We start from the raw sequence: 101,582 nt of genomic DNA, 5'->3' as shown, positions 1-101,582 counted from the left end.
GGCGGAATATGAAATAACTAACCCCCTAGCATAGGCTTTGGCAGTTTCCCAGAGAACGGATGAGCTATCATCCAAGCCTATGTTGATGTCTAGGAACGCCCGAAATTCCCTAGAGAAATACTCCACAAACTTATTATCCTTGAGGATAAAGGGATCCATTTGCCAGTACCTCAAACCCCCTGTAACATCCTTAATTTTAACCATTAGGTACACTGGAGCATGATCAGAAATGGTAATATCACCAATCGTACAAGATGCCACCAGATCCAGGGTTACAGCAGGGATCAGAAAAAAAATCAATCCTTATGTGACATCTATGCTTGTTGGAGAAAAATGTAAAACTGTAGGGTGGAGATGCCTCCAGATGTCCACCAACCCTAACTCCCCACACAGACCCACTGACTGTTTAGTTTGTACAGTGGGTATCCACGGACCTTTGGGCAACCTATCTACCGTGGGATCCATAACACAGTTAAAATCTCCCTCTATAATGATGTGCCAGGATTTGAGGCTTATCAATTTAGAAAAAGCATCTACCAAAAGTTTAAGGGGATGAGCTGGAGGGCAATAAACATTTAAAACACCATATTCTTCCCCATTTATCAAGGCGTTAAGAATTACAAACCTCCCGTGTGTGTTTTTAACACACTCCAACAATTTAAACGGGAGATTTTTCCTGACCAATACAGCCATGGTTCTGGTATTAAATGATGAAATATAAACTCGGTCAAAGCCATTCTGCCGTAAGTTCAGATGTTCCTTGTCATCCAAATATATCTCCTGTGACAAAGTAATATCCACCTTCTCCTTTCTAAGACTCAAGAGTACCTTCTTCCTCTTAATTGGTGAGTGACTTCCCTTGATATTCCAGGTGCACCATTTAAACAAATCATTAGCCATAATCTTCTGCAATAATATTTAAATTCCAGAGAGGAGGAAGCCGAACCACAAACTGCCGAGCCTTAGTGTCACATGATCCACCAAATATAAAAACTACATAAACTAAAACCACTACATTTAATAATCTACAAAACTATTAAGAATAAAAACCAACAAAAACCAAAAAAAACAAACCAACATATAAAGTGCCAACAGCGCTGAGTAGGGGAACTCACCCCCTGCCCAGAGGGGGCAACTACCCATTCCAAACTGCCCATAAGTAGGCATCTAACCATCCCTTCACTTCTCCCAGCTAGAGCCACACCACAAAGATAAGCAGAAAAGAATAAACACCCCACAGAATACCAAAATGAATAAAAAAAAATCTTTTTTTAAAAAGGAGGGGAATAAGTATCCCACCCATCCTTTGGTATATCCTAACTCAGAAATTGAAAATATACATCTCAACCACCACCAGACATAGTTTAAACCAAATTATTATCAATACAGGAAAAATAAAATTTTACAGAATAATAAACACACACCCAAACAATACTATTTGTACATACTAAAATTGTTCACATTAGATTAGTTTGTCCACAAAGTCTCTTGCCTTCTCCGACGTGTCAAAGAGATGTACATCTAAGGTGTACCAGAGCACCGCCGGATACCTCAGGGAGTACTGAATCCCAAGCTCCCTCCGTCTTCTCTTGACACTGTCATAAGATTTTCGTTTCTAGATCACCGCTGCTGAGAAGTCCTGAAAGAACATGATCTTAGAGCTCTCGTAAATTAGGGCCTTCAGATCCTTCCCCTGGGCTCTGGAAGCCTCTATAACTCTCTTCTTATCCCAGTAATGATGGAACCACACTAGGAGAGGATGAGGACATTGACCCAGACCCGATCTCCATACTCTACCTTCAATCACCTCATGCCAGCCTCCAAGTCAAGGAATTTCGGGCAGCCAGTCCTCAACAAATTCTGCAGGCCACTCACCTTCCTTACCCTCAGGCTGACTGATGATCTGAATGTTTTTTCTCCTGCCCCTGTTCTCAAGATCATCTGCTTGGTCACACAAATTACGGACATGTGTCTCCAGGGCTTGGATCCTATCCTTGGATGAACTGGCATCAGCTTCCACCACTGTGACCTTCTGTTCCACCTCATCCGTCCTCTTCTCCAGGTCTCCCAGCTGCTACTCATGCTTCTGGATTGGAGATTGGAGCCAGCTTCTCTTCAATCTGTTTCCCCAAAATCTCACAAGATTTCGAGAGCACATTCACCAGGACCTGGAAAGTAATCGGCTCTGAGGCTACTGCAGGCTACTGCTCCTCCTCCTTTCTTCGGCATCTCTGGACTTACGCGGGTACGTTAGTTTTTAGAAGCTTCTTGGGACTGCATTATCTTTCTGGAGTTCCAAGATATCACAATGGCCTGGGTTGGTCGGGTTGGAGGATCGTCCTGCTTCTGCTGCGATGTGAAGCTCTGTAGTGTGATCTTCTCAGTTGACTGCCATTTTGGATCCCCCAGATCGGCTTTCTTGAGGATGAACCCAGATGGAGTCCCTGGCTGTGCACTAAAATCCTGTATGGGCCAGTTGACATGAGTTTTCACAGACGTCTTTAGCCTCTACCACTCCGATGTGAGGTTCCCACCTGCTTCAAGGAGACCACTATCATCCTGGTGCCAAGGAAAACTCACGCAATATGCTTTAATGACTACCACCTGGTTGCTCTGCCACCCATCATTATGAAGTTTTTCAAGATGTTAGTAACGGTACATGTCAACACCAGTCTCTCAGATTGCCTTGATCCACTACAATTCGCCTACCTTCACAATAGCTCCATTGCAAATGTCATCTCCCTGGCCCGACATTCATCTCTGGAATATCTGGATAACAAGGACACTTATGTCAAACTCCTATTTATTGAATTTAGCACCACCTTCAAAATTATAGTTCTAATCAAATTCATTTCCAAAATTCTGAGACCTAGGACTCTGCTCCCCATCTGCCCTTGTAACTGATCCTCAACTTCCTGAGCCATAGACAGCAATCAGTAAGGCTAGAGGACAACATTCCCTCCACAATAATCCTCAATACTGGTGCCCTACAAGGCTGTGTACCCAGCCCCTTACCATTTTTATTGTACATTCATGACTGTGTGGCCAAAATCAGCTCTAACTCAATTTACAAAGTTGCTGATGACACCACCATAGTGGTTCAGATCTCAAACAATAATGAGACAGAGTACAAGAAAGAAATAGAGAGCTCAGTGGCATGGTGTAAAGATAGCAATCTCTCCCTCAATGAAGGAGCCAGTCATCAACTTCAGGAAGCAGAGTGGAGGACATGCCCCTGTCTCCGTCAATATTGCTGAGGTGGAGGTGGCCAGGACCTTCAAGTTTCTAGGTGTAAGTATCACCAACCATCTATCCTGGTCCATTCAAACTGATGCTACATTCACAAGGAAGCACACCAGACACCTCTACTTCCTCAGAAGGCTGAGAAAATTCAGCATGTCCACAAAGTCTCTGACCAATATTTATAGATGCACCAAAGAAAGCATTCAATTCAGATAATTCACAGCTTGCTATGATAACTGCTCTGCCCAAGACTGCAAGAAATTGCAGAGAGTTGTGAAAGCAAGCCCAGTCCATCAGGAAAATTTGCCTTCCTCCCATTGACTCTATCAAAACTTCCTGCTGCCTCAGGAAAGCAGCCAACATTATCAAAGACCCCTCCCACCCCGGTTATACTCTCTTCCACCCTATTCCATCTGGCAGAAGGTACAAAACTTTGAAAACACATACCAACAGATTCAAGAATAGCTTCTTCCCTGCTGTTATCAGACTTCTCGTATATCAAAGTTGAGCTATCTCTGCATCTTCTCTGTAGCTGAAACATTATATTCTGCATTCTGGTCCATTACCCTGATGTACTTATGTAAGGTATGATTTGTCTGGAAGCACACAAAACAATACTTTTCACTGTATCGGTACATGTGACAATAATAAATCAAACCAAATCAAATCATCATGTGTTCTAACTCAAGAGATGGAAGACTTTGGGATAATATTTTGTTTAAATTCTTTCAGCTGAAAAACAGTTGGTGAGTGAGATGCACTCAGCAGTGAGAGGTGGGGAAGTCCCTCACGACCTGCCTGGTCCCCTTCTTCTGTCTGGTGGTCACCCATTCATTCTCTGCCTGCACTTCCTTAACTGTGGGGTGTTCACCTTCTGAAATGGCCTATCCACAATTGTCTCAGCCTTATGTCCGCCCCAGCTGCTTCTACAACGTCAAAATGCTAGAGTTTGAGTTGCTCCAACCACAGGCAGCTCTTGCACACTTGACATCCAGACGACCAGCAGGATTTCCCATCTGGGACTTCCCATATAGTGCAGGTTGTCTAACTCAGGACATGAGTTCCCCAAACTTATTCAACTTAGTTAAAATATGGACCCTTGCTTTTATTTTATGCTTACTCCGACTTAAGTATTGACTGGAAAATTCTTATTCTTGTTTATGCCAAGCAAACAATCAGAAAGCCTCAAATCTACCAAAAGAAGAAATTTAGATTTGAAGTTCTAAAATATTTATTGTCCATGTAACATTTTTAAGAAGCAATTACAGTGTTTATTTAAATCAATATCCAGTCACAAGAGACTAGAGAGAAATATCCACCAATTACCTACATGCTCTCCTGTGATGTCATGCTTTGCATTTGTTGAAGCAGCTCCACCCCTTTTTTTTATTTTTGGGGTCATTCTATACTCACTGCTAATTTTAAACTCGCTGCCACCTCCCCAGAGTCCTACACAGCTCTGCCCTCAATCTGTCCGTTTCTGAGATCGCTCTGTGTCCACTGCTCATTTTAACCTCACTGCCACTTTTCCTGAGTTGCATATCTTTTGTTATGGATCAGTCAAAATCCCCTCAAAATATAATAAGAAATAGCCAAGCCAACTTTTTCTTATTTTTAAAGGCAAGAGTAAGGCATTGTGTTCCAGGTGCAATTCGATTAGTCAAACTATCAGGCTTGAAGCAAAACAGACTTTGTTCTCACACTGCAGTTAAAATACAGACAAATGAAAGAACAATTGAATAAATTAACCCTATTGGAAAACGTAAAAGCGTAATAATTTAACTACTAAACAGCTACTGTTCTAATATAGTAAGATCCCATAAACACACCCTTGGCAAAGACAAATTCAGTAAAATACACCATCTCACATGCAATTCTCTAGTCCAGGAGGAAAAACTTCCTGAGAAATCTGAGAAAGAGTACTCAGGTGTTTTGTTGCAACAGAGAGAAATGTATAGCAGTTTGAAAACCCTAACAGCTACTGAAAATTAAGCTGTAATTCTGGTTCTGTGGGAGCTTGACCCCACCCCTTCTTGCTGCTTCTATTTTTCCAACTTAAAAAATCCAAGGCTTCACCAGCTGTTTACCTTATTTGATTAGAACAGAGTGCTTGACACCTCTGTCTCAAACAACCTTCATAATAAAACCAGGTCAAAATACACCTCTTAAAGCTATACTACTGTCAAACTTCTTCTTGACAGAGTTCAAACACCAGAGGTGACTTATAATTCCCTACATATTTTTTGCAAAACTTTCCATTGCAATACCCAATGATACTGCAAAAATGCAGGCCTACAAATGAATAATATCTCTGAAGCAGCCACAGAGTCGTTACAATAAAGAAAGTCCATCAAACATGTAATAGACTAAGTAAGTGGCACAAATACGTAGAAACAAATTGAGAGGGATTTTATTGAGAGATCCAAAATACTCAAGGGAAAATGCTGATTAATCCTAAGGAACTGTTCACTATAACCTTAATGAATAGCCATGAGTGAAAATCTGATTTGACTGTTTGACTTTATGATGATAAGCCTTTGAAATGAATTACCCAGAGGGTCAATTCAACAGAAGAACATGAGAAGGAGCAGGAGTAGTCCATCTGGCCCCTCAAACCTGTCTTGCCATTCAAACAATTGAGGCTGATCAGCTTCAGTCTTCATCTTCTCTTTTGTCCCAGATCCTTACTGTCTTCAATTCCTCAATATTTCAGGAAATCTACCTCCCTCCTCTTTAAATACTTCCAGTGATCTAGCCTCCACAATACTCTTAAGGTAGAGAATTCCAGACAATCACTACCCTTGGAACAAGAAATTCCTTTGCATTGCAGTTTTAAATGAGTGTCCCTTTTTTCTGTGAATATGCCCTCTAGTTCAAGATTCCTCCATTAGTGGAAACATCTTCTCAACATCTATTCTGTCAAACCCCCTCAAATTTTTATATATTTGAGTAAGATCACTCCTCATTCTTCATCAACCTTTCATCTCAGGGATCAGTCTAGTGAGTCTCTTCTGTCAATATATCCTTTTTTAAATATTGAGAACAAAACTCTATAAAATAGATTATAGCATTTAGTCTTTTTAAGAGGGAATTATCCAGAAGTGAAAATAAATTTTAAAATGTTAGTAGCAATCTGAGACCTCAATCTTTCAATTAATTGATGGCTAACTGAATCAATACTATTTCTTCTGCTTTCCTCAGATTTCTTGCAGTTCTTTGTTTTATATCCTCTAGTCCTGTTTTTGTATTCTTATCCGTGAGATAATATAAGTACTAGTATGAAGATTCTATAATATCCAATACTTAGAGAACATTTCATACCTTGAAGTACGAATATCACACAAATCATAAAATTTGAAATGTTTGCACATAGCAACATATTCATGACACCACTTTAATTATTTCAAATAACTGACGTTGCATTGACTTGCAGAGCAGAATTACACCCATGTAGCCACTAGATGGAGTCTGCGGACTAATATTGAATTATAAATTAGAAAATATTATGTTAAGAACACAACTGGGTCATGGATGTTACATAAGTGCCGCTTAGTGGAAATCAGTCTCATGATCCATCCACAGAAGCAAGCTTTGTTTACCTTCTCATTACTAAGTTTCTGACAGTCCACAATTCTAATCAGAGCTAAAGCATTACATTGGACTTTAGTCTTTAAGTTGCCTTTATTATGGCAGTTACTTTTTTTTTAACTCTTCCAATACTAAATCACATTATTAATGAATATAAGATGAAGAACTAAATGTTGGGATTCTTGAGAATATTTTAATGGTCAAGCCCCACACTTAGATTTTAGACTGTAATAAAGCTGAAGTGTCCATTAAAGGAGGGAGTCCTATGTTCTTAGATGGTCACAATCAAACCCAACGTAACATTTCATGCATTGAAAAGTAGGGTGCATAATTAAAGTGTTGATAAGACAGATTCCTAGATAATACACAATTGACAGCCCTTCAAGACTCTAGCAAATCACAAGAACCTTGTTAGTATGACAATCAGGAAGGTGCTAGATGGAATAATAACCAATGAGGAAAGAAGGAAGAAGAATAGAGTTGATAAAGTGGCTTGCACTGCTGCCTCACAGCAGCAGTGTCACTCGGGTGACTGTGTGGAGTTATAACATCATATCCTACTGAATATCTCTCCTTCCTCCAATACAAGGAAATATCTGACGAAGGATGGTACACTTCATTCAGCATAAACATAATAGCGCAGAGGTAGAATTGACAGACATAGGAACTATCAGAACAGTGTAGCAGGATACACTAGAGTTAGGAGTCCAAACTCCACTAAGTCCAGATTTTTGACAAGAAGACCTGGTAAGATGTTAATTTTTTTTTGGATGTTCATTAACTCCTTTACTTTTAATCCCTTAAATTTGATATTTGATGAGACTTAATTAAAATGGGCTCTAACTATTTCTTTGAAGTTGTTAGAAGCATTTAAAATTATGAAGGGTTTAGATGGAGTAAACAAAGAGATGAGAAAAGAGAAATAGTTTCCGACGGCTCTTAACAGTTAATGATCAGCAGATAGAGATTTGAGGGAGAAGCAAAACAAGAGGGGATATGAGAAAAATAATTTTTAATACAACAAATGATGGACACATGGAAAGAATGAAAGATATTTGATAATAACTTTCAAAAGATGCGAGTGAAAGAAGCAGAAAGTGCAATTCTATGATAAAAGATTGGAGCTTGAGACTGGAATGATTGCTGTTTGGAACAACCTTGTGCAGATTCGAACTGTTGGAAGGTTGGTGCCCTTTAGCCTACATTTGTTTTCACGTCTTATTGTTTGCCCACGACCCATACTATCAACAGTGTTTACTCATTCTGATTTGTGAGGTGTGAATTATCACGTGACAACCAAAATAAATTATCGCTGTATTCACGAGTATCTGTGCTGATGCAAGGCTGTGGGTTCTATGCTGACACACCCTTAAAATGAAGACATCAGTGAGGAATTGTTCTCTTGGGACAATTGCTGTAGGACTGAAGGTCCTGAAAGATAATAAGGAATGGATCATAACCTTCAAATTCTATTGCAGACTGCCCGTTAAAGTACAGCTGAGATTGCATCATACCTGTTGCTCAACCTGGGAAGGCAAAACAGATTCAAAAATAATGGGCAAATTTAATTAAAATCACAGACTCTGATCCACTCAGTTGATTTTCTGGTTATCCCTGTGCAGTTTCAACCCACCCTCCAACTTCATTCACCAGCTAAACAGAGGTCAACTCAAGATTAATAATCAGGTCAGTAACAGGAAGTTAGGGTCCAATTGTTTTTATAGAAGAGAATTGCTTGAGCAAAGCAGAACAATTTCCATATAAAATAATACATCTAATACGAATAGGAATAAAGTATCCCTCTAATAGGAATAAAGTATTCCTCCTGATAACAAAAAGGTGATTTTTTTTGCGCAATTACATCCTGTGGCAAAACATTTCAACAATTCTCTTCTGCCTGAGTAAAGTGGCCATAAAATTGTACACTTTACTATCAACTTGGAAATGCAATAAGACTTAAACAGCAGAAAGGTGGTGGCAATAAAGATATATGTTTATTCAAATAATACTAACTAAAGGTATCTGAAGATAATTCTTTTCAATTTTAGTTATGTCCTTCACAGAAGTCTTTAAAAATAATAATCCTCAAAGAGAAAAAATAATTGCTAACAGTGTTTTGCTGGGCCATGCCAAACTAGAAGATTCACTTTACTCAAGGAAATTTAAACTGGGTTTTTACTACTTCTTGTTTTGTTCATTCATGAGAAGAGGGGGTTGTCACTGATCAGACCAGCATTTATTGCCCATCCCTAATTATCCAAAGGGTAGTTAAGAGTCATCCATATTGCTGTGGATTTGAAGTCATGTGCAGTCCAGCTCAGGTAAGGATGGCAGTTTCCGTCCCTAAAAAACATTAATGAACCAGATGAGTTTTTCTGACCATTGTTGATGGTTTAATGGTCATCATTAGACTCTTATTTCCAGATTTACATTGAATACAAATTCCACTATCTGCAGTGGAGGATTCAAACCTGTGTCCCCAGAGTAATACCTAGGTTTCTGGATTAACAGTCCAAGAATAATCCCACTAGGCCTTTGCCTTCCCATTACCTTTATAGCAATTAGAAGAAGATATGAGCTTGTAGCTACATAAATCTCAATAGAACAAATTGATTATCATTGAAATTTTGGCAGTGAAAGAAACAAATTAATTAATCAATAATACAATACCAATTCTAACTACATACTGTAATTTCACTCTAATCTCATGGTTGTTCTCAGTAGCATAATGTCTTTCTTTTGAGATTGTTTCAGAATATTTACATGGATTGCAGGAAATGATAGCAAAAGGGACTTCTGTGTACTGGTAGATTCATGGAATTAGGGAACATTATTCCTATTTGCTCTATTAACTTTGAAAGCACTTAGATCATATATAAACAAAAAAGGTTACTTTGTTTACACCATGTGGCTAATTTATTGGAACAAATCACAAATACTGTGATAAATTATTTGAGGTTGGCACTATTTTGTCAGGTGAATATGAAAGCTATTAAGTAGGAACATAGAAGCAAGAGAAGGCCATTCAGCCTGCCAGGCCAGCTCTGCCATCCTATACAATCGTGGCTGACCATCTATTTCATTTTGTCACACTATCCATACATCCTCTTACATCAGTGGTATTTAGAAATATGTCAATCTCTACTTTAAACAATGAATAATTGTATCCAGCCTTCTGGATACAGAATTCAAAAGATTAACAACTCTCTGAGTAAAAGCATTTATCTACATCTTCGTGCTAAGTGGTTTCAAATGAATCATTTCTGAGTCTTCAAAATTCTAAAGAATACCGTCCTAGTTTCTCCAATTTCTCTTCACCGGACAGTCCGAGAATACCAGGAACCACTTTGGTAAACATTTCCTCAATTGCAATAATATCATTCCTAAGGTAAGTAAACTAAAACTGCAGACAGAGCTCCAGATGTGGGCGAACCAAGGTTCTGAGCAAGTGAACAGGCTTTCACTATTCTTGTCCTTAAATCCTCTTAATAAATGCTTTTGCACAATTTACCTTCCTACTTGCATCCTGCACCTGCATTTTAGTCTTATTGACACAGACACCCATTTACCTTTGAACCTCTATATTATCTAATCTCAAGCAATTTAATAAATACAATTACTCCTATCAAAATGGATAAGTGAAATATTGCTAAATGGAGGAAAGAATTTGAAGCTTTTTATTTTGTTCTCATCAGAACTATGACATAAGAAACAAACTCGAGGATGAAAAAAAGACACCATTTTGTACAGCATGAGAAGAGAGTACTGATTGGTTGGGCCATCACTGACATGGACATGCAGAAAGAGTCATAGAGTCATAGAGATGTACAGCATGGAAACAGACCCTTCGGTCCAACCTGTTCATGTCGACTAGATATCCCAACCCAATCCAGTCAGACCTGCCAGCACTGGGCCCAGATCCCTCCAAGCCCTTCAATTCATATACCCATCCAAATGCCTCTTAAATGTTGTAATTGTACCAGCCTCCACCACTTCCTCTGGCAGCTCATTCGATACATGTACCACCCTCTGCGTGAAAAAGTTGTCCCTTAGGTCTCTTTTATATCTTTCCCCTCTCACCCTAAACCTATGCCCTCTAGTTCTGGACTCCCCAAACCCAGGGAAAAGACTTTGTCTATTTATCCTATCCATGCACCTCATTATTTTGGAAACCTCTATAACGTCACCCCTCAGCCTCCGATGCTCCAGGGAAAACATCCCCAACCTGTTCAGCCTCTCCCTATAGCTCAAATCCTCCAACCCTGGCAACATCCTTGGAAATCTTTTCTGAACCCTTTCAAGTTTCACAACATCTTTCCGATAGGAAGGAGACCAGAATTGCATGCAATATTCCAACACTGGCCTAACCAATGTCCTGTACAGCCACAACATGACCTCCCGACTCCTGTACTCAATACTCTGACCAATAAAGGAAAGCATACCAAACGTCTTCTTCACTATCCTACCTACCTGCCACTCCACTTTCAAGGAGCTATGAACCTGCACTCCATGGTCTCTTTGTTCAGCAATACTCCCTAGGACCTTACCATTAAGTGTATAAGTCCTGTTAAGATTTGCTTTCCCAAAATGCAGCACCTCACATTTATCTGAATTAAACTCCATCTGCCACTTCTCAGCCCTTTGGCCCATCTGGTCCAGATCCTGTTGTAATCTGAGGTGATCCTCTTCACTGTCCACTAAACCTCCAATTTTGGTGTCAACTGCAAACTTACTAACTGTACCTTTTATGCTCGTACCCAAATCATTTATGTAAATGACAAAAAGTAGAGGACCCTGCACCGATCCTTGTGGCACTCCACTGGTCACAGGCCTCCAGTCTGAAAAACAACCCTCCACCGCCACCCTCTGTCTTCTACCTTTGAGCCAGTTCTGTATCCAAATGGCTAGTTCTCCCTGTATTCCATGAGATCTAACCTTGCTATCAGCCTCCCATGGGGACCTTTGTCAAACGCCTTACTGAAGTCCTTATTGATCACATCTCCTGCTCTGCTCTCATCAATCTTCTTTGTTACTTCTTCAAAAAACTCAATCAAGTTTGTGAGACATGATTTCCCACACACAAAGCCATGTTGACTATCCCGAATCAGTCCTTGCCTTTCCAAATACATGTACATCCTGCCTCTCAGGATTCCCTCCAACAACTTGCCTACCACCGAGGTCAGGCTCACTGGTCTATAGTTCCCTGGCTTGTGTTTAAAGCCCTTCTTAAACAGTGGCACCATGTTTGTCACTCTCCAGTCTTCCGACACCTCACCTGTGACTATTGATGATACAAATATCTCAGCAAGAGGCCCCACAATCACTTCTCTAGCTTTCCACAGAATTCTCGGGTACACCTGATCAGGTCCTGGGGATTTATTCACCTTTAGCATTTCAAGACATCCAGCACTTCCTCCTCTGTAATCTGGACATTTTGCAAGTTTATTTCCCGAAAGTCTATATCTTCCATATCCTTTTCCACAGTAAATATTGATGCAAAATATTCATTTCGTATCCCCCCCATTTTCTGTGGCTCTACACAAGGGCAGCCTTGCTGATCTTTGAGCGGCCCTATTCTCTCCGTAGTTACCCTTTTGTCCTTAATATATTTGTAAAAACCCTTTGGATACTCCTTAATTCTATTTGCCAAAGCTATCTCATATACCCTTTTTGCCCTCCTGATTTCCCTCTTAAGTATACTCCTACTTCCTTTGTACTCTTCTAAGGATTCACTCAATCTATCCTATCTATACCTGACATATGCTTCCTTCTTTTTCTGAACCAAAACCTCAATTTCTTTAGTCATCCAGCATTCCCTATACCTACCAGCCTTCCCTTTCACCCTGACAGGAATATACTTTCTCTGGATTCTTGTTATCTCATTTCTGAAGGCTTCCCATTTTCCAGCCGTCCCTTTACCTGCAAACATCTGCCTCCAATCAGCTTTCGAATGTTCTTGCCTAATATCGTCAAAGTTGGCCTTCCTCCAATTTAGAACTTCAATTTTTAGATCTGGTCTATCCTTTTCCATCATGATTTTAAAACGAATAGAATTATGGTCGCTGGCCCCAAAGTGCTCCCCCACTGACACCTCAGTCACCTGCCCTGCTTATTTCCCAAGAGTAGGCCAAGTTTTGCACCTTCTCTCGTAGGTACATCCACATACTGCATCAGAAAATTGTCTTGTACACACTTAACAAATTCCTCTCCATCTAAACCTTTAACACTATGGCAATCCCAGTCGATGTTTGAAAAGTTAAAATCCCCTACCATAACCACCCTATTATTCTTAGATAGTTGAGATCTCCTTCCAAGTTTGTTTCTCAATTTCCCTCTGACTATTAGGAGGTCTATAATACAATCCCAAAAAGGTGATCATCCCTTTCTTATTTCTCAGTTCCACCCAAATAACTTCCCTGAATATATTTCTGGGAATATCCTCCCTCAGCACAGCTGTAATGCTATCCCTGATCAAAAATACCACTTCCCCTCCTTTCTTGCCTCCCTTTCTATCCTTCCTGTAGCTTTTGTATCCTGGAACATTAAGCTGCCAGTCCTACCATCCCTGAGCCACGTTTCTGTAATTTGGTTATTTCTTTGACATCTATTTTACTGAAACATTGCCATATATGTACAACTTCCTTTCTCCCTCCTAAAACAAGATCCTGTGCTTCTCGTAAATTGGTTTCCAGGTAACTCTTGGCACAATCCAGATTATTGAATAAATGATTTCCAATAGGAGAATCATATCTAATGGCAGATATACTTTTTTGTGGTTTGCAGGCCTGGGCTGGTTGAGCACAAGCAGTATGCTGATCACTGTGAATGGTCAACAGAACATACTGTTTGATATGGTCTCCCTGAATACTTGGCATTACACTAGCATTAAACTCATATCACATTACTCGTTTGTATGGTAGGCAAAACATTTTTTTAGCTTGATGGTAACATCCTGTTAATAGAGAGAACTACTCATGGATTTACAACATTGTTCTAGTGTGAGACAACTTGCTTCAACTGTTCAAATTTTTGAGATAACTTCACCTTCAAGGGTAATTTGAGGCAGACCAGTCACTGATCAGGGCTAGAAGTAGTGAACTCTGTCTATTGTGTGTTTAACTAATCCTCAGTCCATGCACTACATTACTGCCAATACCATGAGCTTCTATTTTGTGCAAAAACCTTTTTATATGGCAGCTTATCAAATGCCTTCTGGAAATACAAATGCACCGTGTTACTGGTTCCCCTTTATTACTTCAGTTTGTTATATACATAAAGAACTGTAGCAAATTTGTCAGGCATGATTTGCCTTTCACAATATAATGTTAACTCTTTTTAATTCTGTTAAGCTTCTCTGAAAGTCCTGCGATTTCTTCCTGAACAGTGCATTCTTTGATTTCTCTCCACAGATGCTGCCAGACCTGCTGAGATTTTCCAGCTATTTCTGTTTTTGTTTCTGCTTTACAGCATCTGCAGTTCTTTCAGTTTTTACAGACTGCTTCAGTATCTGAAGAATTAGAATAGTACTGAATATTATACAATCATCAGCAAACATCTCTACTTCTGACCTTGCAACGGACAGAAGATTATTGATGAAGCAGCTGAAGTTGTTTGGGCCTAGATCAACCGCCCCCGCCCCTGAGGAACTTCTGTATTTATGTCCTGGGACTATAATGATTTGGCATTCACACTTCTTGTCCATGTTTGGTAAAGTATCATATAGGACCAGAAGTTGGTTATTTAGTTCATTGAATCTGCTCTGCCATTCAGTGAGATCTCCACTTTTCTGCCTTTTCTCCATAACCATTGAATCCCTCACTGATTAAAACATCTGTTTATCTTAGACTTGAATATACTTAATGACTCAAATGTGATAGCCCTCTGTGGTAAAGAATTCCATTGATTCACTACCCTCTAAGCAAAGAAATTCTTTTGAATCTCTGTCCTCACTGGGTGACCCCTGACTCAAATCGTACCCTCAGGTCTTAGACTCACCTATAAGAATAAATAATCTCTCCATATCTATTCTGTCAAGCTCTCTAAGGAATTTATATATCTTAATATATTCATGTCATCATTCTTTAAAGTTTAAATGACTGCAGGTTCTACCTACTCAACTTCTCCTCAAAAGAAAATACCTCCATACCCAGGATCAACATAGTAAATCTTCACAGGACTACCTCCAATGCAGGAAACCTGGTTTAGACTGAGGCTGTAATGAGCTCTGGAGACAATTGGCACTGCAGTAGAAGCAAAATGAGCAATGATGAGGGTGTTACTGTTGAATAAGATCTGCTTGATTGTTGTGTAAATGACATCTATCATTTGTTGATAACTTGAGAGAAGACTTATGGGGCAGTCATTGGTTGGATTCTATTTGCCCCACTTTTTATAAGCAGACATACATACAATGTTTCAGGTGATTGGTAGATGTTGCTGTATTGGAACAGTTGGGCTCAAAGCTCATCTGGCTCTGGAACATCAATTTTCAGAAGTATTGCCACGGTCCCTCCAGTGTACACAGCTATTCCTTGGCATCATGAGAATCATATAGGAAAAAGTTGTTTTTTGTAAAATTCGACCCTTAAGAGGACATTGAAATGGATCACCTGCTTAGCACTTCTTTCCAAAAATGGCTGCAAATCTCTAGTCTTATCTTTTACACTGATATGATAGACAATGTCCTGCCCCTACCTGCCACTCTCATTGAAGGTGGGGTTGTACACAAAGCCCTCTTCTCTGGTTATTTTGTTTCAGACACAATGGAAGTGAAGTACAAGCAAATGAAGTAGATGTATATTATCAACTTACTGTTGCCTTTCATAGATTATATGGCCTTCAAAGAAAATTGATGATGCTCAAACAAAGTGCAAAATCTTCCAGATTCAACTTATGAAATTCTGAGAGTCATCAGCACAACAGAGATACAGAATCTCAAAATCAAGCATCTCACTCAGAATAAGCAAATTACAAAATAAGATGCAGTGTTTCACGTGTTGCAGAGAATAATGAAGAAACAATGGCTTGAGACCATCAAGGTGTTGCCAGAAAATATTGGACAGACAGAGATGAAGCAGTCAGAAAGGAACTGGAGTCAGATGAGAAAAGAGATAGTCGAAGCAGATCCATGTAATCTATGAAAGGCAAGAGAAATTCTCTACTGTCTCAACAAGAGCAATGAGATTAAGGAGCACATCAGCCAGTGCAGTGCTTGTAAAGAACAACCAGCTCAGCAAGCTAAAGAGTTATTTATGACACATAACATCCTGAGACAGATCATGGGTGAAACTTGAATGAAATATTTCTACTCTCACTGGTACTCATTACTCTATCACGGTTCACTACTATTCAGACTGTTGGTAGTTAGACAAGATGAGGTCAATGAGATCATAGATTACCTGAAAGCATACCTCAGGTTTCCGGGATTTCCAACATTGTGATGATTTGGAAATTCAGCCATGTCTTCACATTACCTTCACGCTAATCACAGACAAAATTAAAGGCTGGATCAGCAGCAAAAATTGCCAAAAAGGATCAACAAAAAATTCATTAGATCCAGTGCAGATATTTTTGACAGAGTGAAAAAATCACTCCAACTGAAGGTGTGGAAATTAATCTAATTCCGTGAATAATGGCACACTGCACCCGGAATACACTCATACACCTGAAAAATTACAAAAAGCCAGAACATAACAAGAATGAGCGACAATATCAAAATGAAGTGATAAGAAAGCCAAATTCTACTTTGATAAAGCTACTAAATCACTGTCAGAATTGACAGTTGGAGAGAAAGTCTGAGTAGAAATAATCAGCATGTCTAACAAGTCAGACGATGTCACAATTTGAGATCTGTGTCAAAGAATTATCACCTCAACTATACAATGGCGAAATTGACCAACCAGATTTGACACCGTAACTGCAGGCATCTACCTACAACTGGGGAGCTGCTCTTTCACACCAGATAAGTGATGAGCAACATTACCTCACAGCCATGTGCTCCAAAGTTCCATGAACAAGTCGTAGCATTGACTTCTGATTGTGAAAGTCGTTGCCATGAATGGAATTTGGAGGCCCACTAATCAAAAACAAAATTAGAGGGAATACTGAATAGGCCTCATTTTATTCCCAGATGCCAGGATTGAATTATGAAAGGAGATTCAGGAAATTGGCCCATATTGTCCACTGTTTCAAAGAATGAGAGGTGATCTCATTGAAACTTATAAAATTCCAAAAATGTGTGGCAAGGTGCATGTAGATGCAATCTATCCTCTGTTTGGTGAATCTTGAACCAGGGAAATAGTTTCAGAAGCAGAGGTTAGCTTTTAAAACTGAGGTAATGAGAAATTTCTTCAATAGCTAGGGAACCTTTGGAAAATCTATCCTGTAGCGCTGTGAAAGCTCAGTCATTGAGCACATTCAAGACTGAGATCAATAGATTTTTGAAAACTAATGGCATCAAAGGTTAGGAACATGGCATGAAGATAGTTGAAAACTCTAATTAAATGTCTTCTTCTCCATTGTTCTGACATTTTCTGTCATTTGACAATTAGTTACCCATTAAAGTTCAGTCTATGTTGATTTTCATTCATTTCTTAAACTAAAAGCCTTGATTTGTGAAATTCCATGTGATTCTTTCAATCATTTGCTGTGAAATTCATATCTCCTTATGAGGTATCAGACACTCCTGGGATCAGAAGGCAATAAACTGACATTAGGTGCTCTAACGTGGCTGAAAAATTAAGGAAAAGTACAATCACAAAATCAACTTGTATTACACTCACTTAGAATTTTTTCTAAGGTACAAATAATTCCATCATTAGCTCTTATAAGAATTTGAGTCAGTGTTATTTGAAAGCTCACTTTAAGTCAGCATTTCTTTTATTATAGTTACTGTATGTGCCATCAATAAACTAATTGACAGAAAGTGAGCATGGCTATTATTTGATGCCATTTACAACCACCCGCACTACTCACTCCCTTTTTTCCATAATTCTGCAATAATTTCAAGAGACTATTATAAAGAAAACACATCAACTATTGCAGCAGAGAAAGGCATCTTAAGATAGCCGGGATGGTTGAAACCCAGAATATTCACCACTAGGGTCAGGAAAGGCAGTTCTGATTCCCCACACACAGCAGCTGGGAATGATACGTTTGTTGTTGGTTCCCAAGCGACCATGTTGCCACATGATATACTGCCTGTATGCTGCATGTCTCAGTTCACGATTGTAGTTCTCAGCAGGGAGAGAGTGGAGGCCGAACAACTCATTACGATACATCAACATTAGATACAACACTGCATCATTCAAACACAAGTTTGCCATAGCACAACTTGTACTTATGCAGTGTTCCTCTGTCTTCCCACAGCACACTTTCTCTATGTCAGTCGGCATCTCCCTACAAAGGCCACAGACACACCAGCTGGGTATTTCTGTTGAAGGCCCATTGGGAATATGGCCTGACGGAGCATCTTGCAAGAGGTCTATGATCAACCCTGGATTCTTCTTTGCCAGCTGCACAAAAATACCTTCAAGCTTTGAACGACTGAGTTGGGACGCCAAAGTCTGCAAAGAATTGTAAACAATATGAGAGAATACCAACTGCAATTCTTTATTAACATTTTTTAAAAAATTCGGACACAAATTTGACAACCATAGCGCTACTGGAGGTGGTATAACAGGTGCCCAGCACACTGTTACTGGGGAACACTGCATTATTAGTCATTTTCAATGTGCTACCCCCCTGACAAAGTCACTCATAGGGGTGTCCCTGCATGTTCCAGAATATTGTTTTTCAATGCTGACCTGAGAGAGCTATGCAAGTCCATTGGGCATTGCTGTGAAAAACAAACAAACATTGAGTTGAATAGTGAGCACCAATGCTGTTTAAAACGGTCAGCCATGCAAACCAGTCAGAGAGTTGATTTTGAAAGTCATGTGCCATGGAAGTACACTGTTGTGTTGAACTTGGAGTGTTAACTTACTGGGTTTGCCAGAGAATGTGATTGCATTCTCATATTGATGGAAGTGGATGAGGTGACCTGCCCAAGTAAAGGTTGCAATGGTTATTGGGGAAGCAGTGGCAGCACAGAGCTGAAGTTGTGCCACGCCCCTTTGCCAACTTGGAGCCTGACTACATCATGCTCCTTGACAGTGTCAGGAACTTATCAGCAATGCCAACCAATGTACCCAACATCTTGCCGTCATGTCTATTCAGCATTCTCTTGTACACTGCCCCATCAAGGTCCATATCTGAGCCCTTCACAGCAGAAGTTTCTGCAACCCTGCCCTCTGATAAGCTTCCAAAAAGAAAAAAGTCTTTACCTCAACCATTGCTGTTGCTCATAGTGCCTGGTGACTCACCACATATGAACCCCAACTCTGTGGTAGCTTTCAAAGTACAAGCAATGCCAGTCTTAAAGCTGATGGCTGGAAGTACCATAGCAAGAGGCGGGACCTCTTTAAGAATGCAGTGTTATCATTCTCTCCCACCTTGAGCTGTTGTGGCTGTGCAGGCAGCAGTTATTCCGTGTTTGAAAGCGGAAATTAGAAAGGGAAGGTTGGGATGAGGGGGGAGAGCAGCAAAAGGTCCATGGTCACACCATCTGCAGTTTGTTTATCATACCAGCCAACAGGCTTAGGGTGAAGTGGATTTGGGGGTATATATGTTGGATACATAATCACTATCCTCAGTACTCAGGAACAATGTCTCCATGATGTTGACAGCCATGACTCCAAGAAGAGCAGGAGATGCAAGCGTCCTTGTTCTCTGACAGTTTTGCACTATATTATTCTAATGTATGCCACCTTGCACTGGAAGGCAGAGGACAAAAGTGACATAACGGCCAGAGCTGAATAGCAAGAGATAGGTTGGGGTAGCGAGAGATGGGTGTGTGGTTGGCAGCATTCGTAGGTGTGCATTGGGAGTTTGAATACCTGCATCTTCAGTTTGGGAAGTGCTGATGGAGGAGTGATAAGGGTGTGGAACATCCAGCAGCAGAGGCATTGGTTTTGTGGTCAATATGAGATGTCATGTGGCCATGTATGCACTGACTGTAGTCACCACATGAACCCATTCGATCTCTTGTCACAAAACCGACAGCACTCCAGCTCCCGCCTCCCCCTTCCTCCTGAGACTTTCCCTCAGGGCCTCCTAGCACCACCTTCGGTACCCTGACATTTTTCCTTCTGCCTACTTCCACCACCAAAGTCTTTAGCACAACTTTCTTTGTATCCTGATGATTCTCTTCCATTGCTTTAAATTGCAGCAATATTATTCAGTGTAACAGGGATGGGCTGCCTTTGAGAACACAAGGCTGGAAATAGCACATGCTAATTCTGCTCTGTCACCTGTAGCCAGCAACATTACAGATGTTTGGCCTCATGCTGTAATAATGGAAATGAAGTTTCAGCACCAGATGTCTATGATCCACCAGAATCAGTGAAGTCAGGTCATGAATTCAATGTTCACATCCCAGTAAAAGGAGGCAAGTCATATTTAAGTCTTAATGTTACAACCGTATATTCATCCATCTTTTGTGGTTACTGTCATATTACCTGGATTTCTTTATCCATCTCCTCCTCAACCTTCTGTTGTGCTTCCCAGCATGGTAGAGTTGTGTTGGTATTTGTAACTGAAGTGTTAGTTCGTCTTTTCTTATTCTTTACTTTATTACTGGCTGATGAAGAACATTTAGAACGTCCTTTTCTAACTTGTCTTCTATTTACTTCTTCTTGTACAACTGAATCGGCCCTGTTCATCATTATTAATGTTAACATTTAGCAGCAGGTAACATCTTTTCACTTAATTTCTCTTTTGCTGTGCATCATTTACATCTGAATTTAATAGGAGTTTGATTTTAAGATATACTTCACTCATTTTTACATTTTAACATTGCTAATGGTCATCAAAGTAAGGTTAAAAAAAACTGAGGATGTTGAAAATTCAAAATGAAAACAGAAATTACTGACAATAGAAAATCTTAATTGCTCCCTGACTTTCTAAGTATTTCTGGTATATCCCATTCAGAAATTATGATACAGATACATGAGAGCACAGGCCTTTTTGAGGGGATTGTCCAGCAATGAGGAAAAATGCAGAAAGTAAAGCTCATTCATCAACTATGTTATGGAAATGACCACGTAACTTACTCATTTAATAACCTTTTTAAAAACTGCATAACTTTATTGATCCCTTTCAGTCCAGTGCCTCCTATTTCATCCTGTTTTGAAGAAGTACCATTTCACACCCTAGCTTTTCTCACTATTATTTTGTGGCTTCCTCCCATAAATCAGTGCAAATCAACTTGTTAGAATCCAACCTGTCAGCTTGCACTGCTTCATAATTTAATAAAACATGAATCAGAGGTTAGAAGAATATTTTATAATCTTAACTGCCAATTTAGGAACTTCAGAGAAAACTGGTTAATATTTCACAACCGCTCGGGAAACATGATAAATATCAGAAGCTCAGCAGGTTTCAAAGAAAGCTGCCTTCAAGCAACACATCATATTGGTGTCAGACCACCATTATATCTATAAAGTTAGGGAAGATTACAATTATATTTGAAGCTCTGCATTATGCCTTTCCTGCCTTGCATTATTTCCCTTCTATACTTTCAATGTGCACCATTCTTCGGATAATCAATAAGGGGAAAGAGCTAAACAGGGAATACACACAGGCTTTACTCCACAAGGAAGTAGTTATGTTCAACTAGGTTCCTCATCCTGTCAGTAAAGTTGTGATAAGTCTTTTTCATCTATCTGGTTATTCATGGGCAAGAATATACATATTACTGCTCCATTGCAAGTGGATTGATAGATTGAACGTGTCAAGTTGCAATTCCAACTTTCCACAAATTCTCTTTTATCCTTTTCACCTGTTCCTATTTGGAGAAAATTGCATCCTGTTGCATTGTTTCTATATTTGTCGATAAAATGAAACTCACCGAATAATTTCATGCTTTGAAAGAAAAGTGAGCTCCTAGAAAAAGTAATAAAGTAGAATGTGTCAATAAACATATTAAAACTCTTTAAACCAGAATGATTATGAAAATACATTTTCCCAGAAATGAACATTTGAAGTTCTTCACAATTTAACTGCTAAACATGGCATGTGTGGTGGAATTAAGTAGGAACAGAGCTGAAGTTTCAAATCTGGAACAGGAACCTGGCCACTGGTTCCGTTTCCACTGCGACACTTTGGTGTCAGTGTCAGTAGCAATGCAATGTCATTTTTTACAATGGAGATGAGCTAATTGGCCCGGCTGTGCAATCTTGTTAGGCAATGTTCAGGAGATTTGTGATACGGTGATCTTGACAGAGTGTTCCACATTATCCTGACAGGCAGTGCTCTGCACAATTGGAGCAGACAACCAGATGATGTGCTGGATGCTGAGGATGTGGGGGCACATGAGCAGTCTTCCAAGGAGGAGAATGAGGACACTGGGGAGGAGAAAGGTCTTCTTGTGCATGACAGAGCTCAGCTACATCAGATGCTACAAACCAGAGAGAAGCTGATTGACAGCCAGTTCCAAGAGATGAGAGTTGGATGCAGCACAGTATCATGGAATGTAGTAGTTATTAGTCACTATGGTTTGGTTTGCATTATTGGCGTGAACTGCAGCCTCTATTCATTTTAGTGTTTTCATTTTCACTGGCTTAAACAAAAGCTCATCTCTGCCTGTGTGTGATGGTTGCCTACCAATGACAAGAACCAAGTCTACAGCTGGCACTGGAGGCAGAATGCTGGTGACCTATAGAGTTTGTTTAGATGGGATGTAGTTAAGGACAGGTAAACTTGTGTTTAAGCAGTGACTGATGTGAAGGAAAGGGTTTGTATGTGTGAGGCAGTATTAGCCAAGCTGCCTTTGGGCCTTGAACAGCTGTCTAGTTGCTGTGCTATTACGTTGCTGAGGATCCGTGTAATCAAAAGTATCACCAAAATTCTAGATTATTAGTACGCTTTATTTCTTTCCAAACATATTATTAGGATGCTCAAACAGATTGTGTTCAGGGGGACCATACTGTTATTGTCACTGAACAAGTAATCTAGAACCCCAAAGTTAATGTTCTGGGGATACAGCTTTGAATCCCATCTTAGCACATAATGAAATTTGCATTCAGTAAAATGTGAAGTTAAAAAGCTAACTTTAGGGTAATCTTGGAACAACTGTTTTGTTGTAAAAACCCATCTGGTTCACTAGTTCCCTTTCGAGGAGGACATCTGCCATCCTTACATGGGTTAGTATATATTTGACCCCAGGCCCACAGCAGCATGGCTGATTCTTCACTGCTCTCTAAAATGACCTTCGCAAGCCACTCAGTTGCATCAAATTGTTACACAGTTGAAACAAAGAAATGAAACCAAATGGACTGCCTGGCATCAGCTTAGACAATGAAAGTAGTAATGGCCAACACAGCCCTGTTGATTCTGTCCTCCTTACCAACATCCAGGGGTTTGTGCCATTATTCAAAGAGCTGTCCCATAATTTAGTCAAGCGACAGTCTTATATAGTCATAATCATGGAATAATACCTTACATATAATGTCCCTGACACAACCATCACCATCCTTGGCTATTTCCTGTCCCATCAGTGAGACAAACCCAGCAGAGGTAGCAGCAACATTGTATACAGTCACGAAGGAATCCTCAACACAGACTCCAGATCCTATGAAATCACATGGCATCAGATCAAACATGGGTAAGGAAACCTCCATGATTAGCAAGTATCACTCCCCACCAAGTCGATGAATTAGTACTCCTCCCTGTTGAATACCATTTGAAGGAAGCAGTGAGAGTGACAATGGCACAGAATTCACTCTGGTGGGGAACTTCAATATCTGTAATGAAGAGTGGCTTGTTAGAACCACTGCTGACTAAAATGGCTGGGTTCTGAGGAACAGTGAGAGAACTAGCAAGAAGGAAATACAGACTTAACTTCATCTTCACCAATCTATTTGTCACAGATGCACCTGTCCACAATTAAATTAATAAAATGACCACTACAGTCATCATGAAGGCCAAGTCCTATATTTTCACTAAGGATACTGTCCTCCTGAATTAGCCATGTCAGATCAAGTACATCTACCCAGGAGTGTAAACAATGTCAATGTATGACTTGCACACTAAATGCAGAACAAATAGAATCGGCAAAGTTCTGTCCTATTAATCTTTTCAATCATCAGCAAAATGATGGAAGCAGTTGACATCAGCACTTGCAAAGGAATGACCTGCTCACTGACACTCAGTCAAGTTCTGCCAGGGTCTCTTAGCTCCTGACCTCATTACAGCCAATGTTAAGACTTGGACAAAAGAGCTGAATTCCACAGGTGAGGTGAAAGTGACAGCCCTTGGCATCATGGTCACATTCAACTGTTTATGGTATCAAGAGCCCTAGCAAAACTGGAGTCAACTAGAATTGTGAGAATACTCTCTGTTGGTTGGAGCCATATGAAACATGAAGGAAGATGGTTCATCTCAGCGCCAGGACATCACTACAGAAGCTTTTCAGGGTAATGTCCTCGACCCAAATGTCTTCATCATTAAAATTCCCTCCATCATAAGGTCAGAAGTGGAGATGTTTGCTGATGATTTCTCAATGTTCAATATCATTCATGATTCCTCAAATATTGAAGCAGTCCATGTCCAAATGCAAAAAGACTTGAACAATATCCAGGTTTAGGCTGATAAATAGCAAGTAATCCTGTAATCTACAAGGGACATATCAGGAATGTTATTGCATAGTCCCCAGTTTCCTGGATGAGTGCAGTTCCATCAACACTCAAGAATCTTTATACAATCCAAGACAAACAAGCCTCCTTAACTGGTAACCTAACCACAACCTTCAATAATCACTCCCTTCACCACCACAGTGGCAATATACCAACCATTTCCAAGATGTACACTAATTCACCAAGCCTCTTTTGACAGCATCTTCCAAACCCAGAATCTCTACCACCCAGAAGGACAATGGTAATAGATACATGGGAACACCACGACTTTAAGTCCTCTGCATATTATCCTGACATGGAGTTATAACATTGTTTCTTCATTGTTACTGGGTGAAAATCCTGGAACTCCCTTCCAAATAGCACTTTGAGTGTGTCTACAACCCAACACTTGCAGTGGTTCAAAAGGGAAACTCAGCACAATCTACTATTGGGCAATTAAGGATGGGCAAATTAATGCAGGCCTTGCCAGCGATGCCCATGTCTCAATAATAGATTTTAAAATTCTGAAATAAGGAACATAGAGATGTACAGCACAGAAACAGACCCTTCAGTCCAACTCATCCATGCCAACCAGATATCCCACCCAAATCTAGTCCCAACTGCCAGCACCTGACCCATATCCCTCCAAACCCTTCCTATTCATATACCCATCCAGATTCCTTTTAAATGTTGTAATTGTACCAGCCTCCACCACTTCCTCTGGCAGCTCATTCCACACACGCACCACCCTCTGTGTGAAAAAGTTGCCCTTAAGTCTCTTTTATATCTTTCCCCCCTCATCCTAAAGCTATGCCCATTGCCAAATGACAGTGGTAAATGACCTGATCTTGTGAAACTGCACTGGTCCTGAGAACAGTGATACGCTCTTTATCAACAATCCGTAGCACGAACGCTTGATTCTTGCACTTGCATGCTTCAATATTTTTCTTTAATGCTATAGATTTAGAAGCTATTCCTTTTTATATAAATTTTACTTGTGATTTAACATAAATAGATTTGATTATGTTCACAGTTGGTCTGATAATGTCATGCACAGATAAAACGCTACAAAGTGAGCCCTGGAGTGTAAAGCAATATGGCAAAAGAAATCCCAGGCCACCACTACCTACTAATCTCTTCAGCATGTCTGCAGGCAATTTTTCAAGGACAATGGTGTGAGATGTAAATGTTTTACTTATAACAATACTAATTACCTGATATTCCTTGAGCTGCACCTGTGACAATCGATCACTTGAAATACGCCATGGGAAGGATAAATTTTGTAAGCTCCATGAGCTTGGTTTAAGAATATCAAATATTCTTGATTTAAGTCCATGATCTGTCATCTCTTCAGCCTTATGGATACAGCTTAACTGCCAAGATCAAAGACTATCAGCATGCAGGAGTGACAGATAGCACATGCAATGTGATTGAAGGAGAATGTCTGTTGTCCAAGCGACTATCACGATGTAACTGATAACACTCAAGTGTTAACATTCCCTTCTAGAATATAGTTTTAAATTCAAAACAGCTATTTGTATTTTTTCAAAACAAAAATCTCTGTTGCTAGGATGCATGCTCTTGTGATGTCACTTTGATCTCTTTGTTACTTCTTTCAGCCTAAAACCTTTCTTCATTAACCAGAGGTTAAACAGTCTTGTGCTACAGTGACAACAGCTACAATCAAAGCCAGTTAGTTTACAACAAACTCTGACTAAGGACATGTCAGTCATTCCATGCAATAGTTTTGAAATACATTTTAGTTAGCCTTCATTGACTAAAGTTTTCAGTTTGAAATTAGAAACTGTGATAGCAATGATTATGACATCAAGCATTCAGGTAGCACACTTCTACTGATGATGTAAATCATTGCATAAAATTAGAGAAATGACTTCAATTCCATGAGGTCATCTCACTCCAACCTGTGACAGGCTAATGGCTATATCATGTTACCAGAGAATATCAGTATAGCACAACCCCCACACACAATGTAGACTCTGTGGTAATATGTATGACTTTGTATGATTTTTAAAAAGGAATTTTGGAAGCAAATGTGTGAAGTATGAAGAATATTTTGTGAATGCACTAACTCTATATTGTATTACTGATACAGCTATGCTAGAATTGGAAGGATCTCAACAACATATGCAAAGCATTACTATACATCCTTGTTGTTAAGTTATCACCAGCAGGAAAGGGGAAGATATTAGTGTTTAGCAATCAGGTAAAGACAGAAAATAAAATCTAGCATCAGAAGAGAATATTTTAAGTATATTTTGTTGTATTCTATGTGGGACTAAGAAGAGCAGGTAGCAAGATGCTAACATCTGGGTGACTGGGACGATTTCCAGCCTATTTGGCTGATGGCACCTCTCAGAATCGACCCTCATCAGATTGACAGATCAATTTGAGTGGATCCTTAGAATGTTCAGACAGCAATTTCACTGCCTTGTTTCCTCCAATACATTTCAGAATAAAGGTCATGGAGAATGTTACTTTGCTGTTTGCCGGATTGCTTCACCCTGCCAAGGTTAAAAAAACAGGGTTGACAAAATAAGAAAGGTTACATCAGGGAACATGCATACAGCTGGAGCTCTCATGGAGTACCTTCCACTGAACAGGGTAAAGTAATCCAGCCAACAGCAAAGTATCATTCTCCAGTCCACCCAAATTAGCAATCCAATCTAATGCCTTACCATGCAAAGAATAAAACTCGTATGCTTGTCATCTACCATTGTAGGGTCAATGGCTACAGAAACAATCCATCTTGTCAATAATATATTTCAGAAATTTCAATAGTTATTTGTTTAGTATTTTGCTCTAGTTTACCCATGCTGTGCTCCCTCCATGATTGCGGTCTAGAGGCATGGATAAGAATGATGTATGACTACATTGGACAGCTTCTTGACAATAGCTAGGCAGGTATACAGTGGCTTTTATTGCAGCTTATCCTGAACAGTTCCATAATACAGAATTCTGTACACCACTGTGCTTGGCTGTCCTAGGGATGTACACCAAGATAAATACTAACCATGCCTAAAGGACCGTAGACTCAGTGAAAAACATTCCATGGTCTGTGAAACCATGATGTTTTTCCAGTGCAAGGAGTTGTATTTAACTAAGTGTTGCAGATTGGTCCATTACAAAGTCCAAGTGTAAGGGATACACTAAAGCTTGGGAGATAGGCCATTGACTAAGGCCTTTCACTCTTTATGACAGAAGTCTGGTTATTTATCAGACCCCTTGGACTGTGCTCCAAGTTCATTCTAACTCAATTCAGTACACACTGTGCTACTTATGCCCCATGGGCAGCAGCTTCTGACATCATTGCAAAGTTACTCCAGGGTCCTAAAACCCTTACAAGTAGACTTGTAACTGATTGTTCCACATTTTGATGAGTTGTTATGAGCTAGACAGTCTAAGCCTTTGAGCAATTAATACAATTTTGTTTAAAGACTAACTCTTAAAGCTTGCATCCTCTTCAGCAGATATCAGACATAAGCTTCCCATCTAGCAAAACATTTCTTGGCCTGTCCTTTCCATTACTCCTGCTGCTGTTATCTAGAGCAAAGGCAATCACACTGTATAGACTTTCATCCAACCCATTTCATAAACATTGCCACATCAATGCTTGGAAAGATCAGAGCAAGCGATAGTCCAACAATCATCAGGCTGGTCTTCCCCCCTCTAAATGTGGGCCATGATTCAGTGAGTAGCACTGCCATGTCAGAGTTACAAGATCCCAGACTGAAGTAGCAAACACTTCTCCTTCTTGATGGCCTTGTTGGGACTGAGTTTTGGGAATCTTCCTCCTGAAAATGGAGAAACCACCCACTGACTTTCTAATTCAGTTCCGATGATTATTGATGAAGGCTGCCTGCAGTTCCAGTACTGTGGCTCAACAGCTGCCAGGTATTTGACTGGCTGGCAATTCTCGAGGATGAGACTTCCTCACAGATGGGTGTGGAAGTCCCTGCTCAAGTTGAATAATGGCCTCCTGGCTATTAACTCAGTCAGGGGCTTTCTGGTCACATAGAGGTGGATTTGTCCCAGATTTCTAAGCTGGGAATTGGGGCCACTGTCAGCACAATAAAATTCTAGCCCAGGACTCAAGTATAAAAATGAAAATGGATGATCCAGTACTGAGTCAAAAGGGATACGAGACTCTAAGTCTTCAACTGCTTACCTGGGTGGATGGAAAAGCTGCCATGTTATTATTTCAATAAAGAGCAGAGGAGTTTTCCCAGTCACTATCTCTCCTTCCATAAATCAGGTTATCTGGCACTATTGCATGCAGTTTGTCAATGCACAATGTGGCAGCCATGCTTCCTACATTATAAGCTTCCTACATTATAACAGTGTCTAATTCCAAAAGTAATTTATTGGGACCAGTAAAACACTTTATTCAATAGTTGTAATAAATGTCATAGAAATACAAGTTTATTTTTTCCTTTCCTTCCTATCTACTCAGACTTCAGGGCCCAAATGATTGAAAAGAACCAGAGAAAGACAGACAAATCCCAGAGGCAGTATGCATCATCAGGTTGCTCATCTACATGTGATTGACGAAGCAGTAGAAGAAATGAAATATACAAATACCCTACTGCATGCTTCTGTTACGACATGGCAGTGAACACTTCTGTTAATTAAAGCTCACCTCACCTCATAATCTGTTAAAGTGTGAGTGACAGAGAACTCCCAGACTCCACTATTTAAAGACAATAATCTCAATTTATTCCTCAACTCTAAAAGTGAACATTAAACAACAAATATCTACAACCCTAAGCATCCTTTCTTTTAAATGCTTGTTATCAACCTCCCACTCGATAACAATATGCTGTTCCCATAAAAACCCATATTAAAATTACATCATCATTACAGCGGAGGCTGTCGTCGTCTGTATCTGTCTTCCTCTGGCTCAAGATTGCCCTGTGTCATCTTCTGTCTTTTACTGCAAAGGTGTTTCATATGAGAAAGGTATCTTTGACAGAGTGTGTTGCTGGCAGTTACTCTGTCAATGGCAGTTGGTCTCTCTGTCTGACTTTCAAAGTGCTTGCTTCTTTATACTCCAAGTATGGCATCACCTTATTGGTTCAAGGTTGGCAAAAACAATAAATTCAAACTCAAATGGGTTTTAGTAAGCTGGGGCATAATTTAAAAGGATTGGTTAGATTCAAATTGTTGTCAAAACAACTCAGTTATCTATTTCACAGCTAACTTTTACATATTTTCAATTTTCTAGTACACCGAGACTGCTAGCCAGTTATATGACAGGTGCTTGTAAGCTCTCAGTGCAAAACAGCATTTGCACTCTCTTAAAGGTACAGTACACGCCTTCAACTTCATAACATTGGCTTTAGCATCATTGACTCCAACACTTACTTTAAAATTCACTCTCACAGTCTTGGCTTTGCTGGTCACCTACACACAATAAATTAATGGCTTGATTCCAGACAGCATCAAGAATCAGGACACAGCAATATTGGCTCTGTAAAATTTCTGCAGATTATTTTATTAGTATAGCGCCCTAGTCAAATTCAACAACTTTATTACATCTGGAAATCACCATTATTTACCTTTAGCTTCTAATATGCATCGCAAAATATACTGAAGCTTGCATTTGTAGAAATGCAGATTTTTGTACAAATTTGGAAGTAATTCTTGTGATTAAAGCTTAAGGACAAAAATACAAAAAAATACATTGCCATAACAATGCATCTTGTTGGATAGGGTTAGAACATACCACTCTGAGATTGGTGAGTTTAATGCCGTCTTATATGGCCATTTCCTGGCCCTTAATCTGTAAGGGTATGTGTCCCTCATTCTGAAGATTTCATTGTGCCAGACAAAGCTCTTTAACAAGAAAAGGAGAGTAGAATAATCAGAATCAGCAGGAATTTAAATTGATTTTTTAAAATCATGTTTCCTTAAAACTGCAATGAGACCTTTAGGAAAAGAAAAATACACCAGTCAGAGTAAAAGACACAGGTGGAACATCTCTAAAGCTCAGAAGGATTAACCCAAGTAATCAGCTTCAGGGCTTAGAGGCAAAAATAGAAACACAAACTGGAACAAGCAAAGAGAGACAAATAGTCACGCTTTTGATGCCTCCATAGAAACATTCCTTCCTGAACCCTTAGCAGCATTCCCTGAGGGGCATGTTTCTTGCATGACTGGAATCTATTGAACTGCAAAAAGAGACAGAATACTTCAGAATTTCAGAATGATTTCAAAATTATGAAAGAACTGGTGTGAAGGTATGGATCGTCACAGAAACCGTTCTTGCAATGTTTAGGACATTTCAAGTTTAACAGGTAAGGAAGATAATCAGACTTAATAGACATGAGAGAGAAAATAAAATTGTTAATGTAGTGAAATTCAAAGCTTGTGATGTAATAATTACTCTACTGTTGAGAGATGTGGATCTCCCCTTCTCCCACCGTTTTGCCAATTCTTTTCCTGGCATCATCAGGTTACTGAACAATCACAACTGGGTGGCATTTTGACAACTTTTACTTAGGACTATGCTACCCCTGAGCTGATCATGATAGAAACTTAACCAGAATTTCCTGTGGCCCTTTGGGAATGGACTGGAAGGTAGAAAGGCCGGCAACATGGACTGGTAAGACTTAAGGGGAATCTAACATCTTCCCATTGCCGTGCCTTAGCAATAAAGTTGACTGATTGACTATTAACCTGGGAGGCCAACGAAGCCACTTAAATGGCCAAGGGAGGACCCCATTCTACTGCACAGAGCTTCTTTAAGCCTGGCAAGTTCCCAGTTCTCTTTGCGGGGTAGGGCGGGGCGGTTGGGGAAGTTTCAAGATGTGGTTCTTCTTTATGGGTACTCAATGGCTGACAGCGAAGCCCTTCAGCCTGGATGCTAGCTCCCAATTTCCCCCAACTGGTTCTCCTTTGAGGACACCCAGCCATTTGGACCCATTCTTCCTAACACTGAAGCTTCCTTCTTCAGTTCACCTTCTCCCACTCACAACTCAGGTCATGTTTAAATGAAACCTGGTATAAATAGTGTAGGAGAATGTAGACTCCATAGAGACAATCACACGGGAGCATTCCTATTGCCTATCTTGGACAATGATTGCCTCATTGATTTACGAAGTATGTCCTTTCTAACAGCTGCTAAGATAGTTGGCCTCTTCATTGCATTTTCTGAAATCAAGCTGTTGGGACTTCTCTTAGTTTCCCAGACGAGTCATTTGTTAAAGGGCACTCAGTGACCTGACATCATAAAAGGACGAAAGCAGCCACTGGGAATCATCATCCCATGCCTTTGCTACCGATGATCTTTGTCTCATCACCTCAGCCCCTGACCCCAATCCACAATAACTCACCTGTTCATCCCTGAATGATCTTCGGCTTCCAGGTCAGTGCATTCCTGGCAGCTGACAATGCTCCCTAGTGATGACATGGAGCAATACAAAACTTCTTCAAGTTGGTGCAGGATTTCCATCCTAGTGTTCTATCCCAGGTAAGGCACATCTCTGCTCAGTGATACGAAGTGCACTGGATCTTCCCCAAAAGAAGCAATACAGTGCTGTTGCCAGTTCGCCAGCAGGTGTGTGAGCCCTTATTGCCTCCATGAAGAACTGTCTTGCACTTAGCTACATTTTTTGAAGTATCGTCCTCTAGCTCTATATCCATATCAGTATCTAATTTATAAGTTATTGATCCCCGACCTCTTTGAGCTCAAAGTGAATCACATCTCTTTTTTCTTTTTATCCAGTAATAGTGGCAGAATCTCCTGAAACTCTCTCTCTCTGTCCTTCCACAGACTTTGTGTTGTTAATTTGTTTGTCCAACATTCTTGATGAGTCAAAATTTAATTTAATTAAGAATTGGGAAGGCAAGCCAGTCTTTGTGGAAAACTCAAATTTTAGCTCCTTTCTAGCCATTATTTCACACTGAACTTGCAATTCAAAACCTAAACATCCAATTTCATCATGTGCAGAGCTCCTGCAACAATATCCTCACCATCACAAGAACTTCCCACTTCCAAAATTCTAATGTTATGTTTCTGTGCCTTTGCCTCAACCCATTTGCTGCTAAAATCCTCATCTGTGTTTTTATTTCCAAAAATATTCTCCTGGCTAGCCTATCACTTCCTACCCATCTTAAACTGAGCTCATCAAATTACATTACCTATTTTCTATTCCATAATACATTTTTTTTATTCATTACCCTTGTGCTCAATGATCTTGACTGCCCACAACAAAACTTCACAATTTCAGGGTTCATCCCTATGTTCAAATTCTGCTATGCCACCCCATGAATCAAACTTCATAACTTGTGTCAGTTATAAAACTAACCAAGAACTCTAATCTTCCAACTGTAAAACTGACCTATCAATAACCTTTGCCACACTACTGTGAAAATACTAGTTCCTAACCTCCCCATCTCCCTAATTTGCTTTCCTTCTTAAGACCTACTTCTTTACCAAGTTTTCAGTCATTCCTCCTACTATCTCCAAACTTTCCTCAGTCAGATTTTATCTCATTACGCTCCTGTGATGTCCCTTAGGACACTTAACTATTGCTGAAAAAGACACCTTTTGTCTAATCTTTTCATCTTGCACTCATCATTTTCCTGATGCATTGGAATTTTTTCAATTGTTCGGATGAGTGTACGATAAAAGTTTTGTCAAGCTGATTTGTTTAAATGAAACAACAAAACAATTGCCAAAATTAATTTTAACATAGAAGGTATTTTATCAAAGTCAACTTAAAGTACAATTTGTTAGCATCACAATTTTGCTTTCTTTGCAAGAATGTTGTCCAAGAGGGATTAGTTGTAAATGTAAATCTCCAGCTCACATTCATGACAGTAAACACCAGCAGAACCAATGACCCACATGCAGTAAATATTTTTTAAAGTTTTAGATTTGCTAATGCTTCACTATTTCCTGCTAGTAAATTGTGTAAAATAATGAACAGTTGGAAACGAAAGTTTATGTTATTGATTACTATTATATGCACTTGTTACTTATATATCTATGTATAATTTCAACTCTTAAGGATTTGGACAATTTAGAAAGTTCTTAAGTTTCCTGAAGATGACTCGAAGAAAGCGAAGAAGTAGTAGAAAAAGAAAATGTTCCAGTTCCAAAGAGAGTAAGTAGGCTATTAATGGTATTTGTAGGTATACAATGTTAAAATATAGCTAATAACAAAAGAAGATTAAACATTAAATTTTGAATAATACGTTAGTTAAACAATCACCTGTGCAGATGGTAGGTTTCGACTGTCTTGAATTTTTTAAAAATTTGACACCAGAGTTACTGATGAATCTTGTGTAGCATTGTGAAAGAACAAGAACATAAAATTATTTTCTCTATATGTAACTTTTCACATGATTTCCACATGGTTTTCTGTCTTATTCTGGAATGCTCTTTGATATTCATGAATTACTTCAGTACCCTATGTCTAGAATTTTTCACATTCTACAAATATCTCTGTATATTTCTCCTGCTCTTTATTTATTCTATGTATGGTATGTAATAATTCACTATTTTCTTTTTGCCTCTTCACATGCCGAATTAATTTTACTGAGTTTGTAAAATTTCCTACCTTTTCTAAGGGCTGGCTGGGTCACAAGAAGCTGGATTTGAATTTGGTTTGGAAGAGGGTAGGATCATGACCAGAGGCAGTGGGGGAGCAGACCTTGAGCCAAGTAGACTTCCCATTGCTTTTGCAACGGATCTCAAGTCACATTGATGATTGTAAATGAAATACTGCAGCAATGGGGTGACAACAAAACCAGGACCTCAGTCCAACCTGGACTAAAACTTGTGGGAAACTCAATTTATCATTGGCTTGGGTAAAAAGTGAGGCCAACTCAAAAATCAGTGGTGGACTAAGTATGGTGAACAAAGCCTTCTTTGTTCTTGGAAACCAAGAGAGTGACTTTACCTGCATTAGCATCCAGCAGACTGACAGTTTAGAGGGGCAATACATTTTCATTTTTTAATAGGCTTTCCTCCTAGAATTGGTGAAAAATTTGGTGGTACTTTAGTTACCTTATAGGAATCCACAAGGCATGAGTCATAGTCTTACAACACAAAAGAAACCCTTCAGCCTATCAAGTCCGTATGAACCTGTCTACATTAGTCCCACTTTCTAGCACTTGGCCCATAGCCTTGAATGTTATGACATTTCAATTGCTCACCCATGTACTTTTTAAAGATTGTGAGGTGGTCCACCTCTACTACCACAGTCAAGAGCGTGTTGCTGGAAAAGCACAGCAGGTCAGACAGCATCTGAGGAGCAGGAGAATCGATGTTTCAGGCTGAAGCCCTTCATCAGGAATGAGGCCTTTTCCAGCAACACACTCCCGACTCTGATCTCCAGCATCTGCAGACCACACTTTCTCCCAGTTGATTTCACCTTTATTACCATCCCCAGTTGTTCATTCCACATTCCCATCACTGTCTGGGTGAAAAACTGTTTCCTCAAATGTCCTCTATATGTCCTGCCTTTCACCTTAAAATTATTCCCCCTTGTTATTGACCCTTCAGCTAAGGTAAACAACTGCTTCATATCCACCCTGCCCATGCCCTCACAATCAGGTCCCTTCTCAGCTTTCTTTACTCAAAAAAAAAACCACAACCTTCTCCAGCCTCTCATCCCAGGCAACATCCCAGTGAATCACATCCTTCCTATAGTGTGGCGATGAGAACTGCACACAACACTCCAACTGTGGCCTAACCGAAGTCCTGCACAACTCCACATAATCTCCCTGCTCTTATAATCTGTGTCACAATTAATGAAGTAGGTATGCCTTCATAACTACCCTATTAGCCTTTCATACAATCTTCAGGAATCTGTGGGCAAGCATCCCAAACTCCCTCCGCTCCTCTGAGCTTCCAAATGTCCTGCCATTCATTGACTACATCCATGTCTTGTTAATTCTTCCAAAGTGCATTACTTCACTTTCCGGGGCTAACTTCCACTGATTTGGCCATCTGACCAACCTATATCCTCCTGTAACCCAAGACTTTTTTCCCCACTGTTAATCACCCAACCAATCTTAGTGTCATCCGCAAAGTTACTATCATCCTCCCTACATTCTCATCTGTATTACTTTTATAGCTCACCATCAATAAGGGACACAACACTAATCCTATGGTACACCAATAGACACTACCCTTCAGTCACACAGCCTTCCACTACTATCAGTGTCTTCCACCACTAAGTCAATTTTGGATTCATCTTGCAAGTTACCCCAGAACCACATGTGCTTTTGCCTTCTTTATCTATCTCCTATGTGGGAACTCATGAAAGGTATTGCTACATCGACATCATCACCCTCATCCCCACACTTGGTCACCTCCTCGAAAAATTCAATTAAATTCATTAGGCATGACCTCCCTTTGACAGAGCAGTGCTGACTACCCCATCAAATCTTGCCTCCCCAAGTGGAGATTAATTCACCCATTAAAAATTATCACAGTAGTTTCCCTACACTGATATGGATCTCATAGTTTATAATTCCCTGGATTATCTCTACTACCTTTCTTGAAAATTGTAACCACATTAGCTGTCCTCTAGCACCTTCCCTGTAGCCAGAGAGGAGTTAACAATTTGGATCAGAGCACCTATACTTTCTTCCCTCCCCTCCCACAGCAGCCTGGGACATAACTCATCCAGACTTGGAGAGCTATCCACTTTTAAGCCTGCCAAAATCTCCAATACCTCTTCATTCCGTATGTTAATCAGGCTCAAATACTGCCGTTGGCAATGAACAAATTAAATGCAATAAATCTTGGAAACTGTGAAACAACAATCATTTTCAGAATAGGAAGATTCCCACTCTTATCAAGGCATTTAACATTATAGGAATAACAATTAATTGTGAATGGACAATAAATGCAGCATTGCCAGTGTTACCCCATTTGGCAAAAATCGTCAAGCTGGCGCCCAATTCTTTAATTGGACAAATGAATTACTTGATATTTAAAGTGTTAAAACCTTGCTGCTTCCCTACCTTAATTGCTTTGAAAGCTTCACTTGATAAGTCAATTGATCTGCTGGTCATTAAGCTGAATGAAAATGTCTTAATCCGCAGCATTGTCCCACTTTCGAGGTCAGAGGTTAGAGCTTGAAGAGTGAGGGATGAGGAAGGAAATGAGACCAGGACACTTGAAATTTACATTCTGTGATTGCTGCAACATTCCACTATGTCCCACACTTTAGCAGCTGGGTTTGAGCCAGGGACCAGGACTGAGGGTGGAACACAGGAGAATGCAACAGGAGTGAGCCTACCAGGGAGATTACACTGCTCCTGCACTTCAGATAAAAGCTGGAAGGTGAAAGGTTCATTCAAGTAGCATTGAAGCAGAGGCTGGCCCTGCTGTTGTAGTTGCTGGATAGGTAAGGGTTTAATAGGAGATGGTTAAGAATAGTACTAGATATCACAGCTGCCAAGAGGGGTGTACCACGTGGTGAAGTGAACAAATGAACAAAACTACAGGCTTATTACAAAGCTACGCTGCAACATTACAAATTTATACAGTATAATTTTCCAAATTTGTGAACTCAGCAAGATGTTGCACTTCATCCAAGTCCTACATTGAAATCTTAACACTCGCCTGCCTCAATTTCACTCTAAACCTTCCAATCCCAGGGCTCGCAAAAGGATCAGCCCAAGAGGCCTATCCCAGCACTTGCCTGGTCTCAGTGGGTGGCTGCTGAGTTTATTGTATTTCCAGACTTACCACAGGAGTTAAAATACCTTCAGCCAAGTTTTTTTTTGCTGCTGAAGATGAGAACTGATCTATCAGAAAAGAGATGTATCAAGTTTTCATGGATTTAGGAACTATAACAAAGATAAGAAGGGAAGCAGTCCAGAGAGATGAGTACAAAAGGTTTTGTTTTAAATTATTCTTTCAATTCAATTTCCCGGCCTTTTTTTCTCTGGGTTCTTCCATCAAAGCATATAATTTGTTTCTTTCTGCTTCTTGTCATTTTAAACACCTCTCAATTAACTACATCAAAGAGATACAAACCATATCAATATAACCTGTTTGCATGCTTTGTCTCTGGTATCAATCCAGTGAATTTGGTTGAAACCAGCTCCAAAATCATTCTTTTTTTGAAAACACAGTGTTCTATGTATCATCTAACCAAGGCTGTATACAACTCAGCATCCATTCCTCACTGTTAAATTTGTTCATTACTTCTTGTGCAGTAGCTTTTTTTTTATTTGTGTACCTGGTCATAGGGTCATTGAGTCAAACAGCATGGAAACAGACATGTTGGTGTAACTAGTTTGATCAAGTTTCCCAAACTAAACCAGTCCCACTTGCCTGCGTTTGGCCCATATTTCTGCACCTTTCCTTTTCATGTACCAGTCCAAATATCTTTTAACTGTTGTAACTGTACCTGCATCTACCACTTCCTCTGCAGTTCATTCCACATATGAACAACCTTCTGTGTGAAAAGGTTGTCCCTCAGGTCCCTTTTAAATATTTCTCGTCTAACCTTAAAAATATGCCCTCTGGTTTTTAACTCATCTACACTAGGTAAAAAGACCTTTGCTATTCATCATATCTGTGTCCCTCATGCTTTTATAAACCTCTTCAACCTCCTATGCTCCAGTGAAATAAGTCCCAGTTTATCCAACCTCTCCTTATAACTCAATTCCTCCAGTTCTGGTAACATCCTTGCAAATCTTTTCTTTCAATTTAATAACATCTTTCACACAAAACCTTTGCTATCCCACAGTTTCTCAGTATTAAGAAAATATAACAATTTGCCTTTCTTGAACCCAAAGTGATAATTTTACATTGTTTCACTTTTAAGTCTATTTTCCCAGTTTAGCCCATTTGATTTGTCTATCTGTATTCCTTTGTAACAAACTGCTTCCATTGACATATTTACTCTGCCTTCTGTCAGCTGTAAGCTTTGATCCATAAACCTTTAGTTTTTCATTCAATGTATGGTGGAAAACTGAACACCCGGTACAGATTTCTGGGAAACACCACTTGTCACATCCCATCAACATCCCATCAACAATTATTTCTTCTCTACCTCTGTCGCTCACCTTCCACTAAATACCAACTCAAGAAAAAGGTAGCAAAGTTGAAAAGAAAAGCAGTACATCCCCAGTAAAAAAGGATTATATTGATTTGATCAATTACTCTAAGGAGAAATTGGATAAAGACCTTCTTGGAAATTGAATTGAAAGGAATAAGTTAGATATAAGTTGCAATTATTAAACACTCCACAGGTCATAAGGAGGCTATCCATGTTCAAGGAATAGGATTATAAATATTTAGTCTTTTTAAAAATAAATCACACAACACCAGGTTACAGTCCAACAGATTTAATGGGAAGCACACTAGCTTTCAGATGCCGCTCCTTCATCAGGTGTTAGTGGAGGACACAATTCTAAGGCACAGAATTTATAGCAAAAATTTACAGTGCAGTGTAACTGAAATTATACATTGAAAAATACCTTGATTGTCTGTTGAGTCTTTCATCTGTTCGAATACCATGATAGTTTCACTACTTTCATGTGTAAATCTCAAAACCTTTTTTTAAAAGTTGCATTCTCAGGTTAGCTGTAACAACGGGCATTAGCTAGACAATAGGTTGAAGCTATGTCTAGCTGACGTTAGAACAAGAGGGATTCTTGGGCAACCATGGAAATAAATCTATGAAATATAACTGTTTATTTTTATTTATGGAAAGAAATTGTCACCTCTAATCCACAGCTGCAATCTAAAACATGCATGTAGATTGCCACAGTAACTCCAACTCATTTTGCAGTTAGTCAGCTGGATGGTCAGTGTGAATCAGACTGGAGCCAACAACACAGGGTATGGTCCCTTCTCAACTGGGCTGCTTCTGTGGCATCCTGCCTGCCCTACCAGGTTAAAGGCCATGTCTAAAGGCTGATGATTGGACCTGCCTTCTGACACAGAACTGAAGGAATAGTCTAAAAATTTGCATTATCATCTTTATGGGCCAAACTCTATTTTTAGCTTTTCTCCAGTTATTAAATGGCTGAGACAATAATAATGACAAGACATAATCAAATACTTTACTGAAATAGTAAGGTTGATTCTGAATTATTTTATTTATTCAGCATAATTTACTTATTCTAATGTCAGGCTTTGGACTGTTTTTAATAAACTGTAAAACAATGAAAAGACTGAGATTATCTATATTTTAACTGCATATTAATTTTCCACAAAGGTGAGAGTTTGTCTATCCAGCCCAATTGTCAGAGCACTACTACTGAAAAGGTAGAAGATGAAAAACCCATAAAAAGTAAAGCTGCACCACCAGGAGGAGGAGTAACACAGTCCTCTGAGGAAAGCAGCGACACTGATAGCAGAGAAAATTGTCAAGGTGCATTCAAATCGAAAAGACAACAAAATGCATCAGATTACAAAGTATTCACAGCAAAGAACAAAATCACCTTCCAAGCATTGATTAAATCAGCTTCAACTGAAATAATAACAGTCACAATACAACGTTCACAGTTAGATCCAGAATTAATAGAGGCAAGCACAAATAATCTGCAACATCAACACCCTCCACAAGAAATCAATGCTGACAACGTAGAGCAGGAGCCTTTTGCCAATGCTGACAACGTAGAGCAGGAGCCTTTTGCCAATGTGAAAAGCATTTTATCGAGTCTTTCTGGTGCTGGAGCAACTTTGGTGATAGGGAATGATGAAAGTACACTGGATGAAGGCGAGTGGCCAATGCATCAAAAACATGAATCACTGTTATTTTGTTCTGCAACTTTAAGCAATGGAATTCATGTCATTGACCAACAGACTGACAGAAAGTCTTGGTTAAAATTTAATATGGCAACAAATAACACAGATCTCAAGCTATCTGGGACCAAGAACTTCAGCTGTCGGGACAATATTTCAATTTATAAACAAAACTGTAATGAAAATTTCACAAATGAAAGGGAATATAGCAATGAAAACATCTTGCATTCCAGCGGCTACCCAGCATCAAAAGGATCTTGCAGTTCATTCGCATTGTCAGACTTCAGCGTTAACTCTGAAGAGTACACATCCAGTCAAGGTCTACATGCAGATTGCTTTTTGAATATTCCACCTCCCAAAGAGTTTGCGGATGACTGCGAAGATATAGAACCATACACGAGAAAACCAGAGGCCATATATTTAGTCCAAGAGAATCATGGCACAGAAACTGATAACTCACCTATTATATCAAAATGGTCCAAGAGACATTATTATTTAGACCAAAATAAATTAATGGAAAATTCACTCCCAGGTTCAGGATCCAAATTCTCTTATAAAGATAATAGACAAGATTGGACCATGAGTACTTGGACAAGTTTACCTGAATGTGACCACAGATTGCAAGCATCAGAGAAATGTCTGTCACCATTAGGAACATGTTTTACATTGAATCATTTTGGAAAAGGTAAAACCAAGTTCTTGAAAAATAGCATTGATAATATAAACAATTTATTAACACAAAGTCATTATCAGAAGCCAGCTCGTGCAAGGAGGAAATCATACCCAGATACTGATACTATTGACGTTGTTTTCCAGATGGAATGGAAGGAAATTCCAAACCTGCTATACCAAGGACAGCAGCATTCTTCATTTACACCTCTGCCCCCTTTTTTTATACAGACACTTCCCAGGAAACAAGGGAAACCAGAGAGAGTTTCTGTTGAAGATATTAAGAGTTATGTGTGTTTTAATGAACACAGCACTCAGGATGGAGAAGAACATAAAGATACCCCTGATTGGAGTAGACCAAGTCATTGGTCTTCATCAGGCACATTGAGCATCAGGAAATCACCAGAAATAAGTCCGCTTGTGCTTACAGGTGACAGTTCAGGTTCATTCAGATTTGATTCCAGAGAAAGCATTGATGATTATTTCAGTCTGAATCCAAGTTCCAAATTGGAATTTATTAGAAATAGAGACATTTTCGGGACAGATTTGTGCTCACATACATTCCCTGAGGAAAGAACAGAAGTTCTCACTAGTAGGGACATTGGATCATGGCAACTTGCAGATCCACTAGAGCAGGGTGATTTTACAGAAAGTGGCTTTGATGAAGAGACTTTAGATAGTGACTACCCTTATGAGTTAACTGAAGATACGCCACTAGCAAGTGAACAATTTCAGATTCAAATCCCTTCATCTTCACCAAGCTCAACAAGTGAATATTTAACTAAGAGCCAGGCAAATAATTCAACATCAGAATATGTGGATGTTTTGGATACTGCTTCTGAATTGGATATTAATATCACAAAAAAGACAGCTGATAATAGCATTCAATTCAAGAAGAGAAGACAGTCAGTGACTATATTACAGACAGGGACACTTGATCAAAGATTAATTATTCAAAATAACAGCACTTCCAGTCATACAGCTGACAATCCACAGCAATGTACTGCATTTGGTGAATGTAATGAGGAGGATACACCGCTCAGTGAACCAAGTTTTTCAGAAACTACTAACATTCAACCAGCTACCATTCCTCCAGACAGTGTGGCACATGGTCATAATTCTCCTACAACTAAATGTTTGTCCCAGGTTCCCTCTACCACAATGATGGACATTCTTGAACAAAATAATGAGAATGCAGATTCTTCAACTTGCAGAGAAGAGAACAACAAAGACTTCCATGAAAAACAATCTGACAGTAATTGCGCTACTGAACAGGACGGCTGCCAACATAGTCACACAGAATATTTTGGACAGAATACTAATGAACAAAATGACAGCACCCAGAATCATGTGGTAGAAAAGGACACAGTGGATAGAGCGATGGATAGTGAATATAATTCTTTACAACCCACGCCCGTGACAGCCAACCGTCTAACTGAGGATACAAAACTGCCAGACTTTGCAGTTTCCCGTGAAAGTTACAAAGGAGTGGAACCCAATTGCCAGAAGACTGCATTCATGGAAAAAGAAATGTGGCAGCAAGGTAGGATTCATATGGAGTAAGGCATTCATGCAAAACAACAGAAGAATAACTGAAACAAAATTAGAGAAAAAAGTAGTAATGTAAATAAAGGCAAAATTATTTTCTAGAATTCAGTGCAGTGGTGGTTTGCCAATCATGCAGCAATTTTTTAGTAAGGTAAAATTATTTTTGACATCAGTGATTTTAGTAATCCTTGGAACATAGAGATTTATATGGTTGATATTTTTCTTATAAGGTGACCTTTAGAACAAGAAATACACATACCATAGCAAATATATAATTTATTAATTTTCATCCTATTTTGTTCTTTCTCTATACTAATTCCCACATGAAATTTCAGTTAAGATCACATTTAATCTATTTCCTGATGATAGCTAATGTTACCAAAAACTGTAGTGCTGGAACTCTGAAATAATCCTTGTTAATGCTGCACTGTTCCCAACCACTAGAGGGTGAGAAATAGCAACTTGGAGTTATTTTCAGTTTTAACCATGAGCAGATTCCCCTTGCACCAAGTAGAAATCTAATAGGGAATCTAGGACAAAATCTTCCCATGAGAGATTTGGGAGCAACACAAGAGGTCAAGCAAGGCCTTTCTCGACAACAAGTTGCACTGTCTAACTAAATTCCTGACGACAAGATGAGATTCTTACTCGTGAGCAGTGAGATGCCTATTAAGAGTGATTATTATGATTATTATTATCATTATTACTCTCATTATTTTTGCAATCTCGTATCATTAGTTTTATCATTCACCAGATATTTTTAACTTAGAGAGGATTCAGAAGAGATTGACCAGGACGTTCCTGGACTAGAGAGTTTGAGTTATAAGGGGAAGCTTGATAGGCTAGGAATGTTCTCACTGGAGCATAGGACATTGAGGGGTGAACTTATAGAGGTTTATAAAATCACAGGGAGCATAGATAAGGTGAATAGCAAAGGTTTCTTTCCCGAGAGGAGTTCAAAATTCAAGGGCTTACCTTTAAGGTGAGAGGAGAAAGATTTAAAAGAGACCTGAGAAGCAACTCTTTCCACACAGAGGGTGGTTCGTGTGTTGAATGAACCACCAGGAAGTGAAAGATACAGGTACAGTTACAACATTGAGAAGACTTTTGGATGGATACATGAATAGGAGAGATTTAGAGGGATGTGGGCCAAACTCAGGCAAGTGGGACTGGTTTAGTTTGGGAAACTTAGTCGGCATAGGCGAGTTGGACTGAAGGGTCTGTTTCTGTACTATATGACTCTATGAATCTCTGACTCTCAACACCAAGACTTCCTGAGATATTAAAGTCAGAGCAGATACCTGGCGACGCCACCTCATTGCTTGCTCTTCTGGACTTCCAATTGAATCTGGCACCAAAGTCTGAGGGCACATTCCACGGGCAATAGTTGCACACACCCTACATTCACAGGTGCTACCATCTAACATGTACTAACCTCTGTAAACAGTCACGACACATCTCCGAACTACTTTCATATGCTTCTGAACTGCCATACTTCAGTTCGGGATACACTGGCAGCTATTACAATGCTGCAGCAAGGACACTTTGCACAGGGGGACACACCCAGTTCATCGATTGGACCAGGCTACATTTCAGATTTGTTCACTTGCTCTCCTAGTGCCTAACTGAGTGCTCACAGCATTACCATTACTTTACCTTGCCCTCTACCACTTTTGCTGCACTTTAAACGGTCACACTACTTCTGTCTTGCCTCGCAGTTTAGCATAGACTGTCATTCTGACCTGCAGTCAAGGAGGTTGTAATGTTACTGAATGACACACTGCTTATCAATCTCACAGCTGCACCGTGCGCCAGCCACAGACACGCTAAACACACAGCACATGCTGCAAGGAGACAGCCATCTCTTAAAGTCTAAGGAGAGTGCTGCAAGCTTGTGTGTTCAGTTGCCCCCGGCCCCTGACAGATCTGCCTGGTGCTCCTGTTTGTTTCTGCATGCCAGTAATGTTCCTGTGTGCCAATAAGATCAGATCCTCTCCAGCCTGGGGCTGAACAAGTATGTGCTCTTGGTGGTCCTCCAAATGCCAGTGACCTGGGGCATTTCTCCCTGGACCAACTGTCGAGATGTGACAATGAAGAGCTCACCAGCAGGTGCTTCTGACTCTAATATACTCACTGAGGTGTCATATCTAAGCTGGTTGGGGGTACAGGAAGCAGCGTCATCGGATCTTCCTCGAAGTATTCAAGCTGTCTTCCTGGGAGGTGCTGAAAAGCATGAGCTGTGCGTGGACCTACTCGCAGTGACCATTGTGGACATACCCCAGTGTCTGCAGGAGACAAAAGATAAAATGTCACAACCAAGGTGTAGATATTATAGCAGGTCAATATTAAATTCTCAGTGGGGTAATGGGAGATCAGCAAATTAATAAACAATGCTTCTTAATTGGTTACTAAGAATATGGAGATTCTTGTGTCACCACAAGAACCAGTCCCAATCTTCAACCAACCAGCACTAACATATTCTCCTTGTAAGGGTTGAGGAACCTAACGTTAGGCATTCCACTACCCATCCTGATCCTTTAAACCCTGTTATGGATTGCCATCTCCTAGACTGAGAGAAAGGGCTTGAATGTGATGAATATGGGTAGCATAGCTCTTAGTGCTAGTGCAGTTGTGGGGTGGGAGTGAGGGAAAGGTCATCTGAGTGTTAAGAGTAGGCAGGGCAGAGGCCACACACAGGTTAGTAGTGCAGGGGTGAGGGGGTTATTGGCAAGAGGGTGTGCAGGAAGATTTTGTATAGCACTAGTGAGAGTGGTAGAGCATGAGCCTTGGTGCAAGGTGGGTGCAGGAGCAGAGATAGAGTGAGTGTGAGATAGCAGAGAGCAGATGGTGGGTTTTTTTGCCTTGGGGAGAAGAGAAGGTCACTCGCCTTCTATCTGGTCTACGAGGCGTTTCTCCAGACCATGGGGTCTGCACTGAACCTTGGCAACCTCAGCTTCCTCTGGTAATCCTTCGAGAAGCCAATAGCCCTTTTCTGTCCTCCCCCATCCAAAAGGACCTCCAGCTCTGTCTCTGTGGAGTGCGGAACTTATTTCCCCTTCTCTGCAAAGCCCGGGACAAATACATACAAACATGCCAGGCAGCTCCAGATTGTCAATGCTTGGCCAGTGTACAACAGCCTTTTAAATAGGGCACCAGTGCCAGGAATGTCATTGTTAAAAGCCCGACAGTGGCCAGTACCTGTACTTGCAGCTTCAGAGAATGGGAAAAATCAGGCTCGAACTGAGAGAGAGTTAGTATAGGGACTGAAGTAGGTAGTTAACAGTTTGGCACAATACTATGACAGAATCTTCTTTTAAATTCAATGTAAGTGACACTGCCAAAATATGGGAAGATTTGGTGCCTACTGATTATGTGTATGTTAAATAAATATAATATCTAATTATAAGAGAAATCTTAATCCCATCTGGAAAAGTCAACCTATCTGAGCCTGTCATTGAGAAAGGTACATCAGGTCCTGCATTAACGAGAAAGACTAAGCTCTGACTGTTAATAAGGGAGTCTCGTAATAAAATTTTCTTAGAGGTGATGATAAAACAAAAAATAGTCCAATGAGAATACTATGTTATTTGCTTTCCTATTCATGACACAAGTTTTCAGTTCAAAGGTACTAGGAAGTGCATTTTCAGTAAGTACATTAATATATCTCATGTAAGAGGAACAACATATTATGTATGAAAAGTTCAAAAGCAGATGACAGCCTGGTAACAATTTTAATATGGTTTCTGACATGACTAGATCCGAAGGCTGAGGCAAATTGCCGCCTGCAATTGCCGACTGATCCTGTGCAAAAAGATGGAAAAGCCGTTGAGAATTGCCAGGCAATTGCTTCAACAGGAGAAGGATCTGATCACTGGGAGAAGAGACGGAAACAGTTTAAGGAGAGCAAGCATTGCAATTCAGCTGGGGGAAGTCCAGTTACCAGCAATCAAGAATCAGGTATGAATATGAGGAGAGACATTAAAGGATTGAAAATGGTAAAATATAGGACATCTAAGATTCTTGCTTCTCAAAGAAGAATATTTCTTTCCTGACTTGTACCTTTTAAACCAATGTAAAAGCAAAATCATAAAACATTAGAAGTAATCATTTTTCTTAACACTATCTGCAGAGCAACAGATCAGTCAATCTTTCAGCTGTGGACACTTTATCAGAATTGATAACAATACAGATGAATGTCTAAAAGGGAATAGAATGGGGGTGGGGGAGTGGGGAGAATGATTTGTTAAAAAAGCATCTGAACACAAACATAGTCAAATCGTTTCAGTGGCCACTAAATTACTAAGAGAACAAGAGTTGCTGAAATAATGCTGATAACTTAGAGGGGGGCTGATGTAGTTTGGAAAGGGAAGCATGCAAAACTGACAAAAAAAAAAGATATGTTTCAAAATGCAGAAGCCTAGTAGAAGGAAAAAGATAGGCTGACAAATAAAGTGTAATTTTGATAGCTGTAAAATTTGATAGCACATAGTGAACTGACTACATTGGCAGAATCTTATCTAAGCAACATAGGCAATGGTGAGATTTGCAACTGAATTGGATGATAAGACCAAGAGTGTTAATTGAGCCAATCTCAATGTCAGGAGTATCTCATTCCATCTTTTATGCTCTTCAGTAGGAGCCTGGCAAGTTTCTCACTGGCAGTGGCCAGTTCCCAATCAAAGGGAATTGTTGCTTGTTCAATGTCTTGTTAAGGCTCAACTTGCCTTATTAATATTCAGCTTCCAACTTTACCAAAGGCACTGACAAAGCTAGACATTGAGAAATCCCGACATGGAAATCAGGGCAGATACCTGGTGAATTCAGTTTGCCACTTGCTCCAAAGGACCTCCACTTGGTCACTAGACACCAACATATCAGTACATTCTCATGGCCACTGGCCAGACACATATTTGTGGACATAAGACCGTAACCCCATAAGGAACAGAAACAGGAGTAGGTCATTCAGCCCCTCAAGCCTGTGGATTCAATAGGATCTTGGCTGATGTGATATTCCTCATGTCTGCTTTCCTGCACTTTCCCCATAACCCTCGATTCCCCTACTGATCAAGAAAATATCTAGCTCAGTTTTAAATATACGCAAGTAGTCTGCCCCACAATTTCCTGTAACAAGGAGTTCCAAAGACTCATAATTTTCTGTGAAATGAAATTCCTCATCTCAGTCTTATAATTAATACTCCCTAATTCTGAGACTATGCCCGCTTGCCCTCGAATCTCCCAATGAGGGGAAATATCTCTCAGTATTTACCCTGTCAAGCCCCTTGAGGATCCTATATGTTTCAATGAGATCAACTGTCATTCTTCATGTCTCCAGTGAACAGATTCTCAACCTGTTTAGCCTTTGCTCATAAAACAGCGCCTCCCCCCCCAATACGAGGGATCATCCCAGAGACCTTCGCTGAAACACCTTCAATAAAATAATAAAATAATCTATTTCCTTAAATAAAGGGAAACTGCTCACAGTACTCCTTGTACAGTTGCACTAAAACCTACTTCTCCTTATACTCCAACCTGATTGAAAAAATGGCCAACATTCCATTAGCCTTCCTGATTATCTGTTGAATCAGTGTGTTAACTTTCTGTCTTACATGTACAAGTCCACCCCAAGTCCCTGTGTGTTGTGGCTTTCTACAACTCTTCTCCATTTAAATAATACTCTGATCTTTTGTTCTCTCTTCCAAAGTAAATAACCCACTTCACATTTTTCCAAATATACTTCATTTGTGAAATTTTTGTTTACTTACATAACCTATCAATATCTCTCAGCAAACTTAAAAATCAGACAACACAAGATATAGTTCAACAGGTTTATTTGGAAGCACTCATGTTGCAGCTGTATAGGACATTGGTTAGGCCGCTGTTGGAATATTGTGTGCAATTCTTGTCTCCTTGCTATCAAAAAGATGTTGTGAATCTCGAAAGGGTTCAGAAAAGATTTACAAGGATGTTGCCAGGGTTGGAGGATATGAGCTATAGGGAAAGGCTGAACGGCTGGGACTGTTTTCCCTGCAGCATTGGAGGCTGAGGGGTGACCTTATAGAGGTTTACAAAATTATGGGGGGCATGGATAGAATAAATAGACAAAGTCTTTGCCCTGTGGTGGGGGAGTCCAGAACTATAGGGCATAGGTTTAGGGTGAGAGGGGAAAGATATAAAAGAGACTGAAGGGGCAACTTTTCCACACAGAGGGTGGTACGTGTATGGAATAAGCTGCCAGAGGAAGTGGTGGAGGCTGGTACAATTGCAACATTTAAAAGGCAGTTGGATGGGTATATGAATAGGAAGGGTTTGGAGGAATATGGGCTGGGTGCTGGCAGGTGGGACTAGATTGGGTTGGGATATCTGGCCGGAATGGACAAGTTGGACCGAAGAGTCTGTTTCTGTGCTGTACATCTCTATGACACTAATACTGTATGCTTCTTCATCAAGTGGTTATGGAGTATAAGATTGTAAGACACAGAATTTATAGCAAAACATTACAGTGTGATGCAACTGAAATAATGTATTGAAAAAGACCTGGATTGTTTGTTAAGTCTCTCAGCTTTTAGAATGACCTTGTTAGTTTCAGTTCTTTCATACGTAAATCCCAGAACTTTTTTTTAAAGTTACATTCTCAAGTGAACTTTAGCAATAAGTGTCACATCAGCTCAGGTAATGCATTGAAGGTGCGAAGTGCCCGTGCCCCAATGTTCGGACTGATTCTATTTCTAAAAAAGAATCTTACATGGATTCATGCAGTTTTTGAGCAAAGTAAAATGTAATTCTGCAAGTGTGTGCGCGCGCGCGCATGTGGGTGGGGAGGAAGGTGTGGTTGAGTGTCTGTGAGACAGTGTGTGTATGTGTGTGAGTGTCAGTGTAAAGGGGTGCGAGAGTGTGAGTGCGTGTGTATACACATACCCAAGGTCCCGGTTGAGGCTATCCTCATGGGTACCAAACTTGGCTATCAGCCTCGGCTCAGCTACTTTGCGTTGTTGCCTCTCCCAAAGTCCACCTTAGAGATGATCACCTGAAGGTCAGAGGTCGAATATCCCAGACTACTGAAGTGTTCTCTGGCTGGGAGGGAACACTCCTGTCTGTTGATTGTTGTGTGGTGTCCATTGATCAGTTGCCGTTGTTGTAAATCCCTGTTTTAGAAATAAAATCAATTAGTGTGAACATTGGGGCACAGACAGCCTCACACAGGGCACCTCACACCTTCAATGCATTATCTGAGCTGACATGGCACCTGTTGTCAAAGTTCATTTGAGAATGTAACTTTAAAAAAAAGTTCTGGGATTTACATGTGAAAGAGCTGAAACCAACATGGTAATTCTAAAAGATGAGAGACTTATACAGTCATACACTTACAGAGATGTACAGCGCAGAAACAGACCCTTCAGTCCAACCTGTCCATGCCGACCAGATATCCCAACTCAATCTAGTCCCACCTGTCAGCACCTGGCCCATATCCCTCCAAACCCTTCTTATTCATATACCTATCCAGAAGCCTTTTAAATGTTGCAATTGCACTAGCCTCCACCACTTCCTCTGGCAGCTCATTCCATACACAGTCCACCCTGTGCGTGAAAAGTTGCCCCTTAAGTCTCTTTTATATCTTTACCCTTTCAGCCTACACCTATGCCCTCTAGTTCTGGTCTCCCCCACCCCAGGGCAAAGACTTTGCCTATTTATCCCATCCATGCGCCTCATGATTTTATAAACCTCTATAAAGTCACCCCTCAGCCTCCAATATTCCAGGGATAATGGACCTAGTCTATTCAACTTCTCCCTCTAGCTCAAATCTTCCAAACCTGGCAACATCCTTGGAAATCTTTTCTGAACCCTTACAAGTTTCACAACATCTTTCCGATAGGAAGGAGACCAGAATTACACACAATTTTCCAACAGTGGCCTAACCAATGTCCTGTACAGCCACAACATAACCTCGCAATTCCTGTACTCAATACTCTTGACCAACAAAGGGAAGCATACCGAACACCTTCTTCACTATCCTATCTACCTGCGACTGCACTTTCAAGGAGCTATGAACCTGCACTCCAAGGTCTCTTTGTTCAGCAATACTCTTAACAAACAATCCAGGTCTTTTTCAATATATAATTTTAATCGCATCACACTTTTGCTATAAATTCTGTGTCTTACGATCTTATACTCCACAACCACCTGATGAAGGAGCAGCACTCTGAAAGCTAGTGCTTCCAAATAAACCTGTTGGACTATAACCTGGTGTTGTGTGATTTGTAACTTTGTACACCCCAGTCCAACACCTGCACCTCCAAATCATCTTGGCAAATTATTTGTAGCCCTCTCGCAACCTGCCTTTCCACCTATTTTATGCCATCTGAACATTGGCATCTGGTATGTGCCATTCTATAAGGACTCTCATGGCACTTCTCTGATCCAGTTACAGTATGCTTCTGTGTTTAAAACTGTACATTGGGCTTCAATGCAGTCTTTTGTGTAGTTTTGGAGAAAAGATGGCGACACTTATGCTGGCATGGTGAAATCTGTAATACCCAAAAAAGGCAATTAAAGCACCAAACACTTTATCTCTTAATGAGTGTCTCTGACAAACCTGTCTGCTGTTCCTGTGCTTGTCCATACACTTGATGAAGTAATTAAAGTCGAAAACAATGGAACCATCTTCTGCCTATGTCTGAGATGAGGGCTGGTCTACAGCAGTCCCCCGAGTGCCAAAGACCTGGTGTGTTCCTCCCTCAGCCAATTCCAGAGGCATGTCCATGATGTGGTCATCAGATCAGGTAGGTAAATACCAGGACTGCAGATGCTGGAAACCAAAATCTAGATTAGTGTGGTGCTGGAAAAGCACAGCAGGTCAGGCAGCATCTGTGGAGCAGGAAAATCGACATTTCAGGCAAAAGCCTATCATTTATCTCTCCACTCTGCAGGCACCCTGCCTCTATTCCTGATGAAAGGCTTTTGCCCGAAATGTCAATTTTCCTGCTCCTTGGATGCTGCCTGACCTGCTATGCTTTTCTAGCACCACTCCAATCTGGTCATCAGATCATCCTCCTGAGACTAATCTAGAAACTGTCTCAACCAAGGTTAAAGTCTTTGAGCTGGTCTAGGATGCAGGAGTGTGCTGGTTTGGAAAGCAATGGCCTAGTGGTGTTATTGGTGGAGTAATAACACAGGTAATTTTGCGTGGACACTGGTTCAAAGGCCACCATAACGGATGTGGAATTTGAATTCAGTAAAAACTTAGAATGAATGGTCTAATGTTCAATTGTTCGAAAGACCTACATGGTTCACTAGTATCTTTTAGGGAAGGAAATCTGTCATCCTTGTGTGGTCTGGCCTACATTTGGCTTCAGGCCCACAGCAATATGGTTGATGCTTAATTGTCCTCTGGGCATTTAGAGATGGCCAACAAAATGCTGGACTAGCTAGCAACACCCACAGTCTGTGAGTGAATAAAGAACAAGCAGAAAGCCTTGCTAATATATCCAGTGAGGGTAGAGGGATTCCTTCTCAAAGGAGGTAAAGCTAAGAGTCTCCAGCACTAGCCTTTTTATGGTAGTTCACTGGGTCCCATTAATGCCTGAAAAACAGAAGAAAGGGAATTAGTTGCCTGAATGGGACAAGAGCTTGCACAGATTGATAATGACAGAAACACAGTGGCAAAGGGAGAGCAGCCTGCACAGGAAAATTAAGCTTTCTGGCCTGATGTCCAAGGAGTTCAACCAGTCCCATTCAAGACATTTCTCCTTGTAAGGAGTAAGAAGTCTGGATGTCCACCATTCCTTTCCACCCTCCTTGTCAGCCTTAACCTTATGGACCTGATTTTCCTGCAATGAAACAAAGGGAAAGAGTTAAATATGATGGAAATGAAAAGTAGTTAAAGGTGACACATCAACAGGAGGAGTGGCGAGTTCACACCAGTGAGTGAGTAGGAAGTGCAGAGAGCAGGAATGGTTGGGAGGAGAAGGTGGACAAGAACCATTGAGTAGACATGATACATACAATAGTAGTCCTTGGTGAGAAGTACATGCAGTGAAAGCGTTAGAGTGAGTGGTAACCCTGTGGGCCTGAGACAGCAGAGTGAAGATTGTAACATTTACCCTTATAGAGTGCAAAAGATCATTGAACTTCTTCCGACACTGCTGGGTATTCCTTTTAACTCAGGAAACCGCACTGAGCTAGGCTGGCTATGTCTGGCAGAGTAGGCTTTTGCGATAGGCAGCTGGATAAAAGACTGCCTTTCACCACCTCATCTTCCAATATCACCAGGTTTTTGTCTCTGAAATGGGAGCAAGTTTTCTCCCTGAGCTATGTCCTCAATAATGTTTGCACACCTTCATGTGAGGGCGAGTTCCTGGCTTGCAGCATCTGAAGTGGTGTGCTGCTGGGTTTTAAATATGATGCCAATGGTGTAACACCACAAGGTCCCAGTGGTGAGCATCTTCCCTCTTCTGCCACCCAGTTGCATGATTCGTCTGATGAAGAAAGCCTGCTGCAAAATGAATGAGATGAAGAGCAGAGGATTGTGTGAGAAGCTTTCTCCCAGTCACGAAGGATTAAGCACCAAGTATTTCACCTGACAGACACTTAGGCTGTAAATAAGAAAATTCCAACCTATGTTTTTCCATTACTTATGAACAATTTATTGTTTATATTTACTGGTCAAAAAGGAAATGCGAAAAAAAAATAGTCTGGCCATGAGTTTTAACATAAGAACGTATTGACATTTTCAGAGGGGTTTTGGTTACCATGGTTGTCTCTATGTTTTGCCAAAGTGTGAGGAAAATTAAGGCACAATCACATGAAAAAAATTACATTTTAAAAATTAAAATTCTGTTTGCACATTGATTAAAGAACAAAAAGTGGTTTCAATTAGGAAGCTCCACAAACATTTTACAGCGACCCTGATGTCAAAGGTAGAAATTTATTGGAGGATGAATCAGATTAGGCTCCAATTTGTTACATTTTGCATTACTGTAGAATTCATATTTTCTCAAGACAGGATTTTATTATTTCACAAATTTACACAGGCTCTTTATGTAATGTTTACTTTTTGATTAATATGTTTTCCTTTCTAGAAAAATTGAACAGAGAAAATATAATCCTCGTTAGCCAGTGATGTAAACATTTTGACCTCAGTCACCTGACATACATTCCATTCATGGAATCAATATGTTCTGAAACCTGAGCCATCTGCATGTCTAAAATCATATGGAAGTGCATCCTTTAAATACACTAATTCCAAATAAAAATCAATACGCGCTTGGTTTGCCAGTGACCTTGAATGATTTTGAAGCTACATAGCAACAGCGTATCCAAGACTTGGAACAATGATTCCACTTTGTGCTCCCAACCATTCATATGGATTTTCTGTCTGAGGCATCAATGTAAAGTCGATTTGTGCTTTAGCTCTGTACTTAAATGGGAAAAGATCACAGACTGCCATTTCACATAGGAACACATACTCTTTCCAGAGAATGGAGAATCTCACCCCTCCAGCAGGTCAGGCTGGATGAAAAGATCAATTACTTAACCCACTTAGTAGTCTAGTTCCTCTCGTTAATGTTTCTTGTTGATATTAAAGATTTCAAAAATCTCCCATTAATTAATTTCTGGCATGACAATGTTGTGAATATACACTTTCAGAACAAGCTGACGCAATTAACATAAAACATGCAAAGACTTTGGAGATGAATATGATCAGACTTATATACAGTAAGTCCAAATAATATTTGCATCTGAAATTGATGTAAAATAGTGACCATAAATCTTTTTATTTCTTTTTATCTTATATTTTAGGCAATGGTAAAAGTAGATTATGATCACTAAGTCATAATTAGGAAAGATATTTGTACTTTCATGGTTCTCTGCAACTGTGTTTCTGTTTTGTCCATGATGTACAGTGAACTCAGAGGAGACACGATCCGTGGATCTAGCACAAGTCCGGACTGAGAGTGAGCAAAGAGGAATTTACACCGAGACTTTTAATGCTACTTCCTGGATCTTCAGAGGAGATGAGAGTAACTCTGACAATAATCCCCGTTGCCTTGGAAAGAGGACTCGACCTGCCGCAAGTAATATATTTACGCAATTTTATTATTTTTAGTCAGAAAATTACTATTTTCTTCAAGTAACATTTCTGCAATTTAATTGAAATCTTTTTGACGTAACATCTCACATTTGACATGTACCTAGAGTACAAGTGTCTGCAAATTGAAGAAGGCACTTGTCTGAAGCAGACGAACATAAACAAAACACTGTGGATGATGGAATTCTGGAACAAACACAGTGAATGCTCGAGAATTCCAGTTCTGAACGAGACTCAGACCAGACTCAAAAAGTTAACTGTTTCTTGCTCCACAGATGCTTCTTGACCTGCTGAGGTGTTCCAGTGTTCTGTGTTTATGTCTGAAACATGCACTAGGAAAGTGGAAGTGAACATTACCTGGTCTCCATGCACACAACTGCAAAGTAACCAATGTGTTTTACAATTTTCACATTGCTTTTCCTTTCAAAAGAAAACTTTAGTTATAATGTTTGCTGAAGTACCTCACTGAACAGTAATAGATAAATACAGTAGTCACGGGCAACTCACTTCATTGATTGTACAAGCAATATTTACACTTAGATTTACAGGTTATTATGGAAAGGATTTTCAAAAATACACATTTGAAAACTTTTAGTTGGGTTCCACCTTTTGTTATGATGTGGTGCCTGAGACCCAAGCCGTACCTTTTCCCCAGTCATCCATTGCAGAAGCTTAAAGAGTCATAGAGTCATAGAGATGAGCAGCATGGAAACAGACCTTCGGTCCAACCCGTCCATGCTGACCAGATATTCTAACCCAATCTAGTCCCACCTGCCAGCACCCGGCCCATATCCCTCCAAACCCTTCCTATTCATATACCCATCCAAGTGCCTCTTAAATGTTGCAATTGTACCAGCCTCCATCACTTCCTCTGGCAGTTCATTCCATACACGTACCACCCTCTGCATCAAAAAGTTGCCAGTTAGGTCTCTTATATCTTTCCCCTCTCACCCTAAACCTATGCCCTCTAGTTCTGGACTCCCCAACTCCAGGGAAAAGACTTTGTTTATTTATCCTATCCATGCCCCTCATAATTTTGTAAACCTCTATAAGGTCACTCCTCAGCCTCCGACGCTCCAGGGAAAACAGACCCAGCCTGTTCAGCCTCTCCCTATAGCTCAAATCCTCCAACCCTGGCAACATCCTTGGAAATCTTTTCTGAACCCTTTCAAGTTTCACAACATCTTTCCGATAGGAAGGAGACCAGAATTGCACGCAATATTCCAACACTGGCCTAACCAATGTCCTGTACATCTGCAACATGACCTCCCAACTCCTGTACTCAATACTCTGACCAATAAAGGAAAGCATACCAAATGCCTTCTTCACTATCCTATCTACCTGCGACTCCACTTTCAAGGAGCTATGAACCTGCACTCCAAGGTCTCTTTGTTCAGCAACACTCCCTAGTATAAGCTTCTCCAGTTTTAACTGTGTTCCTCTTGACATTGAAATGTCATCATTCCTGATGAAGGGTTTATGCCTGAAATGTCAATTCTCCTGCTCCTCGGATGCTGCCTGACCTGCTGTGCTTTTCTAGCACCACACTTTCAACTCTGATCTCCAGCATCTGCAGTCCTCACTTGCTCCGAGTTGATTTTAACCTTACTGCGAAGCCTCTTTCAAGAATGTCTACCTTGAAGAAGTTCTCCTCCTCTCTCTACAAGGATCTGTGAGTCTCTCTCTCTCACTGCACCCCCTCAGGGCTCATTCCTGATGAAGGGCTTATGCCCAAAACATCAATTCTCCTGCTCCTTGGATGCTGCCAGACCTGCTATGCTTCTCCAGCACCACACTCTCGACATTGAAACATGCCAGTCTGCTACACTAAGGCATGGTCACTCCTTACCCACAAAGACCAATATATTTTAGACAGATCAAAGAGAGTCATTCACTGAGTTGATGACCTTCCATCAAGCAGTATCCACTGAATGCTCAAGGGATGGTCCTGTTATGTGGAACTAAGTTTCACTTTTGGGACAGCATCAGATATGAGATTGGTCCATAATGTTGAAAAGAACGGAAAAGGTAGTCAGCTACGAAAGTGCGTCAGCAACTGGTTGCATTAAAGAAAATAAAGAGTAATCATTCAACAAATTGTATCTGAGTAGTGGAACATGATGTGCAGTTCCACATAGGACATAATTGACAACTTTCACTTTTTACATTGAATACCAGTTAATTAGAATGATAAAGAAACAAAATTGTCAATGTTTCCTGAAGACACCAAAAAATTAGAAACTAAATCCCATGTTAATCTGTACAAAGTGACAAAATTATGGAAGGAGAGTAAAGAGTAGAACAATACATTTAATTGTTCATCCCAATCTGGACTACCCTTGCAGTTTTGATTTCTATGATGCAGAAGGTGTGTAAGGGAACTGGAAAAGATGCTGCAAAGAATTGGAGATTTGTCAATGTTGCAGTGTAAGTAAATGAGACACCTCATGAACAGCAAAGTCTCACGAAAAGTTATTCAATAAATGCTAATGTATAAACAAGGAGCAGGAGTAAGCTATTTAGCCTGTCAGTCTACCTACTTGGCCATTTAATACAATCATGGTTAATCTGATCATAATTTCAAAACTACAATTCCACCTATTCCTAATAACCTTTAACACCTTTGCTTAACTAGAATCTATCCACCGCTGCATTAAAAATAAATACCCGGCTTCCACCCCTTCTTAGGAAGCAAATCCTGAAGACTCATGAGATTAAACATTTTGTGTCTCTTCAGTTTTAAGTATGTGGCTCTTTATTTTTAAACAGTGACCCTTAATTCTAGATTCACCTACAAGAGGAAACATTTTTTATGCATCTACTCAGTCAGGGATCTTATGTTTCCATCAAGCCATCAGTTCAACTCTTTTGATGATCTTTCTGGCTTGAGAGAAACATGTTGGCCAGGACATCAGACAACTTGCCATGCCTTCCTGGGGTAGATACTGCTCAAAAGGCAATGTAACACTCTTCTATACTGTATGGAAGTGTCAGTCTCAAGTTTTAAAACAGACCTGAAGCTATAATCATCTAACTGTTATCACTGAAGATCTTCCTTACCTTCAGTTTCTGTCAAGCTGCATTCTTCCTTTCCCTTGTCCATTCATATGTCGACACACCAATGACATATTTTGTTTGCATTATTTTGCACAGTTCGGGAACGGACAGTGAAGATTGCCAAAGGAACCGGTGACTATCCCTGGGGATTTAGGATTCAATTTTCAAAACCCATTCTAGTCACAGAAGTAGATACAAGTAAGTTATAAGAACTGTGGTCACCATTTCTTTTAACCATATTGCCTGCAAATGTTTCCAATAATTTGGAAAATCAGGAAATATTTAGGAAGAAAACTTTTAACTTTATTGCAGGTGGTAAACTGGTTAGAGTGATTCAGGTATTTGCTGTGTACCCTAACTTCAAAGGAAAGAAATTTTGTGTAAGTTGTACACTGAGCAATGAGTTGTGTATCATTTCTAGGATTGTCAAAGCTGATAGACAATATCATAGCTCCAACCAATTTTAATGATACGTTCTCATGCCTGACAACATTCAGTACATTATGGGTAAAAGGGCAACTTGGGAAAGAGTGGGGCCCATTAAGGAGCACAGTGGTAATTCGTGCTTGGAGAATGTAGGTAGGGTTCTAACTGAATACATGTGTCATTGTTTACTAGGGAGAGGGATGATGTGGGTATAGAAATTAGGGAGAAGAACTGTGATAGAATTAAAGAAATTAGCACAGACAAAAAACAAAGTTCTGAATGATCTGACAGGCTTAAAATTAGATTAAGCTCCAGGGCCAAATGAAAGGTGTTTGCAGGAGGAAATAGCAGGGCCACTGGCAATAATTTTCAATCCTTTCTGGCCACAGAAGAAGTGCCAGAGGACTGGAGGACAATCATTGTGGTACTGTAATTCAGGAAGGGAGCAAGGGATAAAGCACTAAAACCACAGGCCAGTCAGTCTAGACTCAGCAGAGGGGAAACTAATGTAAGCAATTCTGAGGGACCAAACTCATCTGGACTTGGAGAGACAAGGATTAAATAAGAACCTTCAGCAAGATTTAATTAGGGGGAGGTCATGCCTGACCAACTTGATTGAATATTTTGAAGAAATGACCAAGTGTATAGATGAGGCCAATGTATTTGGCATGGTTTACTTGAACATCAGCAAGGCATTTGATAAAGTTCCCACATGGGAGACAGATAGCAAAGGTAGGAGTCTGTGGGATCTAAGAAAATATGGCAAATTAGATCCAGAATTGGCTAATTGACAGGAAGCAGAGGGTGATGGTCAAGGGGTGTTTTTGTGATTAGAAATCTGTGTCCTTGACATTCTACAGGGATTAATGTTTGGATCCTTGCTGTTTGTAGTACATAAAATGATTTAGTCTTGAATCTAGGAAGGATGATCAATAAATTCATGGATGGTATGAAATTTGGTATGTTGGTAAATATAGAGGAGGATAGCTTTAGATTACAGAAGGATATTGATCAGCTGGTCAGTGGCAAATAGATTTCACCCTGATTAAAAATAAGATGATGCATTTGGGTAGGACAAACAAGGCAAGAGAATACATGATAAACAGTAAGATCAAAGGGACCTTGGTGTGCATGTCCACCAGCCCCTGAAAGTAGAAGGCCAGATAAAGCATTTAAAAAGGCATATGGGAGATGAAACATAGAGTTTAAGAACAGGGAGGTTTTGCTAGAACTGCATAAAATGTTGGATATGCCACAGCTAGAGTATTGTGTGCAGTTCTAGAATCTATATTATGGGAAGGATGTGATAGTACTGGAGATGATGCAAAGGAGATTTACCAGGATGTTGCCTGGGCTGGACAGTTTCAGTTATGAAGGGAGATTGAGCAGACTGTTGTTTTCCTTGGAGCAGAGGAGACTGAGGTAGTGGTAGTGGGCAAGGGGTGGGGGGTGGGTGGGATGCATATCTGAGATGTATAAACAATGAAGGGCATAGATAGGATAGGAAAGAAGCAACTTCTCCTATGGTGGGAGGATCAATGACCAGGGAGTGTAGATTTAACATAAGGGGCAGAAGGATTGGGGAGGATGTGAGGAAAATTCTTTTCACCTAGAAAGTGGCGGAAATCTAGAAATCAGTCTCTTTCAAATGCAAAAACCTTTATAACAGTTGAAAAGTATTTATATGCCTCTGCCTTGCAAGTGTCTATCTAAGGCTATGGGCAAGTGCTGGAAATGGGATTTGAAAGGTTAGGTGGTCGTTTCTCACCTGCACAGACTCCACGAACCGAAAGGCCTGTTGCTATTCTATAGACCTCTATGACTCTAACAATACTGCTGCTAGAAAGAATGCAGGGCTGTACTCTACGAATCACCTTTTATCTGAGATGTGCTCTCATGGAATGTATTACCCAAATTGAGGGAGGGAGAAAATGAGTGGGAACATTAATCCAAAATTAAATGCATGTAGTTCATGCCTAATATTAATCATAACAAGCTCCTGGCAACAAGTCTTCTCAGGTGTGGAATGATTTGTGGTAAATTATAGCGTGAAAATACGGGGAAGAAAAGATGGGATATTGGTTAGAAGGACTGTCTATTTTTTATTATTCATTCACAGGACGTGAGCATCACTGGTGAGGGCAACATTTATTGCCTATCCTTAACTACCCTTTATAAGTGTTGTTTTAACAAATGCAATACAAACATCTCATATGAGAGCTGAAAAATGTGTTGGTGGAAAAGTGGAGCATGCCAGGCAGCATCCAAAGAGCAGGAGAATCGCGTTTCGGGCATAAGCCCTTCTATGAGGTGACCTGGGTGTGCAGTGAGGGAGAGACTCACTGAAATCCTTGTAGAGGGAGGAAAAGAGCTTCTTCAAGGAAGGCATCCTTGCAAGAGGATTGGCTGTTGGTTAAAATCAACTAGGAGAAAGTGAGGACTGCAGACACTGGAGATCAGAGCTGAAAAATGTGTTGCTGGAAAAGCACAGCAGGTCAGGCAGCATCCAAGGATCAGGAGAGTCGACATTTCGGGCATAAGCCGAAAGCACATGAGAGCACATGACTTAAGAATTTATTGCTCTGGATATGGATAAACAATGATAAAAGGTGATAATGGTCTGGATTTTACCCTCTGATACAGAGAGTGGAAATTTCCTGATCCTGAGATCCTACCTCCTGACCAACGGTGTCTGCTCCTGCTTATACTATTTTCATGGTGGGGCCGTGGGGTTCAGCTGAAAGAGCAGGCCTGAGATTACATTGAAGGCAGGGGAATGCCAAGATGGACAAGTTAAAACCTACATTCCTGGCACATTGGACCAAATCTATAGAGAAGCGTTAGGCTCCATAACCCTCCTCCCCTCAACTAAGACCATAGACCATAAGACATTGGAGCAGAAATAAGGCCATTCAGTCCATCGCGTCTGCTCGATTATTCAATCATGGCTGATAAGTTTCTCAACCCCATTCTCCCGCTTTCTCCCCATAACCCTTGATCGTCTTGATACTCAAGAACCTATTTATCTCAGCCTTAAATAAACTCAATGATATTGGCCTCCACAGCCTTCTGTGGCAATGAAATCCCTAGGTTTACCACTGTCTGGCTGAAGAAGTTTCTCCTTATCTCAGTTCTAAAAGGTCTTCCCTTTACACTAAGGCTATGCCCTCGGGCTGTAGTCTCTCCTACCAATGGAAACATCTTCTCAACATCTACTATGTCCAGGCCATTCAGTATTTTGTAAGTTTCAATTAGATTTCCCCCTCTCTCCTTCTAAACTCCATCGACTACAAACCCAGAGTCCTCAAACAATCCTCATACATTAAGCTTTTCATTCCTGGGACCATTCTCGTGAACCTCCTTGAATATGCTCCAGGGCCAGTATATCCTTCCTGAGATATGGGGGCCAAAACTGCGCACAATACTCCAAATGTAGTCTGACCACATCTGCTCAACCACCCCTTTACACTCCTTCATTTATCCAATATCTCCTTAACCACTGTGCTCCCATATCTGCATGTCACCCCATTGTAAATCCCCTTCACATCACATCTTAATGCATTCAGTGTCCATTATGTAGAAAAGTTGTTAGCCCTAAAAGAACATTGGGATGATCTTCTTATGAAACTGTCAAAGTTAAGTAATTCAAAAAAAAACCTCCTTCTAGGAACTCATGAAACTGTCAACCTAGATACATTTAAAGATGCTTATCTACTTATGTCAGCAAAGCCTGTCTAGATAAATCTATTTGTAAGTTCGGAACTCATCCAATCATTCATAATGAGATTCCATTATATATCTCCATCAACACAACTACTCAAGCTGAATACATTAAAGCCTTTGAAGTTATTCAAGGAGTTCAACCACCTGTTCAAAGTTTTGAAGCAGTGGTTTTGATGCCTGAGCTGTCATTCAATGAGCCAGATAAAGTGCACAGTTGGCACAGTTAAATCTGACTTTCAGCACTGTTCCAGAAGTCATGTTATCCAGTGGGTAATATGAAGGCTATTTCATATAAAGACAATTTTGCATTCATAATGCTGCTTAATTTATCAATAACCTTGCTGTTAAAGGGAAAACCTTATCATCAATCACTCCAATTATCTAACTGATCATACAGCCTCTCATTAAGAAAAATGACATTGGCAACATCTTTTCAATTTGCCTGTGAAAACATCCCCCACTTCAGACCGGGCTCCTCGTGATACATGGCAGCTCTGAGCTGCTATAGACAACATCAACTTCAAAGCCAGTCTGACTCCATGAAAACCTGTCTAAAATGCCTAACTCCAGATTTGAGCTGGCAATATCAGGGTAGCTGTATGTGAGTTCACTACCTGTAACCTTAGCTCACCCTGTTGCAAATGGCTGATAACAGGAACAGAAAAGGAATCTGGGAATCCAATAGTTCCCCGAAATGTTGAAGAGTTGCCCTTGTGTCAGGGTGGGAAAATTCAGCTCAGTGTGTTCTAAGTTAAAAATACGGGACATTGACTGAAGCTATTTCCTGCATTTAGTTTTGAGGTAAATACAGTTTATCAAAACATTTTCTGTGTATAAATCTAAGATGCATACTTTCTTTATAAAACAAACGTGATTTCTGGGCTTGATTTTAGATGGTGCAGCTGAAGAAGCTGGACTTCAGATTGGTGACATTGTATTGGCTGTTAACGGCACAGATGTGACCAGCATTCCTCACTCTGAGGCAGCCACCCTTGCTCGTCAAGGTAGGGACAGTCAAAGTGGAGTAAAATGTTTGCTTTGTTTGGTAAGTTAGTCTTTTATAACACAATGTGGTTAATTATTGCAGCATGCCAGTAGATTGCTGATGTCATAGAACCCCTACAGTATGGAAGCAGGCCATTCAGCCCATTGGGTCTATACTAACCTTCCAAAGAGTATCTCACCCAGACCCACTCCATCCCTGTAACCTTGCATTTCCCACGACTAATCCATCTAGCCTGCACATCCCTGGACACTATGGGCAATTTAGCAAGGCTAATCCGCAAAACCTGCACATCTTTGGGCTGTGGGAAGAAACCAGGGCATCCGGAGGAAAGCCATGCAGACATGGGAAGAATGCACAAACTCCATTCAGACAGTTGCCCAAGGCTGGAATTGAAGCTGGGTCCCTGGCACTTTGAGGTTGCAGTGCTAAGCACTGAGCCAATAAGGAGCTCTGCATAATTTTCTTTCAGGAAGATCCATTGATTTATGTACCAGGACCATAACCTGGCCAGGGAGAGTGGTGGTGGTGGTGTTCCCATACCATCAGAGATATCAGATATCCAAGTTCCTGACAATACAACCATAAGAAATAGGAATGGGAGTAGGGCATTCAGCTTCTCAAGCCTGCTCCACCAATCAAGTAAGACCATGGCTGATCTGGCAGTCACCCTGTCCTTTCCCCGTAATCCTTGATCAAAAATCTATCCATCTCAGCCATAAACATATACAAGGTCTTCTTCCAACAGCTCTCTTTGGCAAGGAGTTCCAAAGACTCAGAATCCACTGAGGAGAAAAAAATCTTTCTCATTTCAGTTTTAAATAGACACCCTTTAGGTATGAAACTATGCCCTCTTGTCCAGACTAGAGTGGAAACATCCTCTCAGCATTTATTTTGTCAGGCATCATAAGAATCCAATATGTTTCAACAACATCACCTCCCATTCTTCTAGAATCCAATGAGTAGAGTCCCAACCCGTTTCGTCTTTGTTTGTAAGACAATCCCTCCATACAGGGATCATCCTACTGAACCTTGTGATTGATCCCATATTTACGCACCTATAGTCCAGGGCCCTTCATCAATCCTAGGCCAGTGCCACTGCCATCTGTGCTGCTGCCTGCAACCAAGAGTTGCCAACTTCTGACTCGCTTTTCACAGGGGGACCGAGGTAGGATTTCCACATCCAGTCTCTTTAATCCCTCATTACAGTGGGCCTTCCCAAACGAAGCATTTATGGCAACCTCTAAGTTTTACAGGAAATGGGTTGGACCCCTCAAACACCTGGTTTTAGTTCCAACTCTAGATGCTGCAGCCTTCCCAACAGGCAAAAGTAGTCACCAACCACTGAGTACAAATCTGTAAAAGTAAACATCCAGCAGATCCAAGATCTCCTAGGCCTCTGTCCTCTCCCACACAAAATCGTATGTAAAGGATCATCAAGCAGAAACTAACAAATAGAACTCTGAATGATTTAACACATTCATCAGGGACAAAGCATGAAGGAAGTGTAATTTCCACAAATACTGCAGATACTTAGCTAAGGTACATAAACATGTTCACAAGGCAATCAGGAAGGTAAGGAAAAAAAGATAGCTGTGGATATTAAGCACAACATTAACAAGGTTTTTCAACATTACAATACTAAGGGATAGTCAAGCAGGAGGTGACTGGACTAAAACATTACAAACCTGACCAATAACAGAAGGAAACACAATATAGTTTAGTTTATTGCCTGATTACTCCCTATGTGTGTTCACAAGGAATCTAACTTGGGAAATAGTGGAATGGGTGGAAAGTAAAATGATTCCAACAACAAAATCCCCAGGGATAATTGGTTTTAACGAGGTAAAAACAATGACTGTAGATGCTGGAAACCAGATTCTGGATTAGTGGTGCTGGAAGAGCACAGCAGATCAGGCAGCATCCAAGTAGCTTCGAAATCAACGTTTCGGGCAAAAGCCCTTCATCAGGAATAAAGGCAGTGAGCCTGAAGCGTGGAGAGATAAGCTAGAGGGGGGTGGGGGTAGGGAGAAAGTAGCATAGAGTACAATGGGTGAGTGGGGGAGGGGATGAAGGTGATAGGTCAAGGAGGAGAGGGTGGAGTGGATAGGTGGAAAAGAAGATAGGCAGGTAGGACAAGTCCGGACAAGTCAAGGGGACAGTTACTGAGCTGGAAGTTTAGAACTAGGGTGAGGTGGGGGAAGGGGAAATGAGGCACGACATGGTTGAAGAGCTTCAGCGCAGAGGAAATGACCTGGGAGTTGCAGTGGGAGAGGGATTCCCTGAGATTCTTGTAAGAGAGGAGGAAAACTTCTTCAAGGCAGGCATCCTTGCAAGAGGATTCGCAGTAGGGTTAAAATCAACGAGGTAAAAACAATGACTGCAGATGCTGGAAACCAGATAACTGGATTAGTGGTGCAACTCCCAGGTCATTTCCTCTGCACTGAAGCTCTTCAACCATGTCGTGCCTCATTTCCCCTTCCCCCACCTCACCCTAGTTCTAAACTTTCAGCTCAGTAACTGTCCTCTTGACTTGTCCGGACTTGTCCTACCTGCCTATCTTCTTTTCCACCTATCCACTCCACCCTCTCCTCCTTAACCTATCACCTTCATCCCCTCCCCCACTCACCCATTGAACTCTATGCTACTTTCTCCCCACCCCCACCCTCCTCTAGCTTATCTCTCCACGCTTCAGGCTCACTGCCTTTATTCCTGATGAAGGGCTTTTGCCCGAAACGTCGATTTCGAAGCTACTTGGATGCTGCCTGAACTGCTGTGCTCTTCCAGCACCACTAATCCATAATTAGTTTTAAGCCTATGGTATTGAATTAGATAAAGGTCTGAGGCATTGACATTAATTAAGAAAGAGATGATAAACATAGAGAAGGTACTTGAATCCTAGGAACAAGGAGAATCATGTTATTCTTCAAAATGAATACTAGAATAGACTTGGCAACTTCAAAATTATTTGTTTCCAATTGCGGGTAAACAATGGAACCAATGATCAGGAGGAAACATGTAAAATGTTTGTGCAAGAGTAATCTAAGGATCAGCAGCCAAACACAAATTCCTGCTCAAAACATTTTCATGACATTTTTGCAGGACCGATATCCACAAAAAGATCAAGGAAAACCTAAAGGCATGTTTTACCTTGATTGCCATGAATCATTGAACTATGTTCCTTGTGAAAGATTAAAACCAATTGAAAATAGAACAAATTATTGGAATAGGTAAGAAATTAATTTAAGGCTACAAAATAGAGGCATAATATGTTGGGAGCAAGTGTGAGATCATAAGACTTGGACCCACTGATGTTTCCAATTTTGCCAACCACTTAGATTAAAGATCTCAATTCAAATTGGTGAAATCATGTATTATAATATCTGAAACAATAAGATATATCTGTACACAGGTTCAGCAATTTAAACATTAATAAGCATTTCCTTGGTATAGGTGCAGAGTAATTTTTTTATTCACACATGGGAATTTGGCATCGCTGGCTGGGCCAGCGTATATTTCCCATCCCTATTTGCCATGAGAAGTTAGTGGTCAGCTGTTTTCTTGAACTGCTGTAGTCCATGTGTTATGAGTAGACCCATAGTGCTGGTACAGAGGGAACTCAAGGATATTGATCCAGCTATGGTAAAGAAATGGCAATATATTTCCAAATCAGAATGGTCAATGGCTTGAAGGGGATCTTGCAGGTAATGATGTTCCCATGTATCTACTGCCCTTGTCCTTCTAGATGGAACTGGTCATGGATTTGAAAGGAGCTGTATAAGAATCTTTTGAGATTTTCTGTAATGCATGTTACTCCTGAGTGTGATGGGGAATGGATTTGTGTCAACCAATTGACCTGTTTTGTCCTGAATGGTGTCAAGCATCTTGCGTTTTGTTGGACCCATTCTGGCAAGTGGGATATACAGTTACACACTCCTAACTTGTGCCTTGTCAACTTGTGGACAGGCTTTGGGGAGTCAGCAGGTCCTAACCTCTGACCTGCTCTTGTAGCCATTGTGTTTATACGGCACATGCAGTTGAGCTTCTGGTCAATGGTAATTATCAACCTCCTGGGAGATTCTATGATGGTAACACCACTGAATATCAAGGGGCAATGATTAGATTGTCTCTTATTGGAGATTGTCATTGCCTAGCATCTAGGTGGTACAAATATTACATGTCACTTTTAAGCCCAAGCCTGGATATTGTCCAGGTCATTCTGCATTTGGTCATGGACTGCTCTAGTATTTGAGGAGTCACAAGTAGTGCTGAATATTATGCAACTATTAGTGAACATCCCTACATGACACTTTACAGAAGAGGATAGGTTGTTGATGAAGCAGCTGAAGATGGCTGCCGTAGGACAATAATCTACCAATTTGCTTTAGATTTTCACATTTGTAGTGACAAATCAGTTCTTCGATTTAACCTGAAGTGTACCAGGACAATGAAAAGTCACTGATTGGAAAATGTCCTGGTGAAGCACTAAATTCTGTCTGTCTTTTCCTCTGACAACTAAAACTGCTGTAAAAGCCATTATATTTGAGGGGATAGTTCTCTTCTGGCAGTTACATCGGTAGTTTTAAGTGAATATTACTTCAGTGCAAGGGCACTTGAACTCAGCAACTCTGGACACGACCTTGGTGTCCCATGTTATAGAATTGATCAAATGGCAACAGTACCTAATACTTTCTGAACATTTTAGGCCATGCCATGGTCACGAAATGTCCTAAACAAATGCTAAGTGATTGCTTGATTCAATTGACTGAAGTATGCATCTGTGTCACTGAATATTCATTGCAAATGTTTATGTGTTTTCATGCATTTTGAACATGATTTTATTTTAGTTCTAAGATTATCTAGGAGGAACTGGTTTAAAGTGATATAGGAGTTGAGCTGATAGGATCACCTTAATGAAACACAGATAGGTCAAAACCTCACACATCACTCCATGCAAAAACAAAACAATTTAACGACCTCAAGAATTCATAAAATTGAATTATTCTCCCAATTCAATGGCAATGCCCATCCAATTCTGGAACCTTTTCCAGCACAATATTCACTCAAACTCTTTTTCTCAAGCCTCATGTTCCCCTGGAAGTAATGCGGGCTGAATGAAGCAAGCTTATTACAGTGTATTGATAAGGAGATCTGACAAAATTTTAAAGATTTCTTTCTCTATAATCTATTGCTGACCAATCAATTTTTCGAAGAATTACAGCAAATCCTCTGCCCAAGCGGTGACTGTGGTGCCAAATTCCAAATGAATGCCATCTACAAGTTTGCTGAAGACACCACAGTAGTAGGACAGATATCTAACAATGACGAATCAAAATACAGGAGGGAGATAGAGGGCTTGGTGATGTGGTGCAATTAGAACGATCTCTCTCTCAATGTCAGCAAAACTGAAGAACTAATTATTGGCTTCAGAAAGGAGGAGAACACACCTCCATCTACATGAACGGAACTGAGGTTGAGAGAGTGGAGTGAATGTGTGACGATGACAGACAATCTGTTCTGGACTTCCTGCGTAGATGCGATGGACAAGAAAGCACAACAATGCCTCTTCTTCCTCAGGCATCTCAGGAAATTTGGCATGTCCATAGAACCCTCACCAACATTTACAGATGCACCATTGAAAGCATCTGTCCAGGTGCACAACCGCCTGGTGTGGCAACTGCTCTGCCTAGGACTGAAAGAAATTACAGAAGGTTGCATGCACAGCCCAGACTATCACAGAAGCCAACCTTCCATTCACGATCTCCAACTACACGCCTCTCTGCCGCGAAAAGGCTGCCAACATCATCAGAGACCCATCAAACCTCAGTAATGATCTTCTACAATTTCTTCTGTCAGACAAAAGATACAGAAGCCTGAGGACACACAAACCAGCAAGTTCAGGAACAGCTTCTTCCTGGTCATTATTAGACTGATGAATGAGCTCTGTAGCCTCAAATAATGCTGATCTCACCTAGCACATGCACAATGCAATGTAACTTGTATGCCTCTGTCTAAGTCTTTTTACAACCTCTGATCTGAGTGCTCTTGCTTACTATGATCTGCTTGTACTGCTCATAAACAAAGCTTTTCTTTGTACTTCAGTACACAGGACAATAAATCCATCAATCAACCAACCTAAGAATACCAGAAAACACATAGGACTCAAGTCTGCCAAAGCATGTTAATGAATACCACATTAAGGTTTGACTGGCAATCAGTGCCTCATACATGGGGTGATCAGAAGCTCTGCCAATCTTACCTCCCACCCAGGGAGGTCTGAAGACATTTTGCACTGATTGTCTATGACCAAAGAACATAATTTTTGTTCTGCTTCTTGAACTGTGAGTGTGTGTTGGCCGGTCTTCTCTATGCACTTCTTCTTTGTCCATGGAATGCTTTGGGAAGTCATTTTCAATATAGGCAGTGAGCACCAGAACTTGATCAAGATGTGCTGCAAATTCTTAGAAAGGCACGATGGACAGTGTTTAACGTTTGGAAATAATGGCCGAGATCTTCCACTCAGGGTAGGAAACCCTACTTCCTATGCAGATTAGACAAAAAAAGCACTTTGTTTTGGATGAGCTTTACGTGCAAACATCTGGGCCAGGAGCCTTTCCAATTGAAGCAGTCTAGTCCAAGACTGGATACTATATAACCAGCAGTGGGTTGAAATCACATCCCTTTTTATCAACACCAGCTGCCAAATTCCAAAATTTGACTGTCCCAAGAATCCAAGCCTGATATAGAAACACTGCACGTTCATTGATTATTGAGAAACTACTGTGAGCGAGTGTGTTTAAATAGCTTAAAACTAGAAAAAATATGTAATTCATAAAGAGGAAACAAACTTGAATTTTAATAAGGAACATCAAGGGAAATCAAGTTTAATTTTAAAAAGACCAAAGAAACTGCAGATACTGGAAATGGGGAATAGAAATAGAATTTGCTGGAAAAGCTCTGCAGGTCTGGAAGCATCAGTGGAGAGAAAGCAGAGTTAACACTTTGGGTGTAGAGACCCTTTGTCAGAGCTCAAGTTTAATCAAAAATGAAATAATAAAGTAAATTGTAAGAAAATAAAGTTACCATCAGTCAAGTAAAGTTTATATTGTTATGGGCTAGGCCAGACCACTCAAAACATTCTTGAGCAGGCAGCCTAGACTATAACTTTGCAATTTGTTTTGGTAAGTGCAGTGAAAGTTACCCAGAGTAAGTTAGCTAGATGACCAGGTTTTAAAACAGACAAAACTTTATTCACAAAATTACACAATGTAACACAAAGAACAGAACAAAGAACCCCTATAGAACTCAGTCTATCCAAACTAGACTTAATTATGCTGTTCCAAATATATACAACAGTCCCAATAAGCAAACTCTCTTAAATAAAAGTAAAAATGGAACAAATGCTTACAGGTTGAAGTTAGAAGGCAGAAGGAGAGAGAGTTTTTGCAGCCTGTTCACACACAGCTGAACTCCTAACTAGTTCTGGACTGAACTGCTCAGCTGGAGAACTGACCACTCCCTTTCCTTTATACAGGTCATTTCTAAAACATGATTACTTTGGCCTGAAGTCTCTTCTGTTTACATATAAACAAAAGGCCTCTCAGAATCCTCTTTCATCTCTGTATCAAACTAGTCACTTCAGAACCAGGAGAGTTTTATGACCCCTCTGAAAAAGAATCAAGGACATAGTATCCTTGAGAAAAGGAACAGCTTTTAGAAAAAAAAGAGACCAGCTTTGTGACAATATCCTAAGTTTATTCTTATTCTAAGGGTAACCAATAGTTTTATGGTTACAGAATGATGATAAGCTGGACTAAGTCGAATTTACATCCTGCGCTATGTGTGAAGACATACCCTGGGTCTCAGATGAACACATCTGCAGGAATTGCTACTGGCTACATAAGCTTGAATTGGGGTTTATAAACTTTTGCAGCTGGTGTCTCTGTAGGGATAGAGGGAAAAGCTGACCATCAGGCATGTCGTGTCAATGCTGGTGGCTAATCAGTATTTTATTTTGGAAGCTGGTGAGCATAATCTACAGGGGTTGTAGACAAAGCCAAGCTCATGGTTCCACTAGCATCTCAGCTGGAGAAGATGGAGGAAGATGAATGAAAAGACAACAGTGACAGGAGATTCCATAGTCAGGGGATCAGACAATATTTCTGCAGGTTTAAACTTGACTCCAGGATGATATGTTGCTAGCTGTATGCCAGCATCAAGGATGTCAAAGAGCAGGAAGATGTTGCTGCAATTATACAGGGCCTTGAGGGGCCACACCCACAATATTGTGTGCAGTTTTGGTCTCTTTATCAGAGGGAGGGACCAATGTATGAGGAGAAGTTGAACTGGTTAGGATTATATTCACTGGATTTCAGAAAATTGGAACTCACCTCATAGAAACCTATAAAAGTCTAATAGGACTAGACAGGGTAGATGTCGGAAGGATATTCCCGAGGATGGGGGAGTCAAGTAGCAGGGATCATTGCTTAAGGATACAGAGTAAATTATTTAGGACTGAACTGAGCAGAAATGTTTTCTCCCAGGGAATAGTGAGCCTGTAGAATTCACTACAACAAAAAGCAGTCAAAGCCAAAACATTGTATGATTTCAAGAGTTGGATGTAGCACTTGGGGCTAAAAGGATCAAAAAGCAAGGGTGGGGGGGAGAAACAGAAACAGGTTATTGAGTTGGATGATCAGGCATGATCATAACATATGGTGCAGCAGGCTTGAAAGGCTGAATGACTTACTCTAGCTCCTATTTCTATGTTTCTAAGCTATATGACATCTTTCCAGGCAACCAGAATCAGCCAGAAGTTGTGGCCTTTAATAATGCAATATCATATGTAAGAAGAGAAGAGGTTCTGAAAGGATTTTCAGGGAGTTCTGCTCATGTGCTGATGAGCAGAAGAAAAGGAAGATTGATTGATTGAATACATGGCTGGAGAACTGGTGTAGAGACAGACTAACAGCTTTCTGAAGCATTGGGACAGGTTTTGAGGCAGGTGGGATCTGTACAAGCTAGACAAGTTTTGTTTTAACAGGTCTGAGATTGGAAGCGTTGAGGGGAGAATTGCTAGTGATTTTGCGATGGGTTTAATCCAGATTGTTGGGTGTATGGGAATCTGAAGGGTAATCCAAACTGGAAGAAAATTAATTTGAAAATAAGTACAAAAACTGTTAGGGAGGCTATAAGACAAAGCTGAGCATAGAATACAGAATGATGTCAAAAAGATAAAGTTAAAGACACTGAATGCATGCAGTATTCACAACAAGGCAGCTGATCTAAAGACACAAAGAGAGAAGCAAGGTTATGATCTAATTGCCTTTACAGAAACATGCCTACATTGTGATCAGGACTGGGAACTGAATGTTCAAGGATATTTGATGTTTAGAAAGGACAGACAAAGGTGGTGAGGTGGTACAGATAATAAGGAAAGATCTCAGCTCAGAGCATAATGCACAGAATTCATTTGGATGAAGCTAAAAAAACAGCAAGGAGCCACAGGCTTTGGTTGAAGTTATTTATAGGCCATCAAATAGTTGTGGTACTGTAGGGCATTACATAAATCAGGAGGCGAAAGATACTTGTAACATGGGTTACACAGTAATCACTGGCTACTTCAATTTGATATAGACTGGATAAACCAAATGAGCACTGAAGCTGTGGCGGGTAAGTTTCTGGAGTGTGTTTTGGATAATTTTCTAGAGCAGTGTGTTGAGGAGCTGACTAAAGGACATGCTACTTTAGGTCAAGTGTTAGTTCAATAAAAATGGCTAATTAATAATAATAACGTTATTGTAAAAGGACCTTTATAGATAGGTTACCACAACATGACAGAATTTTACATTATGTTTGACAGCAAGGTAATTTAATCTGAAGCAATGGTATTACATTTGAAGAAAGGAAAGGCCTGAGGCTCAAATTAGCTGAGGTGAATTGAGAAAATGCATTAAAAGGCATGAGTGTACATTGGCAATGGATAGTCTGAAAGAACTATTTCATGACTAACAGCAAACTATACATTCTGTCAAGATGCAATAACTTAAAGATGATCAGTCAGGCATGACTAGCAAAGAAAATTAAAAGCAAAGTTGTCAGAAATAGTAGTTAATCAAGGATTGAGTGGCTTTTAGGTGAGAGGAAAGGAGAACTAGTCTCTCATGATGGATAATAAAATATAATGTAATCTAGGGAAAAAAAATCATAAAACTGTACTGTAAACATTTCTACTGGTACATAAAAAGGAAATTTTTGGCTAAAACAATTGTAGGTCATCAGGTCCAGTTGGGGATCAGAGGAATTTGGACGGAGGGGAAAGTAAGTCAGATCATCAGAGATCAGGGAAAAAAGGGGGAAATGTTTTTCAAACTAAGGGAGATAGTGTGTGTGTGAGAGAAAGTGAGAGAGTGCGTGTATGAGAGAGAGAGTATGAGAGAAAGAGGGAGAGTGTGAGAGAGCGAGTGAGTGAGAGTGTGTGTGTGAGAGAGTGTGAGAGTCAGAGTGTATGAGAGAGAGTGAGAGGCAGTGTGAGGGAGTGAAAGAGAGAGTGAGAGTGTGTGTGAGAGAGAGATAGAGAGGGAGAGAGAGGGAGAGTGTGAGAGTGAGAGTGTGAGAGTGCGTGTCTGAGAGTATGAGAGAGAGAGAGAGTGTGTGAGAGTGTGTGTGAGATAGAGAGAGTGTGTGTGAGAGAGAGAGTGTAAGAAAGAGAGAGATAGAGAGAGTGAGAGAGTGAGAACGTGAGAGTGTGTGTGAGAGAGAGTATGAGAGAGAGTGTGACAGAGAGTGAGAGAGTGGGTGTGAGACTGAGAGAGAGTGAGAGTGTGAGAGAGAGTGTGAGAGAGTGAGAGTGAGAGTGAGAGTGTAAGAGTGAGAGTGTGTGTGAGAGAGAGAGAGTGTGTGTGAGAGAGAGAGTATTAGACAGTGTGTGAGAGAGAGTGTGAGAGAGTGAGAGAGTGTGTGACAGAGACAGTGTGTGAGAGAAACTGAGAGTGAGAGAGTGAGAGGGAGTGTGAGAGAGAGTGTGAGAGAGAGAATGAGAGAGAGTGAGTGAGAGTGTGTGTGTGTGAGAGAGACAGAGAGAGTATGTGTGAGAGAGAGTGTGAGAGTCAGAGAGTGAGCAAGAGTATGAGCGAGAGTGTGAGCGAGAGAGAGAGATTGTGCATGTGTGTGCGCGTCATGGGAGCTGAGTGATCAGGAGTGGGGGGTGGAAGCAATTGAATAGCTCACCAAAAGTTAGAGCTGATTCCTCCAACATTTCCTGGGTAGCTATTCAGAACGGTGAGTTAGAGTCCCCCAGAATTTCCAATTCTAAATCAAAGCTGGGGACATTTATGGAAGCTCCAGATACCAGACAATTACCCATAAAAAGTTTCAAATTCCTCAGCAACTCCCTCATAGTCAGTGCATTGGGTGAGGGTATAAGGTGCCAGTGGGTGTGTGGTGGAGGTAGGTTGTAAGGTGATTGATTGGTGGCTGGCAAGTGGGTGAGGGGGGTTGAATAGTAATTGAGAGAGGAAATTGCTTGTCAGATGGGTTCGAGAGTACAGGTGTCACAAAGTCCCAGTGCATATCTCCTGGGGTATGCCCAGTTTTGAATATCCAGAGACCAGGGTATCCAAGCCACTACATACCAATCATACAAAAGCAGTAAAAAGATGGATATTGTGTCAATAGAAGTGACACCAATTGACTTGAATACTTAGTCCTCATTAATAAGATACTTGAAAGTTGGTGCAACTATACCTAGAGAAACAGATGGTGAGTACCCCATCACAAACTTGATTTGAAACCAAAGTCCTTTCTACAAAACTTAAATTGGAAAAATTGGTAGTTATACAAATACATCAAATATCTCCCAATTCAAGGCACACTGTACTTGTGAGAATGGTTTTTAAAAATGAGTCAAATAAAATGACTCCATAAAATGTATGGACAGCACTGAAATAATATTAGATCATTAACTGTCTTTTTTGTAATTCAATTCCTAGGTCCAGACATTTTGACTCTCGTAGTAGGGTCAAACATCAGCCGATGTCCGAACACCCCAAGACCAGCATGTCGCGGATACTTACATAAACGGACTCAATCGGGACTTCTCAAGGGTTGGAGAAAAAGATGGTTTGTTTTAAAACACAACGGTTTATTCTACTATTACAAGAACAAAAAGGTGCGAAAAAATTATGGAACTTTCGAATGAATGACAATGTTCTAAAGTAAGAGTAAATCAGACAACAGCTTATAATCTGTTCTGCTTCCTTCAAGGATCTACAGACAAGTATCCCAAGGTCTCTCTGTTTTTCTGAGCTTCCTAATGCCCTGCCATTCATTGAGTACTCCCTTCTCTTGTCACTGCTTCCAAAATGCACCAACTCACACATACAAGGACTAAGTTACATCTGCTATTGATCTGCCCATGCCCATCTGACCAATCTGTCTCTACCCTCCCAAAATCTTTTTTCCTCACTGTCAACCACCCATGCAATCTTTCAAGAAACTTCAGAGAACTGGACCAATATGTCAGCAATATTAGAGTAAAAGGACCAGGAGAGTTGGAAAAGGGGATGCAAGCAAAGCCAAGAAGTTGGAAGTCATCACAAGGAAATTAAGAGAGGCGTAGAGGGATCAGCAAATGGAGATTTGTTCAAATTTAGGGATAGAGGAGCTTAATAGATTTGTGTGAGAGAATATTGGGAAAGTTGAGTCAGGATGTGAATGAGTGATTCTGCAGCAGTGGAGATGAGGAAGGAGTGAAGATAAGTGATGTAGATGTGAATGTAGACATTCTTTGTAATTGACTCAGGATTTGAAGTGTGAGGAGCTCAAAGATCCTGTCCCACAATCAGGAAGAAAAGAAAAGATTGGGAACGGAGGTGCAAAGTACCTGACCAAATTTCATGAGATGGGTTTCAATCTTTGCAATATTGAACTGCAGTCAGAAAGCATAGTAACTATCACTGCACTAAGATGTCAGAGCGGTAAGGCGTGGTATTGACATGAACGTTCGGAAAACTAAACAAATGCTTACACGAAAAGAGAGGCAATTAAATGCAGACAATACTGTTAAAAGAACATTTTAGGGAACACCTGAAGCAGCTATTCAGACACTAATGAAGAGACCTTTGCAGGTGTTGACTAAATTGGGAAAATTAGGAATGATACCTACTTTGTACGTACTATAGAATGTTCACAATGGTGGTGATGCACTGGTACAGCAGTCAACCATTCAAAGGTTGCAGAGAAATTGAGAAGGAATACCCATCACACACATTATCATATTGACAGAACCAGTACAACTTTCCCCTCACTAGAATAAAAATAGAACAAAGGACTAGGCGGCATGGTGGTTCAGTGGTTAGCACTGCTGCCTCACAGCACCAGGGACCCTGGTTCAATTCCACCTTTGGGCAACTGTATGGAGTTTGCACATTATCCCTCTGTCTGGGTGGGTTTCCTCCATGATCCAAAAATGTACAAGTTAAGTAGATTGGCCATGCTAAATTACCCAGAGTGTAATTTAGGTGGATTAGCCATGCGGAATACAGGGAGTGGGTCTGGGTGGGATTCTTTTTTGAGGATCAATTTGGGGTGAATGGCCTGCTTCCACACTGTAGGTATTCTGTCAACTGCGGATATTGGAGTTCTGAAACAAAAAAAAAGTGTGCTTGAGAAACTCAACAAGTCTGGCAGCAACTATGGAGAGAAAACCAAAACCAACATTTCAAGTCCAGTAACCCATCTTCAAAACTGAAAGCAGCTCATTTTTTCTGATGCCCAGGGGTGAGATAGGGAGGAGGAAAGGAGTGGGTTGAATTGTTAGCGACAGTGCCAAGGGATTTGGCGGGGCATGGGGTAACAGAGACAGAGAGAAAAAGAAAAGGTAAAGGAAAGGGATTGCTGATGAGAAACCAAGAGAGCAGTAAATGTTGAATTGATGCTAATGAGAATGTGAGTAGTTGAAAATGGTTTGGCTGTGCTTGAAAAACCATTACTGGATTAGTGGTGCTGGAAGAGCACAGCAGTTCAGGCAGCATCCAAGGAGCAGCGAAATCGACGTTTCGGGCAAAAGCCCTTGCAGAGCAGCTATCTTAGTCCTCAGCACATAACACTGAGTTTAAGAATTTTAGAGAGTGAACACCTTCCTCCATGTTTGTTATCCACCCTACACTCCCAGGAGGTTGCTCCCAGCACAACCAACCCATTTTCAACTCTTCACATTCTCATTCGCACACATTCGGCATTTATTTCTCTCCAACTTATCATCAGCAGTCCCTTTGTCTACTTCCTTTTCTCTCTCACTCTGGGCACCTCCTAAATCTATTCAATTCACTCGTTCACCACCTCCCTCCTAAATCACAGTCCACTCCATCATCAACAAAAATACCATCATTTTCCAGCTATTTTCAAGTCTGACAAAGTGCTACTGGACTTGAAATGTTAACTCTGGTCTGCTGCCAGACCTGCTGAGTTTCTCCAGCATTTTCTGTTTTTGTTTGCTCTCACTTGCCATTGACAGATAATAATGACATGATACATTGGCCCTTCCCCAGTCACTTAAGGGAACCTTCTCACCACTCACACCCCTCTCCCCACATCCTGTCACTGGTGGGAATTGACCCACCACCAGCCCAATCCTGTTACTGTCAGATAATGATCTACACACCCACCATAACTGACTATGGCCCTATTCACCTGTAATTTTGACGATATATACATTCGTATGTCTTCAACCTTTCTGGGTGCTGACATAATTACCAGTAATTAATAGAGTCTTATTTTGGTTTAAGCATTTCATTTACTGTGAAATGATTGTACAGAATGACAGTTATGGGCTAAATATAAACTGAAAGAACTGTGGATGCTGTAAGTCAGAAACAAAACAAAGACAGAAATTGCTGGAAAAGCTCAGTAGGACTGGCAGCATTTTTGAAGAGAAATCGGAGTTAATGTTTCGGGTCCGATGAATCTTCCTCAGAACAGTTATAGGCTATACATCCTCCAAGGCTTCCCCTTTTCCTGAGGTTTAGTATTCTTGTGCTGGACTTGCAAAGCTGCAAAATGTCAAAGTCGAATCAGACAGCCAAGTTACATCACTGTATTTTTGGCTGGGATCCTGCTGCAAATCTATGTAGCCTACATTCATCCACAATTGGCAACCAGTGTGATCTGGGTTAGAGTGTTGCTGGAAAAGCACAGCAGGTCAGGCAGCATCCAAGGAGCAAGATTTTCGGATCCTCGGATGCTGCCTGACCTGCTGTGCTTTTCCAGCATCACTCTAATCTAGACTCTGGTTTCCAGCAGCTGCAGTCCTTGTTTTTACCTAAGCAGTCTGATCTGAGTGACCACAGGCACAGCTATCCTTGAAAATACATAACACCAGGTTATAGTCCAACAGGTTTATTTGGAAGCACTAGCTTTTGGAATGTCGTTCCTTCATCAGGTGGTCGTGGAGGTTAAGATCATGCTCACAGAATTTATAGCCAAACCTTCCAAATAAACCTGTTGGACTAAAATCTGGTGTTGTGTGATTTTTAACTTTATTCACCCCAGTCCAACACCGGCACCTGCATGTCTTGAAATGCATGTTGATGAGGTGTGATATTCTTGCATGGAGAGTGTGGATGCTGACTGCTCTTTGAGGGAGGTTGCACTGACAGATCACTCACCAGATTCTTGGTGCCGACTCTGATGTCAGCCAGAAGCTGTACCATTTAGCCTTTACATCAAAACCTGCAACACTTTAGCATTCCCAGAGACTCAAAGGTTTGCGTGATTAAAATGGCACCTTCAGTAGGTTCTGAAGATCTTGGTAGATTGTCAGTTCTGGGTTGGCTTCAATGTGCATTTATAAGGAGGTGGTAAATGAGATAGGACTGGAAGGAATTGAAATGGTTTTGAGTACTCAAAGCTGAGAATCAGTTATTCTATTTGCCCCATTTTTAAATTACAATTACTCTGCTTTATTAGTATGTAGTATGCTAGTTGCATCAGGCAATTCAAACAATTGTCCACACGATTTCAGTTCAGGATTAACATATTGTAAGATGTTCAATCGTACAAATGAGAGAATGAAGTCAACCCGTTTAACTTGCTTTCCGACTGGAAAACTGGAACATAGAGTCATAGAGATGTACAGCACGGACACAAACCCATTGGTCCAACTTATCCATGATGACCAGATATCTGAAATTATCTTCTTGTACTAATTACGCAACCTAGTCACCTCCAGTTCCAATCCCTGCACCCCCAGTCACCACTGCCCCAAGACCTCAATTGGAACTTGATCACCTAACAGGAGCACAAATAATATATCTTCAATTTCAAAATATTCAGTTATATATTGATCTGTTAGACCTTGACGTAAACTTACTTCAACATTACTTGTGTGTGTGTAGGATGAAGGAAAGTGCCGACCACTTGACGTGATGAAGCTGGAAGGAGCTGAAGTTGCAGTTGACACAAGCTTGGGAAAACCATTTGTCTTTAAATGTACTCTACAGTCAAGGAACAGAATGTTCTACTTCTGTTCAACTTCAAACCAGGAAATGAAAAGGTACAGAATTAAAAATTCATCACAAAGCAGCATTCTTAGACTGCAAAGGGGAGTTTAATACCTTGATCTATAATTTTAATCACTAAAACACACAAGCCCTGGAATTATGCATTGGCCCAGACCTGTGGTCAATGGTGAAGTGAAAGAGTATGCCATGGACCTTTCTAGAGGCTGCAAAGGAACTTGCTCTCCTATCTGCAGCAACAGAGGTCTAATGTCACACACTTGGTATTGCCACATTCCCCCTGCTTGTCAAGGGCCAGGTGAAATCACACAATTCTAAATCACTGGGCCGCTGGCTTTGGGGAACATGGGCTTGATGTTCCTAATAGCCTCAATGTGCTCACAAACATGTGCATAGTAGACATTCTGCTCCATGGCAAGATTCCATTACTTGAGATAATTGGTTCTGATATCCAGGATATGTTCTGGATGACATTGTCCAGCTTTGACTGAGCTCCATTTGTTCTGCAAAGACCCAGCCCCACTGAACAGCAATATGACACTCGACACTTAACTTGCATGCAAGGACTCAAACCAGGGCCGGAGAAGATTCACTCACTGGAGAGACCAATTAAAGAAATTGCCCCTGTCGGTAGAATTGATGAGAAGCTGCTTCTCTAAACAAAGCCTGTTTCTTTTGCATCTTGCTGCTGATATGCTCATGAAGCAGGCTCATGAGCAACACCCTTGGGTAGGAAACAGTTTTTGATTTGAGAACCAGTTAGCAAAGTAAGTGGCAATATTGACAGTGGCCAGGGGAGCTAGAGACAGAGCCACCTATTGCTTAGACCCAGGAGCCTTGAACTGAGAGCTTTTTACCTGAAGCCACGCCTGGAAAAGGGCATCCTTTTACTGAGACTGGATGTAGGAGCTAGGACGAGACCGTCTTTTGCTGAGTCCAGTGCCTTTTGCTGGGATCAGGACTAGTTTTTTACTATCTGAAGTGAAGTAGGTGGAATGAAGTCCACCTAGAAAGTGGGTCAAATCAATTTACGGAGATAATGTATTAATTCATAATGATTGTGGAATCTCAAGCTAAAGGGTGCATGTGTTCAATATTTGGGGTACTATTGTGAAACATATTGTGACAACAGTGAAATTTAAATTCGAGATTTGAGATGCAGTAAAAAGGGTAGCAAATGCCTGTTTAAAATCTTCCAGCTGTGCATATATGCAATAGAAATACATTAACTGTGACCTTGATCTAAGCAAGATATGTTTAGGGTGATGGCTTTTTACATACAGAAGTGTGTCAGTTATTTTGAAAGAAACATCTTTCATGCTAACCTATTACCTGTTTTCTTGCAGTGTCTGAGACATTAATGCATTCTTATCTATGGTTTTAAATTTAATGGGAGGGGTAATGCCTATCGAGGCTACTGCTAAATTCCCTTAGTGCTACTTCTGTACAACTCCAAATCTCACATACAACAACCCAAATAAGAAGGTTGTGTTACAACATACATGCAAAACCTAATAAAGGAGTTAGAAAGAATGATAAAGGAGCCTCTGAAAATGTGCTGTCCTGGCATTTACTTAATTCTGGGCATTTTCAAGTGTGGTTAATTTCAGTTTAACATGAAAAAAACATTTACCACCCAGTTGGAAAGTGTTTATTTTTTCTGTTATCAAAGCCTATTTGTATGAATAGAAATAGCATCTTATTGCAGCTGAATGCGTTGGTGCTAATTTACTGGATGATTTTTGTTATTTTTAAACACAAAAGTAAAAGCAGGAATCATGCAACAATAGAATATGTCAGTGAAAGATCAAGATACTTTAATTTGCAAATGAGATAGCTGTTTGCAGTGCTCGTTGTGATGTTTAATTCTTTTGAATAATGTTGCTCTGCAAATATTGCATATGGCCAACCTCAAAGGTGTGAAGCTAGCTACTTTGCAAGAATGGCTAATTTGTATGCAATCTTCTGACAATGCTGCCTTTGTAAAGTCTATCATATTGAAACCTGAGTTTTTAATGGTCTTTAAAGCAGTAAAGAGTACAAAAGCCAAGAAATGTCGTTAGACCTATCCACCCCTACTGTGACTGTGGTTTCAGTTTCCTGGTACCTGGCAGGTATGAAGAGGCATGTTTAATATTGGGGGAGGAGGTGGATAAAAAGGGAGCCAGAAACAGGGGAAGCCGCAGGCCCCATGCTTTCTCTCCCTGGCCCTGCTGATCTCACTATTTCAAGACACAACCCTCGAGGTCCCTTTTGCTTAATAGCAGAGTTTTTTCCTTGCTTTAAATTGCAGCACCAATCCTCACCACTCTCTTGCGTCAGCCCCCCAGCATCCTACCACTCCCTGGTACTCCTATGCAGCTTGGAAAATATCAATGCGAAAACTAGCTGCTGAACATTCAGCTCAATTTGTTCACATTGATAGGTCCTGGCAGAATCAATGTCATGGAGGCAATCACCATTCGTGGACATTAAGATCAGGACCAGTGAGATTCTAGCATAACTTAAAGAAAGAACCTATCAATATAACAACATCAGATCATCTCAAATAAAGAATTTCTGACAAGTCATTATTGTCATAATGCTCTAAAACTTGTGGTCAATTTGCTAAAGTTTCTACAAATAGCAATGAAATAAATGACCAAATATCTTGTCTTAAGTGAACTTGAGTGGCCAATATTGGCCAGGATGGTGGAAGAACTGTTCTCCTCTTTAAAATTGCCACTGGGTCTTTTACATCCATCTTGGTTTAGCATCTCCAGCCAATCCAACATTGCAGTATGTTCCATATTGCCCTAACTTTTCAATCTAAACAATGTGCTCAAGTCTCTGAAGTAAGTCTTGACGCATGATTTTCAGAGACAAGAGAAGAAGTGATATCCCTGAGCTAATGCCGACACCTATAGCATTTGCGTACAATTCTCCCACTTGTTATTTTAGAATTTCTCACAATTGGTTTATACAACAAAGGATTTTAGGTGAATGCATTATTCCAGAGCTACAGTTTCATCACACAATGAGATAGCATTACTGAATCCTTGAATGACTTTTAAGTTATTTTCTAAAGCAGGCAGCTCAATTCATTTGGGCATCAATCTGATGAGCGTTTCCATACAGATACACACCCACTGGGAAGAAAAATATTGGACTATGTTATTGTAATATCCAGCATATTGAAATTATAAAGTACCTGTATATATTCATGCAGTTTTTTTTAAAAAAGGCTATTCTTGGATGATCTTTTCTCTATTAACAAAGTGAAAAATGCATTCATCTCTTTGCTTTTTGTTGCAGGTGGCTAGAAGCAATGGAGCGAGCAGTACATCCTGTTCATCAGGTACATGCCAACCCAATTACAGCAGCAAATAGAATCCTTTAATACATTGTGTTCCTTAAGCAGATTGCTTTCTTTTTGTTCGATTTGTATCTATAATTTCTCCTTGTTTTCTTATTACAATGTATGGAGCCTCCTTCTCTTCTAACTTGAAGCTTATCTTCTCAGGTGCTCAAAAACACTTTCAATCCACTCACTGTAACTGAGCACACAAACATATTGAAAGGATTTCAAATGAGTTCAAGACTTGAGAATGCTGGCTTGGGTTTACATGAGTGTTTCATAGACAAATTGTTGGTAGTACAGCTTTCACTAGCTTAAGTAAGGCTATCAATAGATTAAAGATTGGCAGGAAACAGAAAAGCTGGTACATTTGGAGTTTTGACGTCTCAGGACCTCAAGGGGTTAGATGGTTTAAAAAGATACATCATTTAAAAATATGAAGTATGTGTTCTTCCTTATAAAGCTAGCTTTTGGAATCCTGTGTAACCCTATTCTCTAAGAGGGACCCTCCTCCCCAAGAAACAGTAATAAGTCCTGGGTTTCCCTGCCCTCTGGAAGGCACTCCAATTATACACCTAGTACCATGAGCTCCTGTCAAATGGATTTGAAGTGATGGTACTCATTCTGCTGCTGTCACCCCTGCAGTTTTATGTTTTCATTTCTGTTTCTCCCAAACTTCCATGTATGAGCTCCAAGTCCTCCAGGAATGGTGCTCTGAATCAACATTAGAAGATTGTCAGTGCTTTCAAAAACATGCCAGAGGAACTCAGAATATCCAGCAGCATCTGCAGTCAAAGAGAGTTAATGTTTTGAATCCAATATGACGCTTCTTGGGAATTGAAGTGGGGGCAATTCTCCCCTGGTATTTCTCATTCCAATGCATAGGAATCCCTCCAGTCCCCACTAAGCCCATTGCAGTGTTGTAGTTGCAACCCAGCACTCAGTTGTTTGGGGAGAATTTTACCTTATTTCTCCCTTCTTGGTGTCACAGTGTACTGGCCATCAGTACCGTTATTGAAAATGTTAACCTACTTGTTTATTTTTAACCCATTTTCTCACTTTTGTGTTCTAATTCTTGAAAGTTAACTTGCTTAAACTGCTTCAAGCATATGAAATACAAATTCTCCATTATCCAACTCCTGCTCAATTATTAACATCACATCTCTACCAGTTGATCTCACAATACTGTGTCCTAAAGGATGCCTGAACAGTTCTCCATTATAATTTTAGCTGTAAGCAGTATAACAGCAATAAAGAACACAATACAGTAGCTAACCTAAATGTGTAGACAAATTCAAGCATGGGCAGTTTCAGCCAGTAAACAATGAACTACACAGAAGAATTAGTATGCTTACAAGTTGATGCTGCTGTGTTAATGTTTTAAGAGCTGAGTACGCTAATAAAACCAAGGACCAGAATGACAGCGTAAGACTAACAGCCATGAGGACTCAAGCAGCAGCAGCATGTCATACTGAGAAGGAGCACATAACTTTTTAGTTACACTACAAAATAAGTTTATTGATAAGTAAGTCTATCGGAGATTTTTAAGTAAATTGAAATATATTGAGTAAATTGTTTATCAATCTGAATGAGCTAAATTTCTGTTTCAGAAACTCAACGCAAGAATACAATGTAGTGATCAGCAGTGACTCATTCTAAAAAAAAAACAAAGGTAGTGTTGTGAACTTGAGAACCACAACAAAAGGGCTCAGACAAAATTTGAAACAGTGTAGAAGTTACACCGTGATCTGAGAAATGAAATAAAATTATATAATCGGTGCTGGCAAACCAAGTTTTCATTTCTCATCTTCTTTTCTTCATCTGGCCAGATTGGTTGTCTGTGTGGATGGGGAGATGGTTCTGAAGAGGGTTACAAATGCTATGTGGCCTCAGGCCAATCTCAGGTGTCATCCTTGTGCACATTAGAATAAAGCATGTAAAACAAAAAAAGTTAGAGTCACAGCACAGGGAAGAAAAACAGAGCAAGTATATCAGCTACAATGTGGAATTTTCCCATAGGCTAACTTTATGGTCTAAAATCAGTAGCAAGGCACCAGATGTCCTCTCAGAACATAGGTTTTTTTTCCAAGAATGGGGTTATGCTTTTTAGATTTAGCCATTGCAGAACCGATAAGCAACTGGTAAAAATAAGGATAGCCATTGGAATGAGGGTTTGTGCAGAGGCAACACATGAAATCCAACTGAAGGTAAGCAGAGGGATTCTGCAAACTACAGAAAATGCTAGAAGATCAGCTAGATATAGAGAAGTGAAATTTAGAATTCACTGTTTGGAGCTGATATCTTACAGGCAACAGCCACAAGACTTAACTGATCATTTTAATGACTAGGTGCAGAGAAAACAAAGGACTGTGATTTCTCAGAGGCTGAGCTGTTTGAATCTATAGCAAGCTCCATTATCTACTCAAACAATTTACTCAATATATTTAAAGCTTTTCAAAAAGACAAAATCATTTCTAAACAATGGCACAAAATGTGAAGCTACTGCAGCTAGAGAAGAAGATCTGTAAGATTTAACACTACTGCCATCATAATGCAGACAAACAGTTTGATTTGATTTATTGTATCTAAGTACAGTGAAAAGCTTTGTTTATGAGCATTACAGGCAGATCATAGTAAGCAAGGACATGCAGTTCGGTGGGTGCTTAGACAGATTGAAGCGTATGGATTACACTGCACAGGAGGTGCACAAAGCAGGATCAGCATTAGCAAGATCAACATTATTTGAAGTTAGAGAGTATGTGAAATACATCTTGTTGTATCCACTGAAACCATGACCTGCATTCCAAATGGACATGACTCAGACATTGTGACTAATTCATTGAACATGCCATAGTTATTGCCATTATGGAAATTGGAAAATCACACCCTAAGATTCTGTACAATGCATTGGTGGTTTGATCATCCATTTTGGATGTCATATGGCATAATCTCCAGGGAACCTAGACTTTACATTTGATTGTTTTTGACTTGTATTTACTCAACATCTCATCTTCCATCAGCCAAGACACAGTTCTGCAGACTACAATCTGTGACACTGCCAACCCCTCACACACAGGGTCTGGGGACAGGACGCCTGTAGTAGTTTTGGTTGGGTGGGGAGGGATATTTCAGGGAATCCTGGCATGGATACCTTCTTGGATCATCTCGCCTGAAATCTGGATTACTAAACTGTATGGAAAAGGGTATTATCAGGTTTAAGGGTAATCTTGCAGTAGTATAAACATAACTCACATTTTGTAAATGCAAATTCACTGTAATGCGATTGACAAATTGGAGACACCGTTTCTAAAGCGCAAACTTTTAGAATTTATGTTGGCTGTGATGCAATTACATTGCCAACACTTGTAGTTGTTTCTAAAGCGTGATTGTTCTATAATGCAGAGTTGCACAAGAACACAACCATCACATCATCGAAGAACTGCCTGTATTGCCATGTTCCTGTAAGACTGGAGATTGGGGTGGCATGGTGGCACAGTGGCTAGCACTGTTGCCTGACAGCGCCAGAGACCCGGGTTCAATTCCCGCCTCAGGCGACTGACTGTGTGGAGTTTGCACGTTCTCCCCGTGTCTGCGTGGGTTTCCTCCAGGTGCTCCGGTTTCCTCCCACAGTCCAAAAATGTGCAGGTCAGGTGAATTGGCTATGCTAAATTGCCCGTAGTGTTAGGTAAGGGGTAAATGTAGGGGTATGGGTGGGTTGCGCTTCGGCGGGTTGGTGTGGACTTGTTGGGCCGAAGGGCCTGTTTCCACACTGTAATGTAATCTAATCTAATCTAAATAAGGAGCTATCCTCTCAATATCCTAATACGCAGAAACAAATGGTGTGCAGGTTGCATGGGACCTTGGCCAGTTGAGAGATGACCATTTATGAGGAGATCACCTGGAGCTTCATGGGGAAGCACGTTAATGACGAAGTTTCCCTTTACTAAGATTGCATACTTCTCTTACAGCTCTCACTGATCTACTGTAAGTTGAGGAAGCAATGCAGAGGCCAATCCAGCAATCCTTCTTTCAGTCCTATTACTGCAAAGGAGCCATTATGGAAACAGGAGCAGCCACCACAGACTGCTACACAGTGTCCAGTGGGAGAAGTAGCAGTTCAAGACCCACCATAGTGGAGGAGAGGTCTTATATGGAACAGGATCTACATGCTAGTCATTTGCTGGACCTAAAAGTTGGTGCAGATGTCACAAAGGATGTCCCAAGTCAGGCCGTCGAAAAAAACTCACAGCAATCCCATCCCAGTAACCATATTGCTGACCTTAAGTGTTGTTAGATTCTGTGGATTGTTTTAGGGAGCTGCTGTGGGCCTCTGTGGCATCTCACAATGCGATAGTTGTGGCCAGAATATTACTGGTGCTGTTAGCACAGGAGCTCACCAGTATACCTCTGTCCAGCTTGACCTAGACAGTCAGGCAGTAAAGGATTCTTAGCCATCATTGGTTTCCTGCAGGTTCAGGGTGCAATCAAGTGCACCCACATCGCTATCAAAGCATTCTACCATGAACATTACATTCAGTTAGTATTCAAATCATTTGTGACTAGAACAAACAAAATATATGTTGGTTAGATATCCAAAGAGTTGCTGTGACCCGAACATCACTGATCATTCATGGGTGCCAGCATCTTTCATAAACTCTCTGCCCAGAAGGATGGTTGCTGTTGAAAAGGGATGCATTCCTATACCTAGCTGTTGACACCTCTAAGAAACCCTCAGACTGCCACTGAGTGGAGAGAGGATGCTGATCGCACTTCGACCAGGCCCATTCCCTAGCAGGCCTTAGCCCTGCTGAAGCCGAGGTATTGAAGCCTGGACTGGTCAGGCAATGTCATGCACTATAACACGACAGAGTGCCCCACACTACACACTCTCTCATTGACCAAACTGGGCTGAGGAGGAGATGCAGTGGTGAGAGGAAACCTCTGAATTTGAGGATGTGGGTGAGGATTCTGAGATGGGCCATGAGGACTATCAAAGAGGATACAGCAGTTGGGTACAATGATTTGAAGAGCCAGAGAGGACCTTATAACCAGCCTTTCCAAAGTGACTGAGTGGGTTGTGACTTTTTTGGTTCCTGCTACTGTTCATTTGTGCAGTCGCCTGTCAGTCCTCTGCTTGCTGGATCTCACATTGCTCTTTGATGAACTTGTTTTTCAATTTGATTTATCTGTGAAATAAGATATTGACTTCTCCCTTCAACTCTGGCTCTGATATCCTTACCCTCATTACCCTTGCAGGCTTGGAGATTTCACTGTAGCCCTGCAATGTTTGACAACTCTAACTGATGACACTTCCACTACTATGGGCTTGAGGTGCTGATCGGTCCCCTCTATTTGGGTCCACAACAATGATAACTTGGCATGTATGTCACCCATTTCCCAAGTATGTTGTTGTGTGGCTTTGAAAACCCCAGACATAGGTTAGACCTTTCCTTCCTGGGGTCAATAAACATGACAGATTTTGCCATTGCACCCATAAAGTCTATGTATGGGCCATACCAATTGAACATCCCATCTGATGAGATGGCTCATGGTTCAGTTGCCTGGAAGGAGATGTCCCTTTTTGTTAGTGACCCCCATCCAGCACCATGTGGAGAGCAGCCTATGTGATGGTAGCAGGAAACTAGGACTTCTTAGGATGCTTTGCTGATGTTCTTGGAGTGGTTACTGAGGAGAAGCCCCTGACTAGTGCTGAGTGATGTAGCATCCACTTGTCCTTGAAATATGGAACCAGAACCTTCAACTCGAGAAGGTCAAACCAGTGGCAAGTAATTTAGGTTCACCCACTGCATGATTGGCAGATTAACTGCACAACATCTTGCTTGCACAGATCGCTTGAGATAATTTCACCCTGGGCATTGGCTGATATGACACCAATGTACTTGATGTTGCACTTGAACTTCAAAATGAACATTTTACAATTCTTGTTTCTGAGTATTTTTGCAGCCACAATTTTCACTCTTTGTTTTATTCACTCATGGGATGTGGGATTTGCTGGCTGACCAGTATTTATTGCCAATCTTTAGTTGTCGTTGAGAAGGTGGTGCCTTCTGGATCACCACATTCCATGTGCTGTAGATAGAATCAAAATACTGTTAGTTAGGGAGGTAATTTCAGAATTTTCACCCAGTGACTGAAAGAATGGTGATATATTTCCAAGTCAGGATTGTGAGTGGCTTGGAGGGGAACATGCACGTGATCCCATGTATCGACTGCTACTGCCCTTCTAGATGAAAGTGCTGTCTAAGGTTCTTTTGAAAATTACTGCAATGCAACTTGTAGATAGTACATTGTGCCACTGCTAAGCATCAGTGGTGGAGCAACTGGATGTTTGTGGGTGTGGTGTCAATCAAACAGCTTCCTTGACCTGGATGGTGTCAAGCCTCTCCAGTGTTGTTGGAGCTGCACCCACTTAAGTAGGGAATATTCCCTTACTCTCCTGAATTATGCCAACTAAATAGTGGACAGGCTTTGGCGAGTCAAGAGGTGAATTATTTGCTGCAGGATTCTTAACCTCTGACCTTTTGTAGCCATTGTATTTATATGGTGAATCTAGTTGAGTTTCTGGTCAATGGTAACCCCCATTATGTTGATAGAGTTGGATTCAGTGATGGTAACACTATTGGTTGTCGAGGAACAGTGGTTAGATTGTTTTTTATTGAATGTGGTCATTTCCTGGCATTTGTGTAATACCACTTGTCAGTCTAAGCCTGGATATTGTCAGGTCATTCTACATTTGAACATGGACTGCTTTAGTGTCTGAGGAGTCATGACCCACTTGTAATTTTATCTTGGTGGGAGGGGGTGGGCAGAATGTTGTATTACTGCATTAGAGCTGACTATGCTGATGAGCCCAGAACCAGGAATGACACCATATGACCAGCAGCAACAAGGACTCCAAGCAGCAGCGTGCTACACTAAGAACCTGTATATACATCACCCTGTCATGGCAATGTATCAGTGAGCTCATTTGAGCATTTCAATAAAATTGAACCTACGCTACTTACCAATCCAATATGAAAGTGATAATGTTCCATTAAGGAATACAAGAATCTGACAGATGCATACAGGGATGATAAAGAGTTCATAGCATTTGCCTGGTATAGACAGCTGCCCAGGAGGAAAATGGATTCAGATTGCCAAACTGTAGTCAGATAAATTCCTGGAAGTTTGATCATCAAAATATCCTATTCCATGACTCGCATCATTCTTCATACTGGAAGCAAGCAGAAGCTGTTACTCAATTGATGCAGTAATGAATCATTCCAAACAGAAATTTCCCCACTTTCATTATTTTATTATTGATAAGTATAAGTGTCAAAAATCAATGATAAAGCAAATACATGTTTTATGATTTTTTTTCTTCCAAGTTGCACAGATCTATGTTTTGGGAGATTAATTTACAATTTATGAAGACTCTAGGATAGTACTGGAAATCTGCAATATTTGTTGCGTTGGTGAAAGTGATGGAGACAGTAACATTAATATATTTAATATATCTGGAGACACAAATGTGTTAACAAAAAGATCCTTTCATTTACAGAATCATGTCTGGGTGGATGTGACTCACCATAATGCCAACCTTCCACCATTGGCCATCAAGAGCCCAGATTGTCTTGGTCTTCTTTACCAGATAGATCGGAACAAGGATGTATGGACTCAGCATTATTGTGTGCTGAAAGATGCCTGCATTTATTTCTATGCAGGGATTCGTTCCACACATGCACAGGGTGAGCAATGCTTGGAATGTAAGTGGTATGTGAAAACGTTTTGGCATAGAACTAGGAAGTCTTACAGTGTAGAAGGACTCCAGGCGACCCACCAGCTATCCAATAAGCAAAATAATAATTGTGCCATTCTCCTGCTTTTTTCCAGCATTTTTGCACATTATTTGAGTAGAAACAATCACTTAATGCCCTCAAATGCCTCATTTAAACTTGCCTCCACCATATTTCCAGGTAGTGCATCCAGACCTGAATGACTCGATTTGTCAAAAGGTTTCTCTCACATCACATTTGTGACATTTTCAAATTATTTTAAACATGTACATTCTCGTTCTCAATCTTTTATGAATAAAAACAGATTTTCCTTTCTGCTCTATTTAGACTCCTCTTGATTTACACAATTCCTATCAGACTTCCTCTAAGCCTTCTTCTCTCCAAGGAGAACAGTCCCAACTTGCCCAAGCAATTGTCAGAAAGGAAATGCCTCATTCCTGAATGTTTAGCTTTGTAAATCTTAGTATTTAGGAGTCAACCACATTTTGGAGGGTCAGGAGTCACACATAGGCCAGTCCAGGGAGGGACAAGAGTTCCCTTTGTGAAAGGACAAGTAGACCAATGGATTGTTACGACATTTAATATTGGTTTCATGGTCATGATTAGACAATTAATTTTAGGGGTTTTTTTGAATTGTATTTAAATTAAATCATATGCACATGATTTGAATCCTTGTACCCAAAATATTATCTAGGTTTCTGGATCACTAGTCTACTGAGGTCTAAAGAATTTCTTGTATAACTTTAACATATCCTCCTAGCTTTTATTCTCTATGTGCCTATTAATAAAATCAAGTCTAATGTATGCTTTATTAACTGCTCTCTGCCTGTCCTGCCACTTACATTTAAATGTGCAAATATACATCTGCTGCTGCACCCGATTGAATTTTTTACTTCTCTTTTTATATCATCTGTCCACGGTCTTTTTAAGAAAACGCATCACGTCACATTTCTCTGCATCGAACTTCATTTGCCACCTATTTACTCGCTCCAATTGTCTGTATCCTTCTGGAGTTAATATTTTCCTCCCCCACCACCATGTTACAGGGTTACTAAGTTTGATTTCATCCACAAACTTTAGATTTGTGCCCTGCACATCAAGGCCTAGCAAGATCATTCATATATTTTATAAAATACAAACAAACAATTACATAGCTTCCTCTGGCCTGAAAAATATCCATTGACCAATACACTCTGCTTCCTATCACTCTGCCAATTTTGTATCTACATTGCTATTGTCCCCTTTATTTCAGAGCTGTAACTTTTCTCACAAGTCTCTCATGTGGCAAGGTATCTAATGTCCTTTGAAAGTCCACAAGCACCAAATCGACAGCATTACACTCATCGACCATCAGTTCCTCTTCAAAAAACTCAAACAAGTTAGTCAAACATGATTTCCCCCTTAAAAATCCATGCTGTCTTTTTCTAGTTTAACCACCCTTTATCACATGACTACTAAATCTATCCTACATAATTGTTTCTGGGAGTTTCCCAAGCACTGAAGTTAAACTGATTTATTTGTAATTACTGAGTTACAACCTTTTTAGAATGGTATAAACCACACCCCACTGCCCCGCCCCCCAGCCACACCCCCAAGTCACTGGAAGACCAAAATTACAGCCAGTGGCCCTGTAATTTCCACTTTCATTTCCATCAATGCTTGGATGCATCTTGTCTGGTTCTAGCATCTTGTCAACATTAAGTATCGATAGCCAATCCTTCCTCCTTATCAATTTTGAACTCTTCCAATGTCAGAGTGAAAACTTGTTCGAGTTTTTTGAAGAGGTACTGATGGTCGATGAGGGTAATGCTGTCGATTTGGCAATGTGGACTTTCAAAGGACATTAGATACCTTGTCACATGAGAGACTTGTGAGAAAAGTTACAGCTCTGAAATAAGGGGGACAATAGCAATGTAGATACAAAATTGTATTGGTCAATGGATATTTTTCAGGCTTGGGTAGCATCAACCTCATTGGTAAAACATATGAAAGCATCTGTTTAACACCTCAGCCATATCTCTTGCCTCCATGTGTAAATCCCCCTTTTGGTCCCTGATGAACTCCATTCCTCCATTTACCAGCTTTTTACTATCCATGTGCCGACAAAAGAGATTGTCATTCCCCTTTATGTTTGCTGCCAATCTTTTTTCATAATTCCTCTTTGTTTCAGTTTGCTTTTATCACCTCTCTTTTGAACATTGTGTATTCAGCTTTTTCATCAACTCAATTGTATTTTCTACCCAAAACCTGCCACTGGTACACTTTTCTTCTTTAACTTAATTTCATTCCTCTTTTATATACAAGGTATTGGGAGTTTTGGATATGTTTGTCCTCCCTTAAGAGGAACATAATGTCACTACGCCTGAGCCATCTCCTCCTTGAGAGTATCCCATTGCTCAGCTTCAGTTTCTCCTACCAACTTTTTTTTGGTTCAGTTTATTTGGTCCATCTCCATTCTTGCCCCATTGAAATTGGCTCCCCCCGTTAATTATTCATAGTCTTGATTGCCTATTGCCCTTTTCTATCATTTTAAACTTTACAATAATCACCATTGCCTAAATATTCCCCATCTGACACTTTATCTACTTGGCTCAGCCATTTCCAAGAACCAGGATCAATATTGCATCCTTTCTTGTTCGACTGGTCACACACTGCTCTAGAAAACATCCTTCAATGCAATCTAATGATATTTGCTCCTCCCTACCCTTTATGTTATTACTATCCCAGTCTGTATTTAGGTAAAGTTCTCCACTATAAAAGCTCTATGATGTTGGCATCTCTTTGTGATTTCCTTGCAGATTTGTTCCTCTACATCCTTCCAACCAGCTGGTAGACTACAGACTGCACCAAACTATATAATTGCACATTTTTTGTTCTTTAACTGTAGGTAAAGTGATTCTGCTTTAGAATGTTCCGAGACATCCTCTTTCACTAGCACTACAAAGCACTCCTTAACCAATACTGCCAGTCCTCTATCTTTCCTTTCATTTCCAAATTCTTAATAATATTTAACATTCAGTCCTGCTCTTCCTTGAGCTAGATCCCTGTAATCACCACAATATCATTTTTTCACATGGAAATCTGTCTGTAACTCCATAATCTTACTTATATTAACAGGTATGCACACCGAGTCTGATTTAGACTTCATTACTTTCTTCCTTACTCTGATTTCACCAATTAACCTTCTGTTCTCTATAATAGAACTATCCCTGTCTTCAAATATTTTGTTCACCCTGGTATTCATCTTTCATATTCTCTCTTGTTGCACTGCTGAGTTTATTTAAAGCCGTCCCAATAGCACGAGCAAAATACCCTGTAAGGAACTTAGTCCCAGCTCTGTTCAGCTGCAACCCACCTGGCTTGTATAGGTCCCACCTTCTCCAGAACTGCAAGAATGCAAAATCCACCCTCCAGCACTCCCTTTCCAACCAAGCATTCCTCTATCTCAGCCTCCTATTTCTATACATACTTTCACATGGCACTGGGATTAATCTGGGAATTACATTTATTGTCCTGCTTTCTAGTTTTCTATCTAATCCCCTAAATTTTGCTTGCTGGACCACATCACCTCTTTCTATCAAAGTCATTGGTCCCAGTATGAACTACAGCTTCTGGGAATTCATCCTCCCTCAGAAGAATGTCCTGCAGCTGCTTAAAGAAATTCTTCACCCTGGCACCAGAGAAGAAACAGACCAACCTGAAGTTATAGCTATGGTCACAACAATATCCGACTGTTCCCATAATGTTTGAATCCCCTAACTCTGTTGCTTTTCCTTTCTCTTTGCAACCCCCTGTACAGCCAACTCACTTCTGGTGCCACAAAAGTAGCACTGATGGCACTCTCTTGACAGTTTCCAAAAGGAAAATTGATGAGCAAGGTCTACTTCACTACCTACTGATTTCCCTTGGACTCTCTAGTGGCCTTTTTATCTCCAGGCCCTTAAGCCGCAGGGTGACCATCTCTCCAAACATACTTTCCATACAATTTACAACCTCATTGACGTGCCAAAGTGAGTCCAGCTGTTGCTTGAGCTCTGAAACCTGAAGCTCAAGTTTCTACAATTGATGGCAGTTCCTACACAAGATTGTCTCCATGACCCAGTAGTGTCCATGAATTCCCATTAACTCTAACCCAATCGTAGGCCATACAATCTACTGACCTGAGCAGACCTGACCAATGGAAAATTATTTTCCTTATATTAACTTTACTCTACTTCAGATTATTTCTACTATTTTATTTGATTGGTCCTGACTTTACCTAATTCCTGATGTTTCTCAATTAAATCTAAGTATGACTCCTCCTTAAAAAAAGAACATTTCTAATTTCGGGCAACTTAAAGACAGCCTGGGACTTACTACCTGAAAGGGTAATAGAGACAAAAATCCACAAGACATTTAAAACAATTTAGATGAGCACTTGAAACATCATAGCACATGAGGCTAGCCAAAATGCTTGAAAATGGGATGAGGATTGACAGATACTTTCTGTGCTGTCACTATATTTGCATTTCCCCTCTGAACCCAGCACAGGTCAGTTCTGAGAAGCTGATAGTATCCCTCTCTGACTCAGGTTAAGTGTAGGCCTCAAGTCTCATTGTAGATTTATAGTTTCCTGAGCTGCTTCCATGCAAGACCACAGCCCCTCTGACTCTCAGGCATGTGTCATTAATTTTAGCCAATTTTCTATTTCCTTATATCCTCTAAACAATGTACTTCTTACCAGTGTTTACTTAAGGAATTATTATTATTACACTGTAGAAATGAGACTAACTTTTATTTAAGTAAAGCTGCGTGATGTTGGATTATTCAATTCCGTTAAGGTTATTCTCACTAACTCAAAAAAACACACTGGGAGAAAAGATACGTCTCTGTACTAACTTCCAAGACTTTTGGCTAATCTCGGTATTTTATGATTGCAAAGAGTTCCAAATCCACATTTTCCTCTTTTTATTTCCAATCCTTGTGAGTTCAGTTGACCTTGTGTACTCAGCTGGGTGCTACAAATACTGAACAACCGTTAATTAAATCTCAATTATGGAGACTTGGAACCTTAGTAACCTGCAGCTGTTTTGACTTTTGGCTTTGTTTCGTCTTCTAACACCCAATACGAAGAAAATTTAAATATATAGCAATGTCAGGATCTTAAATACCTAGATTTGCCTTAACATCTATTAACTTAAGTTCATTGCACTCATGAATTAAGAGATATCTTTATGGAGTAACTTGGTAACAGCACTACATCAGTGACCCATTCCTAGCGAAATACAAGGTATCTATCAAGCTCCAGTAGAGAAGCAGAAGATGACTGAAAAATATTAAATAAAAACATATTATAAATAGAAAACAAAGAAAGAGCAATACAAAGAGCTACTGCTTTTCAATTCACAGTAAATTGTTGTGTGTCTGTTTTTGAGCCATTTATGCATGCTCAGTTTTGTCCCTGCAATTAATGTCGAAGCTTAAAAGGTTAGAAAAAAGAAAAAAAAAGTAAAACAGCCAAAACTAACCAGTAGTTCACTGATCAAAAATCTCTAAAACATGAAACGAAAAAGTTAGGCACTTGGGAAAAAAATTTGATTAAAATAAGTTTTGCAATTCAATTTTTATATGATTGTAGCTGAGCCACAAATACCAGTTTCAAAGCTGGCTCAATTAACTGTGCCTCCAGGTAAAAGCTTTATCCTTTTACTTTATGATGTTTGGGTAAAGTAACGAGATAGCTTTAACTTTACCAGCCAAGAAGGTTATCTCAGAATGCAATGGGTTCTTGATCAGATGGGCTGAGGAGTGGCAGACAGAGTTTAATTTAGACAAATGCAAGGCGCTGCATTTTGTTAAGACAAATCAGGGCAGGAAATATACACTTAATAGTAAGCTCCTGGGCAGTGTTGCTGAACAGAGACCTTGGAGTGCAGGTTTATAGTTCCTTGTGAGTGCAGTCACAGGTAGACAGGGTGGTGAACAAGGCATTTGGTACGCTTGCCTTTATTGGTCAGTGCATTGAGTATAGGAGTTCGCAGGTCATGTTGCAGCTGTAGAGGACATTGGTTAGGCCACATTTGGAATACTGTATTCGATTCTGATCTCCCTGTTATAGAACAAATGTTGTGAAACTTGAAGGGGTTTCAGAAAATATTTACAAGAACGTTGCCAGGGTTGGAGGGTTTGAGCTATAAGCAGAGGCTGAATAGGCTGGGGCTATTTTCTCAGGAGCATCGTAGGCCCAGGGGCTGACCTTATAGAAGTTTTTAAAATCATGAGGGGCATGGGTAGGATGAACAGCCAAGATCTTTTCCTCAGGGTACAGAAGTCCAAAATTAGAGGGCATAGGTTTAAGGTGAAAGGGGAAAGATTTAGAAAGGATCTAAAGGGCAACACTTTCAATGCAGAAGGTGGTACATGTATGGAACGAGCTACCAAAGAAGGTGGCAGAGGCTGGTATGATTACAACAGTTAAAAGGCATCTGCATGGCTTTATGAATAGGAAGAGTTTAGAGGGATAATGGCCAAGTGCAGGCAAATGACACCAGATTAGGTTAGGATATCTGGTTGGCATGGACGAGTTAGATCGAAGGGTCTGTCTCCATGCTGTACACCTCTTTCTCTCACTAACTAGGAGCATCACATATTAACTGTGAAGAACAATTATCAACTGGCTGCAGAAACACTGGAAACCCCAGTTTACATGTTGGCATGAATTAAAATATCAGCATAGTTAAATTTCTGACTTCATGGAAAAAAACTTTTAAAAAGATCTCTCATGTGATATGAATGTCTCTGGCAAAGTAAGGATTTGTTATTATTCCTAATTGCACTTGGTGTTGGTGAACTACTCTGTCATGATTTGGGACAATAGCATTGCTTGTTAGGCTATTTCAGAGGGCAGTTAAACATTATTACGGCTCTGAAGTTACACTTAAACTAAGTAGCAGCATGCATGGCAGATTTCCTTCCCTAAAGAATGTCAATAAGTCAGTTTTTTTTAAACAAGAAATTAGTGTTCATACCATTTCGCCTTGTCTGAGTCTAGCTGTCAATCCCAGATGTTCATTAATAAATATAATTTAAATTCTACTAGCTGCCATGGTGGGATTTGAACTGTGTTCTCAGAGCATATGGACCTCTGGATGACTAGTCCAGTGACATTACTACCAGTCCAGTCTGCCAGTGTAATATAAAGGAAGCATTTTGTTTTGAAGCATGCTATAACCCACTTAGAAATCAATCTATTCATCGAAACTGTCTTTACACTGAGCATACATGAAACATGATGAGAACAGTCCTCACTTGTAACCAAAACAATGGGATTGCTTTTCTTTCCTCAGTATATCACAAACAATGATACCACTTTGGTTGGCTTGTTTATTTGTACAGAATTTCTACAGAAATTTGGCTGACAACCAGATAGGTCTGTAGCTCTTAATGAGATGGACTTATTGGAAAGTATTCAAGTTACCAAACTGATATCACCTCAGTTAGGATTCACTGCAGGTAAAATTTTTAAATTGTGGTAGTCCCCTCCAATGAATAAACTGGTGTCATTTTTGTTTTTAATAGAGTTGAACTCTGTCCAAGACACAAATTTGGAGACCTGCATATTTATAACCTATCCTGGTGCGATCTTAAAACGCTTGACAAACCACAACCAGAGCTGAGCACTCAATCATACAGGAGAGATGATGGTGTAGTAGTAATGTCACTGGCCTGGTAACCCAGAGGCCCAGGCTAATGCCCTCGGGACATGGGCTCAAATGGCAACTGGTGAACTTCAAATTCAATCAAAAGTCTGGAAAATATAATTAGTTTCAGGTGAACTACAACTAATATCAATTTATCACAAAAACCCATCAATTCACCCATGTCATTGTTTAATCTAGCCTATATGTGACTCCAGACATAGCAGAGTCACAAAGATGTACAGCATGAAAACAGACCCTTCAGTCCAACTTGTCCATGCCGACCAGATGTCCCAACCAAATTTACTCCCACCTGCCTACTTGAACAAATCCGTTCCCAAACATTGGATCCGGCTAACCTATTCTCAGGGCAGCGTGGTGGCTCAGTGGTCAGCACTGCTGCCATCTAAAATATGGTTGACTCTTATTTACCCCTCTGAAATTAGTGCTGCCTACATCTCCTGAAGAAATAAAGAAAAATAAAACTTGGGCATCTTTTCTTTCTTCACTCCCTTTGGGTGACAGTGATAGTGAACAAAAGGATACTCTTCCTCAAGGAAATGCCACCAGAAGCTCCCTGCTAATTCTTTTTCAGACAATATCTTTGTTTGGGCAACTTATGGAAAAAGGTAGAAGTGAGGACTGCAGATGCTGGAGATCAGAGCTGAAAAATGTGTTGCTGGAAAAGTGCAGCAGGTCAGGCAGCCTCCAAGGAGCAGGAAAATCGACATTTCAGGCATAAGCCTGAAGAAGGGCTTATGCCCGAAACATTGATTCTCCTGCTCCTTGGATGCTGCCTGACCTGCTGCGCTTTTCCAGCAACACATTTTTCAACTTATGGATATACCGAGGAAGATGAGACTAGAGATCCTAATTAGCATCAAATGCTGATTCTACACTTACAAAAAGTGTCCATTCTTTATTTCATTTTTAATTCATTAGGCATTGGGTGAATGCCAGACCCAAAAAGATCAATCCACCTTTGCATTTCATGCAACTGACATCAGTCTGGGCTAGGACATGCAGATGACAGAATCCACATCATCTTCAGGCTTCAAAAGGTTACCATGACCTATGTATTGTAATATTGTTTGGAACAGTTAAGCAATAGATGTAATGTTCTGTCACTTTAATGGAATTGATTGTATTACCTTATTTTCTGATCTTTACCTACAGGGGGCATTTATCTACAGGGTTACACAGTGAGTGAGCAATGTTTTGGGTCAAAGCGCACTGTGATCGAAGCCAAACCACCTTCTGAAGAGTTTAAAACCTTCTATCTGTGTGCAGATAATGCAGCTGACAATAAGCGGTAAGTGAAAGGCACCTCATGCACAAATCTTCAAAAGTCAAATTTATACAAATACAGATCATCTTTTTAAAAGTGGATAAGTACACTATGTCAACTTTCAAAAATGCATCATTAATGTGTAATGATCCTTCGCAAGGTCACTTGACTACAGATCCTCGCTAAATCAGATAAAACATTTAAAGCTTGCAGCTTTACAAAGGTTGATCATGCAGCTAGGAGTTGCAACAATGTACTGTAAATACATCTAACCATTGCAGTAAATCAGATTTTGCATAGCACTCATGACCTTTAAACAGTGAGCTGCTTGGAAGTAGAGGTTTAATGAATGCTACAGAGGAAAAATTGTAAGAAAACTAATATTTGGATTTGTCTCCCCAGATGGATTGTGGCATTAAAAGCATCTATAAGCAAATGGTTGCCCTTGCACCAAGCCATTCATGACTTCATGACCAACCCCCCAGAGCAGACTCGGATGTGAAGAGAAATTTTTGTTCAAGTGCGGTTTTCTATTAATAAATGTGAAAGAAGTAAAGCTCTTCTGCACACAAAAGGTCATGGAAATTGGGACCTCTTTCCCGAAAAAGTGGTTGAGAGTAGGTCAACTAAAAATTCCAAAATTGTGACTGAACCAAGGGAGATACATTGAGCTCAGATCCAATTGAGCCCTAGTCCAATTGAATGGTGGAACAAGCTCAAGGTTTGAATGGTCTAGTACAGTTCCTGTGCTTCTATAGAACTAATTGCAATTAGTATCCATGAGCCTGTGTAAGTTGGATGTACTGCAAAAATACTAAATAAATGCTCAAAATCTCTTAGTCTTGAAGACAAATTCATATTGGTCTGAATTTTAAACCCCAAAATGGGTGGCTTGGGATTGTTCTAAAGTATTTAATTTGTAGTTTGGGATTAGCCTCCTCGAGATGACACGATTAGTGATCATTTAGTGAATACTTTAGCTGTTGCGTTTGTGCAGTATTAGATTACTAACAATTTTCCTTTAAATGAAGAGCCCACTCCAGAATTTCCTGCAAGAAATTGATTGGGAATTTGGAATTGATTTTAGTGAAGCTACATCTATTTTTTAACAAATATTGCCTATTTTTTTCAGTTTTCCTTGCCACTTGATAACTTAGTGGCACTAAACAGAAAGTTACCTGGATACTTTACTCCAGACGGCAGTCACAACCTTCAGATTAGCTCATTAAAAAATGTTCTGTGTTCAGGAACAGGAGAGTGTGACTGCTGGTGAGACAGGTATGAAGACCTAGGGATTAAATGTGAGGAGCTTTGGCCCCTTCAATTGGCCAAGAGTTACAAGGCTCTTGCAAACTGTGGACAAGAGCAGAGATTGCAGGGAGGTACAGCAAAATGTCCATAGCATCTTAGTACTGGGAGCCATTTAAGTGAAGGGAAGAAATAGGAATGTAGTTGTGATAGGGAACAGATTAATTTGGGGACGAGATACTGTTGTCCTAATGGTTGAGTTGCCTGCCTGGTGCAAGGACATCTTTTCAGTGCTGAAGAACAACTTAGAGCGAGGGAAGGGATCCAATTGTTGTCCACATTGATACCAATGAATTGGTAAGGCGAGAAAGACGACTTTGCTGGAAGTCTTTGAACAGTTAAGAGCTAAATTGAAAAACAGAACCTCCAAAGTAATAATCTCTAGATTACTACCTGAGCCACTGGCAAAGCGGCATAGAGTAAATAAAATTAGTGAATTAGATATGTGGCTCAAAGTTTGGTGTGGATGAAACAGGTTTCAGTTCATTGAACACTAGTACCAGTACAGGATTAGAAGGGAACTGTGTGATGGGGATGGACTTCACTTTCATCACGCTGTGACCACTGTCTTAACAAATCAAATAACTAGGACTGTGGAGAGGGCTTTAACCTTTTTTTAGAAAGTGGGGGGGGGGGGGGGGGGGTTACGTTTGTAGAGTGGAAACATAGGCTTACAAAGCAAGAGGATATGACAGAATTACAGGACAGCTATTTGGATAATTATACCCAGAGTGAGATAGGAAGAGGCAAAGGATACAAACAGGAAAACACAAGAAATATTGTTAAAGAAAAGAAAATAATAGGTTAAAAAAAGATGCAAACTTAATGTCTCTTTACTTGAATGCACATGATGTTTGTAACA

The 101,582-nt window shown here is 40.3% G+C and overlaps 1 protein-coding gene across 2 annotated transcripts; it reads left to right on the top strand.

The window, feature by feature from the left end:
* The first annotated feature begins 30,616 nt into the window (after positions 1 to 30,616).
* On the top strand, positions 30,617 to 101,338 carry pdzph1 (PDZ and pleckstrin homology domains 1). Of its 2 annotated transcripts, none has more exons than XM_072583623.1 (13): positions 30,617 to 30,856; positions 33,575 to 33,670; positions 39,758 to 42,499; positions 46,261 to 46,461; positions 54,405 to 54,575; positions 57,743 to 57,844; positions 62,689 to 62,799; positions 74,789 to 74,967; positions 79,193 to 79,350; positions 82,610 to 82,652; positions 90,214 to 90,400; positions 99,301 to 99,436; positions 99,815 to 101,338. In XM_072583623.1, the coding sequence occupies exons 2-13, from the start codon at positions 33,613 to 33,615 to the stop codon at positions 99,912 to 99,914; spliced, it is 4,188 nt and encodes a 1,395-aa protein (XP_072439724.1). In that variant the 5' UTR covers positions 30,617 to 30,856; positions 33,575 to 33,612; the 3' UTR covers positions 99,915 to 101,338. The 2 variants fall into 2 exon arrangements, with proteins under 2 accessions (XP_072439724.1, XP_072439723.1); XM_072583622.1 differs by having other exon boundaries at positions 90,214 to 90,418.
* The last annotated feature ends 244 nt before the right edge of the window (positions 101,339 to 101,582 follow it).

The sequence above is a fragment of the Chiloscyllium punctatum genome, chromosome 2 (genome assembly GCF_047496795.1).
Source record: "Chiloscyllium punctatum isolate Juve2018m chromosome 2, sChiPun1.3, whole genome shotgun sequence".
Classification (NCBI taxonomy): domain Eukaryota; kingdom Metazoa; phylum Chordata; class Chondrichthyes; order Orectolobiformes; family Hemiscylliidae; genus Chiloscyllium; species Chiloscyllium punctatum.
This window is presented reverse-complemented; position numbering and strand designations above follow the sequence as displayed.

Bases quoted from the DNA above. Each gene is read 5' to 3' on its own strand.
- pdzph1 (XM_072583622.1), top strand. From the start codon at position 33,613: ATGACTCGAAGAAAGCGAAGAAGTAGTAGAAAAAGAAAATGTTCCAGT. The intron at 57,845-62,688 runs GTAAGTTATAAG...GCTTGATTTTAG, and splicing joins AGTCACAGAAGTAGATACAA to ATGGTGCAGCTGAAGAAGCT. The intron at 90,419-99,300 runs GTAAGTGGTATG...CTTTACCTACAG, and splicing joins GGGTGAGCAATGCTTGGAAT to GGGGCATTTATCTACAGGGT.